General features: G+C 46.1%; 3 protein-coding genes, 2 long non-coding RNA genes and 2 pseudogenes across 30 annotated transcripts in view; 5 read left to right on the forward strand and 2 right to left on the reverse strand.

The window, feature by feature from the left end:
- The window catches only part of LOC120647345 (bZIP transcription factor 27-like), a 19642-nt gene extending 14688 nt beyond the window's left edge, over positions 1-4954 (reverse strand). Inside the window, exon 1 of the mRNA XM_039924111.1 lies at positions 4498-4954. Coding sequence (XP_039780045.1) covers positions 4498-4848 — 351 coding nt within the window. The 5' untranslated portion in view covers positions 4849-4954. The remainder of the gene's footprint in view (positions 1-4497) is intronic.
- A 25623-nt stretch (positions 4955-30577) lies between these two features.
- Positions 30578-47307, forward strand: LOC120656648 (annotated as a pseudogene).
- Positions 39650-41175, forward strand: LOC120647355. 3 transcript variants are annotated; one of them, XR_005664760.1, is made up of 7 exons: positions 39650-39724; positions 39978-40076; positions 40211-40267; positions 40368-40412; positions 40540-40622; positions 40720-40770; positions 41128-41175. It is a non-coding gene; the product is annotated as an uncharacterized LOC120647355 (long non-coding RNA). The 3 variants fall into 3 exon arrangements; XR_005664762.1 differs by having other exon boundaries at positions 39978-40028; XR_005664761.1 differs by having other exon boundaries at positions 41116-41172.
- Positions 47308-48017: 710 nt separating the features above from the next.
- LOC120647366 lies at positions 48018-53231 on the forward strand. 19 transcript variants are annotated; one of them, XR_005664769.1, is made up of 8 exons: positions 48018-48458; positions 48538-48636; positions 49060-49166; positions 49364-49445; positions 49643-49695; positions 49790-50294; positions 50484-51197; positions 51292-53158. It is a non-coding gene; the product is annotated as an uncharacterized LOC120647366 (long non-coding RNA). The 19 variants fall into 19 exon arrangements; XR_005664765.1 differs by lacking the exons at positions 48018-48458; positions 48538-48636 and having other exon boundaries at positions 48689-49166; positions 51292-52429; positions 52524-52580; positions 52838-53231; XR_005664776.1 differs by lacking the exons at positions 48018-48458; positions 48538-48636 and having other exon boundaries at positions 48700-49166; positions 51292-51498; positions 52163-52429; positions 52524-53202.
- A 16031-nt stretch (positions 53232-69262) lies between these two features.
- LOC120647448 (rac-like GTP-binding protein 5) lies at positions 69263-73184 on the forward strand. The gene is made up of 8 exons (XM_039924246.1): positions 69263-69501; positions 69554-69718; positions 71074-71161; positions 71235-71344; positions 71451-71514; positions 72364-72428; positions 72520-72585; positions 72678-73184. The coding sequence occupies exons 2-8, from the start codon at positions 69620-69622 to the stop codon at positions 72777-72779; spliced, it is 594 nt and encodes a 197-aa protein (XP_039780180.1). The 5' UTR covers positions 69263-69501; positions 69554-69619; the 3' UTR covers positions 72780-73184.
- LOC120656658 lies at positions 73074-74231 on the reverse strand (annotated as a pseudogene).
- Positions 74232-75655: 1424 nt separating this feature from the next.
- On the forward strand, positions 75656-81671 carry LOC120647419 (epimerase family protein SDR39U1 homolog, chloroplastic-like). Of its 6 annotated transcripts, none has more exons than XR_005664809.1 (13): positions 75657-75835; positions 75907-75979; positions 76090-76149; positions 76254-76372; positions 76523-76567; positions 76647-76728; positions 76852-76913; positions 77104-77209; positions 77329-77389; positions 77574-77644; positions 77929-77994; positions 78908-79083; positions 80249-80390. XR_005664809.1 is itself a non-coding variant. In XM_039924227.1 (13 exons), exons 1-12 carry the CDS (start codon positions 75725-75727, stop codon positions 78970-78972), a joined length of 921 nt encoding a protein of 306 aa, XP_039780161.1. In that variant the 5' UTR covers positions 75657-75724; the 3' UTR covers positions 78973-78987; positions 80249-80390. The 6 variants fall into 6 exon arrangements, 5 of the variants coding, with proteins under 5 accessions (XP_039780141.1, XP_039780161.1, XP_039780156.1 ...); XM_039924227.1 differs by having other exon boundaries at positions 78908-78987; XM_039924222.1 differs by lacking the exons at positions 77929-77994; positions 78908-79083 and adding an exon at positions 80476-80679 and having other exon boundaries at positions 80249-80388.
- The last annotated feature ends 62508 nt before the right edge of the window (positions 81672-144179 follow it).

Genomic DNA, 144179 nt, shown 5'->3' on the forward strand with positions numbered 1-144179 from the left:
TATGTGGGGCCATTCAAGGTGCTAGAGCGGAAAGGCGAAGTTGCTTATCGCCTGGAGTTACCTCTCAGTCTCTCAGGAGTTCATGATGTTTTCCATATATCTCAGCTGAAGAGATGTCTGCGAGTACCCGAGGAGCAGGCACCCCTGGATGGAGTCGATGTCCAGGAGGATCTGACTTATACTGAGCATCCGGTGAAGATTCTGGAGACATCTGAAAGAGTTACTCGGAACAAGCGCATCAAGATGTGCAGAGTTCAGTGGAGTCACCACAGTGAAGCTGAGGCTACTTGGGAGCGAGAAGATGAGTTGAAGAAGACCTATCCAGATCTCTTTGCTAGCCAGCCCAGCTAAATCTCGGGACGAGATTTCTTTAAGGGGGTAGGGTATGTAACACCCTAATTTAATTTCAGTATTTATTAATAAATTAAATTGGCTTTATTTAATTTTCTAAGGTTTATTGTGTTTAGTTGGCATTTAAACCTAATTTTTGTTCCTAATTAATTAAAATTTATCATAGGTTTAAATTTTTGTTGCATTCATGCTGGTGCATAATTTTATTTGAGTGTGGTTTGAATTCAAATTCAAATTTGAATTCAAACTTGTTTGAATTAGAAATTAGAAAGGAAAAGAAATAGAAGAAGAAAAAGGAAAGGAAGCCCAAAACCCAGGAAAACCCCAGCCCAACCCGCTCCCACGCCAAAACCCGCGCTCGGCCCAGTCCGGCCCGAGCCCAAGCCGACCCAGCCTCTCCCGCGTCGCGCACTTCGGCCCAGCTCGCGCGCGCTCCGCCCGGCCTGCTCCGCTTCAGCCCAGCCCGCGACCGCGCAGCAGCCCAGCGTCGCCCGCATCGCGCGCGCCTCGCCCGCCCGACCTGCCGGTCCCACTTGCCAGCGCCGCGCTCGCCCCTGTCCCGCTGGCGCCGTGGCCCCACCAGTCAGCTCCGCCTTCCCCGTTTTCCCCGCGCTGCAACGGCCGCGCCGCAATCCCCGCCGGGATCACGACGGGCGCGCACCCCCAAGATCCCCGCCGGCCCCCCCCTTTAATTGGCCCGCATCCCTGCGCCCCTCCTCCCCTCACGCCGCCTCCCCAACCCTAGCAGCCGCCCGGAGTCGCGCCGCCGCACCCCCGGAGTCAGAGCAGGAGCTCCGCCGCCGCGTTCCCGGCGCTCCCCGACGCCCCAACCCCGGCAAGCCGCCGGGAGAGCTCTGCTCGGAGGCCACGAACTCCCCCGAGCCCGCTGCCTCTACCCCAAGCCCTGCGTCGACCCCGTCGCCACGCCCCGTCGAGCTCCGCCGCCAGGCCCACGCCGCCGGCACCCTGCGCCACCCCATCCCCCGAATTCGAGCCCCCGGTGAGCCAAATCCCGTTTCTCTCTCTCTTTTGTGCTAAGTCTTGGTAGCCTTGGCCCCCTGAAGACCCCAAATTGCCTCACACCGGCGAGCCTCGCCGCCGGAGCCGCCATTGCCTACGAGCTCCACGCTCTGGACCACCCCGAACCCGACTTAACCCCCCAGTGGGTTACGCACGCCGCCCTTGTTCCTTTGCACCAGCCCACGGCCCAAACCGAGCCCCAGGGCGCCGCCTAGACCTTCTCCGGCGAGTTCCCCTGCGCGCCGCCGCGGGATTCCTCGCCGGCGTTGACCCGCCGCCGCCCCCACGCGCCCAAATCCTCACAGCCGCCCGATCTCGAATGGACGGCCTAGATTAGATCTAGGACTGAGCCACCCTGAGCCGTTAGATCCAGATCCAGCGGTCTGGATCCACGCGTACCGGTTCGGCCGGTACTTTTGCTAAAGAGACCCCCGGTTTCTTTTAAATCAACCCGCAATCCACAGCCATTCAAAATTAATTACAGTTTGGTCCAAATTTTAGCACGCAGCCCCCTGAGCTTCCAGGATTTTGAACCCGCCGTCCACCCTTGGAAGTTTTACGTGTCGGACCCTGGATCTATAGTATAATTACGTTTTAGTCCTCGGTTTTAGCAGAAAAGCCCCTGGAACCCTGTTTTTATTACAAATAAGCCCCTAAACCTTGTTTTAGGCCTAGTTTACGCGTTTTAGCTCCGTTTTTAGCGTTCTTTATATCCACGCGATCGTTGTAACGCGTAGAATAGTTCTAGAGTAGTTCTGTGCGCTGTTTTTATGTATTGATGTACTGTTTCTTAGTTTTTGTTAGTATTTGCTTGTATGCTTATTGTTGTGCATTGTTTTGGCCATGTGTTCGTGAGTAGACGCTGAGCTACCTGAGGAGCCCCAGTACCAGTACCCGGAGCAGCCGACTTCGGATCAGTTTGAGCAGCAGCCAGAGCAGTACGAGGAAGGCAAGTATAACATGAACAACCTATCACTTTTAAATACAATTTCATACTGCATTTTAATACTGTATGCCTTTAAGGATTTCCTAGCCAGTTTATATCCTTTATATATACCTTTGGGATGCATTTTGGTTAGTTGTGCTAGGTTGCTGCGCTATAACACACCCTGGTCCTTTTTAATTAATTTGATTAATGGTTTACTTGAACTTAATTCTGAGAGTGGCACTCTGTGTGGCTTGAGTGGCTCACTTCTCGTTAAAAGATGTTTTTTTTAGAAACATGGTGTAGGGGGCCAGCACGGTGCTTACTGCCTGGTTGGCCACTCTCCATAAGGACCGGTTCATAGAGCGACAACCTGGGACAACAGCGCTACCACAAGGCTAGAATGGGATAGACTTGGCGTAATAACTAGATCTTTTTGGTTTGGAGTAACTTACCTGCGGGGCAAGAGTAGTAAGCTTCAATGGTCCCTGCTCCTCCGGCTTGGTCTGTGCTTGGATTGCGCTCCTGTGCTTGTACCCCCGGAGGTGGGCCCCATCGTCGCCGACCTAACTCTCGCGGTTACGCCTTACCAACGAGATTCTTTTTAAAGGCCTCGTAGTGAGTCGCTGGCCATCTCACCTAAGGAAGTGTGATGAACAACTGGCGTAGCTCACGACTTGTGGGTAAAGATGTGCAACCTCTGCAGAGTGTAAAACTGGTATACTAGCCATGCTCACGGTTATGAGCGGCCCAGATCCTCCTTTTGATTAGTGAAGTTATCTCCTTCCGACGAGGGAGGTGCTTCTCGGGGTTTACCTTGGTGGCTTGGTTTTGGTATGGTTCTCAGTAGTAGTATATTTAATTCTGATTAATTTCTATGTAACTGGGTTAATGGTAATTCATCAACTCGTAGTAAATAGCTTTAATAAAATTTTGCCAACACTTAAAAGCTAATGCAGTTGAGTCAGCCAGCCTAGAGCCTCATAGTTTGTGTTATACTTGTTGAGTACAAGTTGTGTACTCACCCTTGCCTCTTCTCTACTTTTTCCTCTTGGCTACGCTACTGCTGCTCAGTTCCTGCCGACACGAGGGAGTTCGTCCAGCGCTACCAGGACTACGAGGACTTCTAGGTGCTTCGTCTCCCAGTCGACGTCCCTGTGGCGCCCTGCTTCAGCTTTGGAGAGCTTTTACCGTATTTTGTACTTCGCTTCCGCTGTATCAGACATTTATGTCATTATTGTAATAAATAACATTCGTATTCGCTTTATTATATCTTTTTACGTGATATGTGCTATGATATATTGTTCATTCTGTTGTATATACGTGTGACTTGATCCTGGCACGTATATGATTGCTCGGTTTATGTTCTTTTATAAACCGGGTGTTACATGACCGGACATTGAAGGCTCTTTACGACGTCCAGGTTCGTTGAACCTGAGGCACATTAACTGCCGCTCATCAAAACCATTCATGATGTCCGGGTTCGTTGAACCTGAGGCATATCGTGCCTATATAACCAGCACCCTCTCCTCTCATCCTCACTCATCTCAAGCACTCATCCAGGTACTCCTCTTCAGCAGACCTCTCTCTTCTCCCTCAGCTGCTTTCTGCCTTCCCCATCGCTAGCACTGCGCGCACAGGTCTAGCGAGAGCAGAGCCTCCGGAACCTCTGCTCGCTGAAGGTCCTGCACGGGACGCGGGCAATTAGGTTTTTGGGAAGCGTCTTGACGCGACTGCTCGCTCCCTGAATGACTACGTCGTCTACTTCCCGGCGTAACCGCTCGTGCGAACAACTACTTCGTCTACTTCCCGGCGTAACCGTTCGTGGGACTGCACTGCGAACATCTTCCTGCATCGACATAGTTCGGCTACTTCGAGCAAGACCAGTCGAATAGCATGTCTATTCCAGCTGGTAACGGCGCAACCGGTGCCTCCGGCACTGGTCCCGCCTTGAGGTACTTACTAAACCTACTCTGCTTTAATTCTTTGTTCATGCTTATTAGTGAGAATAACATGAACACATGCACATATCTTGTACACACATCTATATCATGAAATTGATATTAATATTTAGAATTAAAATATACTGAAAATTGCCTAGATAATAGAGGAGAGAAGAGGTGAGGACTAAAAATTATTCATTTCAGAAGGCATGGTATCAACGAACTGCTGCTATTTTTCAAGAGAATCCTACTTCCTACCCTCTTCCTCGCCCTGGAGCGGAGCGCGGACTCCCTGTTCTTCATCATCCGGATGTTCTTGCGCTCGTCGTCGCCATCGCAGCAGCCGCTGCTGTTGCTGCCGCCGGCCCCAGTCAGCTGCAGATCCAGGCCACCCAGCAGGTACTCCTCCTCATCCTCCTGCTCCTCCTCCCCACCGCCGCCGACGCTCAGCGACAGAAGAGGGCGGCCTGGGGGCAGCGGGTGAAGAGACGGCGGCGGCGGCGGCACGGGCTCCGCGGCAGCGCTGTCGTTGTCGCGGCTCGTGCTGGTGCTGGACAGAGAGAAGAGCGAGCTGCAGCCGCTCAGGCTCAGCTGCGGACTCCTCGGCATGATTGATTCACTGTCTCCCGTCCCGCGCGCCCTTGCTCCACGCACCTGCCGTCGAATTAGATCGGATCGGATCGGATTGGAGCAGGCTTCAACAGGGTGGACGACGACGCAGCCGCGAATGCGACGCTTCTTCTAACTCATGGTCCTTGTTTATTGGCGAAATTTTTTGAGTTTCGATACTAGAACACTTTCGTTGTTATTTGACAATTAATATTCAATTATATATTAATTAGATTTAAAAGATTCGTTTCATACTAATTAGTTAAATCGTATAATTAGTTATTTTTTTCGACTATATTTAATACTCTATGCATGTGTCCAAATATTAGATACGACAGGTGCTGTAGAAATTTTTTTTGGAACTAAACAGAGCTTGCAACTTTTGTTTAGAATGTGAGGCAGTGCTACGTCATAATTACTAGTTTATTAAAATTTGATTCCCTGTATCGTACAAGGTTAGCACCTCACCTATGAATTAAGCTGGTAGCACCTCACCTATGGATCAAGCTGGAGCTGCACTTTTTGCACCCTCTCGCTCCTCTCCCCCACCCCCTCTTCCCCATCCTCTCCACCCTCCCCTCACCTATGAATTAAGCTGGTAGCACCTCACCTATGGATCAAGCTGGAGCTGCACTTTTTGCACCCTCTCGCTCCTCTCCCCCACCCCTTCTTCCCCATCCTCTCCACCCTCCCCTGCTTCTGCTGCGTCGGCAGCGCTGCAAGCCACCGTCGAAAACCGCGCTTGGGGCTGGGCGGCAGCGCCCCTGCCCCTGGTCGCTAGAAGCTTCTGGGTGGACCCGGGCACACCTATCCTCGTGCTCTCTAACGTCTTCTCCCGCTCGAAGCCCTTCCTCATCCGCTGCGGCGCCATCGGTGGCTGCCTCCCTGTGCCCGCACCGCTCCGTCGCCGCTTCCCCATTGCCACCACCGAGTCCTCGTCTGCGCGCACAGGGCCTCTCCATACCGGGTGACCTTCTCCTGTTCTCCCTCGCGCGGATCACGCTCAGAGGCTCGGAACCGCGCACCGCGACCTCCTCCTCTTCAGGCGCAGCGAGGTGGCGAGCGGGCGGCAATGCTTAGGGCCAGTGGGGGAGGCGGAGGCGCTTGGGGCCAGCGGGAAGGCGGAGGCGCTCCGGGCTGACGGGGAGCACACGGCGCTCGGGGCTTTCTCTCTCCTCCTTGCCCCAGGTATCGAGATAGGATACCGGTGCAAGCAACTTCTAAACTAGCACCTTCAATCTAATGTACTGCACTCTTCCTGCTTCTCTCTCTTTCTTCACGGCATCCTTTAGACACAACGCTGGAGCTGCCCTCACACCCTCCCTCCCTATAGTAGTGATGACTAGAGTATTCCTTTATCTCTCTATGTGTGTTCGTACAACGCTGCATACTCTCTCCATCCAAAAAACAAGTTTTTGCATGGCTGCATACAGATCCCATACAAAATATTTCCCTATGCAAATGCGATTGTTGAAATTCAATCTGTTTGACCAAATTTTCTTTTTCTTTTCATTTCTTTTTGTTTTGATGAGAAACTGTTTGACCAAACTTTCTAAACAATGAGGGAAAACTGGGAAAAAAAACACCCTTTTGTCCCGGTTGGTGTTATCAACCAGGACAAAAAGGTCCATTTTTTCAGTTCCTCTTTTCTCAATTGTTTTTCTATTTCGATTATACTTTTACATTTCAATTAAACTTATGTATTGGAATTCAGTGTGTAAGATCTCCACTAATATATACATATATATAGTTACTTATATAATATTTGTCCTAGATAGTTTCCATATATAAACATATATATACACATATATATTATTGGAGGGCTTAAATATATAATACATACATACTCATAAATAGAAATATAATACATACACACACATATATATTTACATAGGTATATTCTTTCTTAATTATATATATACACACGTATATTATCATATTTGCTGCGATTGTCAATATTAGATAGTCCATCATAGTAGAATTCGCCTTTTGGATCGAGGAATTGCTCAACAATAAATCCGGACAATTGTTCTTGAATCGCCATAATCAAATATTAACAAGTTTTTTACTTACTTCCTCCTCCCAATCTGTCCAGGCCCTTGGAGGACCTACCAGACCATGGATGTTCTCGCATACATAGTACGCGCATAAATTAGTGTCTTGTTTCTGCCTCATACACTTTAAGAGAGAAGAAATTATTAGGTATTTACATGAATATATAATAAAACTAATGAATCGTGCAACGAATCATCCAAGTGCGTACCGCAAAATATATCTTGATCTTCAATTCCTTGTGAAATTTGCCTGAATGATTTTTAGCAAATTGTTTCCAAATCCTGTGCATGATTAGAATAATTATAGTCAAGTAACAAAGTGATTCAAATTATCGGTCATCGACGGAGTAGTGGTAGAATTACTTTTTCATCATGTTAAGAAGATTTTCGTATTGTTCTGGATTTCTCCTCAATGAGTCCACAACCACGAGTAGGCTCTTCTCGGGAATTATGACAATTAGGACCCAGTGTTCACTGCAAGATTATACGGAGGCAGTTCTTGGTAGTTAAGGTTTAAACAATTCAATTACAGAATAGAAAGAGTTAGACGGAAGGAATCACTCACGCAAAGTTGTAAGAAAACAATATCATATGCTTGTTGTGATCATGGTTTACAAAACCGATAGGAACCGGTCCAGTTTGACCGGTTACCGGTCAAACCGGTCCGGTCCGGTTCCGGTTTGGGCCGATACCAAACCGGCCCAAATTCAAAATTCAAATTTGAATTAAAAAATGAAAAATTCCCAAAAATTCCAAAAAATACTTCAAGGTGCGACGAATCTAATGGTGTCAAATTTTCTCAAAAAATCGTTCGTTTAACATACTTTTCGGGCATTTAAAGTTAAACCAAAAAAGAAAAGGAAAAAAATAAGACGGCCCATTAAGGCCCATTTGGTAAACCGATCAAACCGGCCGGTAAATCGGTTAAACCGGCCGGTATACCGTTCTAAACCGGTTACACATGCGATTTTAAATTTGGATTTGAATTCAAACCGGTCAAACCGGCCGGTAAACCGGTCTAACCGGCCGGTATACCGGTACGAACTGGTTGAACTGAGTAATTCAAATTTGAATTCGACCGGTACCGACTGGTTTTCGGCCAAACCGGACCGGTATACCGGTACCGGACCCCGGCAGTTTGGCCGGTCCGGTCGGTAAATGAAACCCTGGTTGTGATGAACGCTTATGTACTTGAACAAGTTTTGGAATAGCTCATCGGAAGTGTCACGTAGAATCCTCCAATTACAAGTAATTGGGTCGATGAAGCCGAGGTGAGAGTATCCCTTTCTCCTGCAAGTTTGTATCTCCATTCTACATGATACCGAATAAATCAAGGGATCAGTATATTGAGATCATGCAAAACAATACGTAAGGAGAGTAAAATACTTACAGAACCCACAAGCCGACCATAGAGATGTCGAGGTCCTCCTGATGGAATAGTTGGTAAATTTGTTCCCAGTTTATCCATATAATGGCCTCCCCCTGTAAGAAATCGTCATCTTTAATCTTTGCGCCCTGCATGAAGATGCAATCGGCCATCGCACGCATGTAGTGCTGGTGCAGCTTATACATTTGTGTTGGAAGCATGGACACTACTTCGGGGGGGTACAAGAGATTTGCCCAGCTTATACGTCCATTTGACGACCACATCGGCTTTTGGAATATCTTCTCCCCCTGCAATCTGAGCCGCCGTCAGGTTTGATTCTTTCAAAAATGTAATAAAGTCTTGTTGTTGCGTCGTCTGTCCCACTACGAGAGTCTCTATTGATTGTTTCTTTTGGACTCCGAGCTGTGGAACGTCGGACGACAATGACTTTGATTGTCTCTTCTTTTTCTCAGTAGTTTTGATAATTGTGCGTTCGTAGTCTGAAAGGGGATCTCTCAGAATGAATTTTCTCTTATTTGCTTCGCACATTCCCTTAAATTTTTTTAAATCTACCGGATTTATCACTTTCTCGGGCTCCGGCTCCGGCTTCGGCTTGAAGTGCTCTTTAACTCTTTCTTGAGTTATTCGATCGCATTCTTCAAGGCTCATGTCCTAGGGTTTATTAGGAGCCTCCTTGGTTTTCTTCTTCTTTTCCTTCTTCTTTGGAGGCTCCTTAGCCGGTGCAGCTACCTTCTTTGGCGGCGGCTGTTTCTGCTTCTTTGCCGGCGGCGGAGGGGGTGACCATGGATGCGACGGTGACGCTTGAGTGTTCATCGGCGCATGAGATGATGGTGATGGAGAATGTGCCGGTGAACCTTGCTGAGACAGTGCTGCCCTTGGGGGGTTTTGCAGAGATGATGGCCTTGGAGAGGCATGCTGAGATGCCGGTCTTGGTGTTCGATCATCCGACTTTAGGACAATGTAGCGCTCATCCCATAGGATGTAGCCATGAATGGCTTCTGCTAGTGTCCTCTCCCCATCGCCTCTAGGAATATCAAGCTTGAGCGTCTCCCAACCCTGGCACACCTGCTCCACGCCAACTCTTGTATATCCTGCCGAAATTTGCTGCCCGTGGTACACGTCGCCTGGTTGGGTTGGCATGGCGGTACCATACGCAACAGTGAATATTAAGTTCTTAATGGCAGTCTGCAGGTTACAAGGTGTCCGCTGGGTGATCGCATCCACTGGAAATCGCTGCGGGGCCATCGCTTCAACTGCGGCCTAGATCCCCGTTGGCTCGACGGCGATGTTTGTGGAAGCGCAGCTGCTTTTCCGCTGAGACATATGATCGGCTGCGACATAAGGCTCTGGAGGCACCGTTTGCGCTTGCTGTTGCTGGCTCATTGCTATGGCCACTTGGCATTGAACCTCTTCCTCCAGTCTTTGATCGTGTGACATGAGCCGTTCCTCTAGCCTTCTCAAGTGCTCCCGCTCATCATTCTTTCTTCTTTGAGGGCTTCTATATGATTCAATGTAATCCCTGAACCCATACTTCCACGGAACCACGTCTTTGCCTCTTGTGCGGCCCAGATGCTCTGGATTCCCAAGGGCGTAAGTCAGCTCGTCCCTCTCTCTATCCGGCTGGAATGTTCCCTCGGCCGCTGCTTGTATGACCTCCTGTAGTCTCTGGGCTGCTAGCTGGATCTTTGGCCCATAGATGCAGTCCCCAGTCAATGGGTCCAAGCTTCCCCCGTGACCATAAAACCAGGTCCTTGACCTTTCAGGCCAGTTCATGGTCGCAGGTTGGATGCCTCTGTCAAGCAGATCCTGCTCCATCTTCTCCCATTTGGGTATTGCAAGCTTGTAGCCTCCTTGGCCTAGAGTGTGATGGTACACTTTCTTCGAGGCGTTGTCTTTGGCCTTCCGCACCTTCTGAAGCCCAAGCTCTGAAGACTTGTATTCCACAAATGCATCCCAGTGACCCCTGAGCTTTTCGAGCTCGCCGGTAAATACGGGTGTGGTCCCGGTCTTGATATATTTCTTCGTCAAAATTTTCTTGAATGATTGCAGCTGTTCGGCCATCTTACTCAGGGTCCAGTGCTTGCATATCTCTTCGGATTCAGCTGGAACCGTGAAGTTTTTCTTAAGCTCCCGCCAGCACCATTCTTTTTCTCTTTTGGGTACCGCATCCCGTTCCTCGCTTGGATTGGAAGCTTTCCAGAGCCTGAAGCTGATCGGGATGTGGTCCCTGACAATACATTCGGATTGTCTTATGAATTTTTTGGCGGCACCTTCTGGAGTGATCGGTTCGCCATCTGGACCAACTTCCATTATAATGAACCGCCCTTCCAGTTTTTTTGTTGGGCCTCGCTTCGTCTTTTTCTACTGCGACGATGATCCAGACGGCTATAAAAAACATTCATAGTATTCATATAGATTCAGATGAAAATATGATTTTCACTACAAATAAGTATAGTTGTGATATGTACATTAGTACTTTGTTCACCAGCAGTGTCATCCTGAATAGATGGTGGCTCAATTCCATCACCAGACATATTCAAATATATGTCGGTATTGCTGCCATCATCAGCTTGTTCAGGGACATCTCCTTGACCTTCAGCAATCATATTCAACAGGAACTATTCGTCTTTCGCGTCTGTGTGTCGCGGGTCCATCGTAACTAAAATATGAATACAAATAAAACCCTTAAAAATTCTCTAAATAATCCACATATTTAGATCGGTAACAATAGGAAACTATCGGAAACAATTTGGTCGATATCGGTAACGATCGGAAACTATCGGAAACGATTCGGTCGGTATCGGTAACGATCGGAAACTATCGGAAACAATTTGGTCGGTATCGGTAACGATCGGAAACGATTCGGTCGGGATCGGTAACGATCGGAAACTATCGGAAACGATTGTGTGTTAGTGCGAGTTTGCGAGCTCGAGAAGTAATATAAATGACATAATTAAATAATAAATACATGATAAATTAAATGCTTCGAATGATATAATTAAATAATAAATACATGATAAATTAAAGGCTTCGAATGTCATAATTAAATAATAAATACATGATAAATTAAAATCTTTGAATGACATAATTAAATAATGAATATATGATAATTAAAGTCTTTGAATGACATAATTAAATAATAAATACATCATAAAAGAAATTCTCTCTAATTCTCTATTTCCTTCTCTATTTCTCTATAAATTCTCTCTAATTCTCACTATATCTCTATAAATAAAGAAAACACTATATCCATAATTGCATTCTAATGTCTCTATAAATCAATTCTACTTAATATATAATAAATAAAACACTGTATCCATAATATAATTCTAAAAATATCTATATGCATAATTGAATTCTAGTTAATATAAAATAGAATTACATAAACATAAATTTTAAAAGAAAAAAGAAAATGCCGGCGGCCACACTCACACAGGGCGGGGAAAGCTAGGGCAGCGGCCCTGAACGATGAGGCAGAGCTGGCGGCGTGGTGGCGCGCAGCGGAGAGGGTGGCGGCGCGGCGGCATCAGTGGAGGCCGCCGGGGGCGGCGAAGACGCGGGCGCGCGCGGAGTTGAGGCCGGGGCGGCGAAGATGAGGTGGCACGGGGGAAGGACGGCGGCGCACCGGTGAGCGGCCTGGCGGGGTCGTCGTCCAAGGCGGCCGGGGCGTGGAGGCGGCGGAGCTCGGGGATGGTGGGGGACGTCGACGGCGCTCAGGGACGGCGGCGGAGCAGGAGGCGCGATGGGAGCAGGGGAAACGACGGCGGCGCAACGCAGATCAAGAACTGTGCCCAAGTGTTGGCGGAAGGCGGAGGAAGAAGGGACATATATAGGCCCCCCCTTTTTGTCCCGGGTGAAGCCACCTCCCGGGACAAAAGGGCCTTTTGTCCCGGGTCGTGGCTCCACCCGGGACAAAATGTGTTTTTGGGCGGGCCGGGAAAATTCCCAGCCCGCGGCCCACCTTTAGTCGCGGGTGGATCTACCACCCGGGACAAAAGGGGTCTGTTTTCCCTCATTCTCACCAAATCTTATGTTTGTTTTTGTTTCTTTTTACTTCTATTTTAAAATAGGCTTTCATTTGTTAATTCAGTTAATAAAATTATGATTCCAAAAATTATGGAACAAAATTTCTTATCTCTATATAAACTTGATACACGCAACAAAAATAATTAATTTTCATTCAAGTGATTGTGTCAACGAAATATCTAACTTTTTTAAATCATATTTGTTATTTTGACCATGCAAAAATATATTAGGTGGACAAATTTTTTTAAACTGTTGTTTTTTTGACAGAAAGTGGATTCTATCACGATATTAACATTTAAAAAGTGAATTTTACATAAAATTAAGGAATTTCATGATATTAATGAGTAGTGTGTGAGTTTGAGAGATAGTGTGTGTTAGTGAGATTGTGTGTGTTAGTGAGAGAGTATAGTGTGTTAATGTGAATGTAATTTCATGAAATAAATAAAATTAGTTGAGTAATCCATTATTGAATGAAAATTATAATTGAGTCTGATAATTAAGTGAAAAATTATAAAAAAATGATATATATAACACATAAAGTATAATTGTACGGTATATATATAATAAAAGTATTCGAATTACGGTTACTTTTTTATACAATAATATAAAATGATTCAAGTACCTGAAGGATTAGCGGTAACATACTTTCTCTTCACAAATGTCCCTTAATTATGATCACGGCGCAAGTATGGAGCATCATCATTGGCTAGTAGGATGCATGGATCAGCATTTACTTCGAAAGGTAGAATGACAACAAAATTATTATATTCTTCTGACAAGTCTGTCTTGTCCTCCACTCCAACGATGTTTCTCATTCCTGATAGAACTATGTGTCACTTAGGCTCATCCTTTTGCTTGTTTATCCCCTTCTTTGGCTTGATGGACATGTCCTTAATGTAGAAAACCTGAGCGACATCCTGGGCTAGGACAAATGGCTCGTCTCTATACCCAAGATTGTTGAGATCAACTATTGCCATCCCATACTCATCTTTTGTTACCCCTCCTCCAGATAGCTTAACCCATTGGCAACGAAATAGAGGCACCTTGAAATTGGGACCGTAATGCAGCTCCCATATCTCTTCAATGTAGCCGTAATATGTGTCCTTTTTTCCATTATTGTCTGTGGCATCCATACGAACACCGCTATTTTGGTTGGTACTCTTTTTATCTTGGGCTATCGTATAAAATGTGTTTCCATTTATCTCGTACCCTTGGTATGTTAAGATATTCCAAGATGGTCCCCTAACCAATAAGAACAGTTGTTCACTTATATCCATGTTATGCATTAGATGCTTCTACAACCAGTTGCAGAAAGTGTTCATGTGCTCACGTGTAATCCATGCCTCAGACTTTTTCGGAAATTTGGAGAGCAGAATTTTCTTGTGTTCCTCGATATATGGATCAACCAAGGATGATTGTTGAAGAACCGTATAATGCACTTTCTTGAATGAGAAATCATCTGTGCAGACATAAGATTTCTTTCCTAATATACCCTTTCCAGTTAGTCTCGCCTCATATCGCGATTCAGGGACTCCAATCGGTTTAAGGTCATCAATAAGTCAACACAAATGTCAATGACCTCCTCAGTTCCGTAGGCACTGGCGATGCTTCCTTCTGGACGAGCTCAATTACGAACACATTTCTTGAGTACCCCCATGAACCTTTCGAATGGGAACATGTTGTGTAGAAATACTGGTCCGAGGATATCAATCTCCTTCACAAGGTGCACTAGAAGATGTGTCATCATGTTGAAGAAAGATGGTGGAAATATCAGCTCAAAGCTAACAAGACATTGCACCACATCGTTTTGCAGCTTTATCAAATTCTCCGGGTCAATTATCTTCTGAGAAACTGCATTGAGAAAGGCACATAGCTTCACGATGGTTAACCGGACGTTATCAGGCAGAATCCCCCGCAACACAACCGGAAGAAGTTCGGTCATAAGCACATGGCAGTCATAGGACTTGAGATTTGTAAATTTCTTCTCTGCCAAATTTTAGATTCCTTTTATATTGGATGAGTATCCAGATGGAACCTTTATACTGCTCAAGTAGTCAAACATGGTTTCTTTCTCTTCTTTGCTAAGAGTATAGCTGGCAGGACTTAAGTATTGTCGTCCATTATCTCGCTGTTGTGGATGTAAGGCATCTCGTTCTTCCATATGTTGCAATTCTTGATGTGCTTCTACTGTATCTTTTGTCTTTCCGTACACTCCCAAGAATGCTATCAGGTTGACGCAAAAATTCTTCGTGAGGTGCATCACATCAATTGCATGACGAACATCAAAGACTTCCCAATATGGTAGCTCCCAAAATATAGATTTCGTTTTCGTTCGGAACAGCATGGCTACCAGATCCCTTTCCAAAAATAACTTCTAGATCTTTTACCATGTTGAAGACGTCTTTACCACTACGGTGCATCGGTTTTGTTTGGTGGTCCACTTGGCCTTTGAAATGCTTGCTCTTCTTTCGTACCGCATGCCTGATGGGAAGAAACCGACGATGACCCATGTATACAACCTTCTTACAGTGAGTCAACCATATATTATCTGTATCATCTAAACAGTGTGTGCATGCTTTGTATCCCTTGTTCGAATGTCCTGACAAGTTACTAAGAGCAGGCCAGTCATTGATCGTTACGAACAGCAATGCTCGTAGTTTGAAGTTTTCCTGTTTGTATTCATCCCACATCCGTACACCTTCATCGCCCCAGAGCAATAAGAGTTCTTCGACCAATGGTCTTAGGTACACATCAATGTCATTTCCGGGCTGCTTTGGACCCGGGATAAGCACTGGCATCATGATGAACTTTCGTTTCATGCAGAGCCATGGTGGAATATTGTACATACAAAGAGTCAAAGGCCAAGTGCTATGACCACTGCTCATCTCACCAAAAGGATTCATGCCATCCATACTCAAACCGAACATTATGTTTCTCGCATCCAAATCAAATTCAGGGTACGTTCTATCTATTTTTCTCCACTGCGACCCATCAGCGGAGTGTCTCAACATCGAGTCTTTCTTGCGTTCCTCTCTGTGCCATCGCATCAACTTAGCATTATCTTTATTTCTAAACAGACGCTTCAAACGTGGTATTATAGGCGAATACCACCTGACCTTCGCAGTCTCTTCCGGGGAGGCTCCCCCTCGACATCTCCAGGATCATCTTTTCTAATCTTGTAATGCAATGCACCGCATACGGGACATGCATCCAAATTCTTGTACTCGCCTCGGTAGAGGATGCAGTCGTTGGGGCATGCATGTATCTTTTCACTTCCAATCCTAAAGGGCAAACAAGTTGTTTAGCTTCATACGTTGTGGTAGGCAATTCATTGTCCTTAGGAAGCATTTTTTTAACAAGTTTGAGTAATTCACCAAATCCCTTGTTGGATACACCATTTGTCGCCTTCCATTGCAGCAACTCCTAGGTGGTGCCAAGTTTCTTCAATCCATTTTGACAATCTGGGTACAACAACTTACGGTGGTCCTCTAACAACTTCTGGAACATCAACCTCTCCATTTCACTCTCACAGTCTGCCTACACATTGTGCAATGCCTGCCCCAGATCGTCGCTGGAATCATTTTCTGCTACATCTACTTCGGGCTCTTCCATGGGAATATCGTCATCGAATGCACCGATTCCAGCATTCCCGGGAAAGTGGTCGTCAAAATCTTCTTCTTCATTGTCTTCCATGGCAACCCCCTGTTCTCCGTGATTCGTCCAACAAACATACTTCTCGATGAAACCATTTGCGAAAATGTGGCTGTGTAGGATTCTTGAAGATAAGTAATCCTTGTTATTGTTGCAATGAACACACGGGCAGCACATAAAACCATTCTGCTTGTTTGCCTCAGCCACAGACAAAAAATAATGCAGGCCATCAATGAATTCTTTCGAACGTCGGTCAGCATTGTACATTCATTGCCGGTCCATCTGCATTTTAACGATTTGAATTCTTTACACGTATCGAATAAATAAAATATATCAAACCTAAATTAAACTAAATGTAACATAACATGAATAATTAAAAGATCTGCAATATCCATCATACATCTTGATTAATTAAAAGGAGTACTTAATCCATTACAGAACTTAACAAAGGAGTACTCTACATGAAACTTAAAAATTCGGACAACAACACATAGGTTTTCAACTGTCCTTGCGTTGGAACGCAGAATGCTCTAACAGATTTCTTACTAGCGCAGAAGAAGATGGCGGAGCTGAAACCTCCGAGTTTGGTGGTGACGAACCGTAACGCCGCAATAAATCCTCAAGATCAAACGGAGGTTCCTCGCCCCTTGCCATGCATTCTCTATATTCTTTTTCCAAATAACGGAGCGCTGTCCTATGAAAAAGCACTAGATTTTTTGGACCGACGACCTACTCGAGTTGTGCCCTTCTCTCCAGAAGGACAACGATCGCCCCCACCGGCGCCACTCCCTCCGGCTGCTGAAGCCATATTTTACTGAAAAATACCTTTATTTTCCACAAAATTATAAATTCTTACCATTACAATGCAAATATTATTTACTATTACAATTACAATGATCAGATTAATAACTCTTGCAAATAACAATGAAATCATATAAAAAATATACAAATAATCCATCACTAGAGTGTGAGCATGAACGAATGCAACACTAGAGTGTCAAAATAATCCATTCATAATACAAAAAATTCTAATATACTCATTTCATTAATTCATTCATGAATACAAAAAATCAACTATCTACAATATGGTCATATATACAAGTACATCGCATGAAGTGTCTACACTCATTCTAATTTCTACTATCCACATACTCATCTAAATCTAAAAGAAAATCACACCTATATATGCAATCTAAATGTCCAAGAAATGAGCTAGCTACGCATTTTCTCTATTTCTAAAGTATGAAATGAGCTATACAAGCCAAGGAAGAAGAGAAAAACAAGCCCCAAACCTTTAGCGCCGATGGATGGACGGGAGAATCAAAGATCTTCACAATCGTGGTGAAGAAATGAGAAAGAACTCCCCTCTCCCGAGCCAAGAACAGTAAGAACAAGTGAGCTGAATGGCTTGGGCGGGGGAGATGGAAGGGGATAAGGGGGCCAAGGAGTTTTGTCCCGGTTGGAGACACCAACCGGGACAAAAGGGGGGCCTTTTATCCCGGTTGGTGGCTCCAACCGGGACAAAAGGCCCCTGTCCCCCCCCTGCTGGCTCGGCTAGCCGTTGGACCCGGGATAAAAGCCACCTATTGTCCCGGGCCCAAAGGCTGCCGGGACAAATGGCCTGGAACAAATGCATGTTTTGTAGTAGTGTACGGTTTACCCATAAAATGTAGGAAAATGTTGATTTCCCTATGAATCTAACTCATTTCCTAGGGAAATATTGGATCTTTCCATAGAAAATATCATTTCATACAGAAATACTGTACAGACCGCCCTGTACATTCAATCTCATATGCTCACTCCACTCTCTCTCTTATCCTCATCTCCTCTCCTCTGTCTCCTCCCCTTGCTCACCTCTCTCTTTCATCGACAGATTCGCCATCTCTCTCTCTCTCTCTCTCTCTCTCTCTCTCCCTCCACCTCTCTGATGCCGACAGGCAGCAGTGGAGTGGTGGCGCCGCGACTCGGCTGCGCGCAACAGGTGCAGCCGGGGCACATGGCGGGGCAGAGCAGTGCATGTGTCGGTGATGAGCGAGGGCACCGCGGCCGGGTGGAGAAATGGCAGCACACGACTGGGTGGAGCAGCGGCAGTGGGGCAGCGCCGCATCAGCGGCATGTAGCAGGGCGGAGCGCGGAGCGGTGGCGCTGTGGCCGTACCGCAGTGGCGCTCTGGGCTGGGGGGACATTTCTTTTATTTTTTTTCAAGACAATTTCCCTAGGGTTCAAAGGTTTCTAGGGAAACATTCCCTATTGTTTTCCATCAAAACCGTAGATCAATCCTCATTTCCCATCGAATTTTTCCTTGGAAGTCTTTTGTCGATGTTCCGAAATCACCAGCTAGTAACCTTGTACGCGCGTCACAGGATCGAATGGTAATGCAAGGATGAGACACAAGGTTTATACTAGTTCGGGCAGAATGTCCCTACGTCCAGTTCGAGCTCTCGTGCTTTTGTATTTAAGTTTGCAGTAGGGGTTACAAACGGGCGAGAGAGGGAACGGGGGTCCCAAGTCTCTGGATGGCGAGTGATGTGTGTGTGCGTGTATAAATTGTGTGTTGGATAGGATCCTCTCCACGGGGTACGCCTCCTCCCTTTTATAGTCCAAGGGAGGAGCGCTTACATTTGGAGATAGAAAAGAGAGGCGTGGGGGTCGGGCACCTCCCGACTCTTGCCTATTCTACCTACCATCTACGGACTACGGTGAGCCCTACTGGCCTATCTTGACGGAGAAAGTAGGGTGTCTGCACCCATACCTGACACTGTGCCAATCATGGCGGTGCGGAGGCACAGGATTCTTGTTGCAGTGTACATCGTCAACTGTGAGGTATGGCTGCCTATCGAGTTCCGGCGTGGCGCACGTCACCATGCTCACTGTGGATGATGTCAGGCGGAGTGGTTAGGCCATGTCTCCCCCCCGGAGAACATGGGTTGAACCGTCTTTCCCAGAGACTTGTCGTTGTGGGCCGAATAGGCCCTTCTGTGGCGAGTCGGCGCCCCCTTGCGGGGGTCGGGCGAGGCGGACCCTCGACCGCGAGGGTCGGGCGAGGTGGAACTCTCCGATGAGGGTCGGGCGAGGCGGATCCTTGACCGTGAGGGTCAGGGGTCGGGCGAGGTGGAGCCTTTAGACGCGGCGTGGGCCGTCTCCGGCGTATTGGGCTGCCCCAGGCCATTGGGCCTTGACTCGAGCCCACTGGTCCTGCAATCTTGTTTTGGCCTTGGCTCGGGCGGTTAGGTCTTGACGGGCGGATTAGGGTACCCGTTACTTTTGGCCCCCATCATCTTTCCTTACCTTTCCTAGGGGAAGATTTTTCGTATAGTTTTTTTTACCATTTCCCTAGGATTTTGGCCCTAGGAAAACAAGCCGATTCCAGTAGTGGACCAAACTTTTCCTTTTGCTTCTGAATAAAGATGCATGCCTCCCTGTACAAGCTTCATTCTCAAATCAGTCAACGGTTCCAAGGATGCAATGTCACGCTTCATCCTGATAATTGTGCAATTCTTTGCCTGGCTCCTGAGTCCTGACCAATGGCAGGATCCAGAGCAAAACTATTAGGCACCGAGTAGTGGTAGGGTAGTTTGGTGTACTTTGTGTCACGATTTCACGCTTACAGATGTTTCAGTGCCGCCTAGTGTTTTATCTTACTTCTTCTTACCCTCTCTCTCTCTCTCCCCCCCCCCCCCCCCCCCTTATGATTACAGATAAATACTCAGTAGCATTCACATACACGACACCTCACACCTCCTGGGCCACAACGCCGCCTGGACCTTCAGATGTTCACACATTGCTTGCTGTTGTACTTTGGACTGGGCCAATGTGTGCGCCCGCTTCTCCTTGCCGGTCCATCTTCCTTCTCTTGGCCCGCTTGTGCTTCATAGCTTCCCGCCATTTGAGTGGGACTGCTGACATCCCCCTTCCCTTGTGAACCAGCTTGTCGTCAAGCTGGAGCAGTTGGAAACTTTTCCATGATGTTCATCCTCCCAAGTAGACATGGACGATGGCCACCCCGACCAATGCACCAAAATTTGAGGAATTATTTCGCCTGCTTTTGGACATAAACTTGTGTCCAAGATAGTGATGGGAAATTGCAAAGCCGGATCAGGATCAAAGATGATGTCACTGACCTGCGTCGATGCTCCCACCATGGGCTTGAGCTAGGAAACATGAAAGATGAGATGGACTGAACTCAAACTGGGCAATTGCAATTCATAAGCGACCTCGTTAACCTTTTTAATGGCTTTATATGGGCCAAAATGTTTGAAAGCCAGCTTGTGGTTAGCTCTAGTTGCCACAAAATTCTGGATGTAAGGTTGCAGCTTTAAGAACACCATGTCACCAATAGAAAAGGAACGAGGGGAGCGCTTTTTATCATCCTGGGGCTTCATTTGTTGTTGAGCTCGTTGGAGATGCATTTTAACCAGAGCGATCATCTCATGCCTTTCAGACAACCACAACTTGAGGTCATCAACTTTGCAGTCTTCAAAATTATCAATACCAAATTGCTTTGGGGTGTGACCATAAAGAACCTCAAAAGGTGAAGTGCCTAAAAGGTCCCTAATGTCGCCTAGAGGGCGAGGGGAATAGGCATCACCGCAAAAATTCTTCAAAAACTTGAAGCGGATCAGTCCTGACCGGAAATTTCGGTAGCTCAACTCGAAACCAGATCTAAGCTTATAACACAAATAAATGGGATAAAAAGAAGAGTGAACTTGTTACTTGTGATGCGAAACCCACGAAAGACAAGTTTCTTGCGATACAAACTTCACAAACAAGTAGATCGAAGGGAGACAAACTCAACGAAACCAAGAATGCGAAGTACACTAAGAGCACAGAGGAAAACGATTTGTTTCCCGAAGTTCAGTTTCACAAGTGAAACCTATGTCTCCGTTGAGGCAACAAGAAGACCACTTTCTTCTTGAGCTATCTCGCCTCCCCTTAGCGATCTCACGATCTAGCTAAGGTCACTTACTATGGGTTGTTAGAGTACAAACTTTCTGGGGCACACCACAAGCTTGGGTGCTCCCGGGCGATGCCTAGCCGTCTAGGAATCCGAGATTCCAAGAGTAATAAGCACCACAATCGATGAAGACCTCAAGTGCTCAAACTCAATGCTACAGATCTCGTGCACTCTCTCACTTGGTTTCTCACTCACTTCACCAAAAAGCTTAGCAAGGGATGCTCAAGAGTGAAGCTAGGGAGAGGAACTGAGCTGAAGAGAGAGTTTCAGGCTTAGGGTTTGCAATAATGGAAGCAGTAGCCACAAAAGACTGAGTGAGGGGGTACATATATAGTGTCACGGGTCAAAAGTGACCGTTACACATTCTGGCAGAAATATCTGATAGACCCACTAGAAATTTATGGTGGAACACTCACAGACAGTTAGACCGAAATCACTGGTAGAGTACCGGAAATTTCCGCTACCCAGGCCAGAAATTTCCGACAGGAGACGAACGTCTATATATAGGAAATTTCGCTCAAGTGCTCGTGTAGGCTTATTTGTGTCTCTCAGGTGCTTTAAGCACTGAGGTATCTCCAATGAATGATTATGTGCCCCCTTGATAGTACGACATTGTCCTATATCTCAAGAAATTTAAAAAAGCATAGTTAAGACTAAAAGCTCTTCATGCCATCTTTCTTTTCATTTTTTAGGGGCTCCTTCACTTTCATTCCCTTCACTTGTAACCTTTTGATTTGAAACCATTCTCATTCACAAGCATTAGTCCCTTAAGATCATTGTCATTAAACACCAAAACCCACACAGGCCTAGATGTTCTTTCAGTGCCCAGAGAAGAATGCGGACATGTATTGTACCAAAATTTTTCTAGATGTCGCCATGTGACCCAATGCTTAGGACACCCATGAACAAAACATATGAGAAAATCTTCAAGACACTAGTTTACCGTCTCTGTTTTCCCATCTATCTGTGGGTGATAGGAACTTCTCATTTTCAATTGGGTGTCAAACAATATGAACAGTTCTTGCCACAAGGAGATGGTGAATACCCAGTCTCAATCATATATGATAACAGAAAGGGAGGCCATATAATTTGTACACATTGCAATATAAACCTAGGCCACTGTTAAAGCAGTGATTGGGTGCTTCAGAGGTAAAAATGGACATATTTTGAAAATTTATCCACAACAACTAATATGCAATTGTACTGCTAGGATTCAGGAAGACTCTCTATGAAATTCATGGACACTACCTGCCAAAGCATGATATGGAATAGGGATAGGTTGGAGCAACCTAGGGTATTTCGCTCTCTTTGGCTTAGCTTGTTGGCACACCACACACCTTGACACAAACTCTTTAACTGCTGATTTTATTTTGGGCCAAGCAAATAAGGATTTCACCCTCTTATATGTGACAGGAAACCTAGAGTGCTCTGCAATAGCACTTGTATGCAAACTACTCAGGATTTTGGACTGCAGTTCCACCTGATTGCCCACCGAATTCTATTCTTGAACCTGATCACTCCCTTGGTAAGAGAATAATGTTCAACACTTCGACCCAAAGATTGTAACACCCTGGGTGTTAATCACCTAGTTTTAGGGCTAAACACATGATTAACATCATCATTAGCACTAATTAGTCATACATAAAATCACTGATTACAATTTTCTAGCATTTTCACCAATGAGATGATGAGTTTAATTAGGGGCAAAATTTATGTTTCAATTTTAAAATAATAAAAGTTTGAGTTTCGATTTAGTTTTGAAATTTTCTTGCAATTGTGAAAATCTACCAAAACTTGAACAACTTAGAGTTAAAATTTGAAATTTTGGAATAGATTAACTGTAGAAGATATTTTCTTGATGTCACTGTTCACTGACCCCACCTGTCATTCTCCCTCTCCCTCCTCACCGTACCTTCTCCTATGCTCGCACAAAGCACGGTATGGCTCCGGCCGCCGGGCCTCTCCCTCGCCGCCACGCTGCAGCTGCCCATGCCTTAACCGCGCCCTTATCCTTTGCACCACCCTCGCACGACCATCAACTCCCTCCACGGCTCCCCCTCCGATCCCCTGGACCGCCATCTCCTTCCTCCTCCAGCTCGGGCGTGAGTGAGCAGAGCAGAGCCATGGCTGCCGCTCGACCCCCACGCCGAGCCACCGCCCGAGCCAGCTCCGACCTCCTCCAGTCCCTTGCGCGTGCTCACCTCGCTTCACTCCTCCCAAGCCGCCAAACCTCCACTCCGACCACCAGCTTGCCGGAGCCGAGCTCGCCGCCACTGCCCAGACCACTGCACCACCGCGCCCCACCTCCGAACATCTTCCGCCCAAGCCGAGCCTCCGAACAGGTTTCACTCAGACTCCTAAAGCTCCTCTACCCGGGCCCCATCGCCCTCCCTCGCGGGAGCTCGCCGGAGCACCGTTGCCACCATCGCCCGGGTACTACTCCCGTGGCCAGCCCTCCTCCGGCCACTCCAGCCCCAACCGAGCACACCCACAGGTAGCTCTCGTGTCCCTCGTGCTCCTACACCCCTTCCTCGCCGCCGGCATATCCTTTTCTTGGCGAATCGAGCTCCCAAGTGCCACCTCTGTTCCAATTCACGTGGAGGACCTCGGGCAACAATTGAAACAAGTTTAGGGGTTTTTTTGCATTGTCATAGACTCATATGAATAGTGCCACGCAGGGTCTTTCTAAGAAAACTGGCTGAAACTTTGAAAATACATAGTAAATTGTAGAAAAATCAGAAAAATGAAAACTAAAATTTGTTGGATTCCTCGTGTTAAGATCTACAACTTTCCTTGCAGGTTGATCTTTAGTTTCTAAATAGTTTTTGATCTAGTTTACATATTGTTTTAAGTGGCTATAAACTTTGAAAATGCATATTAAATATTAAAAAAATCATAAAAAAGAATGTAAAGATGTCTTGGAATCCTTGTAAGTAGATCCACGTAGTAGATATATAATCTTGCATGTTTTAGTAGAAAAACATCTATGCTTGTTAGGATTGAATTCATATCTGTAGTTACGTTGCTCCTTTTGTTGCGAAATTTGTATGGTAGGCTATTCATGTGATGCATATACTGTGGTAACAGTTTTTGATTTATTAGTGCATGTATGCAGGAGTTAATGATTTAATGTTGATGCTTTAGCATTTATTCTATTAAAAATAATCCCTATGGATAAAAATCATGAGACTTAGTTCAAAACTTTAATTATGTAACGTACATAACTTTTGCATCTTTCCAGAGTCATAGGAGCTATAAGTGTTGTTATGTGCATTTCATTTCTTTTTACGTCAATGTTGCATTTAACAATAGTACCTTGTAAAGCTATTAAAAATCATCCAGAATCTAGGCTGTATTATAATTAAAATCATATTTTAGAATAGTAGCATTTATTTTTGAACAAAAGCACCTGTCTTTACAAAATGTTTGTGTTGACGCAAAAAATCAACACACTGGAATCCGAGGGCAAGTGTTCGCCAAGCTCCGGAAAGTCAACCAAGCGCGCCAGTCAATTTGACCTGTAACTGACAAGGGATAAAACAAAGTCAAATTCGAAAGCATATCGGCTGGGATTCCGAATGTCTCTCACACAAGCGTATCGGCAAGCTCTGCCGATAGAGAAAATGACAAAAGAATATTGAATGTAGGTGCGTAGTAAACGAGCGCATCGATAGGTTCAATCGATGCGGAAAAACGACAAAATCAGCTTAGAACAGCCGATTGCATGTAAATAACAAAAATCTAAACTACGAATGTGTAACTCAGATGATACAGGCTTGAAACAGTTCTAAACTGGCTTTTAAGATAACAAAGTGTTACTGCAAAATCTAAAGCCGATCTGATATGCTTCTAAGCGGATAGATGTGATAATGGCAAAAAACATAGGAAAAACCCATAAATCTAGCCAATATCGATAAATTGTGAATAAATCTAGACGAGAAAACAGCAATGCGCCCGAGATCAAAGCCTAGATAAACTCGATAACTTTTGAATAGATTTGAATGAAGCCACAGCGATACGCCCGGTTGCTAAAGCTCAAATATACTCGGTAAAACGAAAACTCACCAGCAAATCAAGTCGCTCGAATGTGAGGCATCCTTGATTAACTTGAAAGAACTCATCGAAAATAAAAAGAAAAGAGGCGAAGTCGCTGAAAAAATGCAAAGGAATTGTAAAGTGTTTGTTGTATTGGATGTGTATCAACTTTCTCCGGTCCCGTACAACTAGCCTAGCACTACCAAGTCCTAACTGATTACGGCAAACACATAACTTGACCTAAAAGTAAAGACTTTCTAAAAACAAACTAATTAAAGATTACAACCGAATCATCAGAATCCTCGTAGATTTCGGGGTCCTCTTCCTTCCTTCTAACTCATCGGCAACTCTCATCGACCAATCATCAAACCATGCGGATCAGCATTTTCATGGAATATTCTTCTAGCCCATCGGCTGCATCTCATCAGCCAGCGTTGATCCTGTATATCTTTTGGTTTCTTTTAAATCGGCAACTCATCCTTTATCAAATCACCTTTCTTGACACGTGTCAAAAAATGGTGTCAACAGTTTACTATTTCCTAGCTTGGCTTTGTAGTTAAAATGACCGTTAAGTAGTAATAAATATGACTTTATTTTAGTCTTACAAAATAAATAGTGCTATAGTTCAGAGTGATGTCTGTAAGTGTTGGTTTTGGATGATCATTTATTGATACATTTGTTTATGTTAATTATGCTCTTTTCAAAGTGTGTTTCATTTTTTCTTTAATAATAGATGATATATCATATAGTGTGTGGCACTTTATGAATGCTTTGCATGTTGCACTTCCATGCATTTATACATATGCATTATTGCACCTCATTTTGGTACGATAGATGAACCACGTGGAGGACGTGATGTCGGAGCCAAACCCAAAGACAATGTTTGGTGGACATATTCAGAAGATGGAAAGAACCAGGAGTACAGGCTTGGACCGGATATACACGTCAAGCGAGTGTCATCTAACCAACACTGACCTAATGTTGGATTTCAGGCAAGCCCCGGTGCATAACCTACTATTTTAAATTATGAATCACTATATATTTATTACTTGTGCATTACGTTGTCAGGGATTGAATGAAACCATAGTTGCATGATTCCTAGGTTCCCTTGGTCTTATACTAGTAGAGGTAGGTCGGTAGCACTGCTATGCTTAATTGGTCTCGGTAGAAGTCGAGTGATTTTATGTCACTCGCAAGATATAAGATATTTTAGAATCGAGTAATTCTAAGTTACTCGCGAAATTTAGGATGTTTTTATATTTCATTATATGAGTTATTATATGCAAGATGGAATGAATGAACAATTGAGACCGGACAGGAAATGATGATGAGATGTAGGTATGGCAGCAGGGGAAGGTTCCTGGATGTCTTAGCCCCATCTGTGTCATTTGAGGACCATACCGTTGTTGGCCCCGCTGATCGAGTTTGAATTGTACTAACTGCATGCCAGGAGTAGGTGGTAGTCGAAACCAATAAGCCTAGTACTGCCTTGCTTTGAAAGTACATGACTCCATCTCACCTCCTGGGGCAGTTGAGTGACCGCGGAGAATTGGGAATGCATATTTTACTTTTGGCGGTTTCTCATAGGGCTCGGCTGACCATATGATGGTGGTGCAGTCCTGTAGTTCGAGGCGGGGGAGGGAATGGTTGGTGCGTGTGGTCCGACGGAACATATGCGTGCCGTGTTGGTTAGGTCTACCTTGCAAGATTAAATCGGATCGATTCGCCTCGACTCACGGTTATGAGAACCTTGATCACTGCGCCATATTGTAGTAAGATGATATGGAACATGTATGATATATGATGATAGCTACTCTGAATTATGCTTTAATGCTCTACCATGTGTGCTTTAGTTTTTATGCAAATATTAGCTGATGATTATTGTATTAAGAATTTGCAGCTAAAATATTGAAAATAAGGATCCACTATTAGTCGCTCTTTGGCAAAATAAACCACCAGCTAGAAAGCCTTGCATGTCTAGTTAGTGGGTGAAGTATATCTATAGTCGGATAAGTCTTGCTGAGTATTAGTTGCTCAGAGTTTGTTGTTTACCCTATTTCACGTATAGAAGCTAACTAGGATAAACATCGGTGGGCTCGAAGTGACGTCCTCACGTCTTCACAGACTTCCCTTGAATTTATTTAAAATTGATCTCTTAAAGACTTTTCTCAGGTTATATTCTCTTCCGCTACTGTCAATTCTATTCTACATTAAAAGCTGTTTTTGTAAATATTTATATTGTTATATATTTATAAAATTATATCGCGCTAGTATTGTCTGCGCTCGCCGTTATGCGAAACTACTGGTAATGTTTCGATCGGGCCATGAGTTGAAATAAGCTGTCAAGTTACACTTAATTAAGCTAATGCTCTGATGATGTGTTCAAATAATGGTCATTACGCTTAATTAAACTGGTTTAACTTGGCGGTTCTGTCTCAAAGATAGAGCTGCCAACAACATAACATCTTGCTCATCTTGTTGATATGCAGCCACCACCTCCAACCACGTTGGAGTGCTCACTGAGACTGAAAACATTTCCAAGCCCTTCTTGTACACGATATTAAACTATAAACCCATCAGCTTTGTGAAGAATTTATGCTGCCGGGGGTAGTCAGCCTTTGAGCATCCAGATGTATCAAACTTTTCCGATCAGTTCTGATCTAAAACTCAGCATGTTGGATATAAGATCTCCATTGTTCCACTACAAACAAGATTGCCAGATATTCTTTTTCATACCCAGATAACCCCTGAGTTCTTGGGACTACTCCAGAGCTTCTTGCCATCCGAGTGGGACTGCTACCAAAAACCAACCTGTAGAAGAAACAAGCTCCGATTCAGCTATCCAATTCGGTGATTTTGCTCTTCTTTGCTGCATTGGCAGAACTGAGGGGGGCTGTCAGTGGGCATGCCCCCCCCCCCCCCCCCCCCCGCGCGCTAACAACACAATTTTTGTTAAGCACCCTTTAATCTTAACTTAATATTAGCTCAAGTTTTTAAGTATTTCTAATCATCTTTAAGTTTTAAAATACCTTTTAATCTTAACTCACTTCAACCCACAACAAACGCCCATAATATTATTTGGTTCCTCAGAAGTCCACAATCTATCTACCCTGATCTCTAGCCTCGAAAGTTCTTTTCGTTCTCCGTGTGTGGCTGAGCAGAGAGTGCCAGCGGACTCACATCTCACAATCGGTATTGCATGAATGTATGACAAGGTGCCGACGGGAAGCAGGCAGGCGGCCATAGCTGAGATAGACGACAACAACAAACCCATCTGCTCTAGTAGTGCGATCGCATTAGCCATCACAACCATGGTTTCTCTATATACTTCTCCAATTTAAACCTATATAAATATATTATTACTGATACGGTATGCTCTGTAAACATTGCTAATTTTGTATCGCATAATAGAATAGAATTTTTTTAAATTAGGCCTAATCTTTGTAAGAAACCAAGATAAAATTAAGATGAACAAGATATATTTTTTCTTTGTGAATTATTATTGCATGATTAAATAATATATACTGTGACTATATTATTTAATCATGCAATTTTGCCCGCTCCTAATTTAGTCGCAAGGTATTAACTACTAAATAATAGAAGTTGAGGTAAATAAGGAAAAATTGCATATTTGGAATTCCAAATATCGCGCTTTGCTGTTTTGCCATTAGTAACAGTGACTTTGTAAAAATATGCAGCTTGATTTTCATGACATTGTGTGTATTTCCTCATTTTTCTATTTTTTCATATATTTGGCTGGTCAATTGACCATAATGCACGAAAAAATAGAAAAGTGTTATAATAATATTTGGATCCGCGTGTGTTTGTGGTGTGGAGAGGACATGCACGCATATCAAGCGAGCACGCCAACCTGACGGGGCAGGAAGCACATGACTACAGGTGTATGTTGCACCAATCGGGATTCCCTCACGTGCTAAATGCAAGTCATGGAACACGGTTCCGTGATTTTTGAGCTTCTGTGGGCCGTCCGATCTGAGATGGAGGGATAGAATCGATCACTACTACCCATGTTACAGTAAAAAACAGTACGCATTCGAACAGTCACTTGTGAACAGTACCTGCTATAGTGAATCGTGGTAGGGAACAATGTTCATACAGACTCAGAACACTATTTATCTTTGTGATTTCTCTTCATGAAGTCAGAGAAGTTGAATCTGATATGCACGCATGTCGGCGTATGGGGTGGTTGGTAACAGTTTGCTGCATCTTTGTTGCATCCCGTCAATAGTATTTTTCTCTCACACAAAATCCAAAATCAGCACCAACCACCAGCACCAATTAATTAGTAGTACTTTTCTCTCAAAAAAATCAGCACCAGCTATCAGCACCAACCAGCCGAACACAGCGAAAGTTGGCAACAACACAAGGCAGCCTGCCTGCTATGTCGATCCGGGGCTTGGCTTGGCTGCATCCTTGTTTTTTCTTTCTTTCTTTGTTTGTTTCTTTCTGTGCACGCAGATGCAGGGGCATTGCATGCCACCAGGAGGAGCGTCTTCCTTCTCGGGACTGATGGCCACGACATCCAGAGGTGTCATGCATTCTAGCCAGTAATAATGGCCGTGTTTGCTGTTTAGATAGAGCGTAAAATTTTTTTTCGACGGAATCTTACTAATTTAAAATACTAAATGAAGTCTATTTACAAATTTTTTACACAGATGGGTTTTAAATCGCGAGACGAATCTAATAATACTAATTAATCCATGGTTAATCCATAATTAGCGGATGGTTACTATAGCATCACGGTTGCAAATCATGGACTAAGTAGGCTCATTAGATTCGTCCACTACTACAGAAACAAGCTTTTGTCACTGTTCCAAATCCCCCTTCCATCCCGGTTTTGGAACTGGGACAATGAAGCCGGGACAAAAGGCCCGGACCCTTTAGTCCCGGGTGAAATAACCGGGACTAAAGGCCATGTGTAACGTAAAAAAATATTCTGTGTAACTCAAAACTCGAACTCGAGATGTCTTGCCTCGCATGTAATTTCTTTACCACCCCACCTACGCACTACATGTGACTTTAGAATGAATACATTCCTATTAAACTAACACGTGAAGGACCCTTTTATCCGGATTGGAGCCACCAATCGGGACAAAAGGGGGTCTTTTTTCCCGGTTGGTGTTACCACCCGAGACTAAATGTCCAGAGCCTTTTGTCCCGGTTGGAGCCACCAACCGGGACAAAAGGGGGTCCTTTTGTCCCGGTTGGTGCCTCCAACCGGGATGAAAAGGCCCCTGTCCCCCGCTGGCCTGGCTAGCCGTTGGACCCGGGACAAAAGGCATCTATTGTCCCGGGCCCAAAAGCAACCGGGACAAATGGCCTGGAAGAAAGACATATTCTGTAGTAGTGATCTCGCGATTTACAGCCCATCCATGCAAAAATTTTTGTAAATAGACTTTATTTAGTACTTTATACATGTGTCAAAACATTCGATGTGATGTTTTTTTTGCGTTTACGAGATTTACGGGTAAAAATCTAAACAGGACAATATACTACTACTACATGTAGCTACTAGCTAGTTCAGTAGTTGCAGCTCGTCTGCTTTTGCTTTTGCACGGCATCACTTACTTCACTCGATCCACAGAACAGATCCATCCATTGATGGCAGCAGCAGCGGCAAGAACAAGGGAGGCCGCGCTGCTCGTCGCCGCGGCGGCGCTGCTGGTGTTGGGCGGCGCCGAGGCGCTGAGCCTGGACCTGTACGAGGAGAGGTGCCCGGACGCGGAGGCGGCGGTGACGGCGGCCGTTCGCTAGGCGATGTCCAAGGACCGCACCGTGGCGGCGGGGCTCCTGCGCATGCATTTCCACGACTGCTTCGTCAGGGTAAGCATTGCATTGCCATTGCCATTGCCCATTGCATCTTTAATTTCTGCTACTTTCCCTTCCATGTATATATATCGATCGATCGACATGCTCGCATGGCCGCCGCCAGGGCTGCGACGCCTCCGTTCTCCTTGACTCCACGGCCAACGTGACAACCGAGAAGGACGGCCCGCCCAACGTCTCGCTCCACGCCTTCTATGTCATCGACAACGCCAAGGCGGCCCTCGAGGCGCTCTGCCCACACCGTTGGAGAACGGCACATTAGTGCCGGTCACAAAACGGTTTAGTGCCAGTCCCTGTGGCCGGCACTAAATGGCCGGCACTAACGTGACAGACGTTAGTCCCGGCTACTCTGACCGGCACTAATGTGCGTATGTTAGTGCCGGTCCGTAATACCAGCCGGCACTAACGTGCCCGCCCCCGCCCGAGTCCTGACAGCAAGGTTAGTGCCGGCTGATATTACTAGCCGGCACTAAATGTTTTTTCTTCTTTTTGTTTCTTTTCTTTTCGTTTTTATACGTATGGCTATGCGTATTTCTAGCGTATGTGACTACATAGTCGTACTCTTTGCATTGCACAGTATTATTAGAACAGAATATTACACTAACATTATATATTTATATATATATATTTGTCATGTATGGAACACTTAGGAATTCAAAAGTACATGAGATATTACAAATTATTGCGCACATCAACTATAATAGCGTATCAGCTTCCTCGTCGTCGGATCTTCTTGGGCGACGCTTAGACGGAGATCGCCATGAAATTCGCCCTTAGGATTTATGACTTCATCGAGTAGAAATCCGCATATAGCTTCTTGAATTGCCCTGATCCGAGCGATTTCAATGAGTTCTTCTTTCATCTGCCAACGCTGTCACATTTTTCGATAAAAACATGAGAATAAAAAATAATGAATTAAAATAATGAGCAGATGTGATTGTGCTCACGTACATTGAATGCCTCCACTGTCATTTGCCTTTTTTCACTTGCAAAAGAGTTGATCCACTCGCATACGTAGTATCCACATAAGTTGTTTCCTTGGTCCTGTCTCCAACACTATGGACAAACGTGGGTTACGATATATAATTTTTTTGATGTTTATTGCGAATGACATTAGTAGCGAGAGTATATTCATACCGGAAAATCAGTCACCCAATGAAGAGGCTCGATTTCACCTATGGGCAAGCCTATGTGTTTGTGGAGGTAGCGACCCCATGCAGTATTTACCACCTCGATGATATCTTGGTACTTTGATTTATCTTGCCTTAACGAGTCGTACACCAAGACCTTGTGCTCCTCAATCCGAATACAAAGCAATATCCAATGAAAGCTGTGCATATACATACGCATAACCAATTAATGTTGATTATAATAGTTATTAAATAGTATTATTAATACGAAGGGATTGAAAAAAAAGTCTAACAAAGAACGACTCACTGATGGTTGTATGGCAAGAGAATGAAGGGACACATGCTATTTTTACGCAACCCCCTGTATATAACATTGACTATGTCTCCAGGATTTAGCGCTAGCGATTTCTCGTGTATAATATCGGGGTCGAAGAACCCGACGTTATGGAAGTTCATCTTTCGGCAAATTTGAATTTTTGACCTACGGGACACAAGAAAAACGGGGATCAGTCAACACACAAGGCTAAAATAATGAAACGAGAGACAATACTTACATGCACCATACACTGACGAGGGACTTGTGAAGGGCATCTTGATGGTATAAATCGTAGAGTGATGCAAACTCGATATATACATCATCTGCCCCCCGCCAGAAATGCTCATCTTTAATCCGAGCTGGGAACATCTCTAATTTACTAGCTTTAGATTGCACGGCATACCATTTGTGTAACTCGGCCATTCTCGTTGGTAGGAATGGTAGCAACTCTGGCCATATCAAAGGTTCACCAAGTACAAATTTTTTCCTGCCGCGGGCATTCTGTAGGGCCTCCCCAAGCAATTGAGCCCTTGTTAGATCAGTTTGCAATATCATCCCAGCCATGGTCAACGGATCTCTTGATTCATCGGGACAGTCTTCATGCGGCACTATCAACGGAGGGATCGATTGTTTGGACTGCTCTCCGAGCTGGGGAACGGTCTTTGCATTAATCAGGCGATTCTTGGGGTTGCTGTAGCACTTTCTGATCTGCCGATCATAATCCGACTCTCTTTCTTTCTCCTTGGTGGGATATTTAATGAAGTGTTTAACAAAGTGTGCCTTTGCAACCGGATCTATTTCTGGCTTCTTGTTCGCAGCCTCCCTCAGTAGCTTGCGCTTCAGCAAGAAGGTTTGAAACGATTCTTCTGCCTCTTCCTCTTCTGGAACCTTCTTTTTCTTCTTTCTTTGCTGCTTTTGAGATGGCTGGATCGAAGGTACCGTGTATGCCTTCTGTCGCTGACTCTGATTCTGTTGTGCGGCCTGTGATGATGCCGGAATTGGCTCACTTTGTGCGGCTGGTGATGGCGGATCCATGCTGGGGTCCCGTGCAGGCGGTGGAGAAGGTGGGCCAACACTAGGATTCCTGTCAGCTGGCGTTGGTGATCTTTGCCTTGAGCACCGAGCGGAATCTGTGTCTGCTTGCACCAATCTTATGTCGCGCTTTGGCCACACGATCCATGTGTGTACGGCATGTTGTAGTTCTGTTTCTTCAGGACTTATAGGGATCGGGAGGTCCATGTCTTCCCAGCGTTCTTCAGTAATTCGGTCAACAAAGACTCTGGCGAATCCTTCAGGAATCGGCTGGCAATGTATTGTCCCGCCCTGTTCTTGGACTTCCGCATAACCCTCAGCACAAACTTTAAGCTTTTTCCCATAAAGAACCAGAAGCTCACATTGGGTCCTAACGGTGATGTCGTCAATGGGGTCTCTCGGCCTGTCGGCACCCAAATTAGGGTGCTCCGTGGAAGCAACACTGCTACGACGCTGAGAAGAGGGGCTGATCTCCACATTGGCAGCTGGTTGGTCCGAGCGTTGCCCAACTGCTGCCTCAAGTGACATTATCCGGTTTTCTAGGCTATGAATCTTCTCAGCCACTACTGCCTTGCTTCTGCATCGGCTTTGGTAGGTTTCGAGATCTCCGAAAAAGCCATATTTCCATGGAACTACGCCCACGCCTCGGGTCCGTCCAGTGTGTTCCGCATTCCCAAGAGCGTAAGTCAGCTCGTCATTCTCTCTGTTGGGCTGGAAGGTTCCTTCTTCGGTACGCCTCATTGCGTCCTCGAGTCTTTGGGCAGCCTCTCTTAGTACGTCGCTAGTCACAAACATTCCAGTGTCGGGGTCTAGTGTGCCTCCATGAGCATAGAAGTAATACCTTGCTCGTTTGGGCCAACTCAAGGTTTGCGGTACTATTCCTTTTACAATTAAATTATTTTCCATCTTTTCCCATTTCGGAATGGCAACCTTATAACCTCCGGGCCCAAGTCTATGGAAGTTTTTCTTTTTGCTAGCATTCATTTTGCCTTGAATCGAGGCTGCCATGCTGTCAGCACTATGCTTATAATTCACGAATTCATTCCACCACTCTCGTTGCTTCTTCCAGACTTTATCAAAATCTGGTGTGAGGCCCTTGTTGACAAAGTTTGCCACCAATTTTTTCTTGAACGAGGCGAACTGAATTGCCATCTTCTTAAATGCCCATCCCTTTATTTTGTCAGCTTTGCCTGGGAGAAAGTTGAAGTGCAACGACACCTCTTTCCATAACAAATCTTTCTCTGAATCTGGCACGATATCTTCAGGTCGATCAGAGACTTTATTTCTCTTCCAAAGCTTATACTTTATGGGGACGGATTCCCTAACAAGATATCCCAATTGATTTACAAATGTTGTCTTAATTTGACCAGGAGCTAGTGGCTCGCCGGTTGCTTCGTTGATCTCCGTGATGGTCGTACATCCTACCATCTTCCTCTTGGAGCCACGTTTCCGTTTAGGCTTCGTCGATCCTGATGCCTGAAAGAATCGCAAATTTATCAAGCGGGTTGCTAGCAACTAGTGGACGTCGCGGCAGGTATGTGTAACCTTCATAACCCGCAAGCAAGGGTTCCAGATCAAAAATTATCATGATATTAGGTAACTTATTGACTGAAACATTCATAAGAATTTTTAGCTGGAGCACGACTCCTTACACAAGGACTGAAATCATCAACAAAGCTAGCAACATAACACAAATAGTTCGCAGCTGGGTCGCATGTGTCACAAACAATATCTTGCTCCTAACATATATATTGACACAACGTTTATCCTGATGCCTGAAAGAATCACTAAACTTTTATACCTCGGCTTCCTCGACATTTCCTTCTTCCTCCCCACTAATATCTTGCTCCTCGTCGCCATGATAATGCAAGTTTAAAAATTGGCTGCCATCGTTCTCGTCCTCATCAAACTCTGGAGCTATGTGCCCAGTACTACCACGAATGAGCTCGTGCATTAACTCGTCTTGGTTGTCCGTAGGATCCATTTCCACTACCTGAAACAATAAAAAAACAGCAAGCCACATACTATATGAGGTTACAAAGCATCTATTAAATCAAAGATTATCTTGTTTCTTCCTTATGATTCCTATATCCTGTAAATTCAGAAATAGAATGGAACTGGAAAGAGAAATTTATATGTTTGGTATGCATGTTCCCTTTTTGAGTCTTGATGGCCAATTACCTTGTCTTGTACTGAATAATTGATGCATTATTGTCACAGAACAGTCCAAATAATACTGATCAAGTGCACTAATTAACCATTTAACTTAATCCTCCGCTACTGCACTTCACCAGTACACTCAGACTGCCTGCTTTAACCAGGATCGATTGCACAGGAACTCTCGCCAGAATATGAGCACAGGTGATTATAAGCAACAAAAGTTTTCAAACAAACTTACAACTAGAGTTAAACAAAAGTCCCCAAATTAATTTACAATAAAGTTTTATAAGCCAGAGTTACATTTCGAATACAGAGTTCAAACGCAGCGGAAAATACAAACAGGTTTGAAACAAGCTTCCAAATACAGTACGATAAATAACGTCGATGACCGAAAGACGAACTTCACATCTTGCCCACTGATGTGAGGCTCACCTGCCTTCACTTCACGGAGAAGACGGAACCCACTCGACCATCCAACTTGGAGGAAGAGGCTGACCACTCCAGGACGCATTGATTTCCTCGAAGTCTTCCGGAATACAACCTGCTCGGAAGGGTTACAACCAAACCCTGAGTATTCTAATACTCAGCAAGGCTTACCCGTCTATGGGTATACTTAGCCCATTACCTAGACATGCACAGCTCTTTGGCTCTGGGTTATTTTGCTGAAAAGCTACTAAAACTGGATCCTTACTTTCAATATTTTAGCTCCAATTGTGTTGATATCTAGAAACTAGGTTTGCCTAATTCTTTAGAGCACACATGGTTAATCATATTATCTTTTCAAGAATATCAACAAAAGTCCAACTTTTCTCTTTCTGTCCTTTCAATCTTTACTACGATGTGACGCATTGACCAAGGCTCTCCTATCCGCGAGTCACGGCGAATCGATCCGATTTAACCTTGCAAGGTGGACATAACTCACACGACACATGTAAGCCCCGTCGGGCCATGCGTCAACTGTTTCCACATTACCACGGCATTTGAACTACGCCTGCTAAAACCCAGGTGATGGGCCCCTCGCAGTGAACTCCCGGAGAACCCGGAGGCGGCATCCTATCCAACACCCGCCAACTCCCACGCCCAGCGTAGCATGACGGAATTCAAATCACCGCTGTAAAGTGGTACACAGCTCACCGGTTTCGACTACCTCCTACTTCCGGTATGTGGTTAGTACTGTTCAATCCTCAGTCAAAGGGCCAACAACGGAACGGTCCTCAATCGACACAGGCGGAGACTCAACTTTCTTTATGCAAATATCATGTCCAACTTTCCCTCCGCCCGGTCTCCAATTTCCTTCTCATTGCCTTATTTTTGGACAACACTGCCTGAAGTAACAACCCTATATCTCGCGGGTGATAGGAATTCACCCGTCTTCTACCGAGTTTACTTAAGCCTAGCAGTGCTAGCGATACCTACCCTAGTAAGGACACTGGGTATTCAAGATTATGCATCTATGGTTCCAATCAATTCCTTGAACGTAAATGCACCATACTTTAAATATAACATGGAGTAATTAAAATAAGGGATATGCTCCGGGGCTTGCCTTGCAGGTCAGCGGGGTTAGTGGCTTCTTCGGGAGCGTGCTTGACTGCGTCCTCCTGCTGTTCTCCCGCTTGCGGCTCCTGGACCGGCTCAGCAACCAGCTCGTAAGCCGCTTCGTTCGTGACGTCTACACATTGAAAAGATGCCATGCAGGAGTTACAACGGTGCAAGGTACTCAGGAGGCAATGCAATACGAGTAAAAGAAGATATGACTGGCAATCCTTTAACGAATAATCATGAAGAACTAGCGATAAAGGGAACGACTTGGTGTTGCTTGGCAGGTTTAATTTCCGACTGAGCTTAGCCTGAAGTGTTTCCTTTCAACAACACTACTTAAACTTGCATTAAGAAGGCTAGGTACACCACAAACAAAGAGAAGCATTAAGGCATTGCTTAGCCATGGTGAAAATAAAGAAAGACTAAAGCTAGGAACTAGCTAAACACAAAAACTTAATAAACCGCAACGATCTAGTATCACGACTTTTCTATCATGAAACACTACTGATAAGGAGTGCATAAATAACTTACCAACATTTATTGACATATAAAAGTATTTACTTTAACTCTAGAAAAGGAAATCAAACAACAATAGATCCACAAAGATACACATAGGCCCTGCACCTGGAAATTTTTCAGTGGACTACACATACAAAGAATAATCTACTGAATAAATTTCATAATTTTTAGAGCAACGAAACAACCGGTATTAAATAAACTAGATTAAATACAACCCGAATTTTAGCAGGGGCAAAAGTGACATTTCCCATGCACAAGTATTTTTCTTTTGAAGATCTCGATTTTAGAAACCTAACAAAATTTGGTTTGCATTTTTCTGATTTTTCTATGATTTTTAATTGAATTTAGAAGTTCACAGCAACAATTGAAAAGAAAACTAGATATTGCAGATGGGTCCCTGAAACTTTTGCAATCAAGCAATCGGGTCCCTGGCCGGCCAAAACAGAGGAGGCGGCGCTGGGATGGCGGCGCCGGCCGGTTCCGGCGACGGCGGTCGCCGCCGACGAGGGGGAAGGAGGGGAATAGCTCGGGGAGGTCGAGAGCGACGTTGTGGTGGGTCGAATCGGCTTGGGGACGGCCGGACGCGGCTTGCCCGCGGCGAGCAGGGGCGGGCGGCGGTGGTTTACGCTGGCGGCGGCGCTCCGGTGACCGTGGGTGGCCGGCGTCGGGTCGAGGAGCTTCCTTGGCTCGAGGGGGGGCTCGGGGCGGTTTAGTTCGGGCCGAGAGTGGGTGGAGCAGGGGGCTCCGCGGAAGCAGGGGCGGCGGCGCCCATGGCGCGGCGGCTTGCGGCGGCGTTCTGGCCGGCGCAGAAGGCGGTGGCCGCGGGGTAAGGCGGCACGGCGGCTAGAGCAGCTGAGCGGGGCCAGGGCGCGCGACAGCGCTGCGGGGGCCCGCGCAGAGGCGTCCTGCGGCGTGCGCGCGGCGACAGCGGGCGGGCACGGCGGCGCGACGGCTCACCGGTGGCGCGAGATTCGGCCAGGGAAGTGGTCGGGAAGGAATAGGGGCGCGCAGAGAAGCTCACCGTAGACTCGGTTGGAGCGGAGGGAGGCCGGAAGGGGGTCGTCGACGGCGAGGGCGAGACTTCTACGGAGACGGCGATGGTGGACGGCGGCGCAGGGGTCGATTCGGCCCAGCAGAGGGTCGATCGAGCTCGGAAAAGGGGCGGAGGAGACGCGGGGTGATGTGGGGCGGCTCTGGGTGGCTTGTTGCGCGAAGAACGGCGGCGGAGGACGGCCGGAGGACGCCGGCGATGGCCTGCTCGTGCTCGGCTCGGCTGCGTGCTCCACAGGGGTGAGGAAAGGGGAACGGGGAGGCGAAAACGGGCACGACTCCGTGCGGATATGGACGGTGCGTGAGCACGACGGGCGAGGTTCGTCGGCGCGACGCGTGGACACGGACGTCGAAGAGCGGCGACGGCTCCGGCGGCGTGTCGAGCGATGAGCAGAGGAGGATATGTAGCAATGGCATTTCTGTAAATAGCTCAAAGTTTCATATTCCAGTTTGTAAATTTAGTTTTTCTCCTTGTTCTTGGCCTCAAATGAAAAACTTTTGAACACGAAAGTTGTTCAAAATTTTGAGATCTCCAACTTTTGTTTCAGGCACTTTTTCATTTGAACTAAGGTTTGAAAGATAAAATTTCAAAACTTGGGTGCATTTGAAAATGTCCTAATCAAAGCAAAATTAAAGATTTTCTTTAAATTTCGTGCTGAAACTTGAATTTTGGCCAAAATAAAAGTTGTAGAGAAAAAAGAAGGTCTACAGCTTTCGTTTTGGGCGAAAATTGATTTGAAGCCCGGATCAGTGACAAAAACGAGATCGAACATCGCTAAGCAGATGTTTACTCTGCGAACACGATTAGCGCTGATGATGCGGTTAGAACACGATTAACGATTAAACACGATATTACTGCCAAAACTAACACCGGGGTGTTACAATTATATGTACAATGTTTGGGTAAAAAATGCAGTAACCAATGTCCTTGTACAAGAATCTTAATACTGCGCCAGAATCTATATTGTCCACATCATCTTTGAATTTATGTCCTTACACTTAAAATTTGACCTTGCTCTTAATTAAGAGATGATGTATTTTGAAGGGTTCCACATCTATACGGAAAACCTTTACCCGATTGTGATGTTCATAACTTTTTAATGCAGCTGAAATAGTCAGAAGACAAGCTCTCTTTCCCGGTGACTCTGAGTTGCAACAGTTGCTTCACATTTTCAGGTTTTTTTTTCCTTCTGCATTCAAACATTGGTGCCATAATATGTGTAGTACCTTGCTTAGTTGCTAGGATAGTGTCGTTCTGTTAATCCTGAAGTTATTGTTCTAATATCAAGTTCATCAGATGCAATTATATCTAGATAATAAGAACGAACATGTCACATTTGTGATTCTGTACATACAGTTCCTCTTCCCTGCATAAAAAGCTACTCTGACTTTTCTTATTTATAAATTATAATTTTGTGGTTTATGCCAGTCTGTAATTGACAAGGAGAGGAAGGGGGAATACTTGGGAAAGACTGTCCAGGTATTTTGGATCACGTGATGCGGACTTGATTTTGTTTCATCTGTCTGGGTAACTTCTGCCTTTATTCTTTTTTCTAGTACTGATCACCTCCAAAAAAATATTTTTTATTTGTTTATAGTTGTTCCCTTTAGCATTTTAGAGCTGGTTTACCTGTTGTTTGATTGCATTTTGAACATCTTCAGGGGATATTGAATCTATGCCTTTTATCGAAGTTTTGGGTCAATTCTCCTATCGTGTTGGTGAGAAGCTTCACAGTCTGATGCATACAGTGTCCATCTTCAGTGAGTAAGCAGGAGTGATGGTCTCACTTCTACATTATTTTTGTTTGACGTTTGACAGGTGCATGTTAGTCTTGTTCCAGTTCTTAATGTCGTTGGTGAGCAGGTATATTTGGCCATTAGCTATGTCCCACTGTCTAGTTACTAATCATAAGATTTACATGTTATTGTTTGGACAAATCTGCTTGGGCCCACTGACCTTAAGTCTCTATATGTGTTGTTTGCTCCTGCAGAAAACAAAGCCGACTCAGCATAGTGTACGTGCTTTAAGGGGACTTGGCTCACCCCAAATATTTTAGCTTGCCGCAGTACAAAGGTTAATCATCAAACTAATTATTTTTGCACACCATCTTGGTAGACTATGAGTCAACCTTGCTGAGCACTACTTATAAACTGAAACTGTGTCTTAACAGGAATTGGAGGATAATGTGAAGGAGAAACTCTCCCAGTTCTGCCATGTGCCGGTAAGGACACTGCACTTTGACCTATACAAAATTTCATACTCTTTAGCAACTAATAATTCCAGGAATTCCAGGAATTTCATACTTTGACCTATATTGTCACGTTGTATGATGTTTCCAATATATGGCGCATTCCTTTGTATTTATGTTCCCAGAAGACAATTAAGCCATAGCAGTCCATATTTTTGTACTAATGTTCCAATGCATAAAAAAAGACTACCAAATATGGAATGTAACTGATTGTTTCAGCCCAAGTATTGTTTCATTGGAACCTAGAAGAACGACACTGACAAAATGAAAGCTAGAGCAACCAAATCAAATATACGAATATACTCACCGGAGTTGCAGGAGCTTTTGCAGGAGTAGCGGTAGAAGGTCCACTTGACGGCAGGGGAGGACCTCGAGGCAGCCAGGGGCAGAGCTGGGCGGCCGGGCTGCGCGGAACGGGCCGCGCGCGAGGACGTCGACGAGGTGCGCGGCGGCGGGGCAGGTACAACGTGGTCGGGGCGGCGGGGGCAGCCGGGCTGCGCGAAACGGGCCGCGCGCGAGGACGACGAGGCGCGCGGCGGCGGAGACAGGGGCGGCGTGGTCGGGGGGCGGTGGGGGCAGCCGGGCGGCCGCGACGGCGGGGGATGACCTCGAGGGGCGGCTGCACGGACCGTGCGGCGAGGACGCCGAGGTGCGCGGCGGCGCGGGCGAGGAAGAAGGCGGCCGGGGAAGAAGGCGGCGGCGCACGCGGGCGGGTTTGTTGGGCGATGTGAAAAATATGGCGAAGGGGGTAATTTGTTGGGCGGGGGATGGCTCGGTTAGTGCCGGCTAGCCTTACCAGCCGGCACTAACGTGCCCTCGTGACGTCAGATTGGCACGTTAGTGCCGGCTAGTAATCCTAGCCGGCACTAACTTTCGCAGTTTAGTGCCGGCTAGGCTAGCCGGCACTAACGTGCCAATCTGACGTCACGAGGGCACGTTAGTGCCGGCTGGTAAGGCTAGCCGGCACTAACGTGTTCCATGAAAAATGGCCAGTCAGTTCCCATTTACACTAAATTTTATAATATTGTTAAATTTATTCATAACAAACTTAATAATTAGAATAATATAACAAAAATTTATATCTTAATTTTTTAAGCTGAACAATAATTATAGTAATTATATCTACACAATAATAATAGCAATTGAAGTAAATTAACAAATATGCTACCATTATCAATTATGTGTAGCTTATAGAGTTTATATGTTAGTATGCTTCTATTATTCGTAATAAATCAAAAAAAATTCAGTTTGATCCATGCAAAAATATTCAAAAGTCTTTTCAGTAATAGCCTATACAATGATGTAATCAATTCGCAAATTACTTGATTATTTGTTTATAATTTAATGTTTCAACACTCCTAGTAATGCAAAATTAGTGAAAGTAAATAATATTTATATCATGCAAAAATATAATATTATCTGAAGATGATATTGTGTTCTAATTGGACGAATAGTATCGAGAATTGAGACAAATACGACGCGGTGCGTTACATTACATCACTGATTGAGAGAAATCAATATATAAATTATATAAAACTACTACTCATTATTATTATCTACTGGAACATTGATAATCTTCCTTTTGATGAAAGTGCCTTGAGCGTGATCACAACGTAAGTAAGGTGTGTCCTCTTTGGATAAGAGGATGCTAGGGTCAACGTCAACTGAGAATGGAGGAATGTTATCAATCTGGTCATAATCTTCCGAATTGTCTGAAATATCCTCAACTCCAACTACTTTTCTTTTTCCGGGAAGAACTATGTGCCGTTTTGGCTCATTTCCAGCCTTGTCTGCTTCAGGCGTCTTATCCAACTTCTTCTTTGGTTTGCTCGACATGTCCTTCACATAGAACACTTGTGTCACATCCTTGGCTAGAACGAATGGTTCATCTTTATATCCAATCTTTTTAAAGTCAACTATGGTCATCCCATACCGGTCCTTCGTTACGCCTCCTCCAGCCACCCATTCACAACGAAATAAAGGGACAACTATGGGTCCATATTCAAGTTCCCATATCTCTTCTATGACACCATAGTAGTTGTTCTTTTCTCCATTACTGTTTACTATACACATACGGACACCACTGTTTTGGTTGGTGCTTTTTTTGTCTTGAGCTCTCGTATAAAATGTATACCCATTTATTTCGTACCCTTGGTATTGCTGGACAGTGATTGATGGTCCCCTAGCCAGCCATTGAAGTTCTTGATCAACTGTATTGTTGCCCAATAATTTTCGTCTGAACCAACCGTCAAAAGTTTTTATATGTTGGCGTGTAATCCAAGCAAGATTCTTCTGTGGATTTTCAGACTGTATAATATTCATGTGCTCATCAATATATGGAGCCACCTTGGATGAATTCTGAATAACCTTGAAGTTTGCTTGGCTGAATTCACTACAATAGATGTTCATATTACATTTCTTTCCTAGTGTGCCTTTTCCCTTTAGTCGCCCCTCATGGTGTGACACGGGGAGCCCAATCGGATTGAGATCAGGAAGATAGTCAACGCAAAACTCAATGACCTCCTCTGTTCCATAGCCCTTAGCAATGCATCCTTCTGGGCGAGAACGTTTGCGCACGTACTTCTTCAATACGGCCATGAACCTCTCAAAAGGGAACATATTGTGTAGAAAAACAGGACCCAAGATAGTTATTTCTGTCACAATATGAACTAGAAGGTGTGTCATAATATTGAAGAAGGAAGGTGGGAAGACCATCTCGAAGCTGACAAGACATTCGACAATGTCTTTTTATAGCTTTATTAGATTATTTGGATTAATTGCTTTTTGCGAAATTTCATTCATGAATGCACAAAGCTTTACAACTGCCAATCTCATATTTTCCGGTAGAACACCCCTCAGTACAACCGGAAGTAATTGTGTCATCAGGACGTGGCAGTCATGGGACTTCAAGTTTTGGATTTTCTTCTCTTTCACATTTATTATGCCCTGTATATTTGAGGAGTACCCAGACGGGACCTTGATACTGTTCAAGCAATCGAACATACTTTCCTTCTCCTCTTTGCTCAGATTATAGCTGACAGGTTTTAAATAGTGGCATCCTTTGTCTCTCTTCTCGGGTTGCAAGCCTTGTCGTCCAGCTAGCTGCTGCATGTCGCGCTTTGCTTCCAATGTGTCTTTTGACCTACCATACACTCCCAGAAAGCCTAGTAGGTTCACGCAAAGATTCTTCGACAGATGCATCACATCAATTGCGTTGCGAACCTATAAGATTTGCCAATAAGGTAGGTTCCACAATATAGACTTCTTCTTCCACATTGGAACATGTCCCTGGTCATCCTTGGGAACAGGTTGGCTACCGGGACCCTTTCCAAATACTACCTTCACATCCTTGATCATCGAGAACACACGCTTTCCATTACGGAATAGAGGCTTAGGACGAGTTTCGGGCACTCCTTTGAAATGCTTCCCTTCGGTTCTTAGGGGGTGATTGGTAGGAAGAAATCGACGATGGCCCATGTATACGCACTTCTTACAGTGTTTCAAATAAATGTTATCGGTTTCGTCATAACAGTGGGTACAGGCCATGTATCCCATGTTCGACTGTCCCGAAAGTTTTGCAAGTGCAGGCCAATCATTGATGCATACAAAAAGCAATGCTCGGAGGTTGAAGGACTCCTGTTTATACTCATCCCACACACGTACACCTTCTTCTTTCCAGAGTAGTAAGAGATCATCCATTAAGGGTTGCAGGAACACATCAATGTCGTTGCCAGGTTCTTTTGGCCCTTCTATAAGCACCGGCATCACGATGAACTTACGCTTCAGACACAACCAAGGAGGAAGGTTGAACATACATAGGGTCACGGGCCATGTACTATGAGCGCTGCCAAACTCACCGTACGGATTCATTCCATCCGCACTTAGAGCAAATCTTATATTCGTTGGGTCGTTGTCAAATTGAGGATACTCTCGGTTAAGGTTTCTCCACTGGGACCCATCTGCTGGGTGTCTGATCATGTGATCCTCCTTACTGTCTTCTTTGTGCCACCGCATCAACTTGGCGTTATCCTTGTTTTTGAAAAAGCGCTTCAGACGTGGTATTATAGGGAAGTACCCCACCAACTTTGCGGGAACTCTCTTCTTTACCGGCTGCCCATCAACATCACCTGGATCATCTCGCCTGATCTTATACCGCAATGCGCTGCAAACAGGACAAGCTTCCAAGTTCTCGTATTCGCCGCGATACAGGATGCAGTCGTTAGGACATGCGTGAATCTTCTGCACGTCCAATCCAAGAGGGCAAACCATCTTTTTAGCTTCGTATGTTGTTGACGGCAGTTCATTATCCTCAGGAAGCATGTTCTTTACAATCTTTAATAGCTCACCAAATCCCTTATCGGTTACACCATTAGTTGCCTTCCATTTCAGCATCTCCAGCGTGGTACCCAACTTCTTTTGCTCCGGTTTGCAATTAGGGAACAACGGCCTTTTGTGATCCTCCAATATCTTCTCGAACTTTAATGCCTCCTTCACAGTTTCACTATCTTTCTGTGCATCAAGCAACGCCTGACCTAGCTCGTCAGGTGGCTCCTCTTGTGCAACATTTGTTTCACCCTCGTCCATTGGTTCATCTTGAAAGCCACCTGCTTCATGAACCCATGCCCAATCTGGAAGATTGTTATCGCCATCGTCATCTTCTTCATTATCTTCCATCATAACTCCAACTTCGCCGTGTTTAGTCCAAAGGCTATAGTTACTCATGAAACCATTCAAGGCCAGGTGATTCCATAGAGTATCTCTTTTTCGGAATTCCTTTTTATTTTCGCAAATACTGCATGGACAACACATTAAACCCTTTGGCGACCTATTTGCCATTGCCGCCTTGAGAAAAGAATCTAAACCCTGAATCCACGCCGAGGTGCTCCGGCTTTCGTGCATCCATTGCCGGTCCATCTGTACAAATTAAAAAAAAATCATGCTCATTATCCCTAAAAAGTAAAAACAGGTTACTATGAAGTAATTCAAAAAAAATGTAAATGTGTCATAGGCCACCTATCTAGTAAATTTAAACTAAATAGCAAAATAAATTGGCACAATAACATATACACATGTCACCATGAAATAATTCAAAAAAAACATTCTAAATGTGTGATAGTCAAACTATATAGTAATCATTCTCTAAAAAGCAACAAATCAATTCTACCTTGCTCAAATTAATGAACAAATTAATAAATCATGCCCATTTTCCCTCATCCTTAAAATCCTTAAAATTTTGCATAATAACATATATATACATGTCCCCTTGAAATAATTCAAAAAAATCATTCTAAATGTGTCATAGTCAAACTATCTAGAAAACCTTCTCTAAAAAGTAACAAATTGATTCTATTTTACTCAAATTAATGAACAAATCGGAAAATTATGCTCATTTTTCCTCAACCCTAAAATCACTATTTTCTTTATCTAGAAAGCATGAAACAAAAAATAAACACCGTGAAAGAAGAGTGAAAGAAGCTACTAACTTTTGGTGCACTTGGATGGGTGAAATCCTCACAAATTTGGAGGGAAATGGGCAGCACCTCCCCTCTAACACGCCATGAGAGAGAGGAGGAGCTCGGCCAAATGAAATGGTCGGGCTGGGGAAGAAGGAGTGCCTGGCTTATGCGGGGCAAGTTAGTGCCGGTTGGTGGCTTTAGCCGGCACTAAGTGTGTACGTTTAGTGCCGGCTAGAACTACCAGCCGGCACTAATATGCAATTGACCAAGTTAGTGCCGGCTAGAATTCCCAGCCGGCACTAACGTGTCTTTTGACCGTTGTGGCAGACGGGCTGACCGTTGGGGGATGGCACGTTAGTACCGGCTGGAGTTTCTAGCCGGTACTAACGTGTCCGCTTTGTACGGTTCATACATGTTAGTGCCGGCTCTTGTTGGACCGGCACTAAGGTGCTGGTACCAATGTACCATTCTCCAACAGTGACAGGCGTCGTCTCCTGCGCCGACATCCTCGCGCTCGCAGCCAGGGACGCCGTCGCGCTGTCCGGTGGCCCGTCGTGGGTCGTGCCCGTGGGCCGCCGAGACGTCGACGCTGCCGGGGCCCAGGGCCAGCTTCGAGCAGCTGAAGCAGGCCTTCCACGCCCGGGGGCTCTCCACCAAGGACCTGGCGGTGCTCTCGGGCGGCCACACGCTGGGCTTCGCGCACTGCTCCTCCTTCCAGGACCGCATCCACCCCGCCGCCGGCGATGACAAGGCGCAGCAGGACCCTTCCCTGAGCCCCTCCTTCGCAGCCTCCCTCCGCCGGGCGTGCCCCGCCAACAACACTGCCCGCGCCGCCGGTTCCGGCCTGGATGCCACCTCGGCGGCCTTCGACAACACCTACTACCGGATGCTGCAAGGCGGGCGGGGCCTCCTCGCCTCCGACGAGGCGCTGCTCACGCACCCCAAGACGCGGGCGTGGGTGGCGCTGTACGCGGCGTCGCAGGAGGCATTCTTCAGGGCCTTCGCCAAGTCCATGTTGCGGATGGGAGGGCTCAATGGAGGAGACGAGGTGTGAGCTAACTTCAGGCGATCCATAGTCACTAAGCTGGGCCGGGCCGGGCCGGTGCGCAACAAAAAAAACTTCAAATTCCAACTGGGCCAAGACTTTATAACCTACTACTGTTGTAAAAAAAAAGACCCTATCACTCTCGGTTAGTGCTATTATGATCTTGCTGTTGACTAAAACACGTCTGCGGTCACACTAAATCAAACGAACGGTTTCCAAAGAAAGAAAACCTACCTGGTGCTACAGGTGAGCTATAAAGATCTATGACAACTGAAATAATTTTTACTAAAATTAGTCCCTATATCTACTCACAAACTTCATTTTTGAGTCCACATGTAGAGCCCCTTTGGGAGGGCTTCACGCGGACGGCTCCGGCTCCGGCTCCAGCACTGTAGCACGGAGCTGGAACGAAGCAGCTTTGCCTGCGGGAGGAATGAAGCCGCTGAAGCTGCGGGAGGGTGGTTTCACCGGCTCCGTGCTACAGTGCGCTACAGTACAAAGCCGGAGGCTGTGAAGCCGTGCCAAACAGGCCCGTAAAACTAAAAATTTGATAGTAGAGGATGGCAGACGGATTTCATCGCCACCAACCCCGGCCCACCGATGACAAAATTTTTCTGACCGCGCAGCTGTCCACCAGCTCAGTCAGACAGCTGACGTGTTCGGCGATTCGCCGATTGCTGTACCTGCCCTTAACAGCGCCCGCGGGCCGTCAATGACGCCGCCTGCCCCTGCCCCCTCCGCCCCAAATCGCGGCCATCCCCGCCGAGACCCCACCCCGGCCGCCTGCGCCTAGCCCTGCACGCCGCCCGCCTCCCCCACCCCACGGCCACGATCGAGCGCCCCTCCTCCCCGGAGGCTCGCCTCCCCATGGAGCTCGCTGCGCCCGTCCTTGCCCCGGTGGGCACCCGCGCGCGGCCCAGCACGTGGCAGCGACGGCGGTGGGGTCGCCGCCGTTCAGCTGCGGCGCGGGGCAGCGGGGCCGGTCGGTGGCAGCGGAGGAGGCCGCCGCGCCCATGGCGACAGCGGGAAGAGGAGCAGCTTGGGCCGGCCGCAGCTCTCCCTTCCCAATCCCCCCACCGCCGGCGTAGTGGTGCAAGGGCTCGGCGTCCACGTACCTCACTGCCGGTGAGATATCCGGCCTCGTCGTGCTCGCCCCCGAGGTAATCTCCCGATCTCCTTTCTCCTCCAATCCTCCCGCTCCTCCCTGGCCGGCACAAGCAGATGACTTCGATGGCGCAGCTCGTGGCTGCCGGCTCTTCGTCTTCCTCCTCTACAAGGCGGCGACGCCCCTCCACTTCACGCCCTCCAAGGTGGCCCAGCTCGGCCGCCGATCCGGAGGTGAACTCTCTCCCCATCCCCCCCCCCCCCCCCCTCGATCAATGGAAGGGCAGGGCCGAGGGCGGCCCCGAGGCGACTCACTCCGGTCCTCCCGACGGCACCCTCCCCGCCGCGTCCTCCTCTTCCGAGCCGGCGTCCTCCCGACGCCGCCCTCGCCATCGCGTGCTCTTCCTCTGAGCCGGCAGGACGCCGTCCTCGCCGCCGCGTTCTCCTCCTCAACTCCACTCTGCACGTTGCAGAGGTGGAGGGAGAGGCGATGGGACGAGACAGATACAAATTCCCTTCTATGTTCTCGCTTCCCACCATTCGCAGTCTCGCATCTCCCTCACCAGGCCACCTCATCTCTCTCAAGCCGCCATGTCGCCTGTCTCCCGCTCCCGTGACGAGTCCCCGGCTCGCACGTCATGTGATTTCCTCTTTCAGGTGATTTTCCCTGGTCCTGCTCACCATGTGCTCGATGAATCAGCTGTGAATCAGCCATTGGAGTGGAGGTGGTTGGTGGGTTGTCCTAATCCATAAGCTGGTTACAGGTATGATGGTTTCTGTCAAGAATTTGAGTTCCCACTTAGACTTCTCAGTACCATTTATGCGAGCGTGTCCTAGAAAAGCACTAGGAATTTTGGCATACAGAATAGATGTGTACCATTTATAGTATAGATGTGTCAATGGTCAATCTGCTGTAGAGATCTATATATCTCTGGTCTTACTATTCAGTGATGTTTTGCAGGATGCATTTTTGGCCTCTGAAGTAGGACAGGGTTGCAGCAGTATGTGCAAGTGCAATGTTATCGGTTTTGATATGATTCGAGGTGGGCCATCCATTCATCAATACGGGATGTCCAGTGATGTAATTAGTGAATATTTGTTGATTCTGACTTGCCATGTTGCTTCTATAGCTGGAGTGCCATAATTAGTTTTTTATTTAATGGTACTTAATTTATTTTCTCTCTCTTGGTCTCACATTACTGAAGCTATAATTTAATATGGTCTTTTCCATTATGTTAAGGATGTGTACAGAAGGCATCGATGCTGTGGGGCATGTTGCTCGTCTAAATTATGGTATGCACTTCATTCCTCAAATTAGTAATCCCCATTCTTTTACAATCATATTGTGCAAGAGATTAAAATAAAATACAATCGTCTTCTGAAACAGTTACCTCGTCATTCATCTCTCCTGAAACTGTCAAACATGCTGCCATGTGTGGCTTGTCAACACGGCTACTAAGTCCAAACTATTTGCAGATAAGGAGGAGCGTGAAATTCAGAGATTAGCTGCTACCATCGTAATTCATCAGGTTTGTTGCAGTACCAAATTTATTGTTACTCCAAATTCTGAACAGGGGATTATTTTACTAGGGGATACAACAGATAGTAACATCTCATTTCTCCATGTCATCAGTGTTGTTCCTCACTTAATATCCATGACTTGGTGCAAGATGAGGCCATGTGCCTCCTCCAATCTGGTGATGTGCTAGCGTAAAAAAAAAATGGTACACGACAATAGTAGAAATAAAACAGGACCAACCTCTTATTATCATTTCACCTTGAGTCCTTGTTTATTATGCAGTTTAACTTCTGTATTTTGCCAGCTTGGCTTAGCTGATACATTGGTTTGATGAAGTGACACTATCATAGTCATAACAGGGGATACAAATCAAGTAAGTACTAACAACAAATAATATTGATTGCTTTCTGATCATTGACTTGCCACCTAGCCAAATACTTGGTCTGTAGTTGGTGATGTCATATTCTAGAATATGGCAACCTTTTATGAAGTATGCATACATATATGACTTTATTTTTGCAAGGGGACTCCAAATGTTCTTTTTGTTAACTGCTTGCAACAGGGTAAATAGGGTTTTCCTTCATTGCGACTTGTTGACAGAGGGCGCAAAGGACAAACCAATGTGCCCAAACATCCTGAGAAGCATGGTCAAAGCACAACTGTGACAGAGGGCTTAGATGATATCTTGGTGAAGCATGTATCTAGGCTTGAAAGGGAAAAGATTGATTATGAAAAGAGGAATCCATTGGGTGAAGGATGGACCAACCTGCCACATGATCAACGAAAGAATGGTAACAATGCTTGAGCATTTGAAAGTTTAGATCAAGTCTTATTGAAGCATGTAAGTCGCCTAGAAAGGCAAAAGATGGACTATGAGAAGAGGAATGCATTGGGAGGAGGAACCAACATGCAGAGTGACATGCAAAGGCCCTGTAACAGTGCCATTGCTGCGGGCAGTTTAGATCAAGTCTTAGTCAAGCGCATCTCCAGGCTTGAAAAGGAGAAGATTGAGCATGAAAAGATGGGGTATGATCTTGCTAAAGAGTCATGCACAATGTACAGATGGGGCAGCAGGAAGTTTGACTGACATCTTTGTCAAAGCTTCCACTTGAGCAGGCCAAGCTAGCATCTGCTGCCGAAGAAACACCAGCCAGTGGCTTAAACCCTGTCGGAGAGCATAGAAGAGCAAGAGAGAAGGAACTTCTGGATGCGTGGGGGAGGAATGGGCCTTGGGAACTCTGTGAAGCCTCGTGTGTCCATTATTGAGAGAGCTAAGGTAATTCTGTTAAACCAACGCATCATCTGAAAAGTATAAAAGAAACATTCGATCCTTTCAGGTTGACATGTAAATTGTTTCTACTGGTTTCCAGGCTGCTTGGAGGATAACTGAGAATGAACAGAAGCAGATGGTTGCTGCAAGGGAGCTATGACTTGGCTGAATTGGATGGTGCTCCAGCTCGGAGGAAAAATGCAAGCTCTGAACTCCTTTCTTCTGCTGAACACAACTAGAGATTGTTTGTTAGGATCAGATTATCCAGTGGATCTTGACCTGCCGTAAAGCTTGACATTGTCAACAGGTTACTAGATCATATCCACGATAGATTTGCTAGACTCTACTACTATTTGGCAACCGCTTGTTGATGTGTTTAATAAAAATGCTGATAGCATATAGTTGATTCTTTTTTGGTATACGTGCATTTTATCTGGATGCTTCTTGCATTGCCTGATCACAAATAAGGATGAACGAGCTGCAAATTCACCAAAATTATCTGGATGCTTGTGCCAAGTTCAATTGCTTTGTTTCTGTTCTACTCTGGTTTCATTTCTAAATATGAATGGAACAACATTAAAGAGCTACTATTTGGAGAACTGGGTGAGATATAGCATAATATGTGTTTATGAATGACCATAGGCATAAATCAATATCTAGCAGAACTTTCTTTAACTTTCAATAGCTTCCAGAATAATTTTATTTCATGGTTTGTGCACATTAGTTATCCAATCTGGTGATGTTTCTGGAAATGGTTACGTGGATATGTCTGATTTTTTGTGGTAAGATATGAAGGCAATGAACAGTGAAAAGCTGGTATTTTAAATTTATTTATAATGTGCTGAACCATTTGTCCATGAGGTGGTAAAAGCTCAGACATGGTGTGTAAAAACAGCCACAGCAAGGGTAAGGATTTTTCATCTACATGTAGGGTGTTCTTGTATCATAATGTAAACCCTTGTCATCTGCAGGATAAGAGATAAAGAGATGTGACCTGGGAATCAAGATCATGAAGAAGGGTGAGAATACAATCTTCACCATCCCACCAGAGCTCGTCTGTGGTGAGACTGGCTTACCAGTCACCACCAACAATCCCACTGAAAAGAGACTTCAGTACACCGTTAAGCTTCTTTCATGGGCCAGCATCAAGGATATCTGCAAGGATGATGGTGTCTTCAAGATGATATTTATTCAAAGGAAAAAATGGGAGAACCCCAAGGACCTTGATGAAGTTTTCGGTAAGATGTTGCATGATACATTTAAATTGGTGCCAATATTCTGTGTTTTATTACAAATTGTTCTTGACATGCTTTGCTCAACTGATTCATACAGTTAAGTACGAGGCAACATGCTCTTCACGGAAAATTTCTGTTGTTTGCATCTGACCACGTGAGACAGATCATTACTACCTCCCTTTTCCTATTAAACAGGCTGCAAAGTACATATATATGTGGTAACTAAGGTCTCAGATGAATTCAGGAAGTCAAAGGGCCTTATATTAGTCAGTGCTGGTGTATCTGCCCGTGGCGAAGATTATCCTCATGTTACCCTTGTTATACAGCCAATACACGTGGGATCTATGATTGATTCTCTTATAAAATAAAATAAAATATGCGTATTCATTGAGAATTTATCTAATGTTGTAGGTTGGCCTGCGTGCTGCTAAAGAAAAGTATATACAGACTTGGTAGGACTGGATGGAAAGGCATGAAAGGCCAGGGCATCTTACTGTTGGCTCCCTGGGAAATGTTTTTTCTTAGTACGGTTAACGATTTGTCAATATCAGAGGCTGCGACACCTTCAGTTGATTCAAGCATTCAGGCGATGAATGGGGAAGTGAAGAATTTGAAGGAAAATTCCTTTGTCGAAGTACATAGGCAGTTAGGATTGTCATGTGTTATGTAGTCATAGCAACTACTCGATATTGTGTTTTGGCAAACTGTAAAGTTGACTATTGTTCATCTTCACCTCATTCATTGGTTAGAATTGCTAGATGTTTCAATGGCTTTAACTTAGGTAATTGGAGTTTGTATTATTACACCTTTGGATGACTTGGTATTGATTGCTTTTAAAAAATGCAATATCAGATTTACACTAGATGCACATGGATATAGTTTTAAATGTCAAATAGATTTTTCTATTAATAGGAAAGACATGTTCGCTAGATTTTTTAAAACATGTGCGTGACGCACATGCACTCCACTAGTATCACTAAAGATGACAATTCACTATCATAGAAATGAAAATTTACTATAAAATTTGCAAGGAATGAAATAGAAATGAAAATTATATCTTTATGTGTGTGTCTGAGAAAAAGAAAAATAGTAAGAATGAAAAAAGAAATATACTTGCACTTTTTTAGATATGATCTATAAATGCAGCCCTCCACACCACATACTACATGGATAATGGTGGCCTCTAGGGACCAATACTGTTTAGTCTATTTGTTGTTGTATCGATGTACGCGTGTTCTTCATCAGGTGGTGATGGAATATAGATTTGCAGCACGCCTGATATACAGGCACCCGGAAATGTTACAGGTCACACGTTATTGCGATCCATTGTGTCACAGAAGCGTTTGTCCCGTGCGGTTGTGTTGACATTTGTAGTGTTACCAAAAGAATCCGCAAGTGCACAAATATCATCATAATTTTCACCCAAGAGTATTCTAGAGTCTCGTATCCATTAAGGAACTTGAGTATATTATCTAAGGTTCGAATTCATCCAAGAACACCACACTACTGAAGTGGTAAGGAGTAGAGATGATTTCTAAGACTCAGAGTCAAAGATAAGATAGAGCTAACTAGTTGTTTATTTCGGACTATCAGCTTCCTATGGATAAAACCAACTAGTTCTAAAAACAAGACTACGCTATATACTCGAACATAGAGGATTACAATAGCACTAAACAAGACTGTCACCACCTGTGGGCTACCGTATCTCTACAAACCGTGAGGTGATACAACAACCAAAGGTGGAGTCTAGTCTACATACCACGTCTACACTGTTTTCCACTAACTCTAAAGTTGATTAAGAGCATCAATCTTTTTTAGGAGTCCTACTCTAGAGACATTCTCTAGTACTACTTAACTAAAGTAGTTGTAACACACCGAGTGTTAATTACCTGCAATCAAGTTTAATCATGGTTATTAGTCTAACTTCGCACAACAAATCCACAAGGAAGATTGTGTAACACCCCTGTATTAATTGTGCTCGCTAATCACGAGTTAACTCGCTAATCGTGGACTCAAGTTCGTCGTTAGCGCTAATCGCGTTCGCTTAGTAAACAACTGATTAGCGATGTTCGATCTCGTTTTTCTCCTTGATCCGAGCTCCAAATCAACTTTCGCCCAAAACGAAAGTTGTAGATCTTCTTTTCCTCTACAACTTTTATTTTGGCCAAATTTCATGTTCCCATATCAAATTTTGAGTTTTGGCCGGTCAAAAACAGGTCAAAATCATTCAAAATTAGTCACTGGGCTTCACTGTGCTTCTCCTGTTCTTCTCCTGTGCTCGCGCGACGCCATACCGCCGCTGTGGCCGCCGGCGAGCGACGCCACGCGTCGGCAATCGCGCTCCGGCGCCGCTCTTCTCCTCGCGGACGCCCTCGAAGCTTCTCGTCCCGTCCCGTTCCTTCTTTCTCCTTCCTCAATGCACGGCGAGCCGAAGCGAGCAGAGCTCGTCACGCCGGCCGTCGTTCGTCATCCCGCCGGGCAACCCTCACCACCCCGCGTCGATTCCGTGCACCCAGAGCCGCACAACTTCGCCCCGAATCCACTCCACAGCTTCCCGAGCGCGACCGTGCCCTACTCCCCGGCCAAATCGGCGCTCAGACCGCCGCTCGCCATCGCCGTTCCCGCCGAGCTCCGCCCTCTCCGCCGACGACCTTCCTCCGGCCATCCTCCGCCCCAAATCGACCCCCGGTGAGCTTCCCCGCGGCCTGCTCATGCTCCTCGACCCTCTCCCCACCCAAATCCGCGGCCGCCGCCGCCGTTTGGCCGCCGCGCCGCCGCGGACGCGCTGTGCGCCGCCCGTGCACGCCGCCGGGCCTCCCTACGCCTGCTCGCGGGCCACCGCCGCACGCTCCGCAGCCGCTCGGCCTCACCGAAGCTTGCGCCGCCCCATCCCGCCGCCGCCTTGCTCCGCAGCGGCCGGAACGCCGCGCGCCGCCGCTGCCCTTGGCCGTGCGCCACCGCGCAAGCCCCCCCGCGTCTCCCCATGCGCCGCCAGCCGCCCTGCACCCCCGGCCGCCCTGGGCCTCGGCTCGGTCCGGCCGCAGCGCCGCCGGTCGGCCCAGCCGGCGGGGAGCGCCGCCGCGGGCTGCGCCTGGCCGCGCGCCGCCCGTGCGGGCGAAACAGAGGAGGGGGAGGCGAGCTGGGCCGGTGCCCACTGCCATGTGGGGCCCGGCTGTCAGCCCCCTTTTATGTTTTTCAATTTTGTGTTTTTATTCTATTTTCGGCTGGTGATTCTAAATTGCATAATAAATCACAAGAAATTCCTAAAAATGCAAACTTAATTTTGTTAGGTTTATAAAATCAAGATCTTCAGAAGAAAAATAGCTGTGCAGGTCAATTGTCACTTTTGCTCTGATGAAAATTCAGTTTGTGTTTAAGCTAGTTTATTTTGTACCACTTGTTCTGTTGCTCTAAAAATTATGAAAAATTCGCAGTGGTTTACTCCTTGCATGTATAATCCACTATAAAAATTTTAGGTGCTGGTGTTGTGCACTTTTGTGTATATCTAATTATGTTTCATTTACCTTGCTAGGGTTGTTTTAATGCTTTGTTAGCAGCAATAAATGTTGGAAAATTTCTGTGGCATGCTTTATCGTTATCACGTTAAGCTGGTAAATTTTTGTTGCTAGAGCATGTATGTAAGTTAGGGTTTTGCTTATAGTTTTGCCCTAGCCACTCTTTCTTTATGTAAATGTTGTTAGTTGTTTATTTCATGCATGTGGAACCTCAACAAAGCTAGTTTCTGTCTCATTCCATGCTACTCTAAGAAAGTTTAATAGTTGTTGTTTTGAAGAAAACACTTCAGGCTAAAATAATTTGAAGTCTTGAAACCAATCATCGGCACCCTTTCGGTTTTAGCCCTGTTGTTGTGTTTATTCAATTTAATGTTGGTCGGTCTTGATTGCGACTCGTTTTGCATTGTATCTCATTGCATCGCATCATAAGCACTCATGTTTTGCGCTGTGTCCTAATGGTTGCATGGCATATTTTTATTTGTGTAGACGCCGCGAACGAAGTCGCCCACGAGTTGATCGCTGAGCCGGTCCAGGAGCCACAAGCAGAAGAGCAGCAGGAGGTCGCCGTTGAGCCCGCTCTAGAAGACCTCGTTAACCCCACTGACCTGCAAGGCAAGCCCCGGAGTATAACCATAATTTAAATTATTCAATGTTTATTTAAGTATTTTGTGCATTTAAGTTTTAGGAGTTATATGAAACCCTAGTATGCATGTTCTCTCTAGGTACCTGTGAGTCCATACTAGTGTGCAGGTATCATTAGCAATGCTTTGCTAAGTAGGATTCCGGTAAAAGTCGAGTGATTACTGTCACTCGCGAGATTTAGGATCTTGATTCCTTAGTATGGCTTTGAATTGAATTGCTGAGTCAAGAGAAATGGAGACCGGGCGGAAATGAGTTGGATTAATGGTATGGAATGGATGAAAAGAAATCTCCGCCTGTGTCGATTGAGGACCGTTCCGTTGATGGCAGTGTTGACTGAGTTTGAATAGTACTAACCACATGCCGGAAGTAAGAGGTAGTCGAAACCGGTAAGCTAATTACCTGATTTGCAACGATACTTTGAATCGCGACCTGCTACTCTGGGAGTGGAATGATGGCGGTTGTTGGATAGTATGTCGCCTCCGGGTTCTCAGGGAGTTCGCCGTGAGGGACCCTTCACCTGGGTTTTGGCAGGCGTGATTCAGACGTCGGGGTGATGATGGGAACAGTTGACGTGTGTGGCCCGACGGGGTTTACGCGTGTCGTGTGAGTTAGGTCCACCTTGCAAGGTTAAATCGGATCGATTCGCCGTCTCTCTCGGTTAAGAGAACCTTGGTCACTTTGTCACATCGTAGTAAGAAAATGGAATAAAAGAGGAATGGAAATGGTTGGTTTGTGAGTTTCTGAAGAATAATCTGCTCCACCATGTGTGCTCTAGATGTTTAGGCGAATTTAGTTAATACTCGCTGTACTAAATGGAGCTAAAATATTGAAAGTAAGGATTCACTTCTAGCAGCCTTTCAGCAAAAAGAACTCCAGAGCCAAAAAGCTTTGCATGTCTAGATAATGGGCTAAGTATACCCAACATCGGGTAAGCCTTGCTGAGTATTAGTATACTCAGGGTTGTTGTTGAACCCTTTTAAGCAGGTTGTGTCCCCGCTGACTTCGAGGAGGTCTGCGCGTCCTGGATTGGACAGCCGCTTCCTCTTGGGTGGACCGTCGAGTGGGCCCCGTCTTCCCCGTGAAGATCGGGCAGGTTGGCATCACATCGGTGGGCAGGATGTGGAGCTCGCCTTGTATCATCGTCGTGGTTATCGTATTGTATTTCGAACTCAGTTTTTAACCTTCCGCTGTGCTTTTGAACTCTGTCATTTGTTTTCGAACCTTTTATGTAAAACCTGTGTTGTAAATTAATTTGAGGTTTTCTGTATGCTGGTATCACCTGTGCTCGTCTTCGTGCAGGTCTAAGTGCAATTGTGATCCTGGAGTACATTAGTTTAATCGGAATTTTACCCGACAGCCTGTCAGGTTACACCGTTTTAAGTGCACAGCAACTGGATTAAGTATTAAGATGATTGTTAGTGCATTTAAGCCGGTTTAATTTGGACGGTGCTGCTACAGATTGTATCTCATTTTTGGGCTGGGTCAGGCTGGACCGGTCCGACCGGTCGGGGTGACCGGTCCGACCGGTTGAACCCGGCTGACATGGGGCAAGTGGCCCCACATCATTTAAACCTCACTCTCTCTCTTTCACCAACTCCCTCATTCCCACCACGCCCAGCTCCCTCTCTCCCCGGGTTTCCCTCTCCCAAACTCTCTCTCCCAAAAATCCCTCACCCTAAATCCATTCCAAGGCTTGGGGAAACTTCGATCAGCGTGGTGGATCATCTTCTCCGCGATTCCCTCCGTGGGGAGCATTGGATCCAAGTTCTTCGCAGGGGAACCGGCTCACTTAAGGTATCCTAGCTAGGGATGGGTCGATCTCCTTTTCAAGATGATTTTAGGTGATTTCCTCTGGTCAAAAACACCCAATTGTATCCATGAACTAGTGCCTAGAAGGGTTTTAGGATTGGTGGGCGATTTTCGCCGTGCTAAGAATTCTAGCTCTAGGTCTGGGAAGGACCGGTCTGACCGGTCGGATGGACCGGTCTGGCCGGTAGCGTGGCTAGGTTAAGTAGGACCGGTATGACCAGTATTGAGAACCGGTCTGACCGGTGGGGCATTGGCCGAGAGGGTTAAATGCGGGATAGTTGGTGTAAATAGTTAGAAAGTAATTTGGTTATTGGTTACTTGTAATTTTTATAAATCATGCATGCATTTCTCATGTCATATGCATATGCATACGTGCAGCAGCCGCAGCGGAGGAGGTTGTATACGAGGTGGTTGTGGAGCCACAGGAGCCGCAGGGGCAAGCCCCAAGGCCCAGCTGACCCTAGCATTGAGCAGCAGTCTCAAGGCAAACTCCGGTGCATGTCCTACTATTTCAAACTTATGAATCACTATATGTGTTTATTACTTGTGCATTACGTTCAGGAGTTGTTTGAAACCTTAGTTGTATGATCCCTAGGTTTTCCCGGGCCTTATACTAATATGGTTAGGTCGGTAGCACTGCTATGCTTAATAGGGCTCGATAGAAGTCGAGTGATTTTACTATCACTCGCGAGATATAGGATGTCTTTATATTACATTATATGGTTTACTATATTCAAGATAGAATGAATGGAAATTGGAGACCGGACGGGGAATGATGATGGTGTATAGGTATGGCAGCAGGACAGGGTTCATGGGTGCTTTAGCCCCGTCTATGTCGATTAAGTACCGGTCGTTGTCGGCAGTGCTGATCGGGGATTGAATTGTACTAACCGCATGCCGAGAGTAGGAGGTAGTCGAAACCGGTAAGCCTAATATTGCCTTGCTTCGAAAGTATAGGACTCCATCTCACCTCCTGGGGTAGTCGAGTAGTCGCGGAGAAATGGGGATGCATGTATTACTTTTGGTGGTCTCACGTTGAGCTCCGCTGACCATATGATGGTCGGGCGGTCCTGTAGTTCAAGGCGGGGAGGGGAAGGGTCGGTGCGTGTGGTCCGACGGGGCTTATACGTGCCGTGTTGGTTAGGTCCACCTTGCAAGTTCAAATCGGATGGATTCGCCGTGTCTCGCGGTTATGAGAGCCTTGATCTCCTTGCTGTATCGTAGTAAGATGATGGAACGAGAATTACACATGATGATTATTACATTGAATTATTGTTGATTGCTTCACCATATTTTGTTAGATTTGGATTATGCAATTATTAGATTGTGATTAATATATATAGAACCCGGAGCTAAAATAATGGAAATAAGGAATTACTTTAGTCGCTTTTCTGCAAATAAACCACCAGCCAAAGGCTTTGCATGTCTAGATACGTGGGCTAAGTATACCCACTGGTCGGGTAAGTCTTGCTGAGTATTAGTTGCTCAGGGTTTGTTGCCACCATATTTTTATTTCAGGGCACCTAGACGTGGATTTCTGCCCCTGCTGTGTCAAATTTATCCGCCGTGATGCAGAGGGGTGGGAAGTTGTGGATCGAGACCCCTAGGCTAGGAGTTCATTGGGTTGCACACTTGTGGGCAGAGTGTGCAACCTGCCTGTTTTGGTTGGACCAGTCTGACCGGTGGCTACGTGGGTATGGCCATGCAGGCCGGTCTGACCGGTGGGGCGTACCGGTCTGACCGGTTTCATGTAGGCAGAACCGGTTGGAGTACTATTTGTAGTTTCTTTTACATTTGAGCTTTGGCTACTCTAATGGGAGGTTTGTAAATTATTTGAAGATGTAAATTATGTAAGTTATTGTGTATTTGAACTCAGTTTGTAAAATTATTGTTTATCGGTTTGTCATCCTTGTATATTTTCAAGTATTTATCGTGCTTGTACCATCTGCGCCCGCCTTCGCGCGGGACTACCGGTGTTATTTCGATCGGGCCGTGGGTTGAGAAAGGACCGTCAAATTAAGCCATTAAGCTAATGCGCCCGATGTGTCCAAATGACTGCCATTACGCTTAATTTAGAGTTTTAATTTGGCGGTTCCGTCACAGTAGTGAATGATAGTCCTACTCTAAAGTAGTGAATGATAGTCCCCTAAACAACTAGGGGGCTAGCACTACTTAACTAAGAAACTAAAGTACAAAGAAGATCACGAACATTTACTATGATTCATAAGCATTCGTCGAGGGATAAACTGCAGGAGAGTGCCAGAGTTGCGAACTCGGCATCTATCCACCCCTCTCAATCTATTTCTCTAACCCAGATTCTAAAAATGAGAGAGGAGTTGAATATGAAGTGTCTCATTTCGAAGTGTGTCTCGTTTCTCACCCCCTCCCTCTCATATTTATAGGAGGGAATATGGGTGTCTCAACCGAGAGGAAGCTTGGCGCACCCGGAACCGTCAACATGGGTCAAAATAGACCATCAACAGACTGCTTGCTATTTTAATTTTTTTTTGCCTCAACTAACGACGCCCACGCTCGCCAGCGGCCCAGCAAACAAATTCACGCACTGAAGCACATGCAGATATTCATTGAATTTCATGCAAATGTAGATTCAAACAAAAAAGTAACAGTATACAAGCCAATGATCCAAATCAAATTCCAGTTTCGCCATTATGTTGCTTATAACGAGATCTTAAAAACTATACCACACCTGACTATATTTATATGAATTTTACTTTTGAAACAATTTTATTTTATTCCAGTATATTTGTTCTAGAACAATTATTTCAGATGGAACAAGTTTACTGTGAGGCTCACAGTAAAATTGTTAAATGCAGCTGGAACAATTTGTTTCAGCTTCACGATTTTGTTCTCTGAAGCTGGAACAATTTTGCGTGTGGCTCCACGGGAACAAACAATTTTTTTTACTGCGATTCCCGCGCTCGAGAAAGGAACTGGGCCTCATCCAATTACGGCCCAAAGATTAATTAGCGCTCTCGAAGTAGCTTCCGCGACAGATCAAAAAATGTTACCTGTCGACCGGTGGCGCTCAAGGCCTACCATGGACTTGTGCATGGCTGCGTCCCTTCTGTACGTGGCCCCGCTCTCTCTCTCTCCACGGCTCTTCTTTTCCACCTACCTTATATCTCTCTTGTTCTCTCTTTTTATAAATGAAGTTTGTTTATTAAAAATATTTTATTTTTCTCATTTGAGCTCCATTTTGAGTACTGATTGTAGAGTTGTGTTCTACGTGATGAGACAAACAAAACTAGATCTCACTGGCATATATTTGAATTGCAATAGTAGCAACTTATATGTAAATTGAGCTTCACGTTTATCGAAAAAGTTGCTATGATATACATGTATAAATTATTATGATATAAATATAAGTTGCTAGTGTGGATATAGTATCAATTTATGCATATGCTCATGCTTTAGCGCCTCCATACACTCCCCACTCTATGTGCACCCTCCCTCGAGAAGCCCTTCATTTCTTGATGGCATTCGGCTTCGAGACACATCTCGCATTCATAATCGGTCTTGACTTGAACCAGACTTGCTCCTGTGGCTCACACTTTTTTTATGATAACTTATATGATGATTTGGTCTCTTTCCGCAACAACTTATGTATATATTGGAATTTACGAATTTTTTGTGATAATTTATGTGTATGACATCTTATGTTTGCAACAATTTAGGTATATGTCATATTCTATTTATGACAACTAATATCTATAAAAAATTATGCTTTTGTGCAACATATATAATAAATGATTTTTTTGTGATAAATTTTATCATATATATGTGGCAACTTATGCGTACGACACCTTCTGCCTTGTGAAAGCTTATGTGTATAACAAATAGCAACTTAACAGATGATGTGTATGTCATCTTATTTTTTTGACAACTTTTGTATAAGACAGATTCTATTCGTGACAACTTATATTTATCAGAGATTATGTTTTTTTGGCAACTTTATTTTTGTGAAACTTATACAATAGGTGTTATTTTTTTGACAATTTATATCGTATATATGCTGCAACTTATGTGAATGATACATTCTGTTTATGTGGCAACTTATGTGTATAGTAAATAACAACTTGTAGACAGATAATGTGTCCACTTATATACTAACTATGTGGCATATTACACTGTTTGAATTTTGTCTATTAATAATTTTTATAAAGTACAATAATAATAGATATAATTACAGTAGCAACTTATAAGTTAGATATATTATGATTAATATATATTTTATAGATAAAAATACTAAAAGTTCTTACATGTTATGCATGTAAGTTGATATTATATACACACTAGCAATTTATATATGTGTACTGGGCAACTGATTCAATAATATATATACATGTTGTAGCAACTCCTTCAATAATTAATATGAAACTTTTATTTACACATAATTCGCTACTAGTTCAAAACACCTTCAAAATATGCAAGTGAGATCTAGTTTCGTTCATCTCACCATATAGAATACAATGGTGCAATCGACATTCAAAACGAAGATCTTATGAAGGAGATAAAATATTTTTTTTGGAACAAGTTGTGTGTAAAAAAATCTAAATGAGTGTTATTTTCTTCCGGTTGTTTGGCGGTGAAAGTGACATCTTTTGTCCTCTTATGATTAAGGAGAAATATAAAATAGATGTGTTGGCGCAAATCTAAGATCAACACACGAATGCGCTAGCAGTGCCGGACCGATTGGGTATACCGGTTGTTGCCGGGCAGACCGGCGAGGAACCAACGAACGTCGCCCGGGAAGAACCCGTCGGGGCAGGCACATGCATGGTTGTTCTAGGATTGGCAAGCCTCCTAGAACGCCCTCAATCGACGTAGAGACGAAAGAGGAACATCAAGTAATAGATTGAAAAAGGTAGGGCAAACGAGAAAAGATAAAAAGATAAAAATTGTGTATTTGATCGATTGGATACCCTCAATCGGCCGTAACCTTTCATATTTATAGGGTGGGGTGGTCTGTGCCCTTTAGGAGTCGAAACCCTAACAAATTTCGTGTTAAAATATAACTAACTCAGATTGGGCGTTTCGGACCGGTCTGTCCGAACCAGTCTGACCGCCCTGGACCGGTCTGACCGGTCGTACAGATCTTCCGAAAGGCATAACTTCCTCATTCGGCCTCCAAATTGAACGTTCCATATGTACATTTTGATCATCTCGACGAGATCTATGCAATGGTACAGCCTAATTGGTAATTTGACAAAGTTATCCATGCTAATTTTGCTGGTCAACAAGATGAAGAAGTAATAACACAGCTAGATTTTTTATTAGCGCGTAAAAAATAGAGAGGTCGCACGATCTCTCCAAATTGCGACGGGTCGCTCGATATCCTTTCCAAGGAACCCAAGGCACCCCCCGGTGTCACCGTGCCAGCCAACATGTTTTTTTATTTTTGTATTTTTCAAAAAAAAAATTTCAGAAATATATTTTTGGTTTCAGGTTTTACAGTTCTATACCCCTACCGCCCGGCAGGGAGGCGGTAGGGACCTATATGTAAATAAAAATAAATTTATTTTGCGCAGAGGTCCTTGGAGGGAGCCTGCCGCCCCCCTGCCGGGCGGCAGGCTCCCTCCTCAAATATAAAACTTCGCGCCCTTCCCTCTGCGCCCTCATTTTCTACCCACGAGATCCAGAGAGGGGAGAGGGAGAGAGGGGTGAGGGAGGTAAAAAAACCGGCGAAGCCCTGCAGGATTTTGGATCCGAACCGCATGTAACCAATATTTCTCAACTTTGTCATTTCAGATTTTTTTGTATGTTTAATTTTATGATTAGTATTTTTTATTATTGTAAACACTTAGGGTTCGGATTAGTGGTTATAATTGAAGGCATAGTATATTTGTAGATATTAGATTAATTAAAATGAAGTCTTTGCATGGCCAGATATGTCGAGCAAAGTGACATTTCAAGTTTATTACGGTGACTTCTATAGAATTACTCATGATTCCTATGGAGTAAATCTATCAGCATTGGAAAGAAGACAGTGCAGTCTAGATAAACCCCTAGAGAGGAGTTTTGAGTCCATACGGAAATGTCTTCACAAGATGTTCAATGTGAATCCAAAGACCCATTTGCTTACGGTTCATACCTTGACTTCCTGGGAAGCTAATGGGGATTTCTGGGAGTTGACACATATAAGTAGTACGGAAGAATGGCAACATTACATGCACGCAACTCTTGAAAGTGGGTGGCCTCTCGCAATGGTAATTCAGATTCACCAGAAGACCGCTGATTTAGGTGAAGGGTCAACACACACAACATCTGACTGCAATGAAGAGATGGAAGAGGATAAAGAAGAAGAGAACATGCAAACTCCAGAACCAGAACCAGAACCACAAGGTTTAGCAGATGAAGGCGAGCAGATACCTAGAATTGTGGAGGACATGGAGAAAGAAAACCAGGATGCACAAATAATAGAGCAATGTGGGGACTCATCGGACGATGAGGACGATGAGCGCTTCCCAGTGTTAGGTGAATGGCGTAAAGAGGGTTTTGGTAATCCAGTGGTACAAGATATTAGATGTCCGGAGTTTGAATACAGAGTGAATGAGGTCGTACAAGGGGCAAAGTATCGTACCATTGAGGATGTGAAGGATGCTGTGAAGCTCTGGGCTGTATCTCTGCGGAAGGAATTCAGAGTACTGAAGTCTAGCAGCAAAGAATACGAGGTGAGGTGTGCAGATAGAGACTGTACATGGCGAGTGCATGCATACAAGGGAAAGTTCAAGACACACTGGGAATGTTCAATTGTTACACCACATACTTGTAGATTGACAGGTGTTGTGGGACATCATCGTAATATCACATCAACTTTCGTGGCTAAGAAGATGTATGGGGTGATTCTTGACAAAATGGATTATGAGCCTGCATTGATAATTAGGGACATTGAATAGAATTTCCAGTATGTGATCAGCTATGCAAAGGCTTGGCGGGCTAAACAAAAAGTATTTGAGATGAGGTTTGGCACTTATGAAGCATCATATGACAACCTACCTCGTATGCTTGAAGCTATTGTGCACAGAAATCCTGGAAGTGCTTTTGATACATACAGTGTACCGAGTTTGTCAGGGGGCCAAGCATTCTGCTACGAGCTTTCTTCTGCATTGGAGCATGTGTGAGGGCATTCATTTACTGCCTTCCTGTTCTGTGTATTGACGGCACTTTCCTGACAGGGAAATATAAGGGAACAATATTGACGGCAATCGGAATTGATTGCAACAAGCAGATAGTTCCCATCGCATTTGCCTTTGTTGAGAATGAGAACACAGAAAGCTGGTACTGGTTTCTTGAACATCTGAAGATTCACGTTGTTGCTAGTAGGCCTAATGTTTGCCTTATCAATGATAGGCATGCAGGTCTACTTGCAGCTATAAGGCAGCTCCAAGAAGGTAGTCAATCTTCACCTCCTATATGGCCAGATGTTGTCAATAGGTGGTGTGTGAGGCATATGACTGCTAACTTTTATGAGCGGTTCAAGAATAAGGATCTGATGAATTTGTTCAAGCGATTGTGCATGTAACAGCTTGCAATCCACTGCTGTTGCCGAGGCTGGACCTTCCGGGAATCCGATGGATGGATCGGCTCCACCTACAAGAATTCGCCGCATCTAGTTGTGCACGTAACATCTTGCAATGTATTTGTGTGTACGAAACTAAGTATATTATGTATTTGTCTCGAATTTGGTTGTAACGAATGAAACCTTCAATGTAATATGTTATGTGGTTTAATGAAGGACAAGTTAGGTGCGGTAGGAGTTAGCGGCCGAGATCCTGCCGACGATGATGATGACTACACGCTCGAATAGCTCAAAATAGGAACCATAGTGTATCTAGCTGCGAGTACGAGATCACAGGTTGCCACTGCTCAGCACAGCGATCACGGGTTTCCCAAATGTCGCATTCTTTGGCCAAACATACGTGACAAAAGACGACAACCCAATAGCAGTGCCCTTCCACCATTTCAAAAAGATGTGACAACACGGCAACCACACCAGCTCACCTTCAAAGCAGTCTCTCTGGCGAGGACGACGGACCTGTCATTCTACAGCGAAGGTCTGTGGCGTGTAGTGGGGAAGGCGGCATCTAGGCGTGATCGACCGAGCGGCAACAATGCAGTGCTGTGAGTCAGCATGCACAGAGATGCATCGAGTAGTCATTTCGAGAATCGAATCTAGCCTTTTCAGTGTTAGGTCATCTAGCCTCTTCACTGTGTTGTCATGTAGGCTTTTTAAGTGCATTTACACTCCACACTCCGGGTATCAGACCATTGTGTGCCTATAAATACTCCGAAGTTTGTGAACTCCCAGCAGCACTCAAACACCAAAGCTCATTGTATACCCAATGTCTGGAGGTGGGTCTAGCGGTCGGCGTTTCTTTAAATGTCCACACGCATGGGTAATACTCGGTTGTTTCATTTCTTTTTCTTCAATGAGACACCTTACATGAAATTTGTTTTGCAGTCTTCCGATGCTCCAGAAAATTGTGGTTTTACTAGGTGGATCGATCCTGCACCAATTGATTCTGTTCAGGAGTTCATCGAGTACCTCCAGATAAAGATCTTTGATCTGGAATGCAAGGTGAACCATTATGAGGAAGTGAGCGAGGGTAACAAAGACGACGAAATTGATGATACCAGCAATGCTGCCGGCTCACAGGAGGAACCATGCACTATTCCTTACTGCAACTGCCCTTGTCACAAGAAGAAGGGCCCTGCGCCTCCGGCACCACTGCCTGCACCACCTGCAATGGGTGGATACTGCGGAGAAGGCTCAACGCAGTTTGCTACGTGGGGGTACGGCTACTAGGACTACCCTAGTGCTAGTGACATACTGCATCGTTGTGTTTGTTCTGTTTTTTTTTAAAATTACCTAAGGCATGTTAGGTTAGTCCGGAATCTGTTTACCGTAGTTTGCAACGGGTTCTGCCATGCCACTGCATGTGTGATGTGTGTTTCATTATCGTTGTATTATGATGTTTGTATCTGATGTTTGTATCTCTGATGTTTATTTGTAATGAGATAGCTGTGGACCGCTTATTTATACACTTCAACGTTCGCCTCTTATCACTCTCGTATTTTCCATTACATACAATAGATGGTATGTTTATACTTCGATGCTCCATTACGACTAAGTACGATTCAAACTCGACATTATGTACATGTCCAGTGAATGCAAAGTTAGGTACGAGACATACATACAAGCATAACACAATATTAACAATACTAAATGCGAATACATCTTAAACCGATGAACATCATATGTTATAGATCATGACATGAAATCATCTAGGTCGTCATCCCAGTTGACAGATGGTGGTGCTGCAGGTGGTGTAGTATGGCTCGATGAACCTCTTGCCTTTCCCTTTCTCTCTTTTCTGGATTTACGTTCATGTACAGGGGGAGGAACATCATGTGTTGAAGGCCATGGTTTGGGGGGCATGAAGTCATCCATGTCGTCATCCCAGTTAACACAAGTTTGTGCTGCAGGTGGTGCAACATAACTTGATGAACCTCTTGTCTTTCACTTTGTCTCTTTTCTGATTCTAGATTCATGTAAAGAGGGAGGAACATCATGTGTTGGAGGCCATGGTTTCGGAGGCATGAAGTCATCCATGTCGTCATCCCAGTTAACACAAGTTGGTGGTTGAGGTGCTGCATCATGACTCGATGAACCTCCGGGCATCTTTTCTTGCGCAGGCCAAGTACTATCACCCGAAGATCTTATCCACCTCCTTCGTCTAGTTTGCGGCATAAGTCCACCAAAGCTACATACCAATTTACGGAAATTTGGTATCGATTTGTTAATCAACTCCGTGTCCTCGGGGTAATCCTAGCATATAATTACACAATAATTTTACTATTTCGTAAATATGGATTACAAATAACGGACATGATTAGAACTAAATAAGAGTTACCTTAATGTGCATCTCATACACTTCTGGCCGCATCCATATCTTACAATTAGTTTGTAAGAATCCAATAACATAAGGATGATTCGCTAGTTCACATACCCTCATGTATATCTTCCGACGTTCTAGCAGGTGTTCCTTTAAATCTTGCATTGTAATACATCGAAATAATGTCAAATCTTTAAACTCAACTAATTTGGACAACACCATCTCTATCGTACTATCCGCTAATGGATCCAACTTCTTACTGATTACAAGATGCGTCATGATGTCAAGAAATATACTAGATTTTTCTTCGGTCCATGAAAATCTAACAGAATTGGAGGCAGCCATTGTCTTATGCTGCAATAATAATAAGGTACTGTCATTCTAAGTTTATTATTCTATATTTCACTATCCAAAAACTAAATCTATTCTAATTCATAATTATTTTAGAAACAAGTCTATAATAGTTGAGAAATATTGGTTACCTGCGGTTCGGATCCAAAATCCTGCAGGGCTTCGCCGGTTTTTTTTACCTCCCTCACCCCTCCTCTCTCTGGATTTCATGGGCAGAAAATGAGGGCGCAGAGGGAAGGGGCGGAGTTTTATATTTGAGGAGGGAGCCTGCCGGACGGCAGGCCCAGGCTCCCTCCAAGGATCTCTGCGCAAAATAAATTTCTTTTTATTTACATATAGGTCCCTACCGCCTCCCTGCCGGGCGATAGGCCCCCTGCCGCCCCCTGCCGGGCGGTAGGGGTATAGAACTGTAAAACATGAAACCAAAAATATATTTCTGTATTTTTTTTAAAAAAATACAAAAATAAAAAAACGCGCCAACCAACCATCGATTAGTCTAGACGGAGCTCTGGGCCTTGCCTGGGCCGGGATGGGCTTGGGCTTCTCTGGCTCGCCGGTCGCCACTCGCCCCTCATTCGTCCGCCGTAAGAGCGTCATCGCCATCACCAGTCTTCCACCTCACCTCACCTCACCCGTACCACCATCAGCGGTAGGGAGACACTGACGAGACGAGCGAGGGACTCGGCGGCTTGGGGTGGGACGGGAGTCAGCCGGTGTGGAGAGACTGTGATCGCAGGAGAGGAGAGCAGCTCTCTCAGGACCCACCGGCCGGCCGGCCGGCCTGCCCTGCCTCCGTCCGCCCCAGGGAGACGTGTGGCCTGAGGCCTCTCTCTCTCTCTCTCTCTCTCTCTCTCTCTCTCTCTCACACACACACACACACACACACACACACACACACACACACACACACACACACACGAGTCAAAGAGGAGAAGAGCAGATCTACATCTGCTCCACCGATGAGCGCTTCTCGGTTCATCAAGTGCGTCACCGTGGGGGACGGCGCCGTCGGCAAGACCTGCATGCTTATCTCCTACACCTCCAACACTTTCCCCACCGTGAGTTGATTTTCTTTCTTTCTTTCTTCGCCCCCTTTGTACGGCTTGGCCATCTGGCCTATATATGAGATAGAATAGACTGGCTCCTCCTCCTCACTCACGGAGTCAGGGGAGAGGATAAACGGACGAAATTCATCTTCTTTCGCACATTGATTTCTGCCTAATATAAATAATAACCATCTGGATACAGCTTAGCTGATTCTCCCGACAAACAGGCATAAATACCTACTCCCAGATGATTTTTCGAGGAGGGGAAAAAAGAAGGAAATCACGCAACTGTAATCAGGGATTAGAAAATCGTACCATACCCATAGTTTAGCTTGATTTGCCCGCTGTCGTTGGAGAGCCCCATAGGATAGGGCAGGGGCGGCATGGGTGTACAGATGTACACCCAATAATTTGGGCAAAAAAGTTTTATCAAGTGTCTATAACTGAGTTAGATCATGTTTATTTGAGCCCAAATTAGAGAACTAGGCCCGTGGGCTGGCCTGCTATCTCAGCTACACTGCCTCACCCTCACGCCAATCCCCTTCGGGGCTCTCCACGAGATCTCTCCTCATTCCTCAATCGACCTCTCCTCTCCTCTTCTATTTTCTGCTGCTGCTAGCTAGGGTTGGCCCTTACCCTTGGAGTTAGGCGGCGGCCGGCACCTGGCTGCTGGCTCTGGCAGCAGATTTGACGGAGCCACGGAACGGAGGGCGAATCGGCGTCGGCGGCAGCTGCAGGGCCATGCCTGCTGTTGCTGCACAGCCGGCGACTGTGGCAGCCGAGTGCACGGCACCCACGGCGGGCGCGGAATCTGCGGATGCGCCGGAAGCATCGCCGGCCACGGCAAGCACAAATGCGGGCATTTTCAGCTTTGAATTTTGTGAAGAACAAGCTAAGAAATAGCATGGGGGATCAATACTTAAATGATTGCTTGGTTCCATTTATTGAGAAGGAATTTTTCCTATGTGTTGCTGATGAAGACATCATCTCCCGTTTCCAAAAGCCACCTCGTCGAGTTAATTTGTAACTTTTTTATTGTATGGATAATAGATTAAGGAACTATTTGTATTGTATCATGTAACTTTAACCTTATTTTCATGAAGCTCTATCTTTTATGTGCGATGATTGTTCGGTTTCGGTAATACGCATGTACACCCAATCTTGAATTCCTGCCTCCGCCGCTGGGATAGGGTGTCCTTTTGCCCATCTTCTCTTGTGACATCAGAGCTTCACGCAGTAGCTGGCTCTTTTTTTTCCCCGGCCAAAAATGTGCCTACAGCCGGTTTGTTAGTCTCCGTTCACTTGTGTAGCCTCAGTTACATTACTCCGTTGCTTATATCCCTACATGGGGCATCTCAATGCTGCAGGATTATGTTCCAACTGTGTTCGACAACTTCAGTGCCAATGTTGTGGTTGACGGAAGCACCATCAACTTGGGTCTGTGGGACACCGCAGGTTAGCATCCTTCTTCACGTCTGGTCTTCTTCCCGCCCCCGAGTACTGTAACCATACTCTATGGATTTTACAGGACAAGAGGACTACAATAGACTGCGCCCGTTGAGCTATCGTGGTGCTGATGTTTTTCTGCTCGCCTTTTCTCTCATCAGCAAAGCAAGCTACGAGAATGTATCAAAGAAGGCAAAAACCTCACGATGCTCACTTACTTTGCCCCCTCACTTGATGGAATCTTATTTAATTTAGCTTTGCATTTCTTGCAATGACCTGTGCATGTCTCCTTTTCCAGTGGATTCCTGAATTAAGGCACTATGCTCCTGGCGTGCCTATAATTCTTGTCGGGACCAAGCTTGGTATGCTTTGACCTCATAATGCATTGCGTTTGTGCTTATCACGTGGCCTTTTATTCTTATTCATCGCCATATGCACTGCCAAGATTTTCTGAATCTCACATGTGAAAGCTCGTGCCGCCCAAACTGTATTGTTATCCCCATTTCTCAGAAATTTTGATTCACTTGCTTATGAATTCCTGCCAAGCCATTTGATGCCAGCCAACCCTCCACCTCTCTCTCTCCCCTCCCAAAATGATGTTATAGAAACAATCTTTCAAAGATAAAAGTATATATTGCCATGTTTGTGGAAATATATGTGACCATTGTAGAAGCAAAATACAAGCTATTGGAATTGGGCAGGGACATCATTGCTTAGTGTATTTGATTGAAACGTTGCTTAATGTATTTGATTGGATCACATGTCTGCCAGGATTGAGAGATTGTTGAGCATTAGGCAAAATGCCAACATTGCGCTGGTTAATCATTGTCTCCCTAGACCTACTTATGTTAAACCAGTTTATTTACTTGTGAAATATGCATGACGCAACTAAACTTTTTAGGGAACATGTTAAACAAAAGATATAATCAAAATGTTGCTAACATAAAGATTGTTTTATCAAATAAAATTCTGCAGAAGCACGTCCATCCAGTGCGTGAATATGCGTGTATATTTTCATTTTTTGAGGCAAATTTGTAGGAAAATCTATGATCAAATCATGTATATATGCAGCAGTGGCTGCACTAGATCATCTCATTTTACTAACCTCATAATCGGTCTTTTAGCTTTTGGCTGTTATTGTGCTGCTACAGGTTCTTTGTTTATTAGATATGATAGTCGATGTTGCTTAACTTTCTAGTTATTGGTGATAGATCTGCGGGATGATAAGCAGTTTTTTGTTGATCACCCTGGTGCTGTTCCTATCTCTACTGCCCAGGTACGCTAAGAATTATCTGCCTTCGTCTTATCACTTTGGCGGCGTAGCGGCATAAATATTTAAACAGGTACCGTTTCACCGATCTATGCAGGGTGAAGAGCTGAGGAAGCTAATTGGTGCAGCTGCCTACATCGAATGCAGTTCAAAAACCCAACAAGTAGTGCAGTTCTTTTCTTTCCCTGCAGAAGATGCATCATTGAGCTCACTTGCTGTGCATGCTTACTGACCCCTGCCGCCTTGCACCTCCAGAACATCAAAGCAGTGTTTGACGCGGCCATTAAGGTGGTTCTCCAGCCTCCAAAGCAAAAGAGAAAGAAGAAAAAGGCGCAGAAAGGATGCGTCATTTTATAACTAGTAAATGGCAGACTCAGCAGATGTCCCGCAACATCTTTTGCTGCCTCTGGCTGCGCTTCAAAGGACCAGCACAAGGCATATCTTGTGGTGTTGATCTTGAAAGATCCTGCCTGATGCACTTGGTTTCTAGGGTCCTACTAGAAGTCATGCCTGTTGACCGATCACTGCGTGTTTTGTATGGGCGAAACAGAAATTATCGGTGGATTTGCAATATAGCAGCAGGTTGCCGAAACTAGGCAGTCACTTGACTAGTTGAGTCTCTGTAGATGTTAGTTTGATGTGTTGTGTTTGTTTGGATAAGCTGCTGTCCCGTCATGCTTGTGTTTGTTCGCTTTGAATTTGAGTCGAAATTCATGCGAATTTAATTTATCCATACGTTGAAGAATACAACCCATTCATTCATCCATTCATTCTGTCTAGGAGGATAGATTGGTAGAACCAAACCGAAGGGAAATCAATCAGTCTGGCGTGCCAAATGTTCGTTGGTTCACATGACCATCATCATATCAAGGCTCTTCCTTGTTTACCAGGAGGAGAGAAGGAAGAGTGAAGGAGGGGGAGTGCAGCCGCCGCGCCGACGTGCCGCGCCGCGGCGTTGCACGAGGTCCGATCTGGAGCGCTGAAGCAGCCGTGGGTCTGCCGGATGCCCTTCCCCCCGGCCTCCAGCAGGAAGGTGGAGTTGGCGCTGCCGCTGCTGAAGAGGAGGCACCAGAAGAAGGGCCCGCGGCGGTGCGCCCGGTCGAAGCCGGCGCCCACCTGGGTGTGCTCCTTGCCGAGGATCTCGGTGGCAATGGCATTGGTGGTGTTGCCGGCCTGCAAGGCCCTCCGGGCCGGCGCGCTCCCGGCGGCGGCCGGAGATGACGTCCACCGTGGGGAGCTCCACGCCGCAGTTGGCGGCGTACACCTCCGTGATGTGCGCCTCCGGGGGTTGGCACGCCACCGTGTTGTCGCTGCTGCAGGCTGCGGCGGCCATGGCCATGCACTCGGAGATGTACTGGAGCGCCATGCACCCCAGGCCGGCGCTGTTGCGCAGCGCGGGCAGCTTGCTCGCCGCCCTCTTGCCGTTGATCAGCGCCACAAGGTCATTGGCCGGGTTCCCTGCCGCCGGAGCTTTCGGGTCTCAAATCAAGGGTAAATAAATGGAAATCTACCAAGCCGAAGCGCATTTGAGATTTAGTCACCAACCATGGATCTTTGCGGCGGAAGCGGCCCCCAGCCTGTGTCCTTCCTCTTCCTCCCTCAGCTGTCCTCAGGAGTCAGGCCTCGCTCCTCAGTTAGTGATAGACTGAGCGAGGGAGAGAGGAACGGTTGGTAGACAAAAGATAAGGGTCAAATGAAATGTGCCATAAAGTAAAAGTAACGTACTACTTTCCTCGTAAAGTAAAAGCTATAATTGGTGTGTCTCGGTGCATCAATTCAGTAAAATACATGTCCTATCATCATGTTCATGTCCTCTTCCACGGCTATCTACTGCAATAATAAGAATAGAGTAAAATGCATGACAGTCCTCGTATTTGTCACGACTCACGAGGTATCATCTAGGTCTTTAAACTCTCAAGATGTATTTTTAGATTCCCAAATTTATCTTGATATGTCTCTCAAGGTAAATTTTTGTACCCCTGAAAATTGCCATTAATTAATTGTATTCAAAATGTATTTTCCAGCCGATTCATTTAGAACTTTTATCACTAAGACCATTTTAATTTAGCTGCTTATTAATCATACATCATGTGTTAATCTAAATCATTTGATATCAACAGTGGATATTATAGTTTTCTCATTCAAAATGGAGATATTAATGCTAATCCTTAATATTTCCTACTAACTGTTTATATTTTGCATGCACTTTTTATAAATTTATTAAGATATTTTGTTTCCATTCTTAATAAAAATTAAAATAGCAATTATATTAAATTAAAATAGTATCTAGAAAGTTTAGGGGCTTGCATGACACCACGAGACAAGTTTATAGGTCTAAAAATGCATTTTGAGAGATTAGGAACTTATGTGACACCTTGAAAAAGTTTAGGGATCTGAAAATGCATTTTAAGAGTTTGGGAACCTAGATGGCACACCAAAACAAGTTTAGCGACTGCTGTCATAAGAATATAACGTGCAAATATAAGCCTCTGTTGTTATGAGCGACGGCCTCGTACCTATATGTATCACACTTAATGCGATTATATACAAGTTTAGCATATTATATACTATGTGCATTTTTTATTATATATTTGGACAATTAAAAGAGTAATAATTATAGTTTATTTTAAACTAAAATATATTTTATAATTAAGAATAGTACATTGGTTAGAATAATAAAAATTATAAAAACAAACTAAAAGATACCACTTGGTGGTACAATTGTAGAAATGCAAGAATCCGGAGCTGAAATGTAAAAGATATGGTTAATTGGATCTATGGCATTGTCTTAAATGCACCACAAACATAGCGGAATGAAATGTCATTTGTCATGTCATCTCTTGTTCTGAATCATGTCATGTCCAAAAGAACTCTTAATTCCAGTTTGTTCTCGTTTCTCAATTCATAACCTAAGACCATTGCTGCTCGAGCTGATAGTCAATTCCTAATTCAATCTATATCTTAACTACTATTCCATTTATTCTATCAAATCTAACCCTTTTTTTTTGTTCGGTAATGTCATTGACGTGCAATTCAGACCCCAACCCCAAGTGAGATGGAGTGTCAGGGGCCCACCTCCAGTCAAAGCATAGCCCGGCTGGTGATCGAGCAGAAATCAACATGACCACCTTGCTTGTCGGGCTGACTGCAAAAGTGATTTTAGGCCCAGCCCAACATCGCTGACAGCTGGACCGTTGGCGGTGCCTTATCCAACCAACAACAAACACCATTCAATTCATTCATGGACGAGATTGGAGCGGGGAGTCGGAGCCGACCCGTGCTCCGCCGCCGCCGCCGCCGCTATGGGTTTCCCCACCCCCTTCCTGCAGCTGAAGCCGAAGCAGCCTCCGGTCGGAGGATATCCGCGGTCGAGGAGGCACATGCACCTGCGCTGCGCCCTCAACTCTGAGAATGTCGTTAATTACAACCTCTCATCTCTCTGCCTAGACTTGCGCTCATCCTGCACATTCTTGCTTGGTTTCAGCCTCCCATGACTGTTTCCATCACTGGAGCCACAGGTTTCATTGGGCGCAGATTGGTTCAGAAGCTTCTATCGGGTTTGCTCATCTACCTGCTCACTAGCCAATTTTTTTAGATTAAACCTGCTTGCTCACTAGCTAGATGTACAGCATGTACTCCTATATAAGTTTGATCACACGCAACGCAGATGATCACAAGGTTTTCGTCTTAACAAGGTCTGCCACCAAGGCCGCATCAGTTTTTCCTGGTAATATATAAGCCCCAGCTCAACTGAACAAGCTAACGAGCAACGATCAAGAAATCACATTTTTCATCCATCCATCTATGTATTCTACATCCGATCCATTGCAGTTTCCACCTACCCCGGAGTCACAATAGCCGAACAAGGAGATTGGGAGGCATGCGTGAGAGGCTCCTCTGCTGTTGTCAACTTGGCCGGCATGCCCATAAGCACAAAATGGTCACCAGAGGTCCACTCTCCTTTGGTTGGTTCTTCCATCCGCACTAGATATCTTCGCTCTCTCTCTCTCTCTCTCTCTCTCTCTCTCTCTCTCTCTCTCTCTCTCTCTCTCTCTCTCTCTCTCTCTCTCTCTCTAGTCGTGCCGCCTTCTCTTTCGCAGATTAAACAGGAAATTAAGCGGAGCCGGGTCAATGTTACATCAAAGGTACGTACCTACAATTCAAATAAAAACATGTGCTAGCTGCTGCTTCGTCTGGTCTGGTTCCCAATTTTGATTGCTGAAGGTGGTGAAATACATAAACCATGCTGGAAATGCTGATGTTCAACCCTCAGTGTTTGTGAGTGCGACAGCCATTGGCTACTATGGTACATAATACATGAACTAGTCTCCTGATCTTGCTGAGCTAGCATCCACCAGTTTAATCCGTAGTCGAAACAGGAACACATGGACTGATCAATTTCAATCTACTGCATGCATGTATGCTGTAGGTACCAGCGAAGTCCATAGCTTTGATGAATCAAGTCCATCTGGCAATGACTACCTAGCAGAGGTTAGGCTTCATCAGTTGCAGCTTGCACTGCCTGCTTTCAAACACTACTCGAGCAGTCCAGCACCGTCACGTCTTTCCAAAAAAAAAAAAGATCATTGCTCACCGCATGCACGATGCATCGATCATTTTCCATCTCCATGCGCCTTACAACAATCTGGGGCGTGCCCGACAACATGGGTAAAAAGCGCAGGTGTGCAGAGAATGGGAGGCCACAGCACGTCAAGTAAACCAGCAGGATGTTAGACTTGTGCTTCTCCGGATTGGGGTTGTTCTTGGCAAGGACGGTGGTGCTCTAGGTCGGTGGGTTCCATTCATTTCATTTCGTTTGCCTTCTCTTTTCTTTTCCCCCGCCCTTGTTCAAGGATCATTCCGATTTGAGCCGCATTGTTCACCTAACTCATCCGTCTATCTGCAGCAAAGATGATCCCTCTTTTTATGATGTTTGCCGGTGGTCCTCTTGGGACGGGACGCCAATGGTTGTTTCTCTTTCGCTTCTATTATATATGCTGGCATCCTAGTTAAATCCATTTCGAGTTCGAGACATACGGGTTTGAGCGTTAGTACATTCAAATTTGACATATTGTACCTCTGTGTCTGTGTTGTACTCCCTACTATATCTATTGACTTAATGTCATATATCTTCACTAAATTTGTCGCCAGGTTTTCTTGGATTCATCTAGACGACCTGGTGAACCTCATCTACGAATCTCTAATTAACCCTGCGTACAAAGGTGATCTCACTTCCACTACTGCACATTCTTTGATCCCCTTGTTTTACATGAATTGCACATTGGATCAACTCCAGTAGTATATTGGTGATATGATTTGCCATGCTAGAATCCATGCAAGCACCCTATTGCACCATGAAAACTGCTTTATTTATTGGATGAATAGCTATTTCATTTAGGCTACTCCTAGTGACACATTACATGACACGAACTAGTTTGTTGACATGGTAATAAGTCTTGTACAAGATACTGCTTGGGCATGATTGTTAGGCATTGTTTGGATGTAGATATTGAAGCCTGGAATTCGGAATTGGCATTGAGTTCATCCAATATCAGTTGTTTGGCTGGTCCTGGAATTAGCATTGGAATTCGACATCAATACCAAGCGGTATTCACCGCACCTGCATCCCCTTCATCTCAATACCGAGCCACTCCCCTCGGTTTTGCGCTGAATCGGTCTCTTCCGCGATTCCCCACTCGCGGGCTCAACTCCCTCGCTCCCTCCGTCAGATGCGGTGGCGGCCCGACCCCTGTCACCCGCGCCGCCCCTCCCCTCCCCCTCCCCGGGTGAATCGCGCCGCCCCTCCTCTCCACTGCCTCCTCCACCGGCGAACCGCGTTGTCCCTCCCCTCCCCTGCCTTCTCCGCCGGCAAACCACACCGTCTCTCCCCTGCATCCTCCGCTGGTGAACTGCGCCACCCCTCCTCTCCCCGACCTCCTCCGCCGGCGAACCGCGCCACCCCCTCCTTTTCCCCCTCCATCGGCGAACTGTGCCACCCCTCCTCTCTTCCGCCTCCTCCGCCGGCGAACTGTGCCACCCCTACCCTCCCCTGCCTCCTCCATGGAGAGCCGCGCCGCCTCCTCCCCTCCCTCTCCGCTGGATAGCTGCGCGCGCCACCTTCCCTCGCTCTCCGCTGGAGAGCCGCGTCGCCCACCTCCCTTCCTCCTCCTTTGGACCCCTCCCTCTGGGTGCTGCGCCCCTTCCAATGGCCGCGCCGCTCCCCTCTCCATGGCCGGCGTCCTCTCCTCTTCGACACAGGAGAATGGGGCGCTCGAGGCAACGGCTGCGCGGAGCAGGAAGGGGCACAGCGGATGCACAAGGGTGATGTACCAATTCTCAATTTGACGGTATGGACATCCAAACACGAATTGGTATTTGCTATCTCATCAAATTCCATCTTACAATTTCATCTCCATCCAAACAATAGCTTTGGTATTCGGCCCAATACCAAGGCTTCCAATGTCTGCATCCAAACGGAGCCTTAGGGATTTTCCTCCTACAAACAGAGAAAGGGGAGGAAAAAAAAAGGAGGGATCAAGGCACAAAGTAGGAGAAAGTGAGGAGTGTAAGTGTTCAGATAAAGTTCCCTCTTCGTGATCCTTTGGATCCTTTGCATAGAAGAATGGAGAGAGGTGGCAATTTAATTGCAAGCTCCTCGTAGGTACAATATTCACAAATAGAACTTTTATATGAGCTCCATTTCTATATATGGGTTGAGCTATTTCCCTAGCAATGATGTCCATTAATGAGTACTAGAAACGTTTGTATGTGTGAGGGCGTGCGACAAGGCTAAAATGCAACAAGGTGTATTCTCTAATGCACCCATCCTGCAGTTGCAATCGAGAGACTACATTGCAACCGGGAGCATAGACCAATTGCAACTGGGTGGAACTAACTGCAACTAGGCGCGAACCAATCGCAACTTGACGCAAACTAGTTGCAACTCAGATCGACTCGGTTGCAACTGGACGCGAACCAGTCGCAACTTAGAGGGTGGGTGCATTCTCTGTACAAAATGCACCCAGGTGCATTATATATATATATATATATATATATATATATATATATATATATATATATATATATATATATATATATATATATCCTTTCTACGCTCACTTGTAGTTACTCCCATGTGTGTATCTCATGATGTAGGACGTATCTGATCCAACAAAGAGTATATACATGGAGTATGTTATCATACTAGACCATCTATGATGGTATGTACGTTGGTTATGTGACCATACATAAAATATATGAATATACTTATTTTTATATACTTGTACTAAATTATAATCATAGTTTATTTCCGAATAGGAATGCTTTTTATCTACACTGTAGCAACTCTCACCATCAATTTACCATCGTGTGTATGTTCATATACTCATTTATCACGCATGTTCACATACTAATTCTAAGATACTTCAAAGTGATATGAATGGAAAATTTCAAAAGCATCCCTATTTTTTTAAATATATTATAGTTATACCTTAGTACTAGTATATAAAAATTAGTATGTTCACATATGCTATGTATAGTCACATACAAAATATATGCCATCGTAGACGGTCTAGTATGATCACATACTCTAAGTACATGCTCTTTGTTGGGTCAGTTCTACATCATGAGATACATATGTGGGAGTAGCTACACATGCGTGTAGAATGGATTTTTCCCAGAGAGGGAGGGAGGGAGGGAGAGGGCCTTTCTGGGGTATCCATCATTGTAGGTGTTTATGCACATCAATTATGGAATGCTCTCTGTGTATATTACAAATAAAGTATACTATATATATGTATATATTGAGAGTAGCCTTTGTTAATCAGGTGTAATCAACGGAACGGCACCGAACCCTGTGCGTTTGTCGGAGCTGTGCCAACAGCTGGGGCGAGTCGTCGGGCGGCCCTCGTGGTTGCCAGTGCCAGAATTCGCGCTCAAAGCGGTTCTTGGTGAAGGGGCTTCTGTGGTAATTAATATAAGCTCGATCACCGTCCTACTGCTATCTATCCAATAGCTAGCATTTCTTCTAGTGAAGTAAATTTGATCGGCGCAGGTGTGGGAAGGACAAAAGGTTCTCCCTGTGAAGGCCAAGGATCTGGGCTTCTCCTACAGATACCCCTATGTTGAAGACGCTCTCAAGGCCATTGCCCAAGACATACCAACTTAGGGCCTTTGCCACGACATACGTGCACTGCCTCTACCTGCTGTATAGAGCTTGGCTATATATATATATATATATATATATATATATAATAAACTGTTCAGAGCCTATATATATTTTATTATGCATGCCAATCAAAATGCATGTTAAAACTAAATTGATGTCAGCCACAAATATAATATATAATAATCATATAAAGATCCCAACAATTACATGCATTGCCAATAAAAAAATAAAATAAAATCATGCATGCCATAACAGAAATAATCATATAATAGATCCCAATAATAATTAGAACACCTGGTAGCTTGAAATTAACCTCGATATCCTTCTGACTAAACTTATATATGTAGCTATATATATCGATCGAGCTGGGTACGTAGCCAGAAAATTAAGGAAAAGAAATTAAGTGCATGCTGGTCAATATATAAAAATAGGCAAGGTCCGAGCGCAGGAGGCGCCCCACCACAAGCATGTGTATATCTAGGATCGATATATATGATCCATGGACGATTGCTTAGCTAGCTTCTAACGGCACAACAGGGGACGTACGCCGCCGGCCGACACGAAGGACGATGTCGACAGCGACGCCGGTGATGGCGAGCTTTCTGCTGCTACTGCTGGTGGCGTCGACAGCGACGGCGCATTTCCAGGTCGGCGACGTGGACGAGTACTGGACCAAGCGCGCGCAGGAGGCCCGCCTCAGAAACCGTGCCGCCGGGGCGGCGATCAACGACCTCATCTCCGGTGCCGCGCGCTTCCACGCGAACGTGGACGCGCGCGTGTACGGCCGGCGCTCCAACCTGCAGGATGCCGGGGAGGCACCAGCCAAGCCGACCGAAGCACAAGGTGCCGCTGCCGCTCAAGGTGGTGGCGGTGGCCATTGACCACCTTACCAGTAAAATTGATCGACCCATTTTTTTTTCTATTTCATTTCATTTCATTTGAGGCTGCACGCATCTATGCCGATCCGATCCTTGTTGGATTATGTATATGTATATGTATTTTTAATAATTACTGACCATATGTAAGCATGCACACCGTCATCCAGATATATGTTTTAATATATACATATATATAATTTGTTCCATGGACGGACTTGCATTGTGCCCGCAGCTAGCTAGGCGCAACAATGCCATCTCTACATCTTCGATATACCTATTATTATCTCTTCAAAGACTAGCATATATATACTTTGTGCATCTCTGTTACTACAGAATCGCGCCAAACACACTCGAATGTGCTAGAACGCGCGACGATCGTCAAAACGACCAACACCAGCGAAACTCTGGGCATACCAATCTGACCGGTGCCGCCGACCGGTCTGACCGGTGCAGGCAGAGCTTCACGAACGATCTAGAACGACGAGCTCGGAAGGGACTCCGTCGGATTTCGTCACGCTAGGGTTGCTCTGAGATCGGCAGGCCACTCAGAACGTCTTCAAGCGCCGTCTGTTGACGCTCACTAACCACCATTTCCAAGCGTCAACTTGATCAGAAAATTATGAGAGTTTGCATTTCTTACACACATCTTTATCCATTAAAGTCTCTAAACCACACTTCACATTCTAGAAAAATGCAATTTGTATTTTTGAGCTAATATGCAGGTTGCAAGCATACTTTGGCCCGATATAAAATCACAGAAAATATCAGAGCACTGATTCAGACTCAAACGGACCAAAAGTAGCCCAAGAACCGAAGCATAGCCACTCAAGACAGGCTCTACCCCAGCATTCAGACAAGAGGAGGCCCAGGACAGCCCACGCCCAGCTGCTTTCGTATCTCTAAAATCTAACAGTTCCGACGAAGATGCTACAGGTCATCCGAGTTCCAAGATCGGTTTTCTGTGGCATGAATGGTACATAGGGAGATAGGGTGGACAGTGTAGATGATGTCGGAACAATTACGGCCGCCAACCCTTCCGTTAAGGTACCTTACGGGCCCCGACACCGTGGGCTGCCGATGCTGATTTTTGTGGAGACAGTAAAACCTTTGAGATCTCTTCCATCCGGACATGGAATCGAACTAGTTTTTTTTTTCACGGCTGCAGAATCGAAGGCCTCACCCCGCAAAACCTGAATTGGAAAGATTCCACACCTGTAGATGTCTCTAAAAATTATTTACCATAGGCCAGACAGCTGCATTTGTATCTCTAAAATCTAACAGTTCCGACGGAGATGTCACAGGTCATCCGAGTTCCAAGATCGGTTTCTTGTGGCATCAATGGTGCATAGGGAGGTAGGGTGGACAGTCTAGATGACGTTGGAATAATTACGGCTGCCAACCCTTCCGTTAATGTACCTTGCGGGCCCCGACACCGTGGGCTGCCGATGCTGATTTTGTGGCGACAGTAAAACCTTTGAGATCTCTGCCATCCGGACACGGAATCGAGCTAGTTTATTTTTTCACGGCTGCAGAATCGAAGGCCTCACCCTGCAGAACCTGAATTGGAAAGATTCCACACCTGTAGATTTTTCTAAAAATTATTTACCATAGGCCAGACAGCTGCGTTCGTATCTCTAAAATCTTAAAGTTCCGACGGAGATGTCACAGGTCATCCGAGTTCCAAGATCGGTTTCCTGTGGCATCAATGGTGCATAGAGAGGTGGGGTGGATAGTGTAGATGATGTCGGAACAATTACGGCAGCCACCCCTTCCGTTAAGGTACCTTGTGGGCGCCGACACCGTGGGCGGCTGATGCTGATTTTGTGGCGGCTGTAAAACCTTTGAGATCTCTGCCATCCGAACATGGAATCGGGCTAGATTTTTTTTTCACGGCTAAAGAATCGAAGGCCTCACCCTGCAGAACCTGAATTGGAAAGATTCCACACCTGTAGATGTTTCTAAAAATTATTTACCATAGGCCAGAAAGCTGTGTTCGTATCTCTAAAATCTAACAGTTCCGACAGAGATGTCACAGGTCATCCGAGTTCCAAGATCAGTTTCCTGTGGCATGAATGGTGCATAGGGAGGTAGGGTGGACAGTGTAGATGACGTCGGAACAATTACGGCTGCCAACCCTTCTGTTAAGGTACCTTACGGGCCTCGACACCGTGGGCTGCCGATGCTGATTTTGTGGCGACAGTAAAACCTTTGAGATCTCTGCCATCCAGACACGGAATCGAGCTAGTTTTTTTTTCACAGCTACAGAATCGAAGGCCTCACCCTGCAGAACCTGAATTGGAAAGATTCCACACTGTTGATGGTCCTTAGGTGCAAAATATATGACGTCAACTCCTGCATTAAGACATGAAGAATGAACATCAACAGTAGTGGTAGGAGTTATTACTAACGAATTCCACGAGTGTTGGTGAATTGTTGATTGCAGGGACATAAGTCAAGAATAATATGAAAACACGCAGAAGACACAACAGAAATACACAGAACATCGCTACCTGTGTAACACATCCAAAAGAGGCCCATTTGACAGAGCAAACGGACCAACCAAGGCCGGGCACCGTGAATCCTGGACAAGAGGCCCACAAGGAGTGCAGCGGCCAAAGATGGGCTCAAACCGCCTTAGTCGGGTTTGGCCGAACCCATGGATCGGCCGACCCCCTACTGAGGCGGTTCAGGCTCATCTTTGGCGGAAAGATTGTTCTTATCCTCTAGAAGGCGGTTATCATCGTTCCCGCCCTTATCTCACCCGGGAACCGACCTATTAGGACTATAAAAAGGGCCTCCCTCACCCCTCTCAACACACACCATCCAAGGGAGTAGAGTAGTGCCACATTGCAAAGGCGACGCGATAGTTCGCTAGTGCTTAGAATAAAGGAGGAGAGTGAGGAGTAGTTCGGGGAAGCGCCGGGCCTATCGGTGTTCCTTTCCAAGCTTGTACCTCTACAGATACTGGCTTCTTTTGGAGTAAAGTAAGTTAGTATTTGTGATTCTCTGTTCTTGCATAGTACTAATCTTTGAGTGAGATCAGTTCTCTTACTCGCGGGTTCGTCGCTCTGTTTTATACAGAGTGCCGTAGTTTGCTACGGGGTACCAAATGTAGTTAGACTACGGTAGTAATCAGTAGCATAGTCGTGGTGTCTAGGCTAAGGGTTACCTTCGTTTGGCTTATATCCCATGGTCTGTGAGGTAGTCCACAGGTGGTGACAGCCCTGTTGGTCCTTAGTAGCCCTCCATATTCGGATATAGCGTAGAGCCGTTGGCCGGAGTCTCCTGACCATTTTAGGGGTAAGCCGTTGCCCGAAGCGAGTATCTAGCCCGAGAGATCGACCTTAACTCATCCTTAGTACTACCTCAGGAATCTTCTCTATCCCGCCACTTATCTTGGTGTGTCCTTGGACCGACTTAGTAAGAAGTTAGTGCACACACGTTCCCTGTGGATACGATACCCTTGACTACTCACGGGTGAAAACTACAACGGTATCCGTATGCGTGCGGATTTATTCGCATCGTTAAAATACCCAACAAGCTTTCTGGCACCGTTGCCGAAGAACGGTTGCTGTATCTTTCTTCTTGCCTACTCGTCCTCGTATCTTATCTTTTCAAAAAAATCTCTTTCTTTTTCTCTTTATCTCTATCTTCATCCCTTCTATCATGGAGCAACCCTCTATCCTAAGCTTCTTTGCTCCTAAGGGCGAGCTCATTGAGCCACCAAAATCCGAACACCCAATTCTTGCATCCAGCTATGGGTTCAGCCCCAAACTGATCGCCTTGGTTCAGAAATCTTCCTTCTACGGGTCAGATAGCGAAAACCCATACCATCATCTGCGGGAGTTTGAGCAAGTGTGTTCATGTCGTGTCATCGCAGGCATGTCACACGATACCCTCAAGTGAAAGTTGTTTCCCTTCTCTCTTGTTGAGAAGGCTAAATAATGGTACACATATACTGTAGGTAGCGTGAACGGAAGCTGGGATGAACTTAGAGACAAGTTTTGTCTCTCGTTCTCCCCCCAGCCCCGTATCGTCGCACTACAAAGGGATATCCTCTGCTTTCAGCAGAAAGAGAAGGAATCCATTGATGCGGCTTGGGCCAGATTTTCACTTCTGCTAATGTCTGGCCCTAACCTGTCGATACCCGATCATGTGTTGCTTCAACATTTTTACATCGGACTCGACACAGAATCCGCCTTTTACCTTGATGTTACCTCTGGAGGATCCTTTACCCACAAGATTCCATGCAAAGGAAGGAAAATCCTAGATTGTATAACTGAAAACACTTCCTTCGTTGCCAACTACGAACCCTCCAACGAAGAGTGTACGTCAAGCCATGAGGATATTCTAGCAGCCGAATCTGATCCTTTACCTCCGATAACTCTAGATTCAGCTCTAGAACCCTTTCCTAAACCACAGGCTCCGGAGGAAGAAATTCAACCTTCGGAGTTTCCTTTCGAGTTCGAGGATGATCTATTTGAAGACTTCAGAAACACCTTGAACTATCCTTGCACGAGGAAGCCGCCGGTTCCCATGCCTTCCACGGATCCTATAGAAGCCACATTCCTTAGGGAAAATGTTAAGAAGATAACATCCATTTTGGCAAGTGAATGGTCAGGAGAGGTGGAGCGCTAGATGAATCTTTCCTATAAGGTCCTTCTAGACATGTGGAACATGTTTGGGCAAAAATTCCTCAGTTTCATAGGAGGATAGTTGGTTGGGCGGGTGCAACAGAGCCACCTGCTCATAATAAATCGATGAGAACGTAGGTGCCCATTTCAATGTGGTAAGGACTATTATATTTTCAAAAAAAATATGTCAGAGTACTCTATATGAGTTTTCGTTCCTATAGGGTAGTATTCTGTGCCTCTATTCCAACGGGACCAAGAACTCCCGATGTTAGATCTTGTAGCATGAGTTATAGCCTTTAAACTGCACGGTGAAGGTATTCGGGGCTCTTAGGCCCTGTCTATCGCCCTACAGGGATGAGCGCCACATGAATCTTTCCTATATGGTCCTTCTAGACATGTGGAACATGTTTGGGAAAAAATTCCTCAGTTTCATCGGAGGCTAGTCGGTTGGGCGGGTGCAACAGAGCCACCTGCTCATAATAAATCGATGAGAACATAGGTGCCTATTTCAATGTGGTAAGGACTATTATATTTTCAAAAAAATATATCAGGATACTCTATATGAGTTATCATTCCTACAGGGTAGTATTCTGTGTCCCTATTCCAACGGGACCGAGAACTCCCGATTTTAGATCCTGTAGCATGAGTTATAGCCTTTATGGTCATTCTAGACATGTGGAACATGTTTGGGCAAAAATTCCTCAGTTTCATCGGAGGCTAGTCGGTTGGGCGGGTGCAACAGAGCTACCTGCTCATAATAAATCGATGAGAACGTAGGTGCCCATTTCAATGTGGTAAGGACTATTATATTTTCAAAAAAATATGTCAGGGTACTCTATATGAGTTTTCATTCCTACACGGTAGTATTCTGTGCCCCTATTCCAACGGGACCGAGAACTCCCGTTTTTGGATCCTGTAGCATGAGTTATAGCCTTTAAACTGCACGGGGAAGGTATTCGGAGCTCTCAGACCCTGTCTATCGCCCTACAGGGATGAGCGCCAGATGAATCTTTCCTATATGGTCATTCTAGACGTGTGGAACATATTTGGGCAAAAACTCCTCAGTTTCATCGGAGGCTAGTCGGTTGGGCGGGTGCAACAGAGCCACCTGCTCATAATAAATCGATTAGAATGTAGGTGCCCATTTCAATGTGGTAAGGACTATTATATTTTCAAAAAAATATGTCAGGGTAGTCTATACGAGTTTTCATTCCTACAGGGTAGTATTCTGTGCTACTATTCCAAAGGGACCGAGAACTCCCGTTTTTGGATCCTGTAGCATGAGTTATAGCCTTTAAACTGCACGGGGAAGGTATTCGGGGCTCTCAGGCCCTGTCTATCGCCCTACAGGTATGAGCGCTAGATGAATCTTTCCTATATGGTCATTCTAGACATGTGGAACATGTTTGGGCAAAAATTCCTCAGTGTCATCGGAGGCTAGTCGGTTGGGCGGGTGCAATAGAGCCACCTGCTCATAATAAATCGATGAAAACGTAGGTGACCATTTCAATGTGGTAAGGACTATTATATTTTCAACAAAATATGTCAGGATACTCTATACGAGTTTTCATTCCTACAGGGTAGTATTCTGTGCCCCTATTCCAACGGGACCGAGAACTCCCGATTTTGGATCCTGTAGCATGAGTTATAGCCTTTAAACTGGACGGGGAAGGTATTCGGGGCTCTCATGCCCTGTCTATCGCCCTACAGCGATGAGCGCCAGATGAATCTTTCCTATATGGTCCTTCTAGACATGTGGAACATGTTTGGGCAATAATTACTTAGTTTCATCAGAGGCTAGTCGGTTGGGCGGGTGCAACAGAGTCACCTGCTCATAATAAATCAATGAGAACGTAGGTGCCCATTTCAATGTGTTAAGGACTATTATATTTTCAAAAAAATATGTCAGGGTACTCTATATGAGTTTTCATTCCTACAGGGTAGTATTCTATGCCCCTATTCCAAAGGGACCGAGAACTCCCGTTTTTGGATCCTGTAGCATGAGTTATAGCCTTTAAACTGCACGGGGAAGGTATTAGGGGCTCTCAGGCCCTGTCTATCGCCCTACAGGGATGAGCGCTAGATGAATCTTTCCTATATGGTCATTCTAGACATGTGGAACATGTTTGGGCAAAAATTCCTCAGTTTCATCGGAGGCTAGTCGGTTGGGCGGGTGCAACAGAGCCACCTGCTCATAATAAATCGATGAGAACGTAGGTGCCCATTTCAATGTGGTAAGGACTATTACATTTACAAAAAAATATGTCATGGTACTCTATACGAGTTTTCATTCCTACAGGGTAGTATTCTGTGCCCCTATTCCAACGGGACCGAGAACTCCCGATTTTGGATCCCGTAGCATGAGTTATAGCCTTTAAACTGCACGGGGAAGGTATTCGGGGCTCTCAGGCCCTGTCTATCACCCTATAGTGATGACCTCCAGATGAATCTTTCCTATATGGTCATTCTAGACGTGTGGAACATGTTTGGGCAAAAATTCCTCAGTTTCATCGGAGGTTAGTCGGTTGGGCGGGTGCAATAGAGCCACCTGCTCATAATAAATCGATGAGAACGTAGGTGACCATTTCAATGTGGTAAGGACTATTATATTTTCAAAAAAATATGTCAGGCTACTCTATATGAGTTTTCATTCCTATAAGGTAGTATTCTGTGCCCCTATTCCAACGGGACCGAGAACTCCCGATTTTGGATCCTGTAGCATGAGCTATAGCCTTTAAACTGGACGGGGAAGGTATTCGGGGCTCTCCGGCCCTGTCTATCGCCCTACAGGGATGAGCGCCAGATGAATCTTTCCTATATGGTCCTTCTAGACATGTGGAACATGTTTGGGCAATAATTACTTAGTTTCATCAGAGGCTAGTCGGTTGGGCGGGTGCAACAGAGTCACCTGCTCATAATAAATCGATGAGAACGTTGGTGCCCATTTCAATGTGTTAAGGAATATTATATTTTTCAAAAAAATATGTCAGGGTACTCTATATGAGTTTTCATTCCTACAGGGTAGTATTCTATGCCCCTATTCCAAAGGGACCGAGAACTCCTGTTTTTGGATCCTGTAGCATGAGTTATAGCCTTTAAACTGCACGGGGAAGGTATTAGGGGCTCTCAGGCCCTGTCTATCGCCCTACAGGGATGAGCGCTAGATGAATCTTTCCTATATGGTCATTCTAGACATGTGGAACATGTTTGGGCAAAAATTCCTCAGTTTCATCGGAGGCTAGTCGGTTGGGCGGGTGCAACAGAGCCACCTGCTCATAATAAATCGATGAGAATGTAGGTGCCCATTTCAATGTGGTAAGGACTATTATATTTTCAAAAAAATATGTCAGGGTAGTCTATACGAGTTTTCATTCCTACAGGGTAGTATTCTGTGCTACTATTCCAAAGGGACCGAGAACTCCCGTTTTTGGATCCTGTAGCATGAGTTATAGCCTTTAAACTGCACGGGGAAGGTATTCGGGGCTCTCAGGCCCTGTCTATCGCCCTACAGGTATGAGCGCTAGATGAATCTTTCCTATATGGTCATTCTAGACATGTGGAACATGTTTGGGCAAAAATTCCTCAGTGTCATCGGAGGCTAGTCGGTTGGGCGGGTGCAATAGAGCCACCTGCTCATAATAAATCGATGAAAACGTAGGTGACCATTTCAATGTGGTAAGGACTATTATATTTTCAACAAAATATGTCAGGATACTCTATACGAGTTTTCATTCCTACAGGGTAGTATTCTGTGCCCCTATTCCAACGGGACCGAGAACTCCCGATTTTGGATCCTGTAGCATGAGTTATAGCCTTTAAACTGGACGGGGAAGGTATTCGGGGCTCTCATGCCCTGTCTATCGCCCTACAGCGATGAGCGCCAGATGAATCTTTCCTATATGGTCCTTCTAGACATGTGGAACATGTTTGGGCAATAATTACTTAGTTTCATCAGAGGCTAGTCGGTTGGGCGGGTGCAACAGAGTCACCTGCTCATAATAAATCAATGAGAACGTAGGTGCCCATTTCAATGTGTTAAGGACTATTATATTTTCAAAAAAATATGTCAGGGTACTCTATATGAGTTTTCATTCCTACAGGGTAGTATTCTATGCCCCTATTCCAAAGGGACCGAGAACTCCCGTTTTTGGATCCTGTAGCATGAGTTATAGCCTTTAAACTGCACGGGGAAGGTATTAGGGGCTCTCAGGCCCTGTCTATCGCCCTACAGGGATGAGCGCTAGATGAATCTTTCCTATATGGTCATTCTAGACATGTGGAACATGTTTGGGCAAAAATTCCTCAGTTTCATCGGAGGCTAGTCGGTTGGGCGGGTGCAACAGAGCCACCTGCTCATAATAAATCGATGAGAACGTAGGTGCCCATTTCAATGTGGTAAGGACTATTACATTTACAAAAAAATATGTCATGGTACTCTATACGAGTTTTCATTCCTACAGGGTAGTATTCTGTGCCCCTATTCCAACGGGACCGAGAACTCCCGATTTTGGATCCCGTAGCATGAGTTATAGCCTTTAAACTGCACGGGGAAGGTATTCGGGGCTCTCAGGCCCTGTCTATCACCCTATAGTGATGACCTCCAGATGAATCTTTCCTATATGGTCATTCTAGACGTGTGGAACATGTTTGGGCAAAAATTCCTCAGTTTCATCGGAGGTTAGTCGGTTGGGCGGGTGCAATAGAGCCACCTGCTCATAATAAATCGATGAGAACGTAGGTGACCATTTCAATGTGGTAAGGACTATTATATTTTCAAAAAAATATGTCAGGCTACTCTATATGAGTTTTCATTCCTATAAGGTAGTATTCTGTGCCCCTATTCCAACGGGACCGAGAACTCCCGATTTTGGATCCTGTAGCATGAGCTATAGCCTTTAAACTGGACGGGGAAGGTATTCGGGGCTCTCCGGCCCTGTCTATCGCCCTACAGGGATGAGCGCCAGATGAATCTTTCCTATATGGTCCTTCTAGACATGTGGAACATGTTTGGGCAATAATTACTTAGTTTCATCAGAGGCTAGTCGGTTGGGCGGGTGCAACAGAGTCACCTGCTCATAATAAATCGATGAGAACGTTGGTGCCCATTTCAATGTGTTAAGGAATATTATATTTTTCAAAAAAATATGTCAGGGTACTCTATATGAGTTTTCATTCCTACAGGGTAGTATTCTATGCCCCTATTCCAAAGGGACCGAGAACTCCTGTTTTTGGATCCTGTAGCATGAGTTATAGCCTTTAAACTGCACGGGGAAGGTATTAGGGGCTCTCAGGCCCTGTCTATCGCCCTACAGGGATGAGCGCTAGATGAATCTTTCCTATATGGTCATTCTAGACATGTGGAACATGTTTGGGCAAAAATTCCTCAGTTTCATCGGAGGCTAGTCGGTTGGGCGGGTGCAACAGAGCCACCTGCTCATAATAAATCGATGAGAACGTAGGTGCCCATTTCAATGTGGTAAGGACTATTACATTTACAAAAAAATATGTCATGGTACTCTATACGAGTTTTCATTCCTACAGGGTAGTATTCTGTGCCCCTATTCCAACGGGACCGAGAACTCCCGATTTTGGATCCCGTAGCATGAGTTATAGCCTTTAAACTGCACGGGGAAGGTATTCGGGGCTCTCAGGCCCTGTCTATCACCCTATAGTGATGACCTCCAGATGAATCTTTCCTATATGGTCATTCTAGACGTGTGGAACATGTTTGGGCAAAAATTCCTCAGTTTCATCGGAGGTTAGTCGGTTGGGCGGGTGCAATAGAGCCACCTGCTCATAATAAATCGATGAGAACGTAGGTGACCATTTCAATGTGGTAAGGACTATTATATTTTCAAAAAAATATGTCAGGCTACTCTATATGAGTTTTCATTCCTATAAGGTAGTATTCTGTGCCCCTATTCCAACGGGACCGAGAACTCCCGATTTTGGATCCTGTTGCATGAGCTATAGCCTTTAAACTGGACGGGGAAGGTATTCGGGGCTCTCCGGCCCTGTCTATCGCCCTACAGGGATGAGCGCCAGATGAATCTTTCCTATATGGTCCTTCTAGACATGTGGAACATGTTTGGGCAATAATTACTTAGTTTCATCAGAGGCTAGTCGGTTGGGCGGGTGCAACAGAGTCACCTGCTCATAATAAATCGATGAGAACGTTGGTGCCCATTTCAATGTGTTAAGGAATATTATATTTTCAAAAAAAATATGTCAGGGTACTCTATATGAGTTTTCATTCCTACAGGGTAGTATTCTATGCCCCTATTCCAAAGGGACCGAGAACTCCCGTTTTTGGATCCTGTAGCATGAGTTATAGCCTTTAAACTGCACGGGGAAAGTATTCGGGGCTCTCAGGCCCTGTCTATCGCCCTACAGGGATGAGCGCTAGATGAATCTTTCCTATATGGTCATTCTAGACATGTGGAACATGTTTGGGCAAAAATTCCTCAGTTTCATCGGAGGCTAGTCGGTTGGGCGGGTGCAACAGAGCCACCTGCTCATAATAAATCGATGAGAACGTAGGTGCCCGTTTCAATGTGGTAAGGACTATTATATTTTCAAAAAAATATGTCATGGTACTCTATACAAGTTTTCATTCCTACAGGGTAGTATTCTATGCCCCTATTCCAACGGGACCGAGAACTCCCGATTTTGGATCCTGTAGCATGAGTTATAGCCTTTAAACTGCACGGGGAAGGTATTCGGGGCTCTCAGGCCCTGTCTATCACCCTATACTGATGACCTCCAAATGAATCTTTCCTATATGGTCATTCTAGACGTGTGGAACATGTTTGGGCAATAATTCCTCAGTTTCATCGGAGGCTAGTCGGTTGGGCGGGTGCAATAGAGCCACCTGCTCATAATAAATCGATGAGAACGTAGGTGACCATTTCAATGTGGTAAGGACTATTATATTTTCAAAAAAAATATGTCAGGGTACTCTATATGAGTTTTCATTCCTACAAGGTAGTATTCTGTGCCCCTATTCCAACGGGACCGAGAACTCCCGATTTTGGATCCTGTAGCATGAGTTAGAGCCTTTAAACTGCACGGGGAAGGTATTCGGAGCTCTCAGACCCTGTCTATCGCCCTACAGGGATGAATGCCAGATGAATCTTTCCTATATGGTCATTCTAGACATGTGGAACATATTTGGGCAAAAATTCCTCAGTTTCATCGGAGGCTAGTCGGTTGGGCGGGTGCAACAGAGCCACCTACTCATAATAAATCGATGAGAACGTAGGTGCCCATTTCAATGTGGTAAGGACTATTATATTTTCAACAAAATATGTCAGGGTACTCTATATGAGTTTTCATTCCTATAGGGTAGTATTTTGTGTCCCTATTCCAACCGGACCGAGAACTCCCGATTTTGGATCCTGTAGCATGAGTTATAGCCTTTAAACTAGACGGGGAAGGTATTCGGGGCTCTCATGCCCTGTCTATCGCCCTACAGCGATGAGCGCCAGATGAATCTTTCCTATATGGTCCTTCTAGACATGTGGAACATGTTTGGGCAATAATTACTTAGTTTCATCAGAGGCTAGTCAGTTGGGCGGGTGCAACAGAGTCACCTGCTCATAATAAATCAATGAGAACGTAGGTGCCCATTTCAATGTGTTAAGGACTATTATATTTTCAAAAAAAATATGTCAGGGTACTCTATATGAGTTTTCATTCCTACAGGGTAGTATTCTATGCCCCTATTCCAAAGGGACCGAGAACTCCCGTTTTTGGATCCTGTAGCATGAGTTATAGCCTTTAAACTGCACGGGGAAGGTATTCGGGGCTCTCAGGCCCTGTCTATCGCCCTACAGGGATGAGCGCTAGATGAATCTTTCCTATATGGTCATTCTAGACATGTGGAACATGTTTGAGCAAAAATTCCTCAGTTTCATCGGAGGCTAGTCGGTTGGGCGGGTGCAACAGAGCCACCTGCTCATAATAAATCGATGAGAACGTAGGTGCCCATTTCAATGTGGTAAGGACTATTACATTTACAAAAAAATATGTCATGGTACTCTATACGAGTTTTCATTCCTACAGGGTAGTATTCTGTGCCCCTATTCCAACGGGACCGAGAACTCCCGATTTTGGATCCCGTAGCATGAGTTATAGCCTTTAAACTGCACGGGGAAGGTATTCGGGGCTCTCAGGCCCTGTCTATCACCCTATAGTGATGACCTCCAGATGAATCTTTCCTATATGGTCATTCTAGACGTGTGGAACATGTTTGGGCAAAAATTCCTCAGTTTCATCGGAGGTTAGTCGGTTGGGCGGGTGCAATAGAGCCACCTGCTCATAATAAATCGATGAGAACGTAGGTGACCATTTCAATGTGGTAAGGACTATTATATTTTCAAAAAAATATGTCAGGCTACTCTATATGAGTTTTCATTCCTATAAGGTAGTATTCTGTGCCCCTATTCCAACGGGACCGAGAACTCCCGATTTTGGATCCTGTAGCATGAGCTATAGCCTTTAAACTGGACGGGGAAGGTATTCGGGGCTCTCCGGCCCTGTCTATCGCCCTACAGGGATGAGCGCCAGATGAATCTTTCCTATATGGTCCTTCTAGACATGTGGAACATGTTTGGGCAATAATTACTTAGTTTCATCAGAGGCTAGTCGGTTGGGCGGGTGCAACAGAGTCACCTGCTCATAATAAATCGATGAGAACGTAGGTGCCCATTTCAATGTGTTAAGGAATATTATATTTTCAAAAAAAATATGTCAGGGTACTCTATATGAGTTTTCATTCCTACAGGGTAGTATTATATGCCCCTATTCCAAAGGGACCGAGAACTCCCGTTTTTGGATCCTGTAGCATGAGTTATAGCCTTTAAACTGCACGGGGAAGGTATTCGGGGCTCTCAGGCCCTGTCTATCGCCCTACAGGGATGAGCGCTAGATGAATCTTTCCTATATGGTCATTCTAGAAATGTGGAACATGTTTGGGCAAAAATTCCTCAGTTTCATCGGAGGCTAGTCGGTTGGGCGGGTGCAACAGAGCCACCTGCTCATAATAAATCGATGAGAACGTAGGTGCCCATTTCAATGTGGTAAGGACTATTATATTTTCAAAAAAATATGTCATGGTACTCTATACGAGTTTTCATTCCTACAGGGTAGTATTCTGTGCCCCTATTCCAACGGGACCGAGAACTCCCGATTTTGGATCCTGTAGCATGAGTTATAGCCTTTAAACTGCACGGGGAAGGTATTCGGGGCTCTCAGGCCCTGTCTATCACCCTATAGTGATGACCTCCAAATGAATCTTTCCTATATGGTCATTCTAGACGTGTGGAACATGTTTGGGCAATAATTCCTCAGTTTCATCGGAGGCTAGTCGGTTGGGCGGGTGCAATGGAGCCACCTGCTCATAATAAATCGATGAGAACGTAGGTGACCATTTCAATGTGGTAAGGACTATTATATTTTCAAAAAAAATATGTCAGGGTACTCTATATGAGTTTTCATTCCTACAAGGTAGTATTCTGTGCCCCTATTCCAACGGGACCGAGAACTCCCGATTTTGGATCCTGTAGCATGAGCTATAGCCTTTAAACTGGACGGGGAAGGTATTCGGGGCTCTCAGGCCCTGTCTATCGCCCTACAGGGATGAGCGCCAGATGAATCTTTCCTATATGGTCCTTCTAGACATGTGGAACATGTTTGGGCAACAATTACTCAGTTTCATCGGAGGCTAGTCGGTTGGGCGGGTTCAACAGAGCCACCTGCTCATAATAAATTGATGAGAACGTAGGTGCCCATTTCAATGTGGTAAGGACTATTATATTTTCAAAAAATATGTCAGGGTACTCTATATGAGTTTTCATTCCTACAGGGTAGTATTCTGTGCCCCTATTCCAACGGGACCGAGAACTCCCGTTTTTGGATCCTGTAGCATGAGTTATAGCCTTTAAACTGCACGGGGAAGGTATTCGGAGCTCTCAGACCCTGTCTATCGCCCTACAGGGATGAGTGCCAGATGAATCTTTCCTATATGGTCATTCTAGACGTGTGGAACATATTTGGGCAAAAATTCCTCAGTTTCATCGGAGGCTAGTCGGTTGGGCGGGTGCAACAGAGCCACCTGCTCATAATAAATCGATGAGAACGTAGGTGCCCATTTCAATGTGGTAATGACTATTACATTTTCAACAAAATATGTCAGGGTACTCTATACGAGTTTTCAATGCTATAGGGTAGTATTTTGTGTCCCTATTCCAACGGGACCGAGAACTCCCGATTTTGGATCCTGTAGCATGAATTATAGCCTTTAAACTGGACGGGGAAGGTATTCGGGGCTCTCATGCCCTGTCTATCGCCCTACAGCGATGAGCGCCAGATGAATCTTTCCTATATGGTCCTTCTAGACATGTGGAACATGTTTGGGCAATAATTACTTAGTTTCATCAGAGGCTAGTCGGTTGGGCGGGTGCAATAGAGCCACCTGCTCATAATAAATCGATGAGAACGTAGGTGACCATTTCAATGTGGTAAGGACTATTATATTTTCAAAAAAAATATGTCAGGGTACTCTATATGAGTTTTCATTCCTACAGGGTAGTATTCTGTGCCCCTATTCCAACGGGACCGAGAACTCCCGATTTTGGATCCTGTAGCATGAGCTATAGCCTTTAAACTGGACGGGGAAGGTATTCGGGGCTCTCAGGCCCTGTCTATCGCCCTACAGGGATGAGCGCCAGATGAATCTTTCCTATATGGTCCTTCTAGACATGTGGAACATGTTTGGGCAACAATTACTCGGTTTCATCGGAGGCTAGTCGGTTGGGCGGGTGCAACAGAGCCACCTGCTCATAATAAATTGATGAGAACGTAGGTGCCCATTTCAATGTGGTAAGTACTATTATATTTTCAAAAAATATGTCAGGGTACTCTATATGAGTTTTCATTCCTACAGGGTAGTATTCTGTGCCCCTATTCCAACGGGACCGAGAACTCCCGTTTTTGGATCCTGTAGCATGAGTTATAGCCTTTAAACTGCACGGGGAAGGTATTTGGAGCTCTCAGACCCTGTCTATCACCCTACAGGGATGAGTGCCAGATGAATCTTTCCTATATGGTCATTCTAGACGTGCAGAACATTTTCGGGCAAAAAATCCTCAGTTTCATCGGAGGCTTGTCGGTTGGGCGGGTGCAACAGAACCACCTGCTCATAATAAATCGATGAGAACGTAGGTGGCCATTTCAATGTGGTAAGGACTATTATATTTTCAACAAAATATGTCAGGGTACTCTATACGAGTTTTCATTCCTATAGGGTAGTATTTTGTGTCCCTATTCCAACGGGACCAAGAACTCCCGATTTTGGATCCTGTTGCATGAGTTATAGCCTTTAAACTGGACGGGGAAGGTATTCGGGGCTCTCATGCCCTGTCAATCGCCCTACAGCGATGAGCGCCAGATGAATCTTTCCTATATGGTCCTTCTAGACATGTGGAACATGTTTGGGCAATAATTACTTAGTTTCATCAGAGGCTAGTCGGTTGGGCGGGTGCAACAGAGTCACCTGCTCATAATAAATCGATGAGAACGTCGGTGCCCATTTCAATGTGGTAAGGACTATTATATTTTCAAAAAAAATATGTCAGGGTACTCTATATGAGTTTTCATTCCTACAGGGTAGTATTCTGTGCCCCTATTCCAATGGGACCGAGAACTCCAGTTTTTGGATCCTGTAGCATGTGTTATAGCCTTTAAACTGCACGGGGAAGGTATTCGGGGCTCTCAGGCCCTGTCTATCGCCCTACAGGGATGAGCGCTAGATGAATCTTTCCTATATGGTCATTCTAGACATGTGGAACATGTTTGGGCAAAAATTCCTCAGCTTCATCGGAGGCTAGTCGGTTGGGCGGGTGCAACAGAGCCACCTGCTCATAATAAATCGATGAGAACGTAGGTGACCATTTCAATGTGGTAAGGACTATTATATTTTCAAAAAAAATATGTCAGGGTACTCTATATGAGTTTTCATTCCTACAAGGGTAGTATTCTGTGCCCCTATTCCAACGGGACCGAGAACTCCCGATTTTGGATCCTGTAGCATGAGCTATAGCCTTTAAACTGGACGGGGAAGGTATTCGGGGCTCTCAGGCCCTATCTATCGCCCTACAGGGATGAGCGCCAGATGAATCTTTCCTATATGGTCCTTCTAGACATGTGGAACATGTTTGGGCAACAATTACTCAGTTTCATCGGAGGCTAGTCGGTTGGGCGGGTGCAACAGAGCCACCTGCTCATAATAAATTGATGAGAACGTAGGTGCCCATTTCAATGTGGTAAGGACTATTATATTTTCAAAAAAATATGTCAGGGTACTCTATATGAGTTTTCATTCCTACAGGGTAGTATTCTGTGCCCCTATTCCAACGGGACCGAGAACTCCCGTTTTTGGATCCTGTAGCATGAGTTATAGCCTTTAAACTGCACGGGGAAGGTATTCGGAGCTCTCAGACCCTGTCTATCGCCCTACAGGGATGAGCTGCCAGATGAATCTTTCCTATATGGTCATTCTAGACGTGTGGAACATATTTGGGCAAAAATTCCTCAGTTTCATCGGAGGCTAGTCGGTTGGGCGGGTGCAACAGAGCCACCTGCTCATAATAAATCGATGAGAACGTAGGTGCCCATTTCAATGTGGTAAGGACTATTATATTTTCAAAAAAATATGTCAGGGTACTCTATACGAGTTTTCATTCCTATAGGGTAGTATTCTGTGTCCCTATTCCAACGGGACCGAGAACTCCCGATTTTGGATCCTGTAGCATGAGTTATAGCCTTTAAACTGGACGGGGAAGGTATTCGGGGCTCTCATGCCCTGTCTATCGCCCTACAGCGATGAGCGCCAGATGAATCTTTCCTATATGGTCCTTCTAGACATGTGGAACATGTTTGGGCAATAATTACTCAGTTTCATCAGGAGGCTAGTCGGTTGGGCGGGTGCAACAGAGTCACCTGCTCATAATAAATCGATGAGAACGTAGGTGCCCATTTCAATGTGGTAAGGACTATTATATTTTCAAAAAAAATATGTCAGGGTACTCTATATGAGTTTTCATTCCTACAGGGTAGTATTCTGTGCCCCTATTCCAATGGGACCGAGAACTCCAGTTTTTGGATCCTGTAGCATGAGTTATAGCCTTTAAACTGCACGGGGAAGGTATTCGGGGCTCTCAGGCCCTGTCTATCGCCCTACAGGGATGAGCGCTAGATGAATCTTTCCTATATGGTCATTCTAGACATGTGGAACATGTTTGGGCAAAAATTCCTCAGCTTCATCGGAGGCTAGTCGGTTGGGCGGGTGCAACAGAGCCACCTGCTCATAATAAATCGATGAGAACGTAGGTGACCATTTCAATGTGGTAAGGACTATTATATTTTCAAAAAAAATATGTCAGGGTACTCTATATGAGTTTTCATTCCTACAGGGTAGTATTCTGTGCCCCTATTCCAACGGGACCGAGAACTCCCGATTTTGGATCCTGTAGCATGAGCTATAGCCTTTAAACTGGACGGGGAAGGTATTCGGGGCTCTCAGGCCCTATCTATCGCCCTACAGGGATGAGCGCCAGATGAATCTTTCCTATATGGTCCTTCTAGACATGTGGAACATGTTTGGGCAACAATTACTCAGTTTCATCGGAGGCTAGTCGGTTGGGCGGGTTCAACAGAGCCACCTGCTCATAATAAATCGATGAGAACGTAGGTGCCCATTTCAATGTGGTAAGGACTATTATATTTTCAAAAAATATGTCAGGGTACTCTATATGAGTTTTCATTCCTACAGGGTAGTATTCTGTGCCCCTATTCCAACGGGACCGAGAACTCCCGTTTTTGGATCCTGTAGCATGAGTTATAGCCTTTAAACTGCACGGGGAAGGTATTCGGAGCTCTCAGACCCTGTCTATCGCCCTACAGGGATGAGCGCCAGATGAATCTTTCCTATATGGTCATTCTAGACGTGTGGAACATATTTGGGCAAAAATTCCTCAGTTTCATCGGAGGCTAGTCGGTTGGGCGGGTGCAACAGAGCCACCTGCTCATAATAAATCGATGAGAACGTAGGTGCCCATTTCAATGTGGTAAGGACTATTATATTTTCAAAAAAATATGTCAGGGTACTCTATACGAGTTTTCATTCCTACAGGGTAGTATTCTGTGTCCCTATTCCAACGGGACCGAGAACTCCCGATTTTGGATCCTGTAGCATGAGTTATAGCCTTTAAACTGGACGGGGAAGGTATTCGGGGCTCTCATGCCCTGTCTATCGCCCTACAGCGATGAGCGCCAGATGAATCTTTCCTATATGGTCCTTCTAGACATGTGGAACATGTTTGGGCAATAATTACTTCAGTTTCATCAGGAGGCTAGTCGGTTGGGCGGGTGCAACAGAGCCACCTGCTCATAATAAATCGATGAGAACGTAGGTGCCCATTTCAATGTGGTAAGGACTATTATATTTTCAAAAAAATATGTCAGGGTACTCTATATGAGTTTTCATTCCTACAGGGTAGTATTCTGTGCCCCTATTCCAACGGGACCGAGAACTCCCGATTTTGGATCCTGTAGCATGAGTTATAGCCTTTAAACTGCACGGGGAAGGTATTCGGGGCTCTCAGGCCCTGTCTATCGCCCTACAGGGATGAGCGCCAGATGAATCTTTCCTATATGGTCCTTCTAGACATGTGGAACATGTTTGGGCAACAATTCCTCAGTTTCATCGGAGGCTAGTCGGTTGGGCGGGTGCAACAGAGCCACCTGCTCATAATAAATCGATGAGAACGTAGGTGCCCATTTCAATGTGGTAAGGACTATTATATTTTCAAAAAAATATGTCAGGGTACTCTATATGAGTTTTCATTCCTACAGGGTAGTATTCTGTGCCCCTATTCCAACGGGACCGAGAACTCCCGATTTTGGATCCTGTAGCATGAGTTATAGCCTTTAAACTGCACGGGGAAGGTATTCGGAGCTCTCAGACCCTGTCTATCGCCCTACAGGGATGAGCGCCAGATGAATCTTTCCTATATGGTCATTCTAGACATGTGGAACATGTTTGGGCAAAAATTCCTCAGTTTCATCGGAGGCTAGTCGGTTGGGCGGGTGCAACAGAGCCACCTGCTCATAATAAATCGATGAGAACGTAGGTGCCCATTTCAATGTGGTAAGGACTATTATATTTTCAAAAAAATATGTCAGGGTACTCTATATGAGTTTTCATTCCTACAGGGTAGTATTCTGTGCCCTATTCCAACGGGACCGAGAACTCCCGATTTTGGATCCTGTAGCATGAGTTATAGCCTTTAAACTGCACGGGGAAGGTATTCGGGGCTCTCATGCCCTGTCTATCGCCCTACAGGGATGAGCGCCAGATGAATCTTTCCTATATGGTCATTCTAGACATGTGGAACATGTTTGGGCAAAAATTACTCAGTTTCATCGGAGGCTAGTCGGTTGGGCGGGTGCAACAGAGCCACCTGCTCATAATAAATCGATGAGAACGTAGGTGCCCATTTCAATGTGGTAAGGACTATTATATTTTCAAAAAAATATGTCAGGGTACTCTATATGAGTTTTCATTCCTACAGGGTAGTATTCTGTGCCCCTATTCCAACTGGGACCGAGAACTCCCGATTTTGGATCCTGTAGCATGAGTTATAGCCTTTAAACTGCACGGGGAAGGTATTCGGGGCTCTCAGGCCCTGTCTATCGCCCTACAGGGATGAGCGCCTAGATGAATCTTTCCTATATGGTCATTCTAGACATGTGGAACATGTTTGGGCAAAAATTCCTCAGTTTCATCGGAGGCTAGTCGGTTGGGCGGGTGCAACAGAGCCACCTGCTCATAATAAATCGATGAGAACGTAGGTGCCCATTTCAATGTGGTAAGGACTATTATATTTTCAAAAAAAATATGTCAGGGTACTCTATATGAGTTTTCATTCCTACAGGGTAGTATTCTGTGCCCCTATTCCAACGGGACCGAGAACTCCCGATTTTGGATCCTGTAGCATGAGTTATAGCCTTTAAACTGCACGGGGAAGGTATTCGGAGCTCTCAGACCCTGTCTATCGCCCTACAGGGATGAGCGCCAGATGAATCTTTCCTATATGGTCCTTCTAGACGTGTGGAACATATTTGGGCAAAAATTCCTCAGTTTCATCGGAGGCTAGTCGGTTGGGCGGGTGCAACAGAGCCACCTGCTCATAATAAATCGATGAGAACGTAGGTGCCCATTTCAATGTGGTAAGGACTATTATATTTTCAAAAAAATATGTCAGGGTACTCTATACGAGTTTTCATTCCTACAGGGTAGTATTCTGTGCCCCTATTCCAACGGGACCGAGAAATCCCGATTTTGGATCCTGTAGCATGAGTTATAGCCTTTAAACTGGACGGGGAAGGTATTCGGGGCTCTCATGCACTGTCTATCGCCCTACAGCGATGAGCGCCAGATGAATCTTTCCTATATGGTCCTTCTAGACATGTGGAACATGTTTGGGCAACAATTACTCAGTTTCATCGGAGGCTAGTCGGTTGGGCGGGTGCAACAGAGTCACCTGCTCATAATAAATCGATGAGAACGTAGGTGCCCATTTCAATGTGGTAAGGACTATTATATTTTCAAAAAAATATGTCAGGGTACTCTATATGAGTTTTCATTCCTACAGGGTAGTATTCTGTGCCCCTATTCCAACGGGACCGAGAACTCCCGTTTTTGGATCCTGTAGCATGAGTTATAGCCTTTAAACTGCACGGGGAAGGTATTCGGAGCTCTCAGACCCTGTCTATCGCCCTACAGGGATGAGCGCCAGATGAATCTTTCCTATATGGTCATTCTAGACGTGTGGAACATATTTGGGCAAAAATTCCTCAGTTTCATCGGAGGCTAGTCGGTTGGGCGGGTGCAACAGAGCCACCTGCTCATAATAAATCGATGAGAACGTAGGTGCCCATTTCAATGTGGTAAGGACTATTATATTTTCAAAAAAATATGTCAGGATACTCTATACGAGTTTTCATTCCTACAGGGTAGTATTCTGTGCCCCTATTCCAACGGGACCGAGAACTCCCGATTTTGGATCCTGTAGCATGAGTTATAGCCTTTAAACTGGACGAGGAAGGTATTCGGGGCTCTCAGGCCCTGTCTATCGCCCTACAGGGATGAGCGCCAGATGAATCTTTCCTATATGGTCCTTCTAGACATGTGGAACATGTTTGGGCAACAATTACTCAGTTTCATCGGAGGCTAGTCGGTTGGGCGGGTGCAACAGAGTCACCTGCTCATAATAAATCGATGAGAACGTAGGTGCCCATTTCAATGTGGTAAGGACTATTATATTTTCAAAAAAATATGTCAGGGTACTCTATATGAGTTTTCATTCCTACAGGGTAGTATTCTGTGCCCCTATTCCAATGGGACCGAGAACTCCCGTTTTTGGATCCTGTAGCATGAGTTATAGCCTTTAAACTGCACGGGGAAGGTATTCGGAGCTCTCAGACCCTGTCTATCGCCCTACAGGGATGAGCGCCAGATGAATCTTTCCTATATGGTCATTCTAGACGTGTGGACCATATTTGGGCAAAAATTCCTCAGTTTCATCGGAGGCTAGTCGGTTGGGCGGGTGCAACAGAGCCACATGCTCATAATAAATCGATGAGAACGTAGGTGCCCATTTCAATGTGGTAAGGACTATTATATTTTCAAAAAAATATGTCAGGGTACTCTATATGAGTTTTCATTCCTACAGGGTAGTATTCTGTGCCCCTATTCCAACGGGACCGAGAACTCCCGATTTTGGATCCTGTAGCATGAGTTATAGCCTTTAAACTGGACGGGGAAGGTATTCGGGGCTCTCATGCACTGTCTATCGCCCTACAGCGATGAGCGCCAGATGAATCTTTCCTATATGGTCCTTCTAGACATGTGGAACATGTTTGGGCAACAATTACTCAGTTTCATCGGAGGCTAGTCGGTTGGGCGGGTGCAACAGAGTCACCTGCTCATAATAAATCGATGAGAACGTAGGTGCCCATTTCAATGTGGTAAGGACTATTATATTTTCAAAAAAATATGTCAGGGTACTCTATATGAGTTTTCATTCCTACAGGGTAGTATTCTGTGCCCCTATTCCAACGGGACCGAGAACTCCCGTTTTTGGATCCTGTAGCATGAGTTATAGCCTTTAAACTGCACGGGGAAGGTATTCGGAGCTCTCAGACCCTGTCTATCGCCCTACAGGGATGAGCGCCAGATGAATCTTTCCTATATGGTCATTCTAGACGTGTGGAACATATTTGGGCAAAAATTCCTCAGTTTCATCGGAGGCTAGTCGGTTGGGCGGGTGCAACAGAGCCACCTGCTCATAATAAATCGATGAGAACGTAGGTGCCCATTTCAATGTGGTAAGGACTATTATATTTTCAAAAAAATATGTCAGGGTACTCTATATGAGTTTTCATTCCTACAGGGTAGTATTCTGTGCCCCTATTCCAACGGGACCGAGAACTCCCGATTTTGGATCCTGTAGCATGAGTTATAGCCTTTAAACTGCACGGGGAAGGTATTCGGGGCTCTCAGGCCCTGTCTATCGCCCTACAGGGATGAGCGCCAGATGAATCTTTCCTATATGGTCCTTCTAGACATGTGGAACATGTTTGGGCAACAATTACTCAGTTTCATCGGAGGCTAGTCGGTTGGGCGGGTGCAACAGAGCCACCTGCTCATAATAAATCGATGAGAACGTAGGTGCCCATTTCAATGTGGTAAGGACTATTATATTTTCAAAAAAATATGTCAGGGTACTCTATATGAGTTTTCATTCCTACAGGGTAGTATTCTGTGCCCCTATTCCAATGGGACCGAGAACTCCCGTTTTTGGATCCTGTAGCATGAGTTATAGCCTTTAAACTGCACGGGGAAGGTATTCGGAGCTCTCAGACCCTGTCTATAGCCCTACAGGGATGAGCGCCAGATGAATCTTTCCTATATGGTCATTCTAGACGTGTGGAACATATTTGGGCAAAAATTCCTCAGTTTCATCGGAGGCTAGTCGGTTGGGCGGGTGCAACAGAGCCACCTGCTCATAATAAATCGATGAGAACGTAGGTGCCCATTTCAATGTGGTAAGGACTATTATATTTTCAAAAAAATATGTCAGGGTACTCTATATGAGTTTTCATTCCTACAGGGTAGTATTCTGTGCCCCTATTCCAACGGGACCGAGAACTCCCGATTTTGGATCCTGTAGCATGAGTTATAGCCTTTAAACTGGACGGGGAAGGTATTCGGGGCTCTCATGCCCTGTCTATCGCCCTACAGCGATGAGCGCCAGATGAATCTTTCCTATATGGTCCTTCTAGACATGTGGAACATGTTTGGGCAACAATTACTCAGTTTCATCGGAGGCTAGTCGGTTGGGCGGGTGCAACAGAGTCACCTGCTCATAATAAATCGATGAGAACGTAGGTGCCCATTTCAATGTGGTAAGGACTATTATATTTTCAAAAAAATATGTCAGGGTACTCTATATGAGTTTTCATTCCTACAGGGTAGTATTCTGTGCCCCTATTCCAACTGGGACCGAGAACTCCCGTTTTTGGATCCTGTAGCATGAGTTATAGCCTTTAAACTGCACGGGGAAGGTATTCGGAGCTCTCAGACCCTGTCTATCGCCCTACAGGGATGAGCGCCAGATGAATCTTTCCTATATGGTCATTCTAGACGTGTGGAACATATTTGGGCAAAAATTCCTCAGTTTCATCGGAGGCTAGTCGGTTGGGCGGGTGCAACAGAGCCACCTGCTCATAATAAATCGATGAGAACGTAGGTGCCCATTTCAATGTGGTAAGGACTATTATATTTTCAAAAAAATATGTCAGGGTACTCTATATGAGTTTTCATTCCTACAGGGTAGTATTCTGTGCCCCTATTCCAACGGGACCGAGAACTCCCGATTTTGGATCCTGTAGCATGAGTTATAGCCTTTAAACTGCACGGGGAAGGTATTCGGGGCTCTCAGGCCCTGTCTATCGCCCTACAGTGATGAGCGCCAGATGAATCTTTCCTATATGGTCCTTCTAGACATGTGGAACATGTTTGGGCAACAATTACTCAGTTTCATCGGAGGCTAGTCGGTTGGGCGGGTGCAACAGAGCCACCTGCTCATAATAAATCGATGAGAACGTAGGTGCCCATTTCAATGTGGTAAGGACTATTATATTTTCAAAAAAATATGTCAGGGTACTCTATATGAGTTTTCATTCCTACAGGGTAGTATTCTGTGCCCCTATTCCAATGGGACCGAGAACTCCCGTTTTTGGATCCTGTAGCATGAGTTATAGCCTTTAAACTGCACGGGGAAGGTATTCGGAGCTCTCAGACCCTGTCTATCGCCCTACAGGGATGAGCGCCAGATGAATCTTTCCTATATGGTCATTCTAGACGTGTGGACCATATTTGGGCAAAAATTCCTCAGTTTCATCGGAGGCTAGTCGGTTGGGCGGGTGCAACAGAGCCACCTGCTCATAATAAATCGATGAGAACGTAGGTGCCCATTTCAATGTGGTAAGGACTATTATATTTTCAAAAAAATATGTCAGGGTACTCTATACGAGTTTTCATTCCTACAGGGTAGTATTCTGTGCCCCTATTCCAACGGGACCGAGAACTCCCGATTTTGGATCCTGTAGCATGAGTTATAGCCTTTAAACTGACGGGGAAGGTATTCGGGGCTCTCAGGCCCTGTCTATCGCCCTACAGCGATGAGCGCCAGATGAATCTTTCCTATATGGTCCTTCTAGACATGTGGAACATGTTTGGGCAACAATTACTCAGTTTCATCGGAGGCTAGTCGGTTGGGCGGGTGCAACAGAGTCACCTGCTCATAATAAATCGATGAGAACGTAGGTGCCCATTTCAATGTGGTAAGGACTATTATATTTTCAAAAAAATATGTCAGGGTACTCTATATGAGTTTTCATTCCTACAGGGTAGTATTCTGTGCCCCTATTCCAACGGGACCGAGAACTCCCGTTTTTGGATCCTGTAGCATGAGTTATAGCCTTTAAACTGCACGGGGAAGGTATTCGGAGCTCTCAGACCCTGTCTATCGCCCTACAGGGATGAGCGCCAGATGAATCTTTCCTATATGGTCATTCTAGACGTGTGGAACATATTTGGGCAAAAATTCCTCAGTTTCATCGGAGGCTAGTCGGTTGGGCGGGTGCAACAGAGCCACCTGCTCATAATAAATCGATGAGAACGTAGGTGCCCATTTCAATGTGGTAAGGACTATTATATTTTCAAAAAAATATGTCAGGGTACTCTATATGAGTTTTCATTCCTACAGGGTAGTATTCTGTGCCCCTATTCCAACGGGACCGAGAACTCCCGATTTTGGATCCTGTAGCATGAGTTATAGCCTTTAAACTGGACGGGGAAGGTATTCGGGGCTCTCAGGCCCTGTCTATCGCCCTACAGGGATGAGCGCCAGATGAATCTTTCCTATATGGTCCTTCTAGACATGTGGAACATGTTTGGGCAACAATTACTCAGTTTCATCGGAGGCTAGTCGGTTGGGCGGGTGCAACAGAGTCACCTGCTCATAATAAATCGATGAGAACGTAGGTGCCCATTTCAATGTGGTAAGGACTATTATATTTTCAAAAAAATATGTCAGGGTACTCTATATGAGTTTTCATTCCTACAGGGTAGTATTCTGTGCCCCTATTCCAACTGGGACCGAGAACTCCCGTTTTTGGATCCTGTAGCATGAGTTATAGCCTTTAAACTGCACGGGGAAGGTATTCGGAGCTCTCAGACCCTGTCTATCGCCCTACAGGGATGAGCGCCAGATGAATCTTTCCTATATGGTCATTCTAGACGTGTGGAACATATTTGGGCAAAAATTCCTCAGTTTCATCGGAGGCTAGTCGGTTGGGCGGGTGCAACAGAGCCACCTGCTCATAATAAATCGATGAGAACGTAGGTGCCCATTTCAATGTGGTAAGGACTATTATATTTTCAAAAAAATATGTCAGGGTACTCTATATGAGTTTTCATTCCTACAGGGTAGTATTCTGTGCCCCTATTCCAACGGGACCGAGAACTCCCGATTTTGGATCCTGTAGCATGAGTTATAGCCTTTAAACTGGACGGGGAAGGTATTCGGGGCTCTCAGACCCTGTCTATCGCCCTACAGGGATGAGCGCCAGATGAATCTTTCCTATATGGTCATTCTAGACATGTGGAACATATTTGGGCAAAAATTACTCAGTTTCATCGGAGGCTAGTCGGTTGGGCGGGTGCAACAGAGCCACCTGCTCATAATAAATCGATGAGAACGTAGGTGCCCATTTCAATGTGGTAAGGACTATTATATTTTCAAAAAAATATGTCAGGGTACTCTATATGAGTTTTCATTCCTACAGGGTAGTATTCTGTGCCCCTATTCCAACGGGACCGAGAACTCCCGATTTTGGATCCTGTAGCATGAGTTATAGCCTTTAAACTGCACGGGGAAGGTATTCGGGGCTCTCAGACCCTGTCTATCGCCCTACAGGGATGAGCGCCAGATGAATCTTTCCTATATGGTCCTTCTAGACATGTGGAACATGTTTGGGCAACAATTACTCAGTTTCATCGGAGGCTAGTCGGTTGGGCGGGTGCAACAGAGCCACCTGCTCATAATAAATCGATGAGAACGTAGGTGCCCATTTCAATGTGGTAAGGACTATTATATTTTCAAAAAAATATGTCAGGGTACTCTATATGAGTTTTCATTCCTACAGGGTAGTATTCTGTGCCCCTATTCCAATGGGACCGAGAACTCCCGTTTTTGGATCCTGTAGCATGAGTTATAGCCTTTAAACTGCACGGGGAAGGTATTCGGAGCTCTCAGAACCTGTCTATAGCCCTACAGGGATGAGCGCCAGATGAATCTTTCCTATATGGTCATTCTAGACGTGTGGAACATATTTGGGCAAAAATTCCTCAGTTTCATCGGAGGCTAGTCGGTTGGGCGGGTGCAACAGAGCCACCTGCTCATAATAAATCGATGAGAACGTAGGTGCCCATTTCAATGTGGTAAGGACTATTATATTTTCAAAAAAATATGTCAGGGTACTCTATATGAGTTTTCATTCCTACAGGGTAGTATTCTGTGCCCCTATTCCAACGGGACCGAGAACTCCCGATTTTGGATCCTGTAGCATGAGTTATAGCCTTTAAACTGGCACGGGGAAGGTATTCGGGGCTCTCATGCACCTGTCTATCGCCCTACAGGGATGAGCGCCAGATGAATCTTTCCTATATGGTCCTTCTAGACATGTGGAACATGTTTGGGCAACAATTACTCAGTTTCATCGGAGGCTAGTCGGTTGGGCGGGTGCAACAGAGCCACCTGCTCATAATAAATCGATGAGAACGTAGGTGCCCATTTCAATGTGGTAAGGACTATTATATTTTCAAAAAAATATGTCAGGGTACTCTATATGAGTTTTCATTCCTACAGGGTAGTATTCTGTGCCCCTATTCCAACGGGACCGAGAACTCCCGATTTTGGATCCTGTAGCATGAGTTATAGCCTTTAAACTGCACGGGGAAGGTATTCGGAGCTCTCAGACCCTGTCTATCGCCCTACAGGGATGAGCGCCAGATGAATCTTTCCTATATGGTCATTCTAGACATGTGGAACATAGTTTGGGCAACAATTCCTCAGTTTCATCGGAGGCTAGTCGGTTGGGCGGGTGCAACAGAGCCACCTGCTCATAATAAATCGATGAGAACGTAGGTGCCCATTTCAATGTGGTAAGGACTATTATATTTTCAAAAAAATATGTCAGGGTACTCTATATGAGTTTTCATTCCTACAGGGTAGTATTCTGTGCCCCTATTCCAACTGGGACCGAGAACTCCCGTTTTTGGATCCTGTAGCATGAGTTATAGCCTTTAAACTGCACGGGGAAGGTATTCGGAGCTCTCAGACCCTGTCTATCGCCCTACAGGGATGAGCGCCAGATGAATCTTTCCTATATGGTCCTTCTAGACATGTGGAACATATTTGGGCAAAAATTCCTCAGTTTCATCGGAGGCTAGTCGGTTGGGCGGGTGCAACAGAGCCACATGCTCATAATAAATCGATGAGAACGTAGGTGCCCATTTCAATGTGGTAAGGACTATTATATTTTCAAAAAAATATGTCAGGGTACTCTATATGAGTTTTCATTCCTACAGGGTAGTATTCTGTGCCCCTATTCCAACGGGACCGAGAACTCCCGATTTTGGATCCTGTAGCATGAGTTATAGCCTTTAAACTGGACGGGGAAGGTATTCGGGGCTCTCATGCCCTGTCTATCGCCCTACAGTGATGAGCGCCAGATGAATCTTTCCTATATGGTCCTTCTAGACATGTGGAACATGTTTGGGCAATAATTACTCAGTTTCATCGGAGGCTAGTCGGTTGGGCGGGTGCAACAGAGTCACCTGCTCATAATAAATCGATGAGAACGTAGGTGCCCATTTCAATGTGGTAAGGACTATTATATTTTCAAAAAAATATGTCAGGGTACTCTATATGAGTTTTCATTCCTACAGGGTAGTATTCTGTGCCCCTATTCCAACGGGACCGAGAACTCCCGTTTTTGGATCCTGTAGCATGAGTTATAGCCTTTAAACTGCACGGGGAAGGTATTCGGAGCTCTCAGACCCTGTCTATCGCCCTACAGGGATGAGCGCCAGATGAATCTTTCCTATATGGTCATTCTAGACGTGTGGAACATATTTGGGCAAAAATTCCTCAGTTTCATCGGAGGCTAGTCGGTTGGGCGGGTGCAACAGAGCCACCTGCTCATAATAAATCGATGAGAACGTAGGTGCCCATTTCAATGTGGTAAGGACTATTATATTTTCAAAAAAATATGTCAGGGTACTCTATACGAGTTTTCATTCCTACAGGGTAGTATTCTGTGCCCCTATTCCAACGGGACCGAGAACTCCCGATTTTGGATCCTGTAGCATGAGTTATAGCCTTTAAACTGGACGATGGAAGGTATTCGGGGCTCTCAGGCCCTGTCTATCGCCCTACAGGGATGAGCGCCAGATGAATCTTTCCTATATGGTCCTTCTAGACATGTGGAACATGTTTGGGCAACAATTACTCAGTTTCATCGGAGGCTAGTCGGTTGGGCGGGTGCAACAGAGTCACCTGCTCATAACTAAATCGATGAGAACGTAGGTGCCCATTTCAATGTGGTAAGGACTATTATATTTTCAAAAAAATATGTCAGGGTACTCTATATGAGTTTTCATTCCTACAGGGTAGTATTCTGTGCCCCTATTCCAATGGGACCGAGAACTCCCGTTTTTGGATCCTGTAGCATGAGTTATAGCCTTTAAACTGCACGGGGAAGGTATTCGGAGCTCTCAGACCCTGTCTATCGCCCTACAGGGATGAGCGCCAGATGAATCTTTCCTATATGGTCATTCTAGACGTGTGGACCATATTTGGGCAAAAATTCCTCAGTTTCATCGGAGGCTAGTCGGTTGGGCGGGTGCAACAGAGCCACATGCTCATAATAAATCGATGAGAACGTAGGTGCCCATTTCAATGTGGTAAGGACTATTATATTTTCAAAAAAATATGTCAGGGTACTCTATATGAGTTTTCATTCCTACAGGGTAGTATTCTGTGCCCCTATTCCAACGGGACCGAGAACTCCCGATTTTGGATCCTGTAGCATGAGTTATAGCCTTTAAACTGGACGGGGAAGGTATTCGGGGCTCTCAGGCCCTGTCTATCGCCCTACAGGGATGAGCGCCAGATGAATCTTTCCTATATGGTCCTTCTAGACATGTGGAACATGTTTGGGCAACAATTACTCAGTTTCATCGGAGGCTAGTCGGTTGGGCGGGTGCAACAGAGCCACCTGCTCATAATAAATCGATGAGAACGTAGGTGCCCATTTCAATGTGGTAAGGACTATTATATTTTCAAAAAAATATGTCAGGGTACTCTATATGAGTTTTCATTCCTACAGGGTAGTATTCTGTGCCCCTATTCCAATGGGACCGAGAACTCCCGTTTTTGGATCCTGTAGCATGAGTTATAGCCTTTAAACTGCACGGGGAAGGTATTCGGAGCTCTCAGAACCTGTCTATAGCCCTACAGGGATGAGCGCCAGATGAATCTTTCCTATATGGTCATTCTAGACGTGTGGAACATATTTGGGCAAAAATTCCTCAGTTTCATCGGAGGCTAGTCGGTTGGGCGGGTGCAACAGAGCCACCTGCTCATAATAAATCGATGAGAACGTAGGTGCCCATTTCAATGTGGTAAGGACTATTATATTTTCAAAAAAATATGTCAGGGTACTCTATACGAGTTTTCATTCCTACAGGGTAGTATTCTGTGCCCCTATTCCAACGGGACCGAGAACTCCCGATTTTGGATCCTGTAGCATGAGTTATAGCCTTTAAACTGGACGGGGAAGGTATTCGGGGCTCTCATGCCCTGTCTATCGCCCTACAGCGATGAGCGCCAGATGAATCTTTCCTATATGGTCCTTCTAGACATGTGGAACATGTTTGGGCAACAATTACTCAGTTTCATCGGAGGCTAGTCGGTTGGGCGGGTGCAACAGAGTCACCTGCTCATAATAAATCGATGAGAACGTAGGTGCCCATTTCAATGTGGTAAGGACTATTATATTTTCAAAAAAATATGTCAGGGTACTCTATATGAGTTTTCATTCCTACAGGGTAGTATTCTGTGCCCCTATTCCAATGGGACCGAGAACTCCCGTTTTTGGATCCTGTAGCATGAGTTATAGCCTTTAAACTGCACGGGGAAGGTATTCGGAGCTCTCAGACCCTGTCTATCGCCCTACAGGGATGAGCGCCAGATGAATCTTTCCTATATGGTCATTCTAGACTGTGTGGAACATATTTGGGCAAAAATTCCTCAGTTTCATCGGAGGCTAGTCGGTTGGGCGGGTGCAACAGAGCCACCTGCTCATAATAAATCGATGAGAACGTAGGTGCCCATTTCAATGTGGTAAGGACTATTATATTTTCAAAAAAATATGTCAGGGTACTCTATATGAGTTTTCATTCCTACAGGGTAGTATTCTGTGCCCCTATTCCAACGGGACCGAGAACTCCCGATTTTGGATCCTGTAGCATGAGTTATAGCCTTTAAACTGGACGATGGAAGGTATTCGGGGCTCTCAGGCCCTGTCTATCGCCCTACAGGGATGAGCGCCATGATGAATCTTTCCTATATGGTCCTTCTAGACATGTGGAACATGTTTGGGCAACAATTACTCAGTTTCATCGGAGGCTAGTCGGTTGGGCGGGTGCAACAGAGTCACCTGCTCATAACAAATCGATGAGAACGTAGGTGCCCATTTCAATGTGGTAAGGACTATTATATTTTCAAAAAAATATGTCAGGGTACTCTATATGAGTTTTCATTCCTACAGGGTAGTATTCTGTGCCCCTATTCCAATGGGACCGAGAACTCCCGTTTTTGGATCCTGTAGCATGAGTTATAGACTTTAAACTGCACGGGGAAGGTATTCGGAGCTCTCAGACCCTGTCTATCGCCCTACAGGGATGAGCGCCAGATGAATCTTTCCTATATGGTCATTCTAGACTGTGTGGACCATATTTGGGCAAAAATTCCTCAGTTTCATCGGAGGCTAGTCGGTTGGGCGGGTGCAACAGAGCCACATGCTCATAATAAATCGATGAGAACGTAGGTGCCCATTTCAATGTGGTAAGGACTATTATATTTTCAAAAAATATGTCAGGGTACTCTATACAAGTTTTCATTCCTACAGGGTAGTATTTTGTGCCCCTATTCCAACGGGACCGAGAACTCCCGATTTTGGATCCTGTAGCATGAGTTATAGCCTTTAAACTGGACGGGGAAGGTATTCGGGGCTCTCATGCACTGTCTATCGCCCTACAGCGATGAGCGCCAGATGAATCTTTCCTATATGGTCCTTCTAGACATGTGGAACATGTTTGGGCAATAATTACTCAGTTTCATCGGAGGCTAGTCGGTTGGGCGGGTGCAACAGAGTCACCTGCTCATAATAAATCGATGAGAACGTAGGTGCCCATTTCAATGTGGTAAGGACTATTATATTTTCAAAAAAATATGTCAGGGTACTCTATATGAGTTTTCATTCCTACAGGGTAGTATTCTGTGCCCCTATTCCAACGGGACCGAGAACTCCCGTTTTTGGATCCTGTAGCATGAGTTATAGCCTTTAAACTGCACGGGGAAGGTATTCGGAGCTCTCAGACCCTGTCTATCGCCCTACAGGGATGAGCGCCAGATGAATCTTTCCTATATGGTCATTCTAGACGTGTGGAACATATTTGGGCAAAAATTCCTCAGTTTCATCGGAGGCTAGTCGGTTGGGCGGGTGCAACAGAGCCACCTGCTCATAATAAATCGATGAGAAATGTAGGTGCCCATTTCAATGTGGTAAGGACTATTATATTTTCAAAAAAATATGTCAGGATACTCTACGAGTTTTCATTCCTACAGGGTAGTATTCTGTGCCCCTATTCCAACGGGACCGAGAACTCCCGATTTTAGATCCTGTAGCATGAGTTATAGCCTTTAAACTGGACGATGAAGGTATTCGGGGCTCTCAGGCCCTGTCTATCGCCCTACAGGGATGAGCGCCTGATGAATCTTTCCTATATGGTCCTTCTAGACATGTGGAACATGTTTGGGCAACAATTACTCAGTTTCATCGGAGGCTAGTCGGTTGGGCGGGTGCAACAGAGTCACCTGCTCATAACAAATCGATGAGAACGTAGGTGCCCATTTCAATGTGGTAAGGACTATTATATTTTCAAAAAAATATGTCAGGGTACTCTATATGAGTTTTCATTCCTACAGGGTAGTATTCTGTGCCCCTATTCCAATGGGACCGAGAACTCCCGTTTTTGGATCCTGTAGCATGAGTTATAGACTTTAAACTGCACGGGGAAGGTATTCGGAGCTCTCAGACCCTGTCTATCGCCCTACAGGGATGAGCGCCAGATGAATCTTTCCTATATGGTCATTCTAGACGTGTGGACCATATTTGGGCAAAAATTCCTCAGTTTCATCGGAGGCTAGTCGGTTGGGCGGGTGCAACAGAGCCACATGCTCATAATAAATCGACTGAGAACGTAGGTGCCCATTTCAATGTGGTAAGGACTATTATATTTTCAAAAAAATATGTCAGGGCTACTCTATATGAGTTTTCATTCCTACAGGGTAGTATTCTGTGCCCCTATTCCAACGGGACCGAGAACTCCCGATTTTGGATCCTGTAGCATGAGCTATAGCCTTTAAACTGGACGGGGAAGGTATTCGGGGCTCTCAAGCCCTGTCTATCGCCCTACAGGGATGAGCGCCAGATGAATCTTTCCTATATGGTCCTTCTAGACATGTGGAACATGTTTGGGCAACAATTACTCAGTTTCATCGGAGGCTAGTCGGTTGGGGGCGTGCAACAGAGCCACCTGCTCATAATAAATCGATGAGAACGTAGGTGCCCATTTCAATGTGGTAAGGACTATTATATTTTCAAAAAAATATGTCAGGGTACTCTATATGAGTTTTCATTCCTACAGGGTAGTATTCTGTGCCCCTATTCCAATGGGACCGAGAACTCCCGTTTTTGGATCCTGTAGCATGAGTTATAGCCTTTAAACTGCACGGGGAAGGTATTCGGAGCTCTCAGAACCTGTCTATAGCCCTACAGGGATGAGCGCCAGATGAATCTTTCCTATATGGTCATTCTAGACGTGTGGAACATATTTGGGCAAAAATTCCTCAGTTTCATCGGAGGCTAGTCGGTTGGGCGGGTGCAACAGAGCCACCTGCTCATAATAAATCGATGAGAACGTAGGTGCCCATTTCAATGTGGTAAGGACTATTATATTTTCAAAAAAATATGTCAGGGTACTCTATACGAGTTTTCATTCCTACAGGGTAGTATTCTGTGCCCCTATTCCAACGGGACCGAGAACTCCCGATTTTGGATCCTGTAGCATGAGTAATAGCCTTTAAACTGGACGGGGAAGGTATTCGGGGCTCTCATGCACTGTCTATCGCCCTACAGCGATAAGCGCCAGATGAATCTTTCCTATATGGTCCTTGTAGACATGTGGAACATGTTTGGGCAACAATTACTCAGTTTCATCGGAGGCTAGTCGGTTGGGCGGGTGCAACAGAGTCACCTGCTCATAATAAATCGATGAGAACGTAGGTGCCCACTTCAATGTGGTAAGGACTATTATATTTTCAAAAAAATATGTCAGGGTACTCTATACTGAGTTTTCATTCCTACAGGGTAGTATTCTGTGCCCCTATTCCAACGGGACCTGAGAACTCCCGTTTTTGGATCCTGTAGCATGAGTTATAGCCTTTAAACTGCACGAGGAAGGTATTCGGAGCTCTCAGACCCTGTCTATCGCCCTACATGGATGAGCGCCAGATGAATCTTTCCTATATGGTCATTCTAGACGTGTGGAACATATTTGGGCAAAAATTCCTCAGTTTCATCGGAGGCTAGTCGGTTGGGCGGGTGCAACAGAGCCACCTGCTCGTAATAAATCGATGAAAACGTAGGTGCCCATTTCAATGTGGTAAGGACTATTATATTTTCAAAAAAATATGTCAGGATACTCTACGAGTTTTCATTCCTACAGGGTAGTATTCTGTGCCCCTATTCCAACGGGACCGAGAACTCCTGATTTTGGATCCTGTAGCATGAGTTATAGCCTTTAAACTGGACGATGAAGGTATTCGGGACTCTCAGGCCCTGTCTATCGCCCTACAGGGAGGAGCGCCTGATGAATCTTTCCTATATGGTCCTTCTAGACATGTGGAACATGTTTGGGCAACAATTACTCAGTTTCATCGGAGGCTAGTCGGTTGGGCGGGTGCAACAGAGTCACCTGCTCATAACAAATCGATGAGAACGTAGGTGCCCATTTCAATGTGGTAAGGACTATTATATTTTCAAAAAAATATGTCAGGGTACTCTATATGAGTTTTCATTCCTACAGGGTAGTATTCTGTGCCCCTATTCCAATGGGACCGAGAACTCCCGTTTTTGGATCCTGTAGCATGAGTTATAGACTTTAAACTGCACGGGGAAGGAATTCGGAGCTCTCAGACCCTGTATATCGCCCTACAGGGATGAGCGCCAGATGAATCTTTCCTATATGGTCATTCTAGATGTGTGGACCACATTTGGGCAAAAATTCCTCAGTTTCATCGGAGGCTAGTCGGTTGGGCGGGTGCAACAGAGCCATATGCTCATAATAAATCGATGAGAACGTAGGTGCCCATTTCAATGTGGTAAGGGACTATTATATTTTCAAAAAATATGTCAGGGTACTCTATACAAGTTTTCATTCCTACAGGGTAGTATTTTGTGCCCCTATTCCAACGGGACCGAGAACTCCCGATTTTGGATCCTGTAGCATGAGTTATAGCCTTTAAACTGGACGGGGAAGGTATTCGGGGCTCTCATGCACTGTCTATCGCCCTACAGCGCTGAGCGCCAGATGAATCTTTCCTATATGGTCCTTCTAGACATGTGGAACATGTTTGGGCAATAATTACTCAGTTTCATCGGAGGCTAGTCGGTTGGGCGGGTGCAACAGAGCCACCTGCTCATAATAAATCGATGAAAATGTAGGTGCCCATTTCAATGTGGTAAGGACTATTATATTTTCAAAAAAATATGTCAGGATACTCTACGAGTTTTCATTCCTACAGGGTAGTATTCTGTGCCCCTATTCCAACGGGACCGAGAACTCCCGATTTTAGATCATGTAGCATGAGTTATAGCCTTTAAACTGGACGATGAAGGTATTCGGGGCTCTCAGGCCCTGTCTATCGCCCTACAGGGATGAGTGCCTGATGAATCTTTCCTATATGGTCCTTCTAGACATGTGGAACATGTTTGGGCAACAATTACTCAGTTTCATCGGAGGCTAGTCGGTTGGGCGGGTGCAACAGAGTCACCTGCTCATAACAAATCGATGAGAACGTAGGTGCCCATTTCAATGTGGTAAGGACTATTATATTTTCAAAAAAATATGTCAGGGTACTCTATATGAGTTTTCATTCCTACAGGGTAGTATTCTGTGCCCCTATTCCAATGGGACCGAGAACTCCCGTTTTTGGATCCTGTAGCATGAGTTATAGACTTTAAACTGCACGGGGAAGGTATTCGGAGCTCTCAGACCCTGTCTATCGCCCTACAGGGATGAGCGCCAGATGAATCTTTCCTATATGGTCATTCTAGACGTGTGGACCATATTTGGGCAAAAATTCCTCAGTTTCATCGGAGGCTAGTCGGTTGGGCGGGTGCAACAGAGCCACATGCTCATAATAAATCGACTGAGAACGTAGGTGCCCATTTCAATGTGGTAAGGACTATTATATTTTCAAAAAAATATGTCAGGCTACTCTATATGAGTTTTCATTCCTACAGGGTAGTATTCTGTGCCCCTATTCCAACGGGACCGAGAACTCCCGATTTTGGATCCTGTAGCATGAGCTATAGCCTTTAAACTGGACGGGGAAGGTATTCGGGGCTCTCAAGCCCTGTCTATCGCCCTACAGGGATGAGCGCCAGATGAATCTTTCCTATATGGTCCTTCTAGACATGTGGAACATGTTTGGGCAACAATTACTCAGTTTCATCGGAGGCTAGTCGGTTGGGGGCGTGCAACAGAGCCACCTGCTCATAATAAATCGATGAGAACGTAGGTGCCCATTTCAATGTGGTAAGGACTATTATATTTTCAAAAAAATATGTCAGGGTACTCTATATGAGTTTTCATTCCTACAGGGTAGTATTCTGTGCCCCTATTCCAATGGGACCGAGAACTCCCGTTTTTGGATCCTGTAGCATGAGTTATAGCCTTTAAACTGCACGGGGAAGGTATTCGGAGCTCTCAGAACCTGTCTATAGCCCTACAGGGATGAGCGCCAGATGAATCTTTCCTATATGGTCATTCTAGACGTGTGGAACAATATTTGGGCAAAAATTCCTCAGTTTCATCGGAGGCTAGTCGGTTGGGCGGGTGCAACAGAGCCACCTGCTCATAATAAATCGATGAGAACGTAGGTGCCCATTTCAATGTGGTAAGGACTATTATATTTTCAAAAAAATATGTCAGGGTACTCTATACAAGTTTTCATTCCTACAGGGTAGTATTTTGTGCCCCTATTCCAAAGGGACCGAGAACTCCCGATTTTGGATCCTGTAGCATGAGTAATAGCCTTTAAACTGGACGGGGAAGGTATTCGGGGCTCTCATGCACTGTCTATCGCCCTACAGCGATAAGCGCCAGATGAATCTTTCCTATATGGTCCTTGTAGACATGTGGAACATGTTTGGGCAACAATTACTCAGTTTCATCGGAGGCTAGTCGGTTGGGCGGGTGCAACAGAGTCACCTGTTCATAATAAATCGATGAGAACGTAGGTGCCCACTTCAATGTGGTAAGGACTATTATATTTTCAAAAAAATATGTCAAGGGTACTCTATACGAGTTTTCATTCCTACAGGGTAGTATTCTGTGCCCCTATTCCAACGGGACTGAGAACTCCCGTTTTTGGATCCTGTAGCATGAGTTATAGCCTTTAAACTGCACGAGGAAGGTATTCGGAGCTCTCAGACCCTGTCTATCGCCCTACATGGATGAGCGCCAGATGAATCTTTCCTATATGGTCATTCTAGACGTGTGGAACATATTTGGGCAAAAATTCCTCAGTTTCATCGGAGGCTAGTCGGTTGGGCTGGTGCAACAGAGCCACCTGCTCAGTAATAAATCGATGAAAACGTAGGTGCCCATTTCAATGTGGTAAGGACTATTATATTTTCAAAAAAATATGTCAGGATACTCTACGAGTTTTCATTCCTACAGGGTAGTATTCTGTGCCCCTATTCCAACGGGACCGAGAACTCCCGATTTTAGATCATGTAGCATGAGTTATAGCCTTTAAACTGGACGATGAAGGTATTCGGGGCTCTCAGGCCCTGTCTATCGCCCTACAGGGATGAGTGCCTGATGAATCTTTCCTATATGGTCCTTCTAGACATGTGGAACATGTTTGGGCAACAATTACTCAGTTTCATCGGAGGCTAGTCGGTTGGGCGGGTGCAACAGAGTCACCTGCTCATAACAAATCGATGAGAACGTAGGTGCCCATTTCAATGTGGTAAGGACTATTATATTTTCAAAAAAATATGTCAGGGTACTCTATATGAGTTTTCATTCCTACAGGGTAGTATTCTGTGCCCCTATTCCAATGGGACCGAGAACTCCCGTTTTTGGATCCTGTAGCATGAGTTATAGACTTTAAACTGCACGGGGAAGGTATTCGGAGCTCTCAGACCCTGTCTATCGCCCTACAGGGATGAGCGCCAGATGAATCTTTCCTATATGGTCATTCTAGACGTGTGGACCATATTTGGGCAAAAATTCCTTAGTTTCATCGGAGGCTAGTCGGTTGGGCGGGTGCAACAGAGCCACATGCTCATAATAAATCGACGAGAACGTAGGTGCCCATTTCAATGTGGTAAGGACTATTATATTTTCAAAAAAATATGTCAGGCTACTCTATATGAGTTTTCATTCCTACAGGGTAGTATTCTGTGCCCCTATTCCAACGGGACCGAGAACTCCCGATTTTGGATCCTGTAGCATGAGCTATAGCCTTTAAACTGGACGGGGAAGGTATTCGGGGCTCTCAAGCCCTGTCTATCGCCCTACAGGGATGAGCGCCAGATGAATCTTTCCTATATGGTCCTTCTAGACATGTGGAACATGTTTGGGCAACAATTACTCAGTTTCATCGGAGGCTAGTCGGTTGGGGGCGTGCAACAGAGCCACCTGCTCATAATAAATCGATGAGAACGTAGGTGCCCATTTCAATGTGGTAAGGACTATTATATTTTCAAAAAAATATGTCAGGGTACTCTATATGAGTTTTCATTCCTACAGGGTAGTATTCTGTGCCCCTATTCCAATGGGACCGAGAACTCCCGTTTTTGGATCCTGTAGCATGAGTTATAGCCTTTAAACTGCACGGGGAAGGTATTCGGAGCTCTCAGAACCTGTCTATAGCCCTACAGGGATGAGCGCCAGATGAATCTTTCCTATATGGTCATTCTAGACGTGTGGAACAAATTTTGGGCAAAAATTCCTCAGTTTCATCGGAGGCTAGTCGGTTGGGCGGGTGCAACAGAGCCACCTGCTCATAATAAATCGATGAGAACGTAGGTGCCCATTTCAATGTGGTAAGGACTATTATATTTTCAAAAAAATATGTCAGGGTACTCTATACAAGTTTTCATTCCTACAGGGTAGTATTTTGTGCCCCTATTCCAAAGGGACCGAGAACTCCCGATTTTGGATCCTGTAGCATGAGTAATAGCCTTTAAACTGGACGGGGAAGGTATTCGGGGCTCTCATGCACTGTCTATCGCCCTACAGCGATAAGCGCCAGATGAATCTTTCCTATATGGTCCTTGTAGACATGTGGAACATGTTTGGGCAACAATTACTCAGTTTCATCGGAGGCTAGTCGGTTGGGCGGGTGCAACAGAGTCACCTGTTCATAATAAATCGATGAGAACGTAGGTGCCCACTTCAATGTGGTAAGGACTATTATATTTTCAAAAAAATATGTCAGGGTACTCTATACGAGTTTTCATTCCTACAGGGTAGTATTCTGTGCCCCTATTCCAACGGGACTGAGAACTCCCGTTTTTGGATCCTGTAGCATGAGTTATAGCCTTTAAACTGCACGAGGAAGGTATTCGGAGCTCTCAGACCCTGTCTATCGCCCTACATGGATGAGCGCCAGATGAATCTTTCCTATATGGTCATTCTAGACGTGTGGAACATATTTGGGCAAAAATTCCTCAGTTTCATCGGAGGCTAGTCGGTTGGGCGGGTGCAACAGAGCCACCTGCTCGTAATAAATCGATGAAAACGTAGGTGCCCATTTCAATGTGGTAAGGACTATTATATTTTCAAAAAAATATGTCAGGATACTCTACGAGTTTTCATTCCTACAGGGTAGTATTCTGTGCCCCTATTCCAACGGGACCGAGAACTCCTGATTTTGGATCATGTAGCATGAGTTATAGCCTTTAAACTGGACGATGAAGGTATTTGGGACTCTCAGGCCCTGTCTATCGCCCTACAGGGAGGAGCGCCTGATGAATCTTTCCTATATGGTCCTTCTAGACATGTGGAACATGTTTGGGCAACAATTACTCAGTTTCGTCGGAGGCTAGTCGGTTGGGCGGGTGCAACAGAGTCACCTGCTCATAACAAATCGATGAGAACGTAGGTGCCCATTTCAATGTGGTAAGGACTATTATATTTTCAAAAAAATATGTCAGGGTACTCTATATGAGTTTTCATTCCTACAGGGTAGTATTCTGTGCCCCTATTCCAATGGGACCGAGAACTCCCGTTTTTGGATCCTGTAGCATGAGTTATAGACTTTAAACTGCACGGGGAAGGAATTCGGAGCTCTCAGACCCTGTATATCGCCCTACAGGGATGAGCGCCAGATGAATCTTTCCTATATGGTCATTCTAGATGTGTGGACCACATTTGGGCAAAAATTCCTCAGTTTCATCGGAGGCTAGTCGGTTGGGCGGGTGCAACAGAGCCATATGCTCATAATAAATCGATGAGAACGTAGGTGCCCATTTCAATGTGGTAGGGACTATTATATTTTCAAAAAATATGTCAGGGTACTCTATACAAGTTTTCATTCCTACAGGGTAGTATTTTGTGCCCCTATTCCAACGGGACCGAGAACTCCCGATTTTGGATCCTGTAGCATGAGTTATAGCCTTTAAACTGGACGGGGAAGGTATTCGGGGCTCTCATGCACTGTCTATCGCCCTACAGCGCTGAGCGCCAGATGAATCTTTCCTATATGGTCCTTCTAGACATGTGGAACATGTTTGGGCAATAATTACTCAGTTTCATCGGAGGCTAGTCGGTTGGGCGGGTGCAACAGAGTCACCTGCTCATAATAAATCGATGAGAACGTAGGTGCCCATTTCAATGTGGTAAGGACTATCATATTTTCAAAAAAATATGTCAGGGTACTCTATATGAGTTTTCATTCCTACAGGGTAGTATTATGTGTCCCTATTCCAACGGGACCGAGAACTCCCGTTTTTGGATCCTGTAGCATGAGTTATAGCCTTTAAACTGCACGGGGAAGGTATTCTGAGCTCTCAGACCCTGTCTATCGCCCTTACAGGGATGAGCGCCAGATGAATCTTTCCTATATGGTCATTCTAGACGTGTGGAAAATATTTGGGCAAAAATTCCTCAGTTTCATCGGAGGCTAGTCGGTTGGGCGGGTGCAACAGAGCCACCTGCTCATAATAAATCGATGAAAATGTAGGTGCCCATTTCAATGTGGTAAGGACTATTATATTTTCAAAAAAATATGTCAGGATACTCTACGAGTTTTCATTCCTACAGGGTAGTATTCTGTGCCCCTATTCCAACGGGACCGAGAACTCCCGATTTTAGATCCTGTAGCATGAGTTATAGCCTTTAAACTGGACGATGAAGGTATTCGGGGCTCTCAGGCCCTGTCTATCGCCCTACAGGGATGAGCGCCTGATGAATCTTTCCTATATGGTCCTTCTAGACATGTGGAACATGTTTGGGCAACAATTACTCAGTTTCATCGGAGGCTAGTCGGTTGGGCGGGTGCAACAGAGTCACCTGCTCATAACAAATCGATGAGAACGTAGGTGCCCATTTCAATGTGGTAAGGACTATTATATTTTCAAAAAAATATGTCAGGGTACTCTATATGAGTTTTCATTCCTACAGGGTAGTATTCTGTGCCCCTATTCCAATGGGACCGAGAACTCCCGTTTTTGGATCCTGTAGCATGAGTTATAGCCTTTAAACTGCACGGGGAAGGTATTCGGAGCTCTCAGAACCTGTCTATAGCCCTACAGGGATGAGCGCCAGATGAATCTTTCCTATATGGTCATTCTAGACGTGTGGAACAAATTTTGGCAAAAATTCCTCAGTTTCATCGGAGGCTAGTCGGTTGGGCGGGTGCAACAGAGCCACCTGCTCATAATAAATCGATGAGAACGTAGGTGCCCATTTCAATGTGGTAAGGACTATTATATTTTCAAAAAAATATGTCAGGGTACTCTATACAAGTTTTCATTCCTACAGGGTAGTATTTTGTGCCCCTATTCCAAAGGGACCGAGAACTCCCGATTTTGGATCCTGTAGCATGAGTAATAGCCTTTATACTGGACGGGGAAGGTATTCGGGGCTCTCATGCACTGTCTATCGCCCTACAGCGATAAGCGCCAGATGAATCTTTCCTATATGGTCCTTGTAGACATGTGGAACATGTTTGGGCAACAATTACTCAGTTTCATCGGAGGCTAGTCGGTTGGGCGGGTGCAACAGAGTCACCTGTTCATAATAAATCGATGAGAACGTAGGTGCCCACTTCAATGTGGTAAGGACTATTATATTTTCAAAAAAATATGTCAAGGTACTCTATACGAGTTTTCATTCCTACAGGGTAGTATTCTGTGCCCCTATTCCAACGGGACTGAGAACTCCCGTTTTTGGATCCTGTAGCATGAGTTATAGCCTTTAAACTGCACGAGGAAGGTATTCGGAGCTCTCAGACCCTGTCTATCGCCCTACATGGATGAGCGCCAGATGAATCTTTCCTATATGGTCATTCTAGATGTGTGGAACATATTTGGGCAAAAATTCCTCAGTTTCATCGGAGGCTAGTCGGTTGGGCGGGTGCAACAGAGCCACCTGCTCATAATAAATCGATGAAAACGTAGGTGCCCATTTCAATGTGGTAAGGACTATTATATTTTCAAAAAAATATGTCAGGATACTCTACGAGTTTTCATTCCTACAGGGTAGTATTCTGTGCCCCTATTCCAACGGGACTGAGAACTCCTGATTTTGGATCCTGTAGCATGAGTTATAGCCTTTAAACTGGACGATGAAGGTATTCGGGACTCTCAGGCCCTGTCTATCGCCCTACAGGGAGGAGCGCCTGATGAATCTTTTCTATATGGTCCTTCTAGACATGTGGAACATGTTTGGGCAACAATTACTCAGTTTCGTCGGAGGCTAGTCGGTTGGGCGGGTGCAACAGAGTCACCTGCTCATAACAAATCGATGAGAACGTAGGTGCCCATTTCAATGTGGTAAGGACTATTATATTTTCAAAAAAATATGTCAGGGTACTCTATATGAGTTTTCATTCCTATAGGGTAGTATTCTGTGCCCCTATTCCAATGGGACCGAGAACTCCCGTTTTTGGATCCTGTAGCATGAGTTATAGACTTTAAACTGCACGGGGAAGGAATTCGGAGCTCTCAGACCCTGTATATCGCCCTACAGGGATGAGCGCCAGATGAATCTTTCCTATATGGTCATTCTAGATGTGTGGACCATATTTGGGCAAAAATTCCTCAGTTTCATCGGAGGCTAGTCGGTTGGGCGGGTGCAACAGAGCCACATGCTCATAATAAATCGATGAGAACGTAGGTGCCCATTTCAATGTGGTAGGGACTATTATATTTTCAAAAAATATGTCAGGGTACTCTATACAAGTTTTCATTCCTACAGGGTAGTATTTTGTGCCCCTATTCCAACGGGACCGAGAACTCCCGATTTTGGATCCTGTAGCATGAGTTATAGCCTTTAAACTGGACGGGGAAGGTATTCGGGGCTCTCATGCACTGTCTATCGCCCTACAGCGATGAGCGCCAGATGAATCTTTCCTATATGGTCCTTCTAGACATGTGGAACATGTTTGGGCAATAATTACTCAGTTTCATCGGAGGCTAGTCGGTTGGGCGGGTGCAACAGAGTCACCTGCTCATAATAAATCGATGAGAACGTAGGTTTCCCATTTCAATGTGGTAAGGACTATCATATTTTCAAAAAAATATGTCAGGGTACTCTATATGAGTTTTCATTCCTACAGGGTAGTATTATGTGTCCCTATTCCAACGGGACCGAGAACTCCCGTTTTTGGATCCTGTAGCATGAGTTATAGCCTTTAAACTTGTAACACCCGGTTTATAAAAGAACATAAACCGAGCAATCATATACGTGCCAGGATCAAGTCACACGTATATACAACAGAATGAACAGTATATCATAGCACATATCACGTAAAAAGATATAATAAAGCGAATACGAATGTTATTTATTACAATAATGACAAAATGTCTGATACAGCGGAAGCGAAGTACAAAATACGATAAAGCTCTCTGAAGCTGAAGCAGGGCGCCACAGGGACGTCGACTGGGAGACGAAGCACCTAGAAGTCCTCGTAGTCCTGGTAGCGCTGGACGAACTCCCTCGAGTCGGCAGGAACTGAGCAGCAGTAGCGTAGCCAAGAGGAAAAAGTAGAGAAGAGGCAAGGGTGAGTACACAACTTGTACTCAACAAGTATAACACAAACTATGAGGCTCTAGGCTGGCTGACTCAACTGCATTAGCTTTTAAGTGTTGGCAAATTTTTATTAAAGCTATTTACTACGAGTTGATGAATTACCATTAACCCAGTTACATAGTAATTAATCAAGTTTAATCATGTAACTACTGAGAAACCAAACCAAACCAAGCCACCAAGGTAACCCCGAGAAGCACCTCCCTCGTCGGAAGGAGATAACTTCACTAATCAAAAGGAGGATCTGGGCCGCTCATAACCGTGAGCACGGCTAGTATACCAGTTTTACACTCTGCAGAGGTTGCACATCTTTACCCACAAGTCGTGAGCTACGCCAGTTGTTCATCACACTTCCTTAGGTGAGATGGCCAGCGACTCACTACGAGGCCTTTAAAAAGAATCTCGTTGGTAAGGCGTAACCGCGAGAGATAGGTCGGCGACGATGGGGCCCACCTCCGGGGGTACAAGCACAGGAGCGCAATCCAAGCACAGACCAGGCCGGAGGAGCAGGGACCATTGAAGCTTACTACTCTTGCCCCGCAGGTAAGTTACTCCAAACCAAAAAGATCTAGTTATTACGCCAAGTCTATCCCATTCTAGCCTTGTGGTAGCGCTGTTGTCCCAGGTTGTCGCTCTATGAACCGGTCCTTATGGAGAGTGGCCAACCAGGCAGTAAGCACCGTGCTGGCCCCCTAAACCATGTTTCTAACAAAAGCCAATTTTAACGAGAAGTGAGCCACTCAAGCCACACAGAGTGCCACTCTCAGAATTAAGTTCAAGTATACCATTAATCAAATTAATTAAAAAGGACCAGAGTGTGTTATAGCGCAGCAACCTAGCACAACTAACCAAAATGCAACCCAAAGGTATATATAAAGGATATAAACTGGCTAGGAAATCCTTAAAGGCATACAGTATTAAAATGCAGTATGAAATTGTATTTAAAGTGATAGGTTGTTCATGTTATACTTGCCTTCCTCGTACTGCTCCTGCTGCTGCTCAAACTGATCCGAAGACGGCTGCTCCGGGTACTGGTACTGGGGCTCCTCAGAAGGATCAACGTCTACTCACGAACACATGGCCAAAACAATGCACAATAATAAGCATACAAGCAAACATTAACAAAAACTATGAAACAGTACATCAATACATAAAAACAGCGCACTAAACTACTCTAATACTATTCTACGCGTTACAACGATCGCGTGGATATAAAGAACGCTAAAAACGGAGCTAAAACGCATATTCTAGGCCAAAAACAAGGTTCAGGGGCTTATTTGTAATAAAACTGAAGTTCTAGGGACTTTTCTGCAAAAACCGAGGGCTAAAACGTAATTAAACTAAAGCTTCAGGGTCTAACTTGCAAAAACTCCAAGCCTGGACTGCGGGTTCTATTTCCAAAGAGCTCAGGGGGCTAAGTGATAAAACCTGGACCTAAACCTAATTATTTATCAACAGGCTTGGACCGCGGGTTGATTAGAGAAAAACTCAGGGGCTCTTTAGAAAGAAAACCAGGCCGAACCGGTATCTAAAGATGTCAGCCGTCAGATCTGGATCTTGTGGTTCGGACCAAAGGGGTAACCTGATCTAATCCTAAGCGTCCAAGGCAGATCGGGCGGCTGGGATTCAATTAGCGCGATGGGGCGGCGGTGCTCGCCCGCCGGCGACAAATCCGCGGCGGCGCTTCACCAGGGCTCGACGGAGCTCGCTAATCCGGCTTCCAAGGGTCGATTCGGTCAGGATTTGGGGTCAGGGAGGGTATACGCGATGTGCGTTGCCCACCTGGGGGATTATTTGGGCCCGGGGAGACTCAGAGCACTGAGTTCGGCGGTCATGGCGGATCTAGGCGGCGAGGCCTCACCGGCGAGTGGCGTCCTAGGGGCTAACGGGTCTACGGCCATCCATACTAGCGCAAAAAGACCAGGGAGGCGAGCTGGTGCTTACCGAGCCCTGGAAACGGGAGGAGCGCCGGTGTAGCGTGGTCGACGGCGGGGTTCAGGCGGCAGGGCGTGGCGGAGCTCGCGGGGCGTGGCGACGGGGTTGACGCAGGGCTTGGGGTAGAGGCAGCGGGCTCGGGGGAGTTCGTGGCCTCCGAGCAGAGTTCTCCCGGTGGCTTGCCGTGGTTGGGGCGTCGGGGAGCGCCGGGAACGCGGCGGCGGGGCTCCTGCTCTGACTCCGGGGTGCGGCGGCGCGACTCCGAGCGGCTGCGAGGGTTGGGGAGGAGGCGTGAGGGAAAGAGAGGCGCAGGGATGCGGGCCAATTAAAGGGGGGGGGCCGGCGGGGATCTTGGAGGTGCGCGCCCGACGTGATCCCGGCGGGGATTGCGGCGCGGTCGTTGCAGCGCGGGGGAAAACGGGGAAGGCGGAGCTGACGGGTGGGGCCACGGCGTCAGCGGCTCACGGCGACGCGAGCGACGCGCAGGCGCGAGCGGGGTGCCGCTGGCGGGTGGGACCGGCAGGTCGGGCGGGCGACGCGCGCGCGGCGCTGCGCGGGGCGAGTGCGGGGGGGGGGGGGGGTCCTCACCGAGACGAAACGAGCGTGGGGGGATCGTGCAGGGGGGTCCGGTGGCGAAGACCGGCGGCGAGCGGGAGCAGAGCTCGGTGGCGGGGCCGGTACGGGGGTGCTCCGGGCGTTGGATCTGCCGGAGGAGGTCCGTGAGGGTCCTGCGAGGGTGGTCCAGAGCTGAATTAGTCCGGGGGTCACCGGAGGTGACGAGTTGAGGCAAAACAGGGGCTCACCGGCGTGGAGGCCTCTCCGCGGCGGAGCTCGCTCCGAGCAGAGGCAAGGCGGAAAATGTGCGGCGCGGCGACTAGGGTGTGGTGGCGGCTGTGGGGGCGGGGATGGGTTTTCCAGGGGGCTGCGGGGTGGTTTTTAGAGGAGGGGCGCCGGAGATCTCGGCGTCCGCGCCAAGTTAGGAAACCGGCGACATTTACGGGCGGGGATCGCGGTAACGGCTCTGGCTCGATCCGGCTCGTGTGGGGGAAACTTCTAGAAGAGACAGGCGCTCGGAGGGCTGGCCAGTGGACCTCGGGCGCGCGCGGGGCTGAGCGGGACCACGGTCAGCGGGGGGTGCGGCGGAGCGGAGCAGAGCAGTTCGGGCGCGAGGTGGAAGAAGGCAGGTGGAGGGGAGGTCGCTGACGAGCGGGCCCGGCCGGTCAGAGAGAGGAGAGGCGAGGGCGATACGGGCTGCAGCGGGGCTGGGCCGAGCGGGACGCGACGCTGGCGGTGCCGGGCTGGGCGCGCGCGGTTTGGGCCCGCGGGGAGAGGCCGGGGTGGAGGAGTTGGCGCGCTAGCGGGCCGGGATCTAGGGTTAGCTGGGTTTTGGGTTTTGGTTGGCTGGGCTGCCTGGTGGGTTTGGGCTGGGTTCTAGATTTGGGTTTTCCTTTCTATTTCTATTTCTAGTTCTAATTCAAACAAAGCTATTTGAATTCAAACAAAATTTGAATTCAACTCCTATGCATTCAAACAAAATAAAGCCATGCACCAGCATGAATGCAACAAAAATTTAAACCTATGATAAATTTTAATCAATTAAGGAACAAAAATTAGATTAAATGCCAACTAAACACAATAAACCTTAGAAAATTTAACTAAAGCCAATTAAATTTATTGATAAATACTGAAATTTAAATTAGGGTGTTACATACCCTACCCCCTTAAAGAAATCTCGTCCCGAGATTTAGCTGGGCTGGCTAGCAAAGAGATCTGGATAGGTCTTCTTCAACTCATCTTCTCGCTCCCATGTAGCCTCAGCTTCACTGTGATGACTCCACTGAACTCTGCACATCTTGATGCGCTTGTTCCGAGTAACCCTCTCTGATGTCTCCAGAATCTTCACCGGATGCTCGGTATAAGTCAGATCCTCCTGGACATCGACTCCATCCAGGGGTGCCTGCTCCTCGGGTACTCGCAGACATCTCTTCAGCTGAGATATATGGAAGACATCATGAACTCCTGAGAGGCTGAGAGGTAACTCCAGGCGATAAGCAACTTCGCCTTTCCGTTCTAGCACCTTGAATGGCCCCACATACCGAGGTGCTAACTTCCCTTTGACATTAAATCTGCGGATTCCTCTCATCGGAGACACCTTCAGATACACATAATCACCGACACTGAAAGTCAGGTCTCTCCGTTTGCCATCTGCATAGCTCTTCTGCCTGCTCTGTGCAATCCTCAGATTTTCTCGCACAGCCTGAACCATCTGCTCTGCATCATCTATGATCTCAGGACCAAAGAGCTGCTTCTCACCGATCTGATCCCAATAGAGAGGAGTCCTGCACTTTCTGCCATACAATGCCTCAAATGGTGACTTCTTCAGACTGGCCTGATAGCTGTTGTTATATGAAAACTCAGCAAATGACAGGCACTTATCCCAACTAGTACCATACTGAATAGCACAAGCTCTCAGCATATCCTCCAACACTTGGTTGGTTCTCTCTGTCTGCCCATCTGTCTGAGGGTGATAAGCTGTACTGAAACGCAGCTTCGTATCCAACGAGTCATGGAGCTGCTCCCAGAACCGAGAAGTGAACTGAGACCCTCTATCATATATAATCTTCTTGGGCACACCATGCAAGCAGACAATCCGAGAGATGTACAACTCTGCTAGTCTAGCACCGGAGTAAGTAGTGTTCACTGGAATGAAGTGAGCAACCTTCGTCAATCGATCCACTACTACCCAAATGGAGTTGTACCCTTTCTGAGTACGAGGCAATCCAACAATGAAGTCCATAGTGATTTCCTCCCATTTCCACTCTGGAATCTTCAAAGGCTGTAACAGACCTGCTGGCCTCTGATGCTCAGCCTTGACACGCTGACAGGTGTCACAAATAGCCACGTACTCTGCCACTGAACGCTTCATCCCATACCACCAGAAACGTTCCTTCAGATCATAATACATCTTGGTGCTGCCCGGATGAATAGAATAAGCTGTATCATGGGCCTCACTCAGAATCAACTTCCGAAGATCATGCACATCAGGCACACAGATCCGGTTCTTGTACCACAAGGTACCCTGATCATCCTCTCTGAAATGAGGAGCCTTGCCCTTCTTGAGCAACTCACGAATCTCCTGCAGCTTCTCATCATCTTTCTGATGCTGCCTGATCTCTGACTCTAGAGTCGGTACTGCCTCAAATGCTGCACTGGAGGTATGGTGCAAGAAGCCCAGACTCAACTGCTCGAACTCCTCGCATAACTCTGGAGGCATCTGGAAAGCAACGGCCATGTTGACATAACTCCTTCTGCTCAAAGCATCTGCTACAACATTGGCCTTGCCCGGATGGTAGTGAATCTCCAGATCATAATCCTTGACCAACTCTAGCCATCTTCTCTGCCGCATATTCAGCTCATTCTGCGTGAAAATATACTTGAGGCTCTTGTGATCAGTGTAGATATCACATCGCTGCCCATACAAGTAATGCCTCCAAATCTTCAGAGCATGCACAACTGCGGCTAACTCGAGATCATGAGTAGGATAATTCAGCTCATGCCGGCGTAACTGCCGTGAAGCATAAGCAATCACTCTGCCCTCCTGCATCAGAACACACCCAAGACCATCCTTCGAAGCATCACAATATACCGTGAACCTCTTCGTCTGGTCTGGCAGAGTCAGGACTGGCGCCGTAGTCAACCTCTTCTTCAACTCATCAAAGGCCATCTGACGCTCATCAGTCCATACGAAAGCCACATTCTTCTCTAGCAAGGAAGTCAAAGGCTTCGCGATCTTGGAGAAATTCTCGATGAACCTCCGGTAATATCCAGCTAAGCCCAAGAAAGATCTGACTTCCTTCACTGTCTGCGGTGTCTCCCACTCGAGCACATCCTTCACCTTGCTTGGATCAACAGCAATGCCTCCCTGAGAGATAACATGACCGAGGAATGGCACCTCGTCAATCCAGAATTCGCACTTGCTGAACTTGGCATACAACTGATGCTCTCTCAATCTCTGCAATACGAGTCTCAGATGCTCCTCATGCTCTTCTTCTGTCTTGGAGAAGATCAGAATATCATCAATGAAAATCACCACGAAGACATCCAGATAATCCATGAAGACCATGTTCATCAGATGCATGAAGAAAGCCGGGGCATTAGTCAAGCCGAAAGACATGACTGTATACTCATATAGCCCGTACTTGCAGGTGAATGCCGTCTTCGGAATATCCCCAGGACGGATCCTCAGCTGAAAATATCCCGAACGAAGATCAATCTTCGAGAATATACGAGCACCTCGAAGCAAATCGAAGAGATCCTCAATACGGGGCAGTGGATGCTTGTTCTTGATAGTGACTGCATTCAGCTCACGATAATCCACACACATCCTCTTCGAGCCATCCTTCTTATCTACCAGCAATAATGGAAAAGCCCAAGGAGAGAAGCTGCGACGGATATAGCCCTTGGCTAGCAACTCATCAATAGTCTTCTTAACTTCTTCATGCTCTATAGGTGCCATACGGTAGGGCCGCTTTGCAATAGGAGCTGTGCCAGGCAAGAGATCAATGCAAAACTCAATGGCGCGTTCAGGCGGCATACCTGGCAGATCATCCGGAAAGACATCCGGGAATTCAGACACCACGCGAATACCGTCCGTGGGTCTAGCCTCCATCTGATGAAGAAATCCAGAAGGCTCTACTGCACTGATAACAACCTCTTGGCCACTGGAAGCTGATAACAAGACTGTCCTCTGAGCACAATCTATACGAACTCCCCATTTGGCCAGAGTCTCCATTCCCAGAATGACATCAATACCCTTGGTGTCTAGCACCATCAGATCAGTACAGAACTCTACTCCCCTCAAAGAAATACTGACTCTCGGGCAGTAAGTGTGAGACCTCAACTGTCCTCCCGGTGAAGATACTAACAGGCACCTCTTTAATGTGCTAGTATGAATACCATGATGCTCGACAAAAGACTGAGTAATGAAGGAATGCGTAGCACCAGTATCAAAAAGCACTGTAGCTGGATATGAATTAACCATGAACGTACCAATAACCACGTTGGGAGCCTCGGCCGCTGACTCGGCCGTCACGTGGTTCACCCTGCCCTGTGCTGGCGCCCTGGGCTGAGCTGGGCGCCCCTGCTGTCCCGCCTGCGCCTTCCGGGGGCAAGCGTTGGCGTAGTGCCCCGGCTGGCCGCAGTGAAAGCAGGTGTGAGGAGGTCCCTGAGCCTGCTGTCCGGTAGGAGCTGCCGGACGTGGAGCCTGCGGTGCTGGTGGAGCTGCACGAGCCGGAGGTGCCGGTAACCTCTGGCCCTGACCTGCCTGCTGCTGTCGAGGCGGGTACTGCTGCGGTGGCCTCTGCTGGTACTGCTGAGGGGGCCGGTACTGAGGCTGGTACTGCTGGGGCTGCTGGAGTCGTGGACGAGTGTTGCTGCCGGAAGCAACGGGGACAACCTTCCTCTTCTTGTCCTCCATCTCCAGGTGCTTACGCTCAGTGTTGAGCGCACTGTCAACCAGATGGTTGAAGTCGTCGAAGCGGAGGTTGAGCAGCGCGTACTGGAGGTAGTCCTCAAGACCCTCCATGAAGTGCTCCTGCTTCTTGCGGTCATCCGCAACCTCGGCAGGGGCGTAGCGTGCCAGCTGAAGAAAACGATCACGATACTCCGTGACCGACATAGTCCCCTGCTTCAGTGCAAGGAACTCCTTCTGCTTCATCTTCATAACGCCCGCGGGGACGTTGTGGCTGCGGAAGCGCTCCCTGAACTGGAGCCAGGTGAGAGCCTCGCGGTCGTGAACTGGGTGGGACTCCCACCAGTCCAAAGCTGCCCCTCGCAGCTGTCCTGCTGCGTACAAGACGCGCTCACGATCATCGCACTGGGCGATGTCCAGCTGACGCTCCACTGCACGGAGCCAGTCGTCAGCCTGAAGAGGGTCGGACGTGTGAGAAAACGTCGGCGGGTGACCCCTCAGGAACTCAGCACGCCTGTCGCGAGGCTGCGGCGGTGGAGGAGGCGGAGGCTGAGTGTGAGCGTGCTGAAGAGCCTGAACGGTGTTGTTCAGGGTAGCCATCATCTGCATCTGGAGCTGGAAGTACTGCTCCGGAGTCAAGGGTGGAGGCATCGGGATCCCAGTACCCTGGTTGTTCTGACCCTGCTGCTGGCCAGAACCTGAACCGGTGCTCCTGGTGTTCACCATCTGATTTGAACAAAAGATTTCACGGGTAAGGATATTGCAGGAGTAAATTCAGATGGATATGATAACTCTTTGCGGAAAAAGACTCAGCCATGATAAAGTAGACAGGATAGAGTTGACTGTTTTACCCCCAACGATCTAACTCATTTTATTAATTAGTTAACTTTAATATCTGAGTGATTTTCTTTAAACAAATTTAAACTACTAAGCTATGCAATCAGTCAAAGATCCAAATCAAACATGTAGCATAATAACAAGCAGACAATTTTCACGACTTAGCCGAGTTTAGCAAAAGACTCGACTAACACAACGCGTCGCAGAGCGTGCTATCGTGTTATTATAAAAAGGTCACCTAGCTAACTCATGGTGGTCAGATGACTGATTCAGGCCAAAATCTACGAAAACTATTCTTCAGAGAGAGAAATCAAGGCAAGAAGGGTAAAAAGTCAAAGAAGTCAAGGGGTATAATAGTAAAATAGTTTCAGCAGTCAAGGATTGGAGAGAAAGAGTTCTAAAACTCGACCAGTTCTATCTAGGCTTCGTCCTACAGTCGATACGGCTCTGATACCACTCTGTAACACCCGGTTTATAAAAGAACATAAACCGAGCAATCATATACGTGCCAGGATCAAGTCACACGTATATACAACAGAATGAACAGTATATCATAGCACATATCACGTAAAAAGATATAATAAAGCGAATACGAATGTTATTTATTACAATAATGACAAAATGTCTGATACAGCGGAAGCGAAGTACAAAATACGATAAAGCTCTCTGAAGCTGAAGCAGGGCGCCACAGGGACGTCGACTGGGAGACGAAGCACCTAGAAGTCCTCGTAGTCCTGGTAGCGCTGGACGAACTCCCTCGAGTCGGCAGGAACTGAGCAGCAGTAGCGTAGCCAAGAGGAAAAAGTAGAGAAGAGGCAAGGGTGAGTACACAACTTGTACTCAACAAGTATAACACAAACTATGAGGCTCTAGGCTGGCTGACTCAACTGCATTAGCTTTTAAGTGTTGGCAAATTTTTATTAAAGCTATTTACTACGAGTTGATGAATTACCATTAACCCAGTTACATAGTAATTAATCAAGTTTAATCATGTAACTACTGAGAAACCAAACCAAACCAAGCCACCAAGGTAACCCCGAGAAGCACCTCCCTCGTCGGAAGGAGATAACTTCACTAATCAAAAGGAGGATCTGGGCCGCTCATAACCGTGAGCACGGCTAGTATACCAGTTTTACACTCTGCAGAGGTTGCACATCTTTACCCACAAGTCGTGAGCTACGCCAGTTGTTCATCACACTTCCTTAGGTGAGATGGCCAGCGACTCACTACGAGGCCTTTAAAAAGAATCTCGTTGGTAAGGCGTAACCGCGAGAGATAGGTCGGCGACGATGGGGCCCACCTCCGGGGGTACAAGCACAGGAGCGCAATCCAAGCACAGACCAGGCCGGAGGAGCAGGGACCATTGAAGCTTACTACTCTTGCCCCGCAGGTAAGTTACTCCAAACCAAAAAGATCTAGTTATTACGCCAAGTCTATCCCATTCTAGCCTTGTGGTAGCGCTGTTGTCCCAGGTTGTCGCTCTATGAACCGGTCCTTATGGAGAGTGGCCAACCAGGCAGTAAGCACCGTGCTGGCCCCCTAAACCATGTTTCTAACAAAAGCCAATTTTAACGAGAAGTGAGCCACTCAAGCCACACAGAGTGCCACTCTCAGAATTAAGTTCAAGTATACCATTAATCAAATTAATTAAAAAGGACCAGAGTGTGTTATAGCGCAGCAACCTAGCACAACTAACCAAAATGCAACCCAAAGGTATATATAAAGGATATAAACTGGCTAGGAAATCCTTAAAGGCATACAGTATTAAAATGCAGTATGAAATTGTATTTAAAGTGATAGGTTGTTCATGTTATACTTGCCTTCCTCGTACTGCTCCTGCTGCTGCTCAAACTGATCCGAAGACGGCTGCTCCGGGTACTGGTACTGGGGCTCCTCAGAAGGATCAACGTCTACTCACGAACACATGGCCAAAACAATGCACAATAATAAGCATACAAGCAAACATTAACAAAAACTATGAAACAGTACATCAATACATAAAAACAGCGCACTAAACTACTCTAATACTATTCTACGCGTTACAACGATCGCGTGGATATAAAGAACGCTAAAAACGGAGCTAAAACGCATATTCTAGGCCAAAAACAAGGTTCAGGGGCTTATTTGTAATAAAACTGAAGTTCTAGGGACTTTTCTGCAAAAACCGAGGGCTAAAACGTAATTAAACTAAAGCTTCAGGGTCTAACTTGCAAAAACTCCAAGCCTGGACTGCGGGTTCTATTTCCAAAGAGCTCAGGGGGCTAAGTGATAAAACCTGGACCTAAACCTAATTATTTATCAACAGGCTTGGACCGCGGGTTGATTAGAGAAAAACTCAGGGGCTCTTTAGAAAGAAAACCAGGCCGAACCGGTATCTAAAGATGTCAGCCGTCAGATCTGGATCTTGTGGTTCGGACCAAAGGGGTAACCTGATCTAATCCTAAGCGTCCAAGGCAGATCGGGCGGCTGGGATTCAATTAGCGCGATGGGGCGGCGGTGCTCGCCCGCCGGCGACAAATCCGCGGCGGCGCTTCACCAGGGCTCGACGGAGCTCGCTAATCCGGCTTCCAAGGGTCGATTCGGTCAGGATTTGGGGTCAGGGAGGGTATACGCGATGTGCGTTGCCCACCTGGGGGATTATTTGGGCCCGGGGAGACTCAGAGCACTGAGTTCGGCGGTCATGGCGGATCTAGGCGGCGAGGCCTCACCGGCGAGTGGCGTCCTAGGGGCTAACGGGTCTACGGCCATCCATACTAGCGCAAAAAGACCAGGGAGGCGAGCTGGTGCTTACCGAGCCCTGGAAACGGGAGGAGCGCCGGTGTAGCGTGGTCGACGGCGGGGTTCAGGCGGCAGGGCGTGGCGGAGCTCGCGGGGCGTGGCGACGGGGTTGACGCAGGGCTTGGGGTAGAGGCAGCGGGCTCGGGGGAGTTCGTGGCCTCCGAGCAGAGTTCTCCCGGTGGCTTGCCGTGGTTGGGGCGTCGGGGAGCGCCGGGAACGCGGCGGCGGGGCTCCTGCTCTGACTCCGGGGTGCGGCGGCGCGACTCCGAGCGGCTGCGAGGGTTGGGGAGGAGGCGTGAGGGAAAGAGAGGCGCAGGGATGCGGGCCAATTAAAGGGGGGGGGCCGGCGGGGATCTTGGAGGTGCGCGCCCGACGTGATCCCGGCGGGGATTGCGGCGCGGTCGTTGCAGCGCGGGGGAAAACGGGGAAGGCGGAGCTGACGGGTGGGGCCACGGCGTCAGCGGCTCACGGCGACGCGAGCGACGCGCAGGCGCGAGCGGGGTGCCGCTGGCGGGTGGGACCGGCAGGTCGGGCGGGCGACGCGCGCGCGGCGCTGCGCGGGGCGAGTGCGGGGGGGGGGGTCCTCACCGAGACGAAACGAGCGTGGGGGGATCGTGCAGGGGGGTCCGGTGGCGAAGACCGGCGGCGAGCGGGAGCAGAGCTCGGTGGCGGGGCCGGTACGGGGGTGCTCCGGGCGTTGGATCTGCCGGAGGAGGTCCGTGAGGGTCCTGCAGGCCTCACCGGCGAGTGGCGTCCTAGGGGCTAACGGGTCTACGGCCATCCATAACTAGCGCAAAAAGACCAGGGAGGCGAGCTGGTGCTTACCGAGCCCTGGAAACGGGAGGAGCGCCGGTGTAGCGTGGTCGACGGCGGGGTTCAGGCGGCAGGGCGTGGCGGAGCTCGCGGGGCGTGGCGACGGGGTTGACGCAGGGCTTGGGGTAGAGGCAGCGGGCTCGGGGGAGTTCGTGGCCTCCGAGCAGAGTTCTCCCGGTGGCTTGCCGTGGTTGGGGAGTCGGGGAGCGCCGGGAACGCGGCGGCGGGGCTCCTGCTCTGACTCCGGGTGCGGCGGCGCGACTCCGAGCGGCTGCGAGGGTTGGGGAGGAGGCGTGAGGGAAAGAGAGGCGCAGGGATGCGGGCCAATTAAAGGGGGGGGCCGGCGGGGATCTTGGAGGTGCGCGCCCGACGTGATCCCGGCGGGGATTGCGGCGCGGGTCGTTGCAGCGCGGGGGAAAACGGGGAAGGCGAGCTGACGGGTGGGGCCACGGCGTCAGCGGCTCACGGCGACGCGAGCGACGCGCAGGCGCGAGCGGGGCCGCTGGCGGGTGGGACGGCGGGTTGGGCGGGCGACGCGCGCGCGCGCTGCGCGGGGCGAGTGCGGGGGGGGGGGTCCTCACCGAGACGAAACGAGCGTGGGGGGATCGTGCAGGGGGTCCGGTGGCGAAGACCGGCGGCGAGCGGGAGCAGAGCTCGGTGGCGGGGCCGGTAACGGGGGTGCTCCGGGCGTTGGATCTGCCGGAGGAGGTCCGTGAGGGTCCTGCGAGGGTGGTCCAGAGCTGAATTAGTCCGGGGGTCACCGGAGGTGACGAGTTGAGGCAAAACAGGGGCTCACCGGCGTGGAGGCCTCTCCGCGGCGGAGCTCGCTCCGAGCAGAGGCAAGGCGGAAAATGTGCGGCGCGGCGACTAGGGTGTGGTGGCGGCTGTGGGGGCGGGGATGGGTTTTCCAGGGGGCTGCGGGGTGGTTTTTAGAGGAGGGGCGCCGGAGATCTCGGCGTCCGCGCCAAGTTAGGAAACCGGCGACATTTACGGGCGGGGATCGCGGTAACGGCTCTGGCTCGATCCGGCTCGTGTGGGGGAAACTTCTAGAAGAGACAGGCGCTCGGAGGGCTGGCCAGTGGACCTCGGGCGCGCGCGGGGCTGAGCGGGACCACGGTCAGCGGGGGGTGCGGCGGAGCGGAGCAGAGCAGTTCGGGCGCGAGGTGGAAGAAGGCAGGTGGAGGGGAGGTCGCTGACGAGCGGGCCCGGCCGGTCAGAGAGAGGAGAGGCGAGGGCGATACGGGCTGCAGCGGGGCTGGGCCGAGCGGGACGCGACGCTGGCGGTGCCGGGCTGGGCGCGCGCGGTTTGGGCCCGCGGGGAGAGGCCGGGGTGGAGGAGTTGGCGCGCTAGCGGGCCGGGATCTAGGGTTAGCTGGGTTTTGGGTTTTGGTTGGCTGGGCTGCCTGGTGGGTTTGGGCTGGGTTCTAGATTTGGGTTTTCCTTTCTATTTCTATTTCTAGTTCTAATTCAAACAAAGCTATTTGAATTCAAACAAAATTTGAATTCAACTCCTATGCATTCAAACAAAATAAAGCCATGCACCAGCATGAATGCAACAAAAATTTAAACCTATGATAAATTTTAATCAATTAAGGAACAAAAATTAGATTAAATGCCAACTAAACACAATAAACCTTAGAAAATTTAACTAAAGCCAATTAAATTTATTGATAAATACTGAAATTTAAATTAGGGTGTTACAAAACTGCACGGGGAAGGTATTCTGAGCTCTCAGACCCTGTCTATCGCCTTACAGGGATGAGCGCCAGATGAATCTTTCCTATATGGTCATTCTAGACGTGTGGAAAATATTTGGGCAAAAATTCCTCAGTTTCATCGGAGGCTAGTCGGTTGGGCGGGTGCAACAGAGCCACCTGCTCATAATAAATCGATGAAAATGTAGGTGCCCATTTCAATGTGGTAAGGACTATTATATTTTCAAAAAAATATGTCAGGATACTCTACGAGTTTTCATTCCTACAGGGTAGTATTCTGTGCCCCTATTCCAACGGGACCGAGAACTCCCGATTTTAGATCCTGTAGCATGAGTTATAGCCTTTAAACTGGACGATGAAGGTATTCGGGGCTCTCAGGCCCTGTCTATCGCCCTACAGGGATGAGCGCCTGATGAATCTTTCCTATATGGTCCTTCTAGACATGTGGAACATGTTTGGGCAACAATTACTCAGTTTCATCGGAGGCTAGTCGGTTGGGCGGGTGCAACAGAGTCACCTGCTCATAACAAATCGATGAGAACGTAGGTGCCCATTTCAATGTGGTAAGGACTATTATATTTTCAAAAAAATATTTCAGGGTACTCTATATGAGTTTTCATTCCTACAGGGTAGTATTCTGTGCCCCTATTCCAATGGGACCGAGAACTCCCGTTTTTGGATCCTGTAGCATGAGTTATAGACTTTAAACTGCACGGGGAAGGTATTCGGAGCTCTCAGACCCTGTCTATCGCCCTACAGGGATGAGCAATAGATGAATCTTTCCTATATGGTCATTCTAGACGTGTGGACCATATTTGGGCAAAATTCCTCAGTTTCATCGGAGGCTAGTCGGTTGGGCGGGTGCAACAGAGCCACATGCTCATAATAAATCGATGAGAACGTAGGTGCCCATTTCAATGTGGTAAGGACTATTATATTTTCAAAAAAATATGTCAGGATACTCTATATGAGTTTTCATTCCTACAGGGTAGTATTCTGTGCCCCTATTCCAACGGGACCGAGAACTCCCGATTTTGGATCCTGTAGCATGAGCTATAGCCTTTAAACTGGACGGGGAAGGTACTCGGGGCTCTCAAGCCCTGTCTATCGCCCTACAGGGATGAGCGCCAGATGAATCTTTCCTATATGGTCATTCTAGACGTGTGGAACAAATTTGGGCAAAAATTCCTCAGTTTCATCGGAGGCTAGTCGGTTGGGCGGGTGCAACAGAGCCACCTGCTCATAATAAATCGATGAGAACGTAGGTGCCCATTTCAATGTGGTAAGGACTATTATATTTTCAAAAAAATATGTCAGGGTACTCTATACAAGTTTTTATTCCTACAGGGTAGTATTTTGTGCCCCTATTCCAACGGGACCGAGAACTCCCGATTTTGGATCCTGTAGCATGAGTTATAGCCTTTAAACTGGACGGGGAAGGTATTCGGGGTTCTCATGCAATGTCTATCGCCCTACAGCGATGAGCGCCAGATGAATCTTTCCTATATGGTCCTTGTAGAGATGTGGAACATGTTTGGGCAACAATTACTCAGTTTCATCGGAGGCTAGTCGGTTGGGCGGGTGCAACAGAATCACCTGCTCATAATAAATCGATCAGAACGTAGGTGCCCACTTCAATGTGGTAAGGACTATTATATTTTCAAAAAAATATGTCAGGGTACTCTATATGAGTTTTCATTCCTACAGGGTAGTATTCTGTGCCCCTATTCCAACGGGACCGAGAACTCCCGTTTTTGGATCCTGTAGCATGAGTTATAGCCTTTAAACTGCACGGGGAAGGTATTCGGAGCTCTCAGACACTGTCTATCGCCCTACAGGGATGAGCGCCAGATGAATCTTTCCTATATGGTCATTCTAGACGTGTGGACCTTATTTGGGCAAAAATTCCTCAGTTTCATCGGAGGCTAGTCGGTTGGACGGGTGCAACAGAGCCACCTGCTCATAATAAATCGATGAAAACGTAGGTGCCCATTTCAATGTGGTAAGGACTATTATATTTTCAAAAAAATATGTCAGGATACTCTATATGAGTTTTCATTCCTACAGGGTAGTATTCTGTGCCCCTATTCCAACGGGACCGAGAACTCCCGATTTTGGATCCTGTAGCATGAGCTATAGCCTTTAAACTCTACGGGGAAGGTATTCGGGGCTCTCAAGCCCTGTCTATCACCCTACAGGGATGAGCGCCTGATGAATCTTTCCTATATGGTCCTTCTAGACATGTGGAACATGTTTGGGCAACAATTACTCAGTTTCATCGGAGGCTAGTCGGTTGGGCGGGTGCAACAGAGTCACCTGCTCATAACAAATCGATGAGAACGTAGGTGCCCATTTCAATGTGGTAAGGACTATTATATTCTCAAAAAATATGTCAGGGTACTCTATATGAGTTTTCATTCCTACAGGGTAGTATTCTGTGCCCCTATTCCAATGGGACCGAGAACTCCCGTTTTTGGATCCTGTAGCATGAGTTATAGGCTTTAAACTGCACGGGGAAGGTATTCGGAGCTCTCAGAACCTGTCTATCGCCCTACAGGGATGAGCGCCAGATGAATCTTTCCTATATGGTCATTCTAGACGTGTGGACCATATTTGGGCAAAAATTCCTCAGTTTCATCGGAGGCTAGTCGGTTGGGCGGGTGCAACAGAGCCACCTGCTCATAATAAATCGATGAGAACGTAGGTGCCCATTTCAATGTGGTAAGGACTATTATATTTTCAAAAAATATGTCAGGGTACTCTATACAAGTTTTCATTCCTACAGGGTAGTATTTTGTGCCCCTATTCCAACGGGACCGAGAACTCCCGATTTTGGATCCTGTAGCATGAGTTATAGCCTTTAAACTGGACGGGGAAGGTATTCGGGGCTCTCATGCACTGTCTATCGCCCTACAGCGATGAGCGCCAGATGAATCTTTCCTATATGGTCCTTGTAGACATGTGGAACATGTTTGGGCAACAATTACTCAGTTTTATCGAAGGCTAGTCGGTTGGGCGGGTGCAACAGAGCCACCTGCTCATAATAAATCGATGAGAACGTAGGTGCCCACTTCAATGTGGTAAGGACTATTATATTTTCAAAAAAATATGTCAGGGTACTCTATATGAGTTTTCATTCCTACAGGGTAGTATTCTGTGCCCCTATTCCAACGGGACCGAGAACTCCCGTTTTTGGATCCTGTAGCATGAGTTATAGCCTTTAAACTGCACGGGGAAGGTATTCGGAGCTCTCAGACACTGTCTATCGCCCAACAGGGATGAGTGCCAGATGAATCTTTCCTATATGGTCATTCTAGACGTGTGGACCATATTTGGGCAAAAATTCCTCAGTTTCATCGGAGGCTAGTCGGTTGGGCGGGTGCAACAGAGGCACCTGCTCATAATAAATCGATGAAAACGTAGGTGCCCATTTCAATGTGGTAAGGACTATTATATTTTCAAAAAAATATGTCAGGATACTCTATATGAGTTTTCATTCCTACAGGGTAGTATTCTGTGCCCCTATTCCAACGGGACCGAGAACTCCCGATTTTGGATCCTGTAGCATGAGCTATAGCCTTTAAACTGGACGGGGAAGGTATTCGGGGCTCTCAAGCCCTGTCTATCGCCCTACAGGGATGAGCGCCTGATGAATCTTTCCTATATGGTCCTTCTAGACATGTGGAACATGTTTGGGCAACAATTACTCAGTTTCATCGGAGGCTAGTCGGTTGGGCGGGTGCAACAGAGTCACCTGCTCATAACAAATCGATGAGAACGTAGGTGCCCATTTCAATGTGGTAAGGACTATTATATTTTCAAAAAAATATGTCAGGGTACTCTATATGAGTTTTCATTCCTACAGGGTAGTATTCTGTGCCCCTATTCCAATGGGACCGAGAACTCCCGTTTTTGGATCCTGTAGCATGAGTTATAGAC

This window comes from Panicum virgatum, chromosome 1K, assembly GCF_016808335.1.
Source record: "Panicum virgatum strain AP13 chromosome 1K, P.virgatum_v5, whole genome shotgun sequence".
Taxonomy (NCBI): Eukaryota; Viridiplantae; Streptophyta; class Magnoliopsida; order Poales; family Poaceae; genus Panicum; species Panicum virgatum.

Coding starts and splice junctions, on each gene's coding strand:
- LOC120647419 (XM_039924207.1), top strand. CDS start 75,725: ATGGGTTTCCCCACCCCCTTCCTGCAGCTGAAGCCGAAGCAGCCTCCG. Junction 76,568..76,646: donor GGGTCAATGTTACATCAAAG/GTACGTACCTAC, acceptor TGATTGCTGAAG/GTGGTGAAATACATAAACCA. Junction 77,645..81,126: donor AATTAACCCTGCGTACAAAG/GTGATCTCACTT, acceptor ACGGCACAACAG/GGGACGTACGCCGCCGGCCG.
- LOC120647448 (XM_039924246.1), top strand. CDS start 69,620: ATGAGCGCTTCTCGGTTCATCAAGTGCGTCACCGTGGGGGACGGCGCC. Junction 69,719..71,073: donor CCTCCAACACTTTCCCCACC/GTGAGTTGATTT, acceptor TCAATGCTGCAG/GATTATGTTCCAACTGTGTT. Junction 71,345..71,450: donor ACGAGAATGTATCAAAGAAG/GCAAAAACCTCA, acceptor CTCCTTTTCCAG/TGGATTCCTGAATTAAGGCA.